General features: G+C 45.7%; 4 protein-coding genes across 8 annotated transcripts; 3 read left to right on the top strand and 1 right to left on the bottom strand.

Moving 5' to 3' along the window:
- Positions 1-7,653: 7,653 nt before the first annotated feature.
- Positions 7,654-20,112, top strand: LOC104661033 (olfactory receptor 7C2). Its single transcript, XM_010361554.2, is given in 5 exon segments — positions 7,654-7,709; positions 11,497-11,648; positions 15,324-15,349; positions 19,135-19,676; positions 19,679-20,112. Coding segments are annotated over 2 exon segments (960 nt in total). The 5' UTR covers positions 7,654-7,709; positions 11,497-11,648; positions 15,324-15,349; positions 19,135-19,150.
- Positions 20,113-24,051: 3,939 nt separating this feature from the next.
- On the bottom strand, positions 24,052-86,774 carry SLC1A6 (solute carrier family 1 member 6). Of its 5 annotated transcripts, none has more exons than XM_010361551.2 (9): positions 86,616-86,774; positions 47,459-47,670; positions 46,500-46,637; positions 38,886-38,928; positions 36,291-36,634; positions 30,559-30,792; positions 28,156-28,350; positions 26,134-26,268; positions 24,052-24,411 (listed from the first exon to the last, which is right to left on the bottom strand). In XM_010361551.2, the coding sequence occupies exons 1-9, from the start codon at positions 86,619-86,621 to the stop codon at positions 24,216-24,218; spliced, it is 1,503 nt and encodes a 500-aa protein (XP_010359853.1). In that variant the 5' UTR covers positions 86,622-86,774; the 3' UTR covers positions 24,052-24,215. The 5 variants fall into 5 exon arrangements, with proteins under 5 accessions (XP_010359853.1, XP_010359851.1, XP_030792803.1 ...); XM_010361549.2 differs by lacking the exon at positions 86,616-86,774 and adding an exon at positions 43,007-43,211 and having other exon boundaries at positions 47,459-47,665; XM_030936943.1 differs by lacking the exons at positions 30,559-30,792; positions 86,616-86,774 and adding exons at positions 43,007-43,211; positions 53,414-53,679 and having other exon boundaries at positions 24,053-24,411.
- An 82-nt stretch (positions 86,775-86,856) lies between these two features.
- On the top strand, positions 86,857-100,443 carry CCDC105 (coiled-coil domain containing 105). The gene is made up of 7 exons (XM_010361548.2): positions 86,857-87,527; positions 89,826-89,930; positions 97,634-97,832; positions 98,529-98,695; positions 98,792-98,887; positions 98,988-99,101; positions 100,043-100,443. The coding sequence occupies exons 1-7, from the start codon at positions 86,958-86,960 to the stop codon at positions 100,289-100,291; spliced, it is 1,500 nt and encodes a 499-aa protein (XP_010359850.2). The 5' UTR covers positions 86,857-86,957; the 3' UTR covers positions 100,292-100,443.
- A 26,703-nt stretch (positions 100,444-127,146) lies between these two features.
- CASP14 (caspase 14) lies at positions 127,147-135,259 on the top strand. The gene is made up of 7 exons (XM_010361547.2): positions 127,147-127,313; positions 130,442-130,514; positions 131,996-132,145; positions 132,246-132,471; positions 133,659-133,775; positions 133,931-134,034; positions 134,488-135,259. The coding sequence occupies exons 2-7, from the start codon at positions 130,488-130,490 to the stop codon at positions 134,590-134,592; spliced, it is 729 nt and encodes a 242-aa protein (XP_010359849.1). The 5' UTR covers positions 127,147-127,313; positions 130,442-130,487; the 3' UTR covers positions 134,593-135,259.
- Positions 135,260-143,600: the final 8,341 nt, after the last annotated feature.

Below are 143,600 nucleotides of genomic sequence, written 5' to 3'. Positions count from 1 at the left end.
CACCACATTGGCCAGGCTGGTCTCGATCTCCTGACCCTCAAGTGAACCGCCTGCCTCAGCCTCCCAAAATGCTGGGATTACAGGTGCACACCACCAGGCCCAGCCACACCCCTTTCTGAATGAAGTCGGGGGAGGGGGGGAAGTCTTAAATTGCAGTGAGACAGATTCCCTAGTAGAATCTTGAGCAGAATAAGTCTCCAAAGCCCCACAGGAAAAAGCCACCTTGCGAAAAAGCTCAGACACAGATAATAAAATGAGATTTGGTTTCAGGATACAAACATATGCAAGAAGACTTCAAAAGATAAACAAAGCAGCCAGGTGCGGTGGCTCATGCTTGTAATTCCACCACTTTGAGAGGCCGAGGCAGGCAGATCACCTGAGGTCAGGAGTTCAAGACCAGCCTGGCCAATATGGAGAAACCCGCTCTCTACTAAAAGTACAAAAATTAGCCGGATGTGGTGATTGCATGCCTGTAATCCCAGCTACTTGGGAGGCTGAAGCAGGAGAATTGCTTGAACCCCGAAGGCAGAGGTTACAGTGAGCTGAGATTGTGCCACTGCGCTCCAGCCTGAGAGACAAGAGTGAGACTCAGTCTAAATAAAATAAAACAAAATAAAATAAAATAATACATAAACATAAATAAATAAATAAATAAAAATAAACAAGGCTGGGCCAGGCGCAGTGGCTCACGCCCATAATCTCAGCTACTTGAGGATGCCAAGGCAGGAGGATCGCTTGAGCCCAGGAGTTCGAGACCTTCCTGGGCAGCACAGTGAGACCCTCATCTCCACAAAAACAAAAATAAAAAATTTGCCAGGCGTAGTGACTCGCACCTGTAGTCCCAGCTACTCAGGAGACTGAAGTGGGAGGGTGGCTTGAGGCCAGGAATTTGAGGCGGCAGTGAGCTGTGTGTGATCATGCCACTGCACTCCAGCCTGGGTGACAGAGCAAGACCCTGTCTCAAAAATAAACAAAGTAAAAAATGAGTTAACTGAGCAAAGAAATAAGGGGCAAAGAATATTCGGGGTGGTGGTAATCAGCAAGATAAAGATGGGAGCGTGGGAACAAGGTCATGTCTCATTTCTTGGTGACGAAGGAGGCTCGTGCATATGCCTTCCTTCCCTTTTATTTTTAAATTTCCTTTTTTTTTGCAAAGCAAAATTCTTTATTTCTGCAAATTGTGAACAATTTGCATAGAAGTTTCCACATGCAAATGTTTCCTAAAATGATGGCTTTTTGTTTTGTTTTGTTTTTGAGTCTCTTGCTCTGTCGACAGACTGGAGTGCAGTGGCACAATCTCAGCTCACTGCAACCTCCGCCCCCCGGGTTCAAGCCATTCTCCTGCCTCAGCCTCCCAAGTAGGTGGGATTACAAGCACCCACCACCATACCTGGCTAATTTTTTTTTGTATTTTTAGTAGAGACGGGCATCAATCACTGCGCCCAGCCAAAATGATGGCTGTTTAACATAATGCCATGTAACGCAGGTATTGTAGTTTTGTGGTTATATGCAGATGTGATTTTATCAGAGACCAAAGCAAAAACAAAGAGAATTCTGAAAAGAGTTTCTATCAAGGAAGATAAAATCAGCCAGGGAGAGTGGCTTATGCCTGTGATCTCAGCACTTTGGGAGGCCGAGCCGGGAGTTCGAGACCAGCCTGGGCAATATGGTAAAATCCTGTCTCTACAAAAAAATGCAAAAATTAGCCAGGAGCGGTGGCGTGTGCCTGTAATCCCAGTTACTCAAGGGGCTGAGGCGGGAGGATCTCTTGAGCCCAGGAGTTCAAGGTTGCAGTGAGCTATGATCTCGCCACTGCACTCCAGCCTGGGCCACAGAGTGAGACTGTCTCAGAAAATAAGTAAAATAAAGTTGACCATGGATAGACTGATGGTCCAAAGAATTATACTGTTTCATGGATTCTATAAACCTGAGGCTCTATACAAATATTTAAAAAAGAATTTTAAAATGTTTAAAGGTTTAAGGAGAAGCGTTTAGAGAAAGCAAAGGAGAGAGTAGGGTGGGGGAGGGGAACAGCTCGGGTGAGGGGGCGGGTGGCTGTGGGGGTGGGGAACTGGTGGGAGCCAACAAAAAGCCCCAGCTAGGAATGCTGTGTGACACTTGGTGGCATTTTTGTCACTTTCTTGCAGCTCTCAGTGTCTTCCCCATTTTGCAAAGGCTTCTGAGCTGGGTGGTGCCGATGTCCCGATAAGGATGGGGTCAGGCGTCTGGGGGGCACTGGGAGGACGGAGGTCTCAGAATCCTTCCCTTGACTTTGGATGGGTGGGGAAGGGCAGGGGAGGAAGGGGGCTTATTTAGGCCGGGTGCCCACCCGGGTCAACCCCTCCTCATGCCTCTGGGCCTCTTCTGTTGTGGGTTTGTGGGTTCCCGAGAAATAGGGCCATGGATGGCGCTGCCGGTCCCAGCCAGTCCCGGAAAGAAGCGACGGGAAAGCGTTGGTGAGAATCCGTCCATCCCCAGGGCTCTGTGCCTCGGCTGGAGCTCTCCCTTGCACTTCTTTCCAAGCATAGAAAGCAGTTTGCGGCTCCTCAAAAAGTTACATGCAGAGTGACCCTGTGATCCAGCCATTCTGTTCCTGGGTATACACCTGAGAAAACTGAAGGCAGACACTCAAGCGGATACTTATTTTTATTTTTATTTTTATTTTTTTGAGATGGAGTCTCACTCTGTTGTCCAGGCTGGAGTGCAGTGGCGCGATCTCAGCTCACTGCAACCTCCACCTCCCGAGTTCAAGCAACTCTCCTGCCTCAGGCTCCTGAGTAGCCGGGATTACAGGCGCGTGCTACCATGCCAGCTATTTTTTTTTGTATTTTTAGTATAGATAGGGTTTCACCATATTGGTCATGCTGGTCTCAAACTCCTGACCTCACGTGATCCCCTCACCTCGGCCTCCCAAAGTGCTGGGATTACAGGTGTGAGGCACCACAACTGGCCTCATTTATAGTTACTTTTTGTGTATGATTATGAGGTAGGGTCTAAGTTCTTTAATTATTATTATTTTTTGCATGTGTATATCCTATTCTTGGGAAAATTTAAAAGGGATTATTTCTGTTTCTGGTAACGCGAGCATTCAGCGTGTACTCCCCTGCCTCCCCAGCGTGTACTCCCCTCTCCCACTAGGGTCAGGGCAGGGCTGGAGAAGCAAAAACCGTAACTAGAAGAGACTTCCCCAACAGGACGTTGCCCAACCCTGGCCAGGCTGACGTTCAGCCTCGAGGGTCCTTATCGGCAGTGTAATCGCAACTGTGACCAAACCAAGCCACCCACAGCCTGACGCCCCCACACCCTTGACCTTCCCTTTAGCTTTGGGCTTGAGCAGAGCTTTGATACTTAAATAGAGAAAGGAGACAGCAAGACCCTTTTGCCTTCTCAGAGGGGGCACCCCCTTCTCTGATGCCTTCACAGGTCCTGCCTCTCCAGGACCCAGCTTCCCTCCTGGCCACCCCAGCCACACCCCATTTCCACCCAGCTAGAGAGGGCAAAACACAACACTCCTGGCAGCCCTGCCCGAGTGTGTCCTGGGACATGGTGGGGGTGGGGGCTTCCTGACTCCTGGGACGGGGAACTCTGGGGTGGCCTCTCCTCCCAGCTCCTCGCCCCACTGGTGCCTCTCCCCGTGAGTCGTGGGAAAAGGCAACAAAACCAACCGCAGGGAGATATAAAATCTCTTCCTGTATCTGTGACAGCTGTTTTGTTGGTGTGGCCATCTGTTCTTCCTGTAAACACCTGAATCTGTTCAGACCAAGCTCTTCCTCTCCCCCAGAACCCTCTATGGCTCCCACCTCCCCCAGTAAAATCCAGTCTTCCCCAAGGCCCACAAGGCTTAGCTGTGTGATTTGCCCTGTCACCTCCAGCTCTCCCTCTCATTCACTTGGCTCCAGCCACACCAGCTTCCTCACTGTTCCCCAAATAAATATGCCAGGCCCAGTCCAGCCTCAGGGCCTTTGCATTCGCTGTTCTCTTCACCTGGAACACCTTTCCCTCAGAATGTTTTTTATCTTTCAATTATTTTGTTTTTTGAGACAGAGTCTTGCTCTGTCGCCCAGGCTGGAGTGCAGTGTGACATGATCTTGGCTCAGCACAACCTCCGCCTCCTGGGTTCAAGCCATTCTCCTGCCTCAGCTTCCCGAGAAGCTGGGACTACAAGTGTGCATCACCACACCCAAATAATTTTTGCATTTTTAGTAGAGATGGGGTTTCACTATGTTGGTCGGGCTGGTCTCGAACTCCTGACCTCAAGTGATCTGCCCGTCTCAGCCTCCCAAAGTGCTGGGATTACAAGCCTGAGCCACTGCGCATAGCCTCCCCCAGAGAGTCTCACTCTCACTGTTTCTCTTTTTTTTTTTCCTTTCTCTCTCTCTCTTTTATTTTTTTTTTCAATGGTGTCTCATTCTGTTGCCCAGGCTGGAGTGCAGTGGTGCAATCATAGCTCACTGTAACTGCAAATTCCTTGGTTCAAATGATCCACCTGCCTCAGCCTCCCAAGTAGCTGGGACTACAGGTGCACGCCACCACACCCAGCTGATTTTTCTTATTTTTTTATAGAGACGGGGTCTTGCTATGTTGGCCAGGCTGGTCTTGAACTCCTGGGCTCAAGCGATCCTCCTGTTTCAGCGTCCCAAAGTGCTGGGATTACAGTCATGAGCCACCTCACGTGGCCCCTCTCACTCTTGTCTGCCTCACATATTTGCTCAGAGGTCACCTCCTTAGTGAGGCCTTCCCTGACCAAGCCCCATTTAAAACGTCAGCTTCCTTCCCCCGGTTCCTTTCTAACCTTTCCCCTCTGTTTTATTTTTCTCTATAGCACATCACCTTCGAATATTTTAATTCGAATTAATATATATATATATATATATTTTTCCTTCGGGGCTGAGTCTCTCTGTCTCCCAGGCTAGAGCGCAGTGGCATGATCTTGGCTCACTGCAACCTCCGCCTCCCAGGTTCAAGCAATTCTCTTGCCTCAGCCTCCCGAGTAGCTGGGACTACAAGGGCACGCCACCACGCCCAGCTAATTTTTGCAGTTTTAGTAGAGACGGGGTTTCACCATGTTCCCCTGGTTGGTCTTGAACTCCTGACCTCAAGTGATCCACCCACCTCGGCTCCCCAAAGTGCTGGGATTGCAGGCGTGAGCCACTGTGTCAATCCTCTAACCCCTTTTCAAAAACAAACAAACAAACAGAAAGAGAAGTAGGAATGTAGAATGTAGAATGTTAGGTGTGGATGGATGGGCAGTGAATTGAGGGCTTATTTTTAAAATTAAGATGAGGGTATTTGAACATGTTTCTGTATTCATTAGAAAGATCTAGACCAACGGGTTGCTTGCAAATAATACCTCACAACAGTACTTCACAAGACAGACCTTTCACAGTATATTCTCTCTTGTTAAATATTCACATGAATAAAATAAATGTTACTTGATAGGTCAAAATGGGAGCACTAAAGAGTTTTTACTTGTCCTGACATTCTTATCTATTTATTTATTTTACTTTAAGTTCTGGGATACATGTGCTCAACGTGTAGGTTTGTTACATAGGTATACATGTGCCGTGGTGGTTTGCTGCACCTATCAACCCATCGTCTAGGTTTTAAGGCTCGCTTTCTGTTGAGGCTGAGTATACTCGATCTGAGGGTCTGCTAGTATTTCATTTTCTCCATGGAAAACTGTGCAAGTTCTGTGCTTTATGTTCTGGATTCTCATGAGTGGTTTTTTATTATTTTGATTGCATTCTTTCAAACATTGGATTGGAGGGATTTGTTTTTTATTTTTCTAACTTTACTAATAACATTTAATTTTTTGTGTATGTAGAGATGTATGGTTGAGAGAATATGTAAAATTATATTGTTTTGGCAAAACAATCATGAAGCAAAGCAATACAGAACTCATGGTTTTCTATCAAGATAATACATTTCACTCCCTTGTTGAAGAGGGGAAGAGTCATTCTCTGGAGATATCAATGTCTGTGTTCTCATCACAGTCAAGCTCTGCAGATCCAAAGGATCTAGTCAAACACAGGCTCCTCAGTTTAGACTGTGGAGAAAACCTTCCCCCAGGATCGGGATACAGTGTTAATGGATTACATTTCTGGAAGGCAAAGCAAGTCCATAGTGAGGAAGTAATAAGACTGGATTCACTTCTCTTTTAATCTGGTGTCTTGGATACAGACAATGCAAGAAAAAATAAAGTTCTGTGCAGAGCAGTGTTTCACAGGGACACGATGTGCTCAGGGCTGTACTAACAGGAGGAAGTTTTGCCTAATGAGCAGATGGACAAAGCTGTAAATTTCTCCTCTGCTACTGTCCCCCAGCACATGCCGCTTTGGGCTAGATGGGACATGGTTTCCTTTTGGGGTCCTAAATCTGGCTGAGGTACTGATGCTCTACCTTTTCCTCCTTTCTTCTCTAGGGACAGAACTTCATTCTCCACCACTAACGATCGACAGAGGAATTCTCACTTCTGCACGGAGACCTTCCTTTCAGAAAACCCAGCAAGGTGAGTCCAGGAGCCCAGTATGTACTACGGCAGGTGGTCAGGGAGAATGGAAACTGTGACTATGAACCTGAAGTCACCTGAGAGGAAATCCAGCCTCATCTGGAGTGGAGAGATTGTGGGGTTGTTTGCTTGATTACGTGATTAATTAATTGCTCCTTTTTTTATGATTTCAAAAATATAAGTGAATGTTGAGCTCAGCAATGAAAGTTACAATATAGAAAGTAGTGGCAATGAAGACCAATTAGAGGAGAAAGTGCTTTTTGTGTTTTTGTTTTGTTTTGTTTTGTTTTTTGAGACGGAGTCTCACTCTGTCACCCAGGCTGGAGTGTTGTGGCTCAATCTTGGCTCACTGCAGCCTCCGCCTCCCGGGTTCAAGTGATTCTCCTGCCTCAGCCTCCCGAGTAGCTGAGATTACAAGTGTGCACCAGCATACCCAGCTAATGTTTGTATTTTTAGCAAACAAGGGGTTTCTCCATATAGGCCAGGCTGGCCTCGAACTGCAGACCTCTAGTGATCTGCCCGTCTCAGCCTCCCAACGTGCTGGGATTACAGGCATGAGCCACCATTCCTGGCCCAGGAAGTGGGGGTTTTGAAGGGGTTCCAATAAAAGGAGAACATGTACCCAAGGATGTTTGCAATTAAATACCAAAGAGAAACAGGACATTGGCTGTGGAGGGTACACACTGATGTGATGGTATTTCTTTTTTGATTTTTAAAAAGAGGCATGTTTGAGTATGTTTTCATATTGATGAGAAAGATCTAGACCAATGAATTCCTTCTCCACGCTATCTGACCTCAGCAGTTCATGAGGCATGCATTTTGTAGGATCGTCTCTTGTTTGGGTAATCAAATGAATTTTTTTTTTTTTTTTTTTTTTTTTTTTTTTTTTTTTGGAGACAGAGTCTCGCCCTGTCACCTGGCTGGAGTGCAGTGGCGTGATCTCCACTCACTGCAAGCTCTGCCCCCTGGGTTCATGCCATTCTCCTGCCTCAGGCTCCCGAGTAGCTGGGACTATAGGTGCCCACCACCACGCCCGGCTAATTTTTTTGTATTTTTAGTAGAGATGGGATTTCACCATGTTCGCCAGGTCTCGATCTCCTGACCTCGTGATCCACCCTCGAGAGTGTGCCTCGGCCTCTCAAAGTGCTGGGATTACAGGTGTGAGCCACCACAGTCGGCCAATCAAATGAAACTTTAAAATGTACGTAAGAAGTGAAAAATGGTGTGTACTAATGACTTTTGCTTTGCAATTATGTTCATACTAGTGACCCTGAATATATATTTGTGTTTGTTAGCCATTTGCCACTCTATTGCAAATTGTCTGCCCAAGTTTGTTGCTATTATATGATGGGTTTGCCTTGTTTTTGTCCCTGTTTTTCGACTGCACTTTTTTTTTTTTTTTTTTTGAGATGGAATCTCCCTTTGTTGCCCATACTGGAGTACAGTGGTGGTGCCATCTCGACTCACTGCAACCTTGGCCTTCCAGGTTCAAGCGATTGTCCTGCCTCAGACTCCCGATCTGCTGGGATTACAGGCACCTGGCACAATGCCTGGCTAATTTTTTCATTTTTAGTGGAGACGGACTTTCCCCATGTTAGCCAGGCTGGTCTCGAACTCCTGATGTCAGGTGACCCGCCCGCCTCCGCCTCCCAAAGTGCTGGGATTACAGGCATAGGCCACCATGCACGGCCTGATTGCATTCTTTACAACCTAAGAATTAGAGCTTTCCTCAATTTTGGGATCTGTCATTTACTTCTTTTATGTAAGGATCGATGTATCTGAGGGGGTTTTGTGAAAGTTTATAAATCTTAAGTAGCCAAATTCGTCCATTGGTTATATTGTTTTCCCCTCATTGCTTTAAAAGTGTAGAAAGTTGTTCCGTATCATTTCACTAAACAAATCTCCTTTTACATACATGTTTCCAGCTTCTTTTCATGCCTCTGCCCTTTCTTATCGTGTCTTTTGACTTTTTCCATTCAATCTATTTGAAGAAGTTACATCACTTTGGTCCTTATTTGAAAATCATTCCTTAGCATCTCTTTATCTCTCCTAAACATTTGAAGCTTTATATGTTTATAGAAGATGAAATTATAACCTTAGTACTGTTTCCTCCCCACATTTTAAACATTTTCCTGTGATTTTCTTCCATTTCCAAGAAGAGGTAATTTCACCATGAATTAGTGGTACACTTTCACGTCAGTAAATCATTATTGTCATATTTTTCTATAAGGTTTTTTCAGACTTTCCTTCTATGTTGTTTCATACAGCTGTTTTGAAATAACTATTCTTTTTTAATTTTAATTTTTATTTCTGGGGTACATGTGCAGGATGTGTAGGTTTGTTACGTAGTAAATGTATGCCATGATGGTTTGCTGCACCTATCAACCCATCACCTAGGTATCAAGCTCAGCACATATTAGCTACTTTTCCTAATGCTCTCCCTCCCGCCACCCCACGACCCCACAGGCCCCAGTGTGTGTTGTTCCCCTCCCTGTGTCCATGTGTTCTCATTGTTCAGCTCCCACTGATAAAAGAGAACATGTGGTGTTTGATTTTCTGTTCCTATGTTAGTTTGCTGAGGATAATGGTTTCCAGCTTTATTGATGTCCCTGAAAAGGACATACACCATGGAATACTATGCAGCCATAAAGTGAAATAACTATTCTTAACCTAATAGCATCCTCACTTATATTCTTTTCTCCATAACATTTTAGTTTCTCATAAACCTTCTCTTTCCAAATGCACACATACCTATTCATATAGTGTTTACACAAGGGATGAGTAGTATGCTATGCATAACACATGTGCTTTTTATATTTCACTATAGGTTTTTTTTTTTTTTTTTTTTTTTAAGCTTGTCTTCCCCTTTCCTTTCTCAGTTGATAAATGCTATGGAAAATTTTGTGATTTTTATGTTAAAAATTGGTTCTCATCCAGGGGTAATTTTGTCCTCTGTGGGGCATTGAGCAATGACTGGTTTGGCTGTCATGCTGGGGAGGGTCAGTAGAGAACAGGGAAGCTGATAAACATCGTACAATGCACAGGACAGACCCAGACACAACAAATGAGCTGGCCCAGAGGTTCCTTTCTATTTCCTTTTTGAATAGTTGGTTTATATCATTTGCTCATTTTTTTCCATAGCGGTTCTCAACGTATCAGTGTCTTGACACGGAAAAGATATCACCATGTTTGATATTTGGTAAATTTCCCTTTGTCTTTTCTGAATTTTGCTGGGCCTCAGGGATATAACAGGAGTTGGAAATTTTTCAAAACTAGGGAAACTTTTTCTTCCTTGTGGTCTCTCAGGGACTATGCGAGCTTATTAGATTATTTTTCCCTTTGGATCTAATTGATTCTTCCTTCTCTGTCTCTCGGGGTTTTCTGTTTGTTTGTTTTCTTATTGTTGTTTTTGAGACAGAGTCTCTCTCTGTCACCCAGGCTGGAGTACAGTGGCACGATCTCAGCTCACTGCAACCTCCATCTCCTGGGTTCCAGCGATTCTCCTGCCTCAGCCTCCTGATTAACTTCTTTTAATCTATAACTAAAATCTGAGTCCTGAAGACCTTCCTCGGGAGCCTCAGTAAATTTACTTAATCTAAATGGGTCCAGATGCTGGGATAATTACCCTTATCTTATCTCCCAATAAATCATGGAGGTTGAGGGAGTTTCTTCAGACCCCCAATAAAACTTGTTTAATCCTAAATGGGTCCTGTTAAGAATTCCTTCATTATCTTCTCATGTTTCAGTGCCCAGGAAAGGCCTAGGCAAAACTCTGGCTAGGCTTTTTTTTTTTTTTTTTTTTTTAAACATTCCAGCCTTTGTATAAAGGCACTGGCTCTATCAGTTTTTAATATTTAACTTAACCACTTAGTCAGTGCTGACACAGTTGTTACAGAGGCCTGCACTAGTGGGACCTGACCTGCCACAAGGTGTTTGAGACCAGCCTGGTCAACATAGCAAGACCCCATCTCTACCAAAAAAAAAAAAAGATCCTTTGTGAATTGTTAAAGATGGTTTATATCCGCTGGAGTGGAATAACAAAGAGCATCCAATGAACTTGTTTTGAACCTGTAAAAGTGTAGATACCTGCAGGGTCCTGCCTGGGCAGCCAAGCAAGCCACCTCTCATCTTGCTTCACTTTGCATGCCTGGAAATTTCTCTATATTGTACCTTCAATAGTAAGAATAGAACTTGTGGCAAAGTCACTGGAATGGTTTTGTTCGGAGTTGTGTGTGGTCCCTGTCCACAACTCCGAGTTCAATTGGTCAGGACTCACAGGGTCTTTTAAAAAGAAAAAAAAAAAAAAGACAAAACCTGCCTGCTCATGCACAAAGAAACTCCATCTAAAATGTTGAGGAGGCTGGGCGTGGTGGCTAATGCCTGTAATCCCAACACTTTGGGAGGCTGAGGCTGGTGGATCACTTGACATCAGGAGTTTGAGACCAGCCTGGCCAACATGGCAAAACCCCGTCTCTACTAAAAGTACAAAAATTAGCCTAGCATAGTGGTAGGTGCCTGTAGTCCCAGCTACTCAGGAGGCTGAGGCAGAAGAGTTGCTTGAACCCAGGAGGCGGAGGTTGCAGTGAGCCAGGATCATGCCACTGCACTCCAGCCTGGGCGACAGAGCGAGACTCAAAAATAAATAAATAAAAATTAAAAAATAAAATGTTGAGGAAACCATCGTGGGGGAGGACAATAAACAATGGAAGCCACACCAGGCAGAAAAGAATATCGTAAGCAAAGAGCCCCAGAGGAAAGCATTCCCATACCTATTATCCAAGCTGCTCCCAAGAATACAAAACTAGCAAAAAAAAAAAAAAAAAAATGTTTCTTTCTATTTTGGCTCCCTCACTCATGGGAATGAAATTGCTCGGAGAATAGAGTTAAAACGGAGTGACTAATTTAATGAGGATTCATGAGAATTCAACCTCTGAGAATGATAGTAAATATGCCCCTTACACCTGTTACCTACTGCTCAAATGTTCCAGGAAGTAGGGAGTTCGACTTTCAGAGGACTTATGCCCAAGACCACCTCTCCTTCCATCCCTGAAGTTGAGTTGAACCTCCATCACCCAGGGAAGACAGGACCCAGGGAACTAGAGGCTTAGCAATGCCCCGGAGCATCTGAGATGGGGAACAGGTAAGGAGGCAGGCAGAGCTCTCAAAGGAAGAACTTTGGCGGTGTAAACGGGGACAGTGTGGTGAAGACGGTTCATTCACTTAAAGCATCCTGCACAATCAATTCCTGTGTCTCTCTCAACCGCTAAGAGGAAGAGCATGTCTTCCTCTCTCTTCTAGAACCAAATTCTGAGGCTCTTTCACCTTCCTAATAAAAGTTGACCTTCTCTTAGCTTCTAGTATCTCTCAAAAGTTTCCTACGCAGCCATCTTAGCTGTTTTTCTGGAGCCATTAAAAGTGCTTCCAAGGAATGAAATAAGAAAAACAAAAAAGAAAAAGAAAATATAATAAAAATGTTTCCATTCTCCTGTATCAAAGACGCTCCTATATTAATTATCCATAATATCGTATTCAGTTACTCATTCATTCATTCATTCACTGATTCACTCAAGAAACATTCTCCTGAGATTTCATAGTTAGCACTTGCAAGCCCATTGCATACATCTTCTGACATTAGTTCACTTATTATTTCGGTGCCTCAGTCTCCGTATTTGTAAAATGAGTATAATAGTCATAGCCACTTCATGGAGTTAAGAATTAAATTAGATCTACCCTATGATCCAGTAATCCCACTGTTAGGTATATATTCAAAAGAAAGGAAATCAGTATATCATTTTTGTTTTTGGTTATTGGTGGTGGTGGTGGTTGTTTTGGTTTTCTTGAGATGGAATCTTGCTCTGTCACCCAGGCTGGAGTGAAATGGTGTGATCTCGGCTCACTGCAGCCCCCGCCTCCCAGGTTCAAGTGATTCTCCTGCCTCAGCCTCTTGAGTAGCTGGGATTGGCACATGCCACCACACCCAGCTGATTTTTGTATTTTTAGTAGAGACGGGGTTTTGCCATGTTAGCCAGGCTGGTTTCAAACTCTTGACCTCAGGTGATCCACCCACCTCGGCCTCCCAAAGTGCTGGGATTACAGGTGTGAGCCACCATGCCCAGCCTGGAAATCCATATATCAAAGAAATATCTGTACTTCCATGTTTATTACGGCACTATTCACAATATCCAAGATATGGAATCTACCTAAGTGTTCATCACTAGATGTATGTATAAAGAAAATGTGGTGCCTAAACAAAGGAATGCTATTCAGAATGAAATCCTGCCAGTTGCTGCAACAAGGATGAGACTGGGGGTCATGATGCTAAGTGAAGTAAGCCAGGTGCAGAAAGACAAATACTGCATGTTCTCACTCATATGTGGGAGCTAAAACATGTTGATCTCATGGAGTTAGAATGTAGAACGATAGTTGTCAGACAGTGGGAAGAGAAGGGGATGATGAGGCGAGGTTGACTCATGGGTATAAAAATATAGTTAGAAGGAATATGTTTTAGTATTTGACGGCACAGTAGGGGACTATAGTTAACAATAATTTATTGTATATTTCAAAATAGTTAGAAGAGAAGATTTGAAATGTTGCCAACACAAAGAAATGATAAACGTTTGAGTTGATGGATACGCTAATTACTCAGCTGTGATCATTATATATTGTATGCATATATCAAAATAGCACATGTATCCCATAAGTATATACAACTATTATGTATCAATTTTTAAAAATAGCTATAATAAACATTTTTAATTTAAAATAAGGATTAAATTAAAGAAGATCATGCATGAGAAATTTTTTCAATTGTCTCTAAGATCTAGTGAACTCATGTTATTACTGCATTACTATAAACACATTTTCATTCATTAAATCAAAAAATTGTGATGATGATCAAATGAACTAAGACATATAAAATATATGACAAATATATATTTTATATATATATAAAATATATGAACTAAGATATATAAAATATATGATAAAATATGTAAGTCTTTCACAGATTTTAGCTATTATTACTTTTATTTGTTGAGTATTTACAAGTTTCCAGTCCCTGTTCCAGGGTACTGGAATTCTTGGATTTTTTTTTTTATTTCTTTTTAACTTTTAAGTTCAAGGGTACATGTGCAGTTTGTTACATAGGTAAATGTGTGTCATGAGGGTTTGTTGTACAGATTATTTCATCACCCAGGTATTAAGCCTAGTACCCATTAGTTATTTTTCCTGATCCTCTCCCTCCTCCCACCCTCCACCCTGCAATAGGCCCCAGTGTGTGTTGTTCCCCTCTATGTGTCCATGTGTTCTCATCATTTAGCTCCCACTTACAAGTGAGAACATGTGGTATTTGGTTTTCTGTTCCTGTGTTAATGTGCTAAAGATAATGGCTTCCAGCTCCATCCATGTTCCTGCAAAGGACATGATCTCGTTCTTTGTTGTGGCTGCCTAGTATTCCATTGTTATATGTACCACATTTTCTTTATCTGGTCTATCATTGATGGGCATTTAGGTTGATTCCATGTCTTTGCTATTGTGAATAGTGTTGCAATGCACATACCCGTGCATATGTCTCTATAAAAGAAGGATATATATTCCTTTGGGTATATACCCAGGAATGGGATTGCTGGACCAAATGGTATTTCTATCTTTAAATCTTTGAGGAATAACCACACTGTCTTACACAATGGTTGAACTAATTCACACTCCCTCCAACAGTGTATAAGCCCTTCCCTTTTCTCCACAACCTTGCCAGCATCCATGCTTGTTAATGTTTGAAATGGTGGAGATGTATTTTCTAAGAGATTCAACTGTACATATGAATGCTACTTTTATTTTCCCTTGGACTCACTTTTTTGTTAATTTTTATTTTAGAATAATTTGGATTTACAGAGTAGTTACAAAGAGAGTACAGAGTTCCCATAATTCCCATGCCTGTTCCCATGGGAACTAGATAAAAGCAATGGTTGAAAAACATTCTGCATGTACCTCTGAATGCCACCTTAACAATGGCTACCGCTTTTTACATATTTGTTTTGTTTCAGCTGCCTTACTAAACTCATGCTCAGTTAAAATAAGTTTTCAGGCTGGGCCTGGTGGCTCACGCCTATAATTCCAGCACTTTGGGAGGCTGAGGCGGAGGGATCACAAGGTCAGGAGTTGGAGACCAGCCTGATCAACATAGTGAAACCCCGTCTCTACTAAAAATACAAAAATTAGCCAGGCGTGGTGGCGTGCCTCTGTAATCTCAGCGACTCAGGAGGCTGAGGCAGGAGAATCGCTTGAACCCAGGAGGTGGAGGTTGCAGTGAGTCGAGATCATGCCACTGCACTCCAGCCTGGGAGAAGAGTGAGGCTCTGCCAAGAAGGAATGAAGGAAGGAAGGAAGGAAGGAAGGAAGGAAGGAAGGAAGGAAGGAAGGAAGGAAGGGAAGGAGGGAAGGAGGGAAGGAGGGAAGGAGGGAAGGAGGGAAGGAGGGAAGGAGGGAAGGAGGGAAGGAGGGAGGAGGGAGGGAGGGAGGGAGGGAGGGAGGGAGGGAGGGAGGGAGGGAGGGAAGGAAAAGAAAGAAAGAAAGAAAAGAAAGAAAGAAGGAAAGAAAAAAGGAAGGAAGGAAGAAGGAAGGAAGGAAGGAAAGAAAGAAAGGAAGAGAAAGAAGGAAAGTTTTCAGCTGCCAATTCATCATCTGAAAACGAAGTTGTGTTGCCTTTTTAATATAGCTCTCATTTCTTCTTCTCCTTGGATTGCATTGGTTGAAACTTCCAGGGCACTGACAAATAATTACTAATGATAAACATACTTTTCCTTTTTAATTCTTAAAGGAGAATTCACCAGGTCATTTTTTGAAGTAAGTTCTGTTGTTTATTTAATTCCTTCCTTGGTTATTGATCTGTTTTCCTCCATCCTAAATCAACTTTGGGCACTTACATTTTTCCAGAAAGAAGTTTGTTTCTTGGATATTTTAATATTTTTAACATGGCATTAAAAATAACATTATCTTGCAAAGTTGAGCATTTCCTCACCTCTGTGTTCATTTTTTTTTCTCATTCTTGGTTCTAGGACTTTCTGTTCTTCTTCCCTCTTTGCATCCCTTTTGTTACACTTCTGTCTAATTTTTTCTATTTGTTTGTGTTTGCCAGAGAATTAGTTCTGGAATTTATTTTTCAGTTCCAGAATATTTATTCTTTTTAGTTCACTCACTCTGCTTCGATCTTCATTGCTATTTCTTTGTTTTAACAGAGTGTTAAATGTTTTCTGATAATTTTTAACAAAATGAAATTTTACAATATTGATTTTGTAACATTTGTATTGACAATATCTTCAAATTTTTAAGTTTTTATTTCTTGAGGATAGGCTGCACATGTGTTCATTTGCAATTTTCAAACAATGTACTAAAAAGGAATCTAAAAATCAAGATTGATATTAACACTCAAAGATGATCCCTCTTCATGCTTTGGGGTGTGTTGTTATAGATCTTTTTTTTTTTTCTTCTTTTTTTTGGTGCCAATGTGTATAATTATAAGAGATCCATAGGCAAGGCTGAGTTCATTTCTCTAGCTCAGAAAAAGAGACCAAATGTCTTTTCATAGCAGTATCTGAAATGCTTTCTTTCGACATGATGGAATTTTGCTTTTTTTTTTTTTCTTAGATGGAGTCTCACTCTGTCGCCAGGCTGGAGTACAGTGGCGCGATCTCGGCTCACTGCAATCTCCGCCTCCTGTGTTCAAGCAATTTCTCCCTCAGCCTCCCTAGTGGCTGTGAGTAGCTGGGATTACAGACACGTGCAACCACGCCCAGCTAATTTTTGTATTTTTAGTAGAGACGGGGTTTCACCATGTTGGCCAGGATGGTCTCCATCTCTTGACCTCGTGATCCGTCTGCCTTGGCCTCCCAAAGGGCTGGGATTACAGGCATGAGCCACCACGCCTGGCTAGAATTTTGCATTCTTACTCTTCTTTCATGTAGACATTTTAATTCCCTCAGTGAAAGGGGTGTGTCATTGTTAATTTTACTTTTTTAGATTAAGAGTAAAAACAAAACATTTTCTCAAACATTTATTACCCTTTTTACAGTTCATTTTATGAACCTTTTATATTCTATTTATTTTCCCCAGCAATGCATTAATATTTCAATGATTTATACTTGTCTTTATAATGATACTAACTTTTGTCAGTTAAATAGATTGTTTTTGCATTCTAACTTTCTGCAAGACACATTTTCTCGTTCAGAATTTTTCAACTTATGGTTCCAGTTGCTGATCTCTTTTTTCTATCAAAGGTGAATTATTCAGAAAGAATTTGTACTTTCAAAGATTATATCTATCCATGTATAAATATATATAATCTATATGTTTATCCATGTTTTCTTCAGATAGCTTAAGTAGTCTCTTGTCTGTTTGAAATGTATTTGGGACTGCAGAGATGGGATTTAACATTATTTTTTCTAACTAATTAATCGTTAAACACTTATTTATATCTTTTAAAAACACTATTTAAAACAACTAAAGGAGGCCAGGGAAGATGGCCCACACCTGTAATCCCAGTACTTTGGGAGGCCGAGGTAGGTGGAGTTCAAGACCAGCCTGACCAACATGGTGAAACCCTGTCTCTACTAAAATACAAAATTAGATGGGCACGGTGGCACATGCCTATAATCCCAGCTACTTGGGAGGCTGAGGCTGGAGCATTGCTTGAACCCAGGAGGCGCAGGTTGCAGTGAGCCAAGATCGCGCCATAGGGTAGACATTTTTGTTCATGTGTTAAAAATACACATGTAGATTATGTTAATTTCTTAATGATATTTTAATGTAATACTCCCCCACATAACATCTCGGCTATTGGTATTATATTAGGAAGTCCTTTGATTTTTTTTTTATTAATTCCAAGCCAGCGTGCCCGGCCGGAATTGTCTTAATTTTTTTTAAAACTGAGAAAGGCCATTTACAGATTATCCTAAGAGAAGAAAATATAAAACTCAAATTAATCAAAAACTTTCTTTGTATTTAAGAAAACTTAGAAAGTAAGTAAATGTCCAACATGGGCAGGTTTTAAAGAGCCATTTCTGTGTGGCAGAATATTTTGATCTGATGAGAATCAGATGATGGAAAATGGGGATAAAATTTAATTCTATATCTAGAAACTCTAGGACTTTTCTATTTCAAAATTCCATTTTTTTGTTGAGTTTAGGTAGGGAAATTGATAATATAAAAGAAATGTAAACAATGATTATTAATAACAGTGGTTATTATTTTTTAGCAGAAGGAGCATCCAAGATCCAGAGGATTTAACGTGTAGAAATTACAACCGGGCACAGTGGGCTTGTAGTGCCAGCTACTTGGGAGGCTGAGGTGGGAGGATCACGTGAGCCCAGAAGTTCGAAGCTGCAGTGAGCTAGGATGGTGCCACTGCACTCCAACCTGGGCAACAGAGCAAGACCTTGTCTCTAAAACAGAATGAAAAACAAATTACAGGAATGCAGCACAATAGAAGGAAAAGCCTTCTGAGGATTGGAAATCTGCCTAGAATTAGGGAATTTTCACTCCCTAATTTCCTAATTCCCATGCCTTAGGCAGAAAGGGCAAGAGCAGCCACCAGGGATGCTGGGGAGGAGATGATTGCTTAGGGATACAGGCAAGCGTTGAAGCAATAGTCCTCAAACTTGAGTGTGCATCAGAATTCCCTAGAGGGCTTGTTAAAACCCAGAATGCAGGCTGGGCACGGTGGCTCACGCCTGTAATACCAGCACTTTGGGAGGCTGAGGCGGGCGTATCATCTGAAGTCAGGAGTTTGAGACCAGTCTAGCCAACTTGGAGAAACCCTGTCTCTCCTAAAACTACAAAAAAAAAAAAAAAAAATTCCTGGGCGTGGTGGTTTGCGCCTGTAGTGCTGGCTTCTCAGGAGGCTGAGGCATGAGAATTGCTTGAACCCGGGAGGCAGAGGTTGCAGCAAGCTGAGATTACAGCATTGCACTCCAGCCTGGGCAACAGAGTGAGACTCTGTCTCAAAAAAAAAAAAAAAAAAATTAAAAATTAAAAGGCCAGGCGCAGTGGCTCATGCCTGTAATCCCAGCACTTTGGGAGGCCAAGGCGGGAGGATCAGGAAGTCAGGAGTTCGAGACCAGCCTGACCAACATGGTGAAACCCCATCTCTACTAAAAATACAAAAATTAGCTGGGCGTGCCTATAATCCCAGTTACTCTGGAGGCTGAGGCAGGAGAATTGCTTGAACCCAGGAGGTGGAGCTTGCAGTGAGCCGAGATTGTGCCACTGTACTCCAGCCTGGGCGAAAGTGCGAGACTCCGTCTCAAACAAACAAACAAACAAACAAACACCAGAATGCGGGCTCCAAACCCAGAGTATCTAATTCAGTTGGTCAGGCGGGCATGATAAGGCGCATGTATAATGAGTTCCCAGGTGATGTTGATGGGGCTGTTCCAGGAACCACAGTGTGAGGACCAATGATGTAGAGATGACTTCTCCAGGTAGCGATGGTAACTGTAACTTGTCGGCAGAGAAATCCAATAATTAGCCAACATGCGTGATTTCTTGAGTTCCCTGGGTTTGAGTAAATTTTGTGTGGCTGGTTGTTGTTGTTGTTGTTGTTGTTGTTGTTGTTGTTGTTGCCTCCTTCTCAGTAAACCCAGCGGCCCCATGGAAAGAGGAAACCAAACAGAAGTTGGAAACTTTCTCCTCCTGGGATTCGCAGAGGACTCTGACATGCAGCTTCTTCTCTGTAGGCTGTTCCTCTCCATGTACCTGGTCACCATCACCGGAAACCTGCTCATCATCCTGACCATCAGCTCAGACTCCCACCTCCACACCCCCATGTACTTCTTCCTCTCCAACCTGTCCTTTGCTGACATCTGTTTCACGTCCACGACTGTCCCAAAGATGCTAGTGACTATCCAAACACAAAGCAAAATGATCACTTTTGCAGGCTGCCTCACCCAGATATTTTTTTTCACTGCATTTGGATGCCTGGACAACTTGCTCCTGACCATGATGGCCTATGACCGCTTCGTGGCCATCTGTCACCCCCTGTACTACATGGTCATCATGAACCCCCGGCTCTGTGGGCTTCTGGTTCTGGGGTCCTGGTGCATTAGCATCATGGGTTCCCTGCTCGAGACCTTGACCATTTTGAGGCTGTCCTTCTGCACAAACATGGAAATTCCACACTTTTTTGTGATCCTTCCGAAGTCTTGAAGCTCTCCTGTTCTGATACCTTCATCAATAACATCGTGATGTATTTTATGACCATTGTCCTGGGTATTTTTCCTCTCTCTGGAATCCTTTTCTCTTATTCTCAGATTCTCTCCTCCATCCTGAGAGTATCATCTGCCAGAGGCTGGCACAAAGCCTTTTCCACCTGTGGTTCCCATCTCTCAGTGGTCAGCTTGTTCTATGGCATAGGCCTTGGGGTCTATCTCAGTCCTGCAGCTACACCATCTTCTAGGAGAAGTCTGATGGCCTCGGTGATGTACACCATGGTCACCCCTATGCTGAACCCCTTCATCTACAGCCTGAGGAACAAGGACATGAAGGGGTCACTGGGGAGACTCTTCCTCAGGCCAACGTCTCTCAATGAGGGAACCATTGCTGAGCTCTCATGAATTGCAGTGAACACAATACCGAGGCCAGACTGGCCTCTTTCAGCCAATATTTTCACTTCTGCTTTCATGCATTTTTTCTTTCTTTCTTTCTTTTTTTTTTGAGACAGAGTCTTGCTCTGTCGCCCAGGCTGGAGTGCAATGGCGTGATCTCGGCTCACTGCAACCTCCGCCTTCCAGGTTCAAGCAATTCTCCTGCCTCAGCCTCCTTAGTAGCTGGGATTACAGGCATGCGTCACAATGCCTGGCTAATTTTTTGTATTTTTAGTAGAGACGGGGTGTCACCATGTTGGCCAGGCTGGTCTCAAACTCCTGACCTCATGATCCACCCGCTTCGGCCTCCCAAAGTGCTGGGATTACAGGCATGAGCCACTGCACCCAGCCGCTTTTTTTTTTTTTCCAAGAAGGAGTCTTACTCTGTCACCCAAGCTACAGTGCAATGGTGCAATCTCGGCTCACCGCAACCGCCACTTCCTGGGTTCAAGTGATTCTTCTGCATCAGCCTCCCGAGTAGCTGGGATTACAGGCACTCGCCACCACGTCTGGCTAATTTTTGTACTTTTAGTAGAGATGGGGTTTCACCATGTTGGTCAGGCTGGTCTCAAACTCCTGACCTCAGGTAATCTGCCCGCCTCAGCCTCCCAAAGAACTGGGATTACAGGCAATAAGCCACCACACTTGCCTTCTTTTATACATTTTAAAGCATCTCTTCCCTTGTATCTTCCTTTGGAACATTTCCTGCCCTTGCTACTGCTAACAAAGTTATACCGGATTACGCTTTTTGACTTTCTAACTAGTAATTTTAACTTTGCATGAATACAACCTGGTGTTTTCTCAGCTATCTTTAGTAATGATTTGGATTTTGTTTTTTGATTTTGTTTTTGAGACAGAGTCTCCCTCTGTTGCCCTGGCTGGAGTGCAGTGGTGCCATCTCGGCTCACTGCAACCTCCACCTCCCGGGTTGAAGCAATTTCCCTGCCTCAGCCTCCTGAGGAGCTGGAACTACAGGCATGCACCACCACATCTTGCTAGTATTTTCAGTAGAGACAGGGTTTCACCATGTTGGCTAGGCTGGTGTTGAACTCCTGACCTCAAGCGATCTGCCTGCCTCAGCTTCCCAAAGTGCTGAGATTACAGGCATGAGCCACCGCGCCCGGCCTGATTTGAGTTAAAAAAAAATATATCAAATCTTACATGTTAAATATATACTGTCAGAAGCGATGAGATATGTCCCTATTTTGGACATGTTGCCCTGGAAACTCATTTACAGAGATGTTTTTTGAGGTTACATGAATAAAAATAACTCAAAGAGTTGCCCCCTTTTTAATCCAATTCACTTTCCTTTCAGTCACACTAACTTTACTTTACTTCTACTCTTTCACAATATCGGTCCCTTGAATTTCAGAGCAATGTCTTACCCAGTTTTGCAATCACAATGCCTGGTACAGTTGTTGGTAAGGAGTTCATGTTTACATGATATTTGTCAAATGGAGTAGAAAAATAGATGGGTGGATGGTTAAATAGAAAATAAGACCTGGACCAGAAAAATACAAACTGATTCATCTGATTAGAGCTTTTGCCCAGGCATGGTGCTGTATGCCTGTAGTTTCAGCTACTCGGGAAGCTGAGGTGGGAGAATGGCTTGAACCCAGGAGGCTGAAGTTGCAGTGAGCGGTGATTATGCCACCGTACTCCAGCCTGGGTGACAGAGGGAGACCCTGTTTCTAAATAATAATAATAATAATAATAATTAATTAATTAAGTTGTTGAGCTTGAAACAAAATTCAAGGTTACTGATGTTGATATTAATAACACTTTATATACCAGCACAGTTTAAGGGCTTTATGTACATTACCTCATTTAATTTTTCCAATAACTCTTTTATGTGATTAGTATTAGTTCTCATATTTACAAATAAGAAAGTAAGAGCTTATGGTAAGTAGGTAACTAGCTCAAAGTAATAAATGTAGTGACAAGGTTCCAACGCAGGGCTGTAGGAATCAGACGACTCTCCCAGGCCTTACGTTACGTTACTGTGGAGTCCTAATTAGGGAAAAGGAGTCAGGCTAGGGAGACCAAGGGAAAGCAAAAAGAAGAAGCAGATAGAAGTCTGCCTTTCTTCATGGTCCCGGACACAAAGCCCTCTTGTACAAATAACTCACAATCTTCCTGCACTCAGCTATCACCAGACCCTCGGCTGATACAAAAATTGGAAGTTAGCTCACTGCGACCTTGGCGTGATCAATACTGTACAAAGCCCTCTTCAGCACACAGCACAAGCACTGTCTTTTAAAATCCCCAGCAAGCTTTTGTCTCTTTGCAGTCAGCTCTTCTATTGCTGGCCTGCCCATTGCTTCCTTGCAACGTATTTTCATACTTTCTCCAATAAATCTGCCTTTCTTTACCTACAACTGTGTTGGTAAATTCTTCTTATCCTCCACACCACCAGCCCCAGACAGTCGCCACTCACCCATGACAGCTACCTCTAGTCAAACCTTCTAATAATAATAGTTAAACCTCAGAGGAACCAGGAATTCTCTGACATAAATTCTTACTTCTGGAATTATGCTCCCCAACCAAGAAATATTCTGTGTCTGGGGGCTGCAGCCTCAGAAATAAATTAAACCAGTGAGTAAGATTTATTGTTTCCTTTGATATTTTAATTTGACTTCCTTTGATTGTTCATGAAAATGAGCGTGCTCGATCTTTTTGTGTTTGATGTTTTTATAGTAACTCTTTTTTCCAGCTTTACTGAGGTATAATTGACGAATAGACATTGTACATATTCAAGGTGTATAACATGATTTGATATATGTATACATTGTATAGTGATTTACTTGCATTTATTTTTACTCGATTTTGAGTTTACCTCCTTTGATCATTTATAATCTTAGATTTTTAAAAATTCTAGTTGACTGAGCTTTTAAATTTTTATTCTTAATCTTTATGGATACATAACAGTTGTACACATTTATGGAGTACGTACAAAACTTTTCCACAAACATACAATGTATAATAATCAAATCAAGAGAATTGGAGTATCTATCGCTTCAAGCATTTATCATTTCTTTGTGTTATAAACATTCCAGTTCCACATTTTAGTTATTTTGAAATATACAACAAATTATTAACTATAGTCACCCTATTGTGCTACCAAATACTAGATTTTATTCCTTCTAACTGTATTTTTGTATCCGTTAACTATCCCTTCTTTATCCTTTCTCCCTACTACCCCTCCTAGCTGCTGGTAACCATCATTCTACTCTGTTTCCGTGAGTTCAGTTTTTCAGCTCCCACACACAAGTGAGAACATGTAATGTGTTTTCCGTGCCTGGCTTATTTTTTTGTTGTTGTTTTGTTTCTGTGTTTTGAGACAGACTTTCGCTCTTGACACTCAGGCTGGAGTGCAATGGTGCGATCTCGGCTCACTGCAACCTCCACCTCCCGGGTTCGAGCCATTCTTCCTGCCTCAGCCCCCCGAGTAGCTGGGACTACAGGTAGCCACCACCACGCCCAGCTAATTTTTGTATTTTTCGGAGAGACGGGGTTTCACCATATTGGCCAGGCTGGTCTTGAACTCCTGACCTCAGGTGATCTGCCCGCCTCAGCCTCCCAAAGTGCTGGGATTACAGGCATAAGCCACCGTGTCCAGCCCTGAGTTCTATGAGCCTTTCTAGTGAATTGCTGAACCTAAAGGTGGTCTTGGGGGACCCCGAGACAGAGACCATGGCTATTCTTTTATTAGGAGAAATAATGGTTTTTCTTGGCCCTCTTCAGTTCCGCCACTCTTTGAGAATGTCAGAAACATGAGTTGACCCCTCTTCTTGTTGAAGCTGACGCTTCCCTTCTCCCCAAACCTCGGAGAAACGTTTCTTCCCCTCCCTTGCTCACACCGTCCTTCAAGCCCTCAGCATGTGCTCAGAGAGAAACAGAGACCTTATGTACCTTTCATTCCTGCTCCTTTATTACACTTTTCCCTCCCCCTTAAACGAGTCAAGCTGAACATGTGTGTTCAGCACACGGTCAGTTGGGCGGCAGATGTGTCCCCAGGACTCCCCTCCCCAGGCCCCTTCCCTCCTCTCTTGGGGGGCAGAGCTGGAGGCCCCTCACATAGCACTCTCATTGCCTCCCCGTCCCCGGGATGCCCCCTTTTCCTGTGCCATGAGGGACTTGTAGGGTTTCCCCAGGCTGGGCAGGGTGAGCTCAGCTTCCTGAAGCTCGAGCTCCCGCTGAGACAAGTGCTCGATGACGGCTGCTCCAATCGAGTCCCCCAGTACGTTGGTCATTGTGCGAAGCCGGTCACTGGTACGGGGGAAAAAGAAGCTGCCATTAATGGGGGCTTGAAAAGCTTCACAGAAAGAGGGTGCAGCAGACGGGGGGGGGGGGGGTCCCTGGGCCAGGGAGTCAGGGGGCTCCCATTCCAGAACAATCCATGACCACATGTCCCCAAGTAGGTTCTTTCCCCTCTCTGTCCTGTTTCTCCTCCTAACAAACAGGATGGACTAGCTCTGAAATGTTCATGTTTGATCTTAGATGTGATTTTTTTAAAAAAATGAGGCCAGGTGTGGTAAAAAAAAAAAAAAAAAAAAAGCCATATCGTTAAAAAGATATGATCCCAGCACTTTGGGAAGCTGAGAGGCAGGAGAATTGCTTGAGACCAGGAGTTCAAGACTAGCCTGGGCAACAAACCAAGATCCCATCTCTACAATAGAATAATTTTAAAACATGGCCTCGGACAGTGGCACGTGCTCGTAGTCCCAGCTGCTTGGGAGGCTGAGATGGGAGGGTCACTTGAGCCCAGGAGGTCAAGGCTGCAGTGAGCTATGATCATGCCACTGCACTCCAGCCTAGATAAGAAAACAAGATCCTGTCTCTCAAACAAAAAGAAAATGAGGCTGGGCATGGTGGCTCATGTCTGTAATCCCAGCACGAGGTAGGTGGATCACGAGGTCAGGAGTTTGAGACCAGCCTGACCAACATAGTGAAACCCTGTCTCTACTAAAAATATTAAAAAAAAAAAAAAAGGCAGGCATGGTGGCATGCGCCTGTAACCCCAGCTACTTGGGAGGCTGAGGCAGGAAAATCGCTTGAACCTGGGAGGCAGAGGTTGCAGTAAGCTGAGATCGAGCCACTGCACACCAGCTTCGGTGACAGAGCGAGACTCTGTCCCAAAAAGAAAAAAGAAAAGAAAAGAAAAAATGAACATCCAATACAGACAGTTAAGGGTTATGAACTGAAAAGCACATCAAATCAGGAATGGTAAACCAGGGCAGGCCTGAGTCAATACAGGTGCAGACTAGGGCAGGCTGAAGATTGTAAAATTGGAACTCAGGCTCAGCTGTCAGCTCCCATGTGAGAATGAAAGTCCAGGCTTCCTTTAATGTAAACCTCCTGGTTTTGTTGTTGTTGCTGGTTTTGATTTTTGTTTTTTGAGATGGTGTTTCGCTCCTATTGCCCAGGCTGGAGTGCAGTGGTGCGATCTCGGCTCACTGCAACCTCCACCTTCCAGGTTCAAGGAATTCTCCTGCCTCAGCCTCCTGAGCAGCTGGAATTACAGGCACCTGCCATCACACTCGGCTAATTTTTTTTTTTTTTTTTTTTTTTTTGTATTTTTAGTAGAGACAGGGTTTCACCATGTTGTCCAGGCTGGTCTCAAACTCCTGACCTCAGGTGATCTACCCAGCCTCAGCCTCCCAAAGTGCTGGGATTACAAGCGTGAGCCACCACACCCGACCTGGATCACCTTTTGGTGACTTCCACATATTTCAGGTAAAAAAGGAGTTTTTCCCGCTGATAGGTAAAGGCCCCATTGCTTGTCTCCAACCCTACTTCCCAAAGATAACTCTGTGGGATTTGGGGTCCAGAGGCCATGGATTGGAGGCCTCTCCAAGGCCTCCTTTTCACTCGAAAATTCTGGACCACGTCATCTTTGCTGGAATGAAAGTCCACAGGTTAAGGATGTTGCAGGGGAAAGCAGTATGCGCAGAAGCAGGAGCACCAGGGTCCAGCCTGGAGAACACTCACAGGAACCAGTCCACGGCGATGATGAGCGTGATGTCCTCCGTGGGCAAGCCGACCGATGTGAGCACAATGACCATGGTGACCAGACCCGCCTGGGGGATGCCAGCAGCCCCAACACTGGCCGCTGTGGCTGTGATGCTGCAGGGGGAGGGAGAACATTGGGAGGCAGGTGGAGGGAAGAAGGCGATGAGGAAGAAACAGGAAGAGGACAGAGAGAAAGGAAGAGATCCGCTGTCCAAGGCATCTTAAATTAAATGCCCAAGCCAGACAGACACAGAGAGAAAAATACTGCTTGATCTCTCTCTCTCTCTCTCTCTCTCTCTCTCCCCCCCCCCCCCCCCCCCCGCTCTGAAACAGAGTCTCACTCTGTTGCCCAGGCTGAAGTGCAGTGGTGTTATCTCAGCTCACTGCAACTCACTACTCAATCCTACCTTAACCTCCTGAGTAGCTGGGACCACAGGCACATGCCATAACACCTGGTTAATTTTTTTTTTTTTTTTTTTTGTATTTTTGTAGAGATGAGCTCTCACTATGTTGCCCAGGCTGGTCTCAAACTCCTAGGCTCAAACAATCCTCCCACCTCAGCCTCCCAAAGTGCTGGGATTATAGGCATGACCCACCATGCCTGGCCTTGACCTCTGCCATACGTAGAATCTAAAATATAACAATAATAAGTTGAATACATAATTGGGAGATGCAGTCAAAGAATTCAAAATTGCATTTAAAGGCCAGGCACGGTGGCTCACACCTGTCATCCCAGCACTTTTGGAGGTCAAGGTGGGAGGACTGCTTGAGCCCAAGAGTTCAAGAACAGCCTGGGCAACATACTGAGACCCTGTCTCTACAAAAATTTTTTTTAAAAAAATTAGCAGAGCATGGTGATGCATGCCTGTAGTCTCAGCTACTGGGGAGTCTAAGACGGGAGGATGGCTTGAGCCCAGGAGGTTGAGGCTGTAGTGATCTATGCCTGTACCACTGCACTCCATCCTGGGTGACAGAGTGAGATTCTGTCTCAAAAAAAATTGCAGTTATGTAGGATGAATATATCTAGAGATCTAAAGTACTATAGGAGGAGTACAGTTAATAATATTTGGGTGTACACTGGAAATTTTCTAACAGAATAGATTTTAGGTATTCTTAGTAGAAAAAAGAAAGGCAACTATGTAAAATGACAGATTTTAAACTGCACTCCGGCCTGGGCAACAGAGCAAGACGCTTGGCTCACTGCAACCTCCACTTCCCACGTTCAAGTGATTTTTGTGCCTCAGTCTCCCAAGTAGCTGGGATTACAGGCAACAGCCACCACGCCCAGTGAATTTTTGTATTTTTAGTAGAGATGGGGTTTCACCATGTTGGCCAGGCTGGTCTCAAACTCCTGACCTCAAGTGATCCTCCCACTTCGGCCTCCCAAAGTGCTGGAATTACAGGCGTGAACCACCGCGCCCGGCAGAGTTTACATTCTAGTATGGGAAGCAGATAATAAACAAAATGAATAAGTAAAATTCATACTATATGGAGATGGTACTACATGGGAAAACGGTGCCTCCTTAGCAAGACCCGATATGCCATTTTAAACAGGGCTTCCCTGAAGAAGTAACGCTGAAGACCTGAAGGAGATGACAGGTCACTGTTATTTTGTTATTTTTATAACGACTAAGTTGGAACCACTGGATGATAGGACCTATAAACACAGGAATAGATAAATGTATAAGGCCTATAAATATAAGAATCTATATTCATAACAAGAACCTCGGGTTATTAGGATGCACCAGCCATGCTTTGGAAAACACTGGACAAAGGGATCTCCCACGTGAGAGAGAAACTGACGGGAACGTCTTGGCAGCTCCTGACAGCCTCAGGTGGCAACTTTACCTTTCACCTCATCCGGCATTGGGTTCTTTCCACATCCGCCTTCCAACATCCGAGGGCTCCTCTGAGCTCCAGCTGTAGTCCCCTCCTCCCTCCCCAACCCTCCCAGCCAAGCTGAAGATCGCTGAAGTCTCACCTGCTGGCAGGCCCCCTCACCTGATGGTTGTGATCTGACCCAGGTTGAGCTCGTAGTTGTTAACTTGAGCAATGAAGATGGCAGCCAGGGCCTCGTAGAGGGCAGTGCCGTCCATGTTGACCGTGGCGCCCACGGGCAGGACGAACCTGGTGATGCGGCGGTCCACACCCAGGCCCTCCTCCAGGCAGCGGAAAGTGATGGGCAGCGTTGCTGAGCTGGGGGAAAGAGCCCAGGGCTGAGGACGGGGCGTGGCCTGGTGGGGGCGGGGCTGGGAACAGGGTGTGGCCTAGTGGGGCAGGGCATTGAATGGGGCGTGGCCAAGCCAAAGAAAGGCTGGGAACAGGGCGTGACCTAGTGGGGCACGGCTGAGAATGGGGAGGGCTGGGTCACATGGGCGGGGCTGAGAAGAGGGGAGGACTAGGTGAGGCGGGGCTCAGAGCAGGACGTGGTCAGGTGAGGAAGAACTGAGAATAGGGCGTGGCCAGGCAGGGCGGGGCTCAGAGCAGGGCATGGGCTGGGCGTAGCCTGGGCAAAAATGAGCCGAAGGAGCGTTCCCCTTGAGAACACTGAGCAGGCCAGGTGGGGGCTCCGCAAGAGGCAGAAGACAAGGGTATAACATTTCAGAGGCTGATAACTGTACAAAGGAAAGGAGCGGCGATTCCTCATACACGGAGAAAACAGCAATGAGGGTCTCCCAGGCTGAAGACCTCTTGACCCGCTTAAAGCCAATAGCTAAGACCAAGTGACTACACACACTAGTTTATGGCACTAGTTCATTCTACCTATCCATTTCCTGAAAGGACAGGACCAAAGGTCTGCTGACTTCAGGGAGGGCCCCTATTCCAGACTCCCCTGTTTGCAGCATCATTGACCTCAGCTATGTTAACTTTCTCTATCCATCTCCCCGCCATGTCTTACGGGAGAAAAGTGACCTAATTGGTTGGCGAGTTTAGTCAAAGAAGTGGGCATCTCATTTGGGGTAACCCTGTCCACAGGACGTGTGTTCTGTGGCCAGCTTTACATCATACGGTTGGAATCCTGGACTCATAGAGGGTCTTTGGGTGTCCAGCTCAGCGGTGACTACATGAGTTTAATTCTAGGATACAGTGACATTAGTCTTACGTAGCCATAGACCAAGAGGCACCAAGATACCCTGACCAGCGTTATGGGCAATTTTAAAAATTCTGTTTTTGACCAGGTGCAGTGGTTCGTGCCTGTAATCACAGCACTTTGGGAGGGCGAGGCGGGCAGATCACTTGAGCTCAGGAGTTCAAGACGAGCCTGGCCAACATGGCAAAACCCCGTCTCTACAAAACAAAACAAAACAAAACAAAACAAAACAAAACAAAAAAAACCCAAAAAAACACTTAGCCGGGAGGGCTAAAAAAAATTAGCCAGGAGGACTGGAATCATGCACCTGTGATTCCAGCTACTTGAGAGGCTGAGGTGGGAGGATCACTTGAGCCTGGGAGGTGGAGGTTGCAGTGAGTGGAGATCACACCACGGCACTCTAGCCTGGATGATAGAGTGAGGCCTCATGTCAAAAGAAAAATTTTTTAAAAAAAGATTTTTTTGGCCGGGCGTGGTGGCTTACACCTGTAATCCCAACACTTTGAGAGGCCAAGGTGGGCAGATCACATGAGGCCAGGTGTTCAAGACCAGCCTGGCCAACATGGCAAAATTCCATCTCTACTAAAAATACAAAAATTAGCCAGGTGTGGTGGTGCACGCCTGTAATCCTAGCTACTTAGGAGGCTGAGGCAGGAGAATCGTTTGAACCTAGGAGGCAGAGGTTGCAGTGAGCCAAGATCACATCCCTGCACTCCAGCCTGGGCGACACAGTGAGACTTTGTCTCAAAAAAATAAATAAATAAAAATAAAAATAAAAATTCTTCCATCTTTTTGGCTGTTGTGCTACTTTTCAAATTGTTTTTCAATTGGGATGATGCTCTTAATTAATCCCCTAAAACGACAAAAGGAGAAGAGGAGGAGGAAGAAGAAAAAGGAAGAAGAGAATAAAGGGGAAGAAAAGAGAAGGAGGAGGAGGAGGAGGAGGAGGAGGAGAAGCAGCCAAGAGATCTCCCAGACACCATCTCACAAGCAGAGATGACACCCTCTGAGCTAGGAAACAACTGAGCTCATGGGGCATCCTGGAACCTTCCCTCTTAACCTCAAAATTGGTACCTGGTTCTCCTCCATAGAAAGGTAAAAAACAGGAAAGGAGAAAAGGAGATCAGGAGAGCCAGCCCAGGACAATGATTGGCCCCCAGGTGTTGCACCAGCTGGAGGCCCTCCAGAGCCCTGAACATTATTGGACGTCTCAGAAGAGGTGTTTAAGGAAGGGAGAGGGCAGATGCTCTAGGAGAGGACATGAAGGACAAGTGCAACCAGAAATGTTGCTGGGGTGGGGAGCAAGGCCATACCTGGAAGACGTGCCCATGGCAGTGATGAGGGCTTGTAGCATGCCCCCAATGAAGGGGAAGGGGTTCCGGTGAGTGATGAGGAAGTAGATGAGGGGAAGGACGCCGCCGGCATGGAGGAGCAGGCCCACGATGACGGTCAGGGTGTACATGCCCAGCTGACCCCCTAGGACGGCCATGTCTTCCATCTCCAGAATCTTTCCAGCAATCAGGAACAGGATGCCCACAGGTGCATACCTGTGTGAGGGAGCCACATACCTGTCAGGGCTCCCTCCTAACTTCCCTTGCAGGTCTGAGGCTGGCATCCCCAAGGCTTTGCTCATATGGGGCCCTGGAGCCACGCAGTACCCACGATACAGCACTCTACTCCATCCCAGTCTTCCCTGTACGCTAACAAATGCCACCAGGCCCCACGATTGAAGCCCACCTCCTCCTCCTGCTCTTCCTTATCTCCCCACCATGGTAGAAAAGGTCCGACAACTCCAGGATATACAACCTTTCAGGTATCTACTCCGCATTCAAGCCCTCTCAACCATGCCCCAAATAATCACTACCTTCAGGATCCTTCCCTAGACATTGCCAAGACATTCCCTGTCTCTGGCCTTCTAAGCTTCCCTTATCTTCTGCCCCCAACTCTTTGTTCCACATTTGAAACTTGTATGCCCCTATTCTCTTCCCTATCAGTGCCTGTTCTCACTCATTCACCAACCTAATAATTTCCCTCTCAAAACACCTGTCCTATCAAAATCACCAATGTATTCATTCATTTCACAGATATTAACTGAGTACATACTATGTTCCAGGCACATGGCTCCTGTCCTCATAGTACTTACATTCTGTTATGGACTAAATGTTTATGTCCCCTTCCCCCTCCAACGAAATTCGTATGTTGAGATCCTAACCCTCAATGGGTCAGTATTTGGAGGTGATTAGGTCATTAGGGTGGAGCCATCATGAATGGAATTAGTGCCCATATAAAAGACACACCAGAGAGCTCCCTCCATCCTTCTGCCATTCAAGGACACAGCAAGAAGATGCCTTCCATGAACCAGAAGACAGCCCTCACCAGACATGGAATCTGTGGGTGCTTTGATCTTAGACTTCCCACCCTCCAGAACTGTGAGAAATACATTTTTGTTCTTTAAGCCACGATGTCTATGGTATTTTTGTTACAGCAGCTGACATGTACTAAGACACATTCTAATGGGGAAGCAGGAGGTACACATCGAAATACACCAATTACAAACTTCAAGTGGTGATAACAGCAAAGGAGAGTCACTGTATGGGACTGCTTCTGAGCAGATGGTCAGAGAGGGCTTCTCTGAAGAGGTGACATTTAAGCTGAGATTTGCATGATAAGAAGGTACCCTGTGTGTCTGGGAGAAATCATTGCAGGCACAATGCAAAGACTGAGATGGGCATGCATTAGGAGTGCTGGAGGACCAGAGAGAAGACCAGTGTGGCTGGAGTATTGAGTAAAAAGGAGAATAAAGATGAAAGAAGCAAGTTCATCAGGGGCTCACCTGTTTTCCCCACAATCCAGCTCACTGGTCAATCGTGTGAGTTTCTGCCATCGGCACCATCATCTCATTTCTAGGCTTCAATGGCTACTCCTCTCTCTTTAAAAATTGAAGTCTACAGCCGGGCATGGTGGTTCATGCCTATAATCCCAGCACTTTGGAAGGCTGAGGAGGGTGGATCACTTGAGGTCAGGAGTTCAAGACCAGCCTGGCCAACATGGTGAAACCCTGTCTCTACTAAAAATACAAAACTTAGTCAGGTGTGGTAGTGTGTGCCTGTAGTCCAGCTACTCAGGAGGCTGAGGCAGAAGAATCACTTGAACCCAGGAGGTGGAGGTTGCAGTGAGCCAAGATCACACCACTGCACTCCTGCTCGGGCAACAGAGTGAGATCCCATCTCAAAAAGAAAGAAAGAAAGAAAGAAAGAAAGAAAGAAGAAGAAAGGAAGGAAGAAAGGAAGAAAGGAAGAAAGGAAGAAGAAAGGAAGAAAGGAAGAAAGAAAGGAAGAAAGGAAGAAAGAAGAAAGAAGAAAGGAAGAAAGAAAGAAAGAAAGAAGAAAGAAAGAAAGAAAGAAAGAAAGAAAGAAAGAAAGAAAGAAAGAAAGAAAGAAAGAAAGAAAGAAAGAAAGAAAGAAATCTACTTTGACTCACATTCATCATGGATGTATTGGAGGAGGCGGGGACCTCTTGGGAAGGTGGTACAATAGCTTGAGTCAAAAATGAGGATGTGAGGGACTTCTCCAGTCACATCTGTGTTCTCCAAACGGCTCAGAGTTAGCCCGGGCGAGTAGTTGCTGAGTCTTCTCCAAGTCAACATGACTAGATCCACCTCTGTGCTTACTCTGAGTAATCCCTCTCTCAACTTCCTCACCTCCATCCTTCCACCTCATCCCCTGCAAAATTCCTCAGCCCAAGATTAATTGTGCATGATTTCTTACCCCCTACACTCAGCCACCTGGCAAATCTGGACATTTCACCCAGTCATGCCAACAACAGTGCTATACATTCATTGTTCCCAATTTAGCTGAGCCTTCATTGTTCCTTGTTAATTATCTGCTTATCCTGAATAAGCTCCCCACTCCCATTCCTTTCAAATGCTTTCCCAGGCCCTCAATTTGGCCTCAAGTTCCTTATATGTAGTCTTCAAAGTTTCCCTTCTTGTTAAAGAATAAATCTTAAGTGTTAAAAATCATTTCTTTTAAAGACTAACTTCCTTCAAGCCTCCTTACTTTATGCTAGTAACTTTTTGTTACTATGTAGTTATGTAGCTATTGACATGTTCACAGGCACATAGTACATTCTACCTCCTTGTAGTTTAACAAAGATATCTGTGCTAGATGTGCTCACAGGCACATCACAGCTCGCAGCCTATACCCCTTCCTTATTTGAGAATGTTATTACTTTTTCTAAGTCCTTTTGTAAGCAACTTCCTCTTTTCCCCTGTTTTCCATTGCTTTTACCTACTTGGAAAAGTTTTAAGTTATTAGCCAGTCGGGTTTTAGTTTAGATTATAAGGTCTGGCTCCAGCCAATGGAGACAGGACACAGTAGCAGGGACAAACTGCGTAAGGGATAAAAATGGCTTCCCTCCTTTGTTCTTGCCATTGTTCCATCTGCAGTGAGCACCCTTTCTGCAGAAGGTAAAAATTGCGTTGCTGAGATAATTAAATTTATGTTCAAGTGCTATTTCTTTGCGGCACTAGGGAACAAGCATTCTGTTTCTAAATAAACATTTTACGTATAACACTATACAACTTTCCAATTGTTTGGGATGACATACAAAGTTTTCTCCCATTTGGGATCCGACAGCCTTGTTAATATCGTCCACTGCCACTCCGAACTTACCCCATGCTCTCACCTTCCTGAATGCCCCACCAGTCTCCAAACAACTTAGGTAGCTTCAAGCTTTGCATGTTCTCTTCTCTCTGCCTGAAATACGTCTCCTCTCTCACTGTCCAGTTGAAGTCCTACTCACCTGTCAAGATGCAGTTAACAGGTGACCTTCTTCATGACTCCCTCTTCAGAAAGCATTCACTGGGTACCCCTCTACTCACTGCTCACTTCTCCATGTTCCCAACACTTTTGAAATGTTCCTTTACTACAGAACCTACCACCTTGTGTTATATTGATCTACAATGTGTCTGTCTCCCCTAAGATTTTGTGAGCTCCTTGAGGACAAGTATGAGTGTACTCTGTCTCTGTATTCCAGAGGTCAAGACAAAGTCTGCCTGGGAAAATGCTTGCTGAGCGAATAAAGAAATTTCTGAAGGAATGAAGGAATTTAGAGAAGAAAAGATGAGGGAAAGGAAGGGAAGGGAAGGGAAGAGAAGGGAAGGGAAGGATAGGATTAGCAAGTGGATGAGTAAGTAAGGAAATAAGCAGATGAAACAAGTTAGTAGCTGAGTGAACAAATACATGAACAAATGAGTGAATGAAGAGAATACTTGAGTAAATGAATGAAAGAATAACAAATGCATAGATGAATGAGTGGGTCAAGGAATGAATTAGAATGAATAAATGACTTAACTGAGTAAATAAACAGATGAGTCCATCAATGATTTAACTAATGCATGGATGAGTTTGTAAATAAATTTACGAGTGAATGAATGCATAAATGAGGGAATTAACTGACGCATGGAAGAGTGAATAAATGAATAAGAAAATGAATGAACAGATAGAAAAATGAGAATGATAAGTGAATTTATTGGTTAGTGAAGAGATAAATGAGGAAGTAAGTGGGTGAATAAATCATTGCAGAAAGGTATGAATGAATGAATAGTAACTAACCAATGCATAGGAGATGAATAAATCCCTGTTGCTTGTGACAACACAGATGAACCTGGAAGACATTATGCTAATTGAAATAACCAAGATACAGAAAGACAAATACCACATGATCTCACTTATCTGTGGAATCTAAACAATCAAACTCACAGAAGCAGGGAGTAAAATGGTGGTTACCAGGGACTCACAGAGAAGGGAGGTTGGGGAGATGTTGACCAAGGATACAAAATTTCGGTTAAATAGGAGAAATAAGTTCAAGAGATCTATTAGACTACATGGTAGGTATAGTTAAAAACAATATATCATGTACTTGCAAATCACAAAGAGAGTAGATTTTAAGTGGTCTCTCCCCCCGCCTTTTTTTTTTTGAGACTGGGTCTCATTCTGTCACCCCAGCAATCACACCTCACTGAAGCCTCTACATCCCAGGCTCAATCTATCCTCTTGCCTCGGCCTCCCAAGTAGCTGGGACTACAGGTGCATGCCACCACACCCAGCTAATTTTTTTGTATTTTTTGTAGAGACGGGTCTTGCCATGTTGCCCAGGCTGGTCTCAAATTCCTGGGCTCAAGTGATTCTCTCACCTTGGCCTCCCAAAGTGCTGAGATTATAGGCATGAGCCACCACACCCTGCCTAGATCTTAAGTGTTGTCACCACAAAAAAATAAGCATGTGAGATAACGTCTATGTTAGTTAGCTCAACTGAACCATTCCACAATGTAGAGATATTTCAAAACATTATGTTGCACATGAAAATATATACAGTTTTTATTTGTCAATTAAAAATACATTAATTTTTAAAAATAAATAAATGAATGACCAAATAAATCCAGAAACCAATGCATGAAATAATAAATGTAGATAAATAAATGTCAGTGAATGGTTTGGTCAAGGCATTGAAGAATGAGTGAATGAACAGATAAGCAAGGGAGTGAACAAGTGAACAAATCATTGCAGAAAAGTGTGAATGAATGAATGAGTTAGTGAGTTGGCCAGTGATTTAACCAATGCATAGAAGAATCAATAAATGAATGAGGAAATGAGTAAATCAATGCATGGAAGAATGAGTGTAGATGAATAAATCATTGAATGAGTGATTTCATCAATACATAGAAGAATGAGTGAATGAACAGATGAATACAGGAGTGAATGTGTGAATGAATCATTGCAGAAGGACATGAATGAATGAATGAGTGAGATATTCCATGAACTAACCAATGCATAGAAGAATGAATGAACAGATGAACAAGGAAGTGAACTAGTGACAAAATCATTGCAGAAAGACATGAGTGAATGAGTTGGTGAGTGGGTAAATGAATTACCCAATACGTAAATGAATGACCAAAAGTCTCCAGCAAGCCCTCAGCAGCTTCCCCACAGCCTGACTTCCCAGCTCTGGCTCCACCTTCCAGTGGGCACAGACCAGGACTCACCAGATAATGATGCCCACCAGCCTCATAATAGCCTCATTGAGGCTATCGAAGAAGTCCCTGAGGACTCGGCCCTTGTGTTTCATGCCACCAATGACCAGCCCAAAGGCCACAGAGAAGACCACGAGGCCCAGGGCGTTGATGCCATTGGCGGAGCCAGGCACGGGTACAGTCTCCTCAAAGCTCAGCACCTCCTGCAGGGTGCCCAAGGCCCGAGTGACATTTTCCAGGAGGCTGGTTCCGTTATCCACTGAGAATGGAGGAGGCATGGAGGCACCCAGCTCAGACCCGTTCTCTGTCCTCACGATGGTCCTGGTTACCACCCTCGTGCTGTATTGCGTCTTGAACTGAAATAGAGAGAGATTGCGCCCAGACTCAACTCAGCGGATGCATCAGAATTCGCCTGGAGAAATTCCTTGAGACCACTGATTCCCAGTTCCCACACCCTGGAAGATCTTATCCAGCAGAACTGAATGAGTGAATGAATGATTTGAACAGTGCGTGGAAGAATGAGTGAATGAATCAGTAAACCCGTTATGAAAAATAGTATGGAGGTTCCTCAAAAAATTAAAAATAGAACTACCGGCCGGGCGTGGCTCACGCCTGTAATCCCAGCACCTTGGAAGGCCTGAGGCAGGTGGATCATGAGGTCAGGAGTTCGAGACCATCCTGGCCAACATGGTGAAACCCTGTCTTTACTAAAGATACAAAAATTAGCCGGGCATGGTGGTGCGCGCCTGTAGTCCCAGACACTTGGGAGACTGAGGCAGGAGAATCGCTTGAACCCGGGAGGCGGAGGTTGCAGCGAGCTGAGATAGTGCCACTGCACTCCAGCCTGGCGACAGAGTGAGACTCCGTCTCAAAAAAAAAAAAAAAGTTGAACTACCATAGGACCAGCAATCCCACAACTGCATCTATCCAAAGGAAATGAAATCAGTATCTCAGAGAGGTATCTGCTCTCCCATGTTTATTGCAGCACTATTCACAATAGCCAAGATATGAAATCTACCTAAGTATCCATCAATGAATGTATGGATACAGAATATGTGGTATACATATACAATGAAATACTATTTGGCCTTGAAAAAGGAGGGGATCCTGTCATTCGTGACAACAGGGTTGAACCTGAAAAACACTGTGCCACGTGAAATAAGCCAGGCACAGAAAGACAAATACTGCATGCTCTCGCTTATATGTGGAATTTAAAAGAGTTGGACTCATAGAAGCAGAAAATAGAATAGTGCTTACCAGGGACTGGGGAACAGGGAAAACTAGGGAGATGTTGGTAAAAGTACACAAAATTTCTTTTTTTTTTTTTTTGGAGACGGAGTCTCGCTCTGTCGCCCAGGCTGCAGTGCAGGGGCCGGATCTCAGCTCACTGCAAGCTCCGCCTCCCGGGTTTACGCCATTCTCCTGCCTCAGCCTCCCGAGTAGCTGGGACTACAGGCGCCCGCCACCTCGCCTGGCTAGTTTTTTGTATTTTTTAGTAGACACGGGGTTTCACCGTGTTAGCCAGGATGATCTCGATCTCCTGACCTCGTGATCCGCCCGTCTTGGCCTCCCAAAGTGCTGGGATTACAGGCTTGAGCCACCGCGCCTGGCCCTAAAAGTACACAAAATTTCAGCTAGAGAAGAGGAATAAGTTCAAGAGCTCTATTATACAACATGGTGACTAGCTAGTAACAATGTATTGTGTATTTGAAAATCACCAAAAGGGTAGATTTTCAGTGTTTTTATCGCAAAAAATGATAAGTATATAAGATAATTGATATGTTAATAAGTTTGAGTCACTCCGCAATGTAGACATATTTCAAAACATCATCATACTTCATTAATACATATAATTTTTGTGTGAATTTAAACATAAATAAATTAAAATATATTTTTTTGAAGAATAAGTGACTGAATAAATGAATGAGGAAGTGAACAACCAATGTGTGGAAGTAGTATAGATTCCAAATTGTTCACAAACTCCCTGGGCAATGCTTAACCAGAGTTGAGGGCCTCTCCCCTCAACCATCTATGGTCAAAATTTCTCGAATCTCTATACCAGCCTCGATGCCTCCTCTAGCTCTGTGCTCAGAAGTCCTTGGCCTAAGTCCTCTTTTTTTTTTTTTTTTTTCCTTTTTTTGAGATGGGGTCTTGCTCTGTCACCCAGGTTGGAGTGCAGGGGTGTGATCACTGGAGCCTTGATCTCCTGGGTTCAAGCAATCCTCCCACCTCAGCCTCCCAAGTAGCTGAGACAGGCGTGCCCAGCTAATTAATTTTTTTAATCTATTTTTTTTTTTTTTGAAAGACAGAGGGTCTCACTCTGTTGTTCAGGCTGGTCTTGAACTTTTGGCCTCAAGTAATCCTCCCGCCTTGGCCTCCCTAAGTGCTGGGATTACAAGCCTGAGCTACCGTTCTCAGACCTAAGTCCTTCTCCCTAACCCTCCCAGATCACCATGGAAAATACATCCTTTCTCCTAGACTCCTCTAGAACCCCTGCCCATTGCTCCATCCGGCCCTTCCTCCCACCTCTCCCTGGACCATCCCTTCAGCCTCAAGCTCCCGCCACCCTCCGCATCTCCCTGATCAAAGCGTGTACTTCCCCCTGACCTGTTTGAAGCAGGCCTCCACAAGGTTTGGTGGAAACATATTTCTGCAGAAAAACATCAGAAGAAGGAAAGTGGTTAGACCATGGAAGGGCATCTAGGGTGATAACAGTAATACTAACACCAAGAACAACAATAATGCAGCCAACACATGAATGCTTCCTCTAGGCTGGGCACTGAGCGAGTATCTTGCTATCATCTGATTTAAACACTACAATAACCCCAGACGTAAGTGCTATTTAATGCCCTGTTTCACATAGAAAGAAACCAAAGCCCAGAGAATTGATGCAAGCTACCCAGAGCCACAGAGCTGCTAAGAGATGCAGATGGCCCTCAAATCCAGGTCTGTCTGAGCACGTGGCCAGAGCCCTACATCACCTCAAGGACTTTCATTCAAACACACGTGTGTCGGTGATGCCTCAAAAATCCACAGAAAACTCCTAAACCCTTTTAACTTTAGGTTTCCCCTAGGCCCATGATTAAGGTAGAACCAAGGCTAGCCTTGAATCTGGGTGGCAAAAATCTTGCTGCTCTAATTAAAACCACAGTGAGATACCACCTTACTCCAGCTAAAACAGTCATTATTAAAGAGTAAAAAAACTATAGATGTTGGCATTGATGTGGGGACAAAGGGACACTTACACATTGCTGGTGGGAATGTAAATTAGTACAACCTCTATGGAAAACGATATGGAGATTTCTTTTTCCTTTTTTTTTTTTTTTTGAGACGGAGTCTCGCTCTGTTGCCCAGGCTGGAGTTCAGTGGTGCGATCTCAGCTCACTGCAAACTCCGCCTCCCAGGTTCAAGCAATTCTCCTGCCTCAGCCTCCCAAGTAGCTGGGATTACAGGTGCCTGCCACCACGCCTGGCTAATTTTTTGTATTTTTAGTAGAGACAGGGTTTCTCCATATTAGGCAGGATGATCTCAATCTCCTAACCTCGTGATCTGCCCGCCTCAGCCTCCCAAAGTGCTGGGATTACAGGCGTGAGCCACTGCACCTGGCCGAGAGATTTCTTAAAGAACTAAAAGTCGATCTACCATTCCACCTAGCAATCCCACTACTGGGTATCTACTCAAAGGAAAAGAAGTCACTATATCAAAAAGACACCTGCACATATATGTTTATCACAGTACAATTCACAGTTGCAAAGCAATGGAACCAACCTAAGTGCCCATCAACTGATGAGTGCATAAAGAACACATGATATATGTACACCATGGAATACTACTCAGCCATGAAAAAGAATGAAATAGGCTGGGTGCAGTGGCTTACACCTGTAATCCCAGTGCTTTGGAAGGCCAAGATGGGTGGATCGCTTGAGGCCAGGAGGAGACCAGCCTCGCCAACATGATAAAACCCCGTCTCTACTAAAGACGTGGGCATGGTGGTGGGCACCTCTAATCCGAGCTACTCAGGAGGCTGAGACAGGACAATCGCTTGAACCCGAAGGGCAGAGGTTGCAGTGAGCCAAGATCATGCCACTGCACTCCAGTCCTGGGTGAGAGTGAGAAGTCAGACTGTCTAAAAAAAAATAAAAAATAAAAATAATGTCTGTGGCATGGATGGAGCTGGAGGCCATTATTCTAAGTGAAGTAACTCAGGAATGGAAAACCAAATACAGTATTTCTCACTTGGAACTAAGCTATGAGTATGTAAAAACTTACACAGTGATATAATGGACACTAGAAATTCAGAAGTGGGAGGCAGGGACAGTAGTTAGAAATTAAAACCTAAACATTAGGTACAATGTACACTACTAGCGGGACAGATGCATTAAAATCTCAGAATTCACCGCTATATAATTCGTCCATGTAACAAAGAAACACTTGCTCCCTAAAAGCTACTGAAATTATTTTTAGTAGAGACGGGGTTTCACCGTGTTAGCCAGGATGGTCTCGATCTCCTGACCTCGTGATCCGCCCGTCTCGGCCTCCCAAAGTGCTGGGATTACAGGCTTGAGCCACCGCGCCCGGCCAAAGCTACTGAAATTAAAAATTAAAAATTTTTTCATAGGCCGGGCACAGTGGCTCACGCCTGTAATCTCAGCACCTTAAGAGGCTGAGGCAGGTGGATCACTTGAGGTCAGCAGTTCAAGACCAGCCTGGCCAACATGGTTAAACCCTGTCCCCACTACAAATACAAAAATTAGTCCGGTGTGGTGGTGCATGCCTGTAATTCCATCTGCTCTGGAGGCTGAGGCACAAGGACAGCTCGAACCCTGGAGGCGGAGGTTGCAGTGAGTCAAGCTCATGCCACTGCACTCCAGCTTGGGTGATGGAGTGCAAAAATAAAAATAAAAGCAATTAAAAGAGTAAAGGCAACTATTAATAGCAAAAATATTTTTTAAATAATAAAAATCAAAAATCAAAAATTCAGTTAATTTTATAAAAGATCGTGCTGCTTCTATTTCCAATAGCAAAGACCTGGAACTGACCCAAATGCCCATCAGGGATAGACTGGATAAAGAAAATATGGCACATATATGCCATGGACTACCATGCAGGTGTAAAAAAGAATGAGTTCATGTCCTTTGCAGGGATGTGGGTGAAGCTGGAAGCCATCATTCTCAGCAAACTAACGTAGGAACAGAAAACGAAACACTGCACGTTCTCACTCATAAGTGGGAGTTGAACAATGAGAACACATGGACACAGGGAGGGGAACATCACACACCGGAGCCTTTCGGGGGGTAGGGGGGCAAAGGGAGGGAGAGCATTAGGACAAATACCTAATGTATGTGGGGCTTAAAACCTAGATGATGGGTTGATAGATGCAGCAAACCACCATGGCGCATGTATACTTATGTAAGAAACCTGCACGTTCTGCACATGTATCCCAGAACTTAAAGTAAAAAATAAAATAAAATATAAATTAAAAAATCATGCTGCTTTAAGAGAATCATTCACCCTCCAGTGATGCTTAGGGAAACACCAGCTGTTCTGACCTCACCTTGAGAGCCATATCCTAAGATCATATTCTAGCAGCAGCTGCCATTGGAGAATATATGCAAGGCTCCAGGGCAGAAATTGGATACCAAAAATGGGTACCATGGGTGCTGCTATGTCCAGCCTGCAGCAGCCTGTCCCCTTTGTCTCTCCTTGAGTATGAATTGTTGCAAGTCGAGTCAGAAATCATATCAAAATGAGTACAGTCAACTGTAAACTAAACACCTAAGCCACCACCACCGCCAACAGCTGAACAGACTCTCTTGTGGCCAAGTGGACCCCAGAACAACCTTAAAACTGAGTTCCTGGCCATGATGGGACAGGAGGTCAGACATGCCTTCTTACACCCTCTCCCTTTTATAATCTAGACACAACAACTAACCCACATCAATGTTAAATTAGTGTGTTAAATTAATTAAAACAGAAATCATAAGACTGATAGAACACGCTCCTTGTGGCAATAAGATACCAAACTATAAGCAGGATCTAAGGCCATGCCAGGCAGGGGTGAAGTCATGCACCCTACACTCAAATAATAAATTGTGTTCTAGCTGCCAAAAGGTTCTTCTTTTTCTCTAGGAGTTATACAAACACTAGCCTTAAGATAAGCAATGTTAAAATAATTACAACTCATAAGCTCAGACAAGGACTAATGGGGCCCTTGTTCCACCAGCCGTAACTACAGCTTTGATTGGGCAAGAGACCGATTTCAGTAACTTTCTCCTGATAACACCACTGACCATGGGCTGGTTCTGGCTCATTGACAGAGGCTGTGCATTTGGGTACCTTCGTGTCCTGAAAAGACCTTTTGATGTATAAAGCCTAAATGTGATACATTTAAATATACATTTAAATGTTAACTAATTGTTAAGTCTCCACCCCAAAGTGGACATGGGGTCATATGTTACATGCAACTTTGTTCAATATGCATGCATCAGGGTCACCTACATTAATATTCATAGCTCCTCCTACAACCTGTTGAATATGGATGTTTAGCCAACCTATTCAGCATAAAGCTCCTACTCCAACCCTTCCTCCTTAGAAGTGCCTGTCTCTGATCCTGACCAGATGCATACTTCCCAGCCTGTGGGATGACCACTTTGCAGGCTATAACCTTTTACAATAAATAAAGTCTCCTTTTCCAAATATGTATACTGTGATTTTTTAGGTCGGCATACCTGATCAGATCCATGAAGGCATCAGCTGTGGGGATGGTCTCGATCCGGCCCTCCCGGTGCAGCCCCTCCTTGGAGCCCTTCCCGGGATGGATGATGGTGACCATGAGGATGCCGATGAAGACCGCGATGATGGTGGTCACCATGTAGTACACAGCTGCCCGCATCCCCATCCGCCCTGTGGCCTTGTTGTCCAGGGATGCCATACCTGCAGGACAGATGATGTGGCCCCCGCAGCTCCATGCATACCCAAGGCCAGCTCTCCTAGCCATCCGTTCCACCCTCCCCATATTACCAACTCAACAGCCATCCCACCAAGCATCCCTTTTCCTACAGCCCACCCAGAACCCACTCATTATCCATTCACCCGCACCACCATCTTTCTACTTCCATTCTGTTTTCCAAATACACACCCTCACACTCCACCCCAACCCTTATCCCAAGCAGCATTCCACTATCCTACTGCCTTCCCTCTACTCCAAGCCAATCTTTTTCACTCTTTCACCCCATCCTCTGTTAACTCTTGTTTCCTCTCGTTTTGCACCATAACCTAACTTTCTTTCTCTTTATTCTTTTTTTTTTTTTTTTTTTTCCGAGACGGACTCTCCTTCACCCAGGCTGGAGTGCAATGGTGCCATCTCGGCTCACTGCAACCTCCATCTCCCAGGTTCAAGCAATTCTCCTGCCTCAGCCTTCCGAGTAGCTGGGATTACAGGTGCCTGCCACCACGCCCAGCTAATTTTTGTATTTTTAGTACAGACAGGGTTTCACCATGTTGGTCAGGCTGGTCTCAAACTCCTGACCTCAGGTGATCCACCCGCCTCAGCCTTCCCAAGTGCTGGGATTACAGGCGTGAGCCACTGCGCCTGGCCCGTAACCTAACTTTCATTCTGCTTGTCATCCCACTATTCATCCCAAAATCCCACCTTCCTCCAACCCACTTCACTGCACACCCTTTGTAGCACATATTCTCGGTGCTCCACTCCTACACCCTTTCCCAAGCCAATATGCTGATCCTTCAGCCCCAAGAGCACTGTCTACAAATAGCTCAGGCTGCCCCCTTCTCCTTCTCCTGAGAATTGCCCTCAACAAAACAGGAACTGCCCTGCCCACAAAAACCCCAGGGGAGACCTATAGCCAATGAATGACCGTGCAAGGATTCACAATGGCCAACTCCTTTGATTCAGGTGGCAGCAGAGCTGGGGAAGGGTTCAACTCTGTTGCTCTGCTCACACTCCAGAGCTCCCCACGGAATCAGGTTGACAGGCCAGCCTTCTTCTGAAACCCACATCTTTGCTTCACTGGTTTCCCAGTCGCGTCCCACTTCCCTCACTCCCTTATGAGTTTCTCTTGAGAGCTACCCCACAATAAATCACCTGTGCAGACATCCCCATCTCAGTCAGGCTCTGCTTCCAGGAAACCCAACCTAAGAAACCATTTCTTCATGCTTTTTTCTTCTTCCCCATCCCCAAATCCAGGGATTGGCAAACTGCTACTCATGCCAAATCCGGCCCTCTGCCTGCTTTTGTAAATAAAGTTTTATTGGAACACAATCATGCCCATTTGTTCTCATATTGTCTATGGCTGCTTTTGTGCTACAATGGCAGAATCGAGTACAAGTGACCCTTGAACAGCATGGGTTTCACAGCTGTTCGAGTACACTTATGCATGGATTTTCTTCCACCTCTGCCACCCCTGAGACAGCAAGACAAGCCCTCCTCTTCCTCCTCCTCAGCCTACTCAGCATGAAGACAATGAGGATGAAGATCTTTATGATGATCCACTTCCACTCAATTAATAGTAAATAAAATTTCTCTTCATTATCATTTTTTTAATAGACAGGGTCTCACCCTGTTGCCCAGGCTAGAGTGCAGTGGTACCATCATAGCTCACTGCAGCCTCCTGGGTCCAAGTGATCCTCCTGCCTCAGCCTCTCGAGTAGCTAGGACTATGGGCATGTATCACCACGTCCTGCTGAGTTTTTTATTTTTTGTAGAGCTGGAGTCTCACTGTGTTGCCCAGGGTGATCTCTAACTCCTGGGCTCAAGCAATCCTCCTGCCTCAACCTCCCAAAGCACTGAGATTACAGACATAAGCCGTCCCACCTGGCCTGATTTTCTTATTAACATTCTATTCTCTAGCTTACTGTATTTTAAGAATATAGCACATAATGGCCGGGCGCAGTGGCTCATGCCTGTAATCCCAACACTTTTGCAGGCCGAAGTGGGCAGATCACGAGGTCAGGAGATCAAGACCATCCCGGCTAACACAGTGAAACCCCGTCTCTACTAAAAATACAAAAAATTAGCCGGGCATGGTGGTGGGCACCTGTAGCGCCAGCTACTCAGGAGGCTGAGGCAGGAGAATGGCGTGAACCTGGGAGACAGAACTTGCACTGAGCCAAGATCGCGCCACTGCACTCCAGCCTCAGTGACAGAGTGACACTCCGTCTCAAAAAAAAAAAAGAGAAAGAAAGAAAGAAAAGAATATAGTATATAGTACATACAGCATACAAAATATGAGTTAGCCAACTGTTTATGCTATCTGTAAGGCTTCCAGTCGATAGTAAGCTATTAGTAGTTAAGCTTTTCGGGAGTCAAAAGTTACACGTGAGCCCGACGCGGTGGCTCACGCCTGCAATCCCAGCACTTTGGGAGGCCGAGGTGGGCAGATCATGAGGTCAGGAAATCAATACCATCCTGGCCAATATGGTGAAACCCCACCTCTACTAAAATACAAAAAATTAGCCGGGTGTGTTGGTGCGTGCCTGTAGTCCCAGCCACTTGGGAGGCTGAGGCGGGGGAATCGCTTGAACCTGGGAGGTGGAGATTGCAGTGAGAGGGCTGAGATGGTGCCACTGCACTCTAGCCTGGTAACAGAGTGAGGTTCCGGAAAAAAAAATAAAAAGTTATACGTGGATTTTTGACCGTGTGGGGATTGGTGCCCCTAACACCCAAATTGTTCAAGGATCAACTCTAGTTGCAGAAGAGACCATATGGCCCTTGAAGCTGAAAATGTTTACTATCCAGCCCTCTAGAGCAAAAGTTTGTGGACCCCTGCATAAGCCAACCATACTCCCATCCCACCTTCTACCCACCAAGCTGTCACCTCCATCTCACGCGCCTTCCACACCCTAATCTACACCCTACTCCCTGCACATCCACACCATGTCCCAGCCACTCTCCCTGGCTGCCCCTCCAAGACTTTCTCTCACTTCTGGGTGATACTGAGTCCCTTGCAGGCTGGCATTTTTACCTCCAAGGAAAAGAACAGGAAGCCCACCAAGATAAGTGGGGTGGGGTCATATGGGGTCTGGAACCTGGGACCGATCGGGACCTGGGCTTTGTTTGGCCAAGGACCCCAGACCAGACGCAGGCTCCGTGTTTGAGCTGCCACGTCAAGGAAGTGGTCCCATGCTTGGGATGGCCTTGGCTCCGGGTTCAAGCTGAGGCTCTGGATGGGTCTTGGAGGCCAGCACTGGCCTGGGCTCTCTCACCTGTGACCAGGCTGGAGACAATGAGAGGTAACACCAGCATCTGCAGCATCCTCATGAGAAGCTCTCCAGGAAAAGAGAAGTACTTGATCTGGCGGTAGGTGAGCTGATATGGGCGCAGGGCAAAGGCCAGGCTGACCCCTAGGGACGAAAGAAGGGGTCCATGGACTGAAGTCTGGGTTGCCCAGCCCTAGGCAGGGTCCATCCACCCCAAGAAGGATAGGGCAAGGGTGGGAGTGAGGGAGAGAAATATCCTATGAATGTGTGTATTCGTGTGTGCACTGATGCATGCAGACATTGTCGAAATGTATGCATGTATGGGTTACCATATTGATATTGTGTAAATGCATGTCCGTGTCTGTGTAAATGTAAATGTGTAAGTCTATATATATCCAGGATATGTGACGGTAGATGTTCACTTGTAAACAGGCATAGGTGTCTGTATACAGGTGCATATACACATGAATATGCACACGTGTTTTCCTGGACATCTATAGGTGTGATTTGTGTGTATGTTACTATTTTCAAACATGCGAATGCACGTGTTTTTAAACTCATAAGTGTGTGCACGAGTACTCAGGAGAATGCATGTGGAGATGTGAATGTGTTTATAAGTTCCAATATACATGCACAAGTGTGCATGTTTCTGTGTTTGCACCTATAAGTTCAATGCATGCATATGTGTGTGTGCAGTGTGTTCGTACATTGTATATGTGTGTATATGTGTGTGTGTATACACAAGGATATGCATGTGACATTGTGTGCACACAGTTGTGTTTGCACACACGCGTATTCATCTGTGTGGTGTGTCTTTATGTGGGGTTGAGGGTGGCTGGTGGGACTGGGACGTGTGTGCAGGTGAGAATGAGGGGGGTGGAGCAAAGAGATGTGTAGGGGCCAGGAATTTCCCTGAAGTCTCCGCCTTTCCCTGAAGTCCCCGCCCTCCAGGAGGCAGAGCTCACCTATGACCACCGCGCTGACTGTCAGCAGGATGAAGGCGTTTCGGCGCAGGAAGCGCAGCACGTGCTCGCGAGTCATGGTCTGCAGGCGCAGGCGGGTGCGCAGTGCTCGCTGCTGCAGGCTTTCCTGCAGCCGCTGCAGCCAGCCCACCCGGCCCAGCCGCTGGCCGCTCTCCCGCAGGAACAGGCTGTTGCCATGGCTGCTCATGGTCTATCTGCGGGAAACAGAGAAGGCTGGGGCTGGTGAGGGCCAGGACACAGAAGGCAGGCGTGGGCAGATGGCGAAGGCTGGGAAGAGTAATGAGCGCTTCCTGAGGACTCTCAGAAGGCGGGAGTGGCTGGGTGTTTTGGCTCAGGCCTGTAATCCCAGCACTTTGGGAGGCGGAGGCAGGAGAATCACTTGCACCCAGGAGTTTAAGATTGGCCTGGGCAACATAGTGAGACCCTGTTTCTAAAAATTAAAAACAGCTGGGGGTGGTAGTCCTAGCTATTTGGGAGGCTGAGGCAGGAGGATCACTCGAGCCCAAGAGTTCAAGGTTACAGTGAGCTATGATCTTCCCAGCCTGAGCAAGATAGTGAGACCTCCACCCCTCCAAAAAAGCACCAAGACCAGGCACAGTGGCCCACACCTGTAATCCCAACACTTTCTAAGGCTAAGGCGAGAGGATCGCGAGCCCAGAAGTTTGAGGCTGCGGTGAGCTGTGATTGCACCACTGCACTCCAGCCTGGGTGACAGAGCACAGCCCTGTCTCTAAGAGCAACAAATAAATAAAAATAAAATTAAAAAAAAAAAAAAAAAGGCAGGGGAGGGGGAAGGTCAGTCTGTTGAGATGTGCCCATCTGAGGGCACCTGAGGCACTGCCTGGGGTTCTAAGATCAGGTCTTGGCAGGAAAAGGTCAAGTCTCCAGAATCATTCCTGGGAATGGCTGGGAAGAGGAGGAAATCACAAAATAATGGACCCTTTTGACATTCCCTGACTCCAGCCCATTCTTATTTCACTGAGATTATCACAAGCCTCTGGGGGCTGCCCCAGCGGCTCAAAGGAAATTAACAAGCCTTTGTGAAGTGCCAGCCAGACGAAGCACCGGGAGGCTAGTCCTCCAAACTAAGGCGGTTTTGTGTCCAGCCTGGAGGCTTTTCACAAGGACAAAATCAGCAGGCGCCTGGCAAAGAGCAGGTGCCCAGTAAATGCAGCTACTCTGCCTGAATGCCCAGGTGAGCAACAGGGAGAGCAGGGAGTCCTTTGGGAATGAAATGATAATGACTTTTGGCCACAGTGTGATGTTCATGAGCCCCTCTGGGGTGGCAGGCACTGTACTGCTGTTTCCCAAACTGCAGACTTTCGTGTCTCCTCCTTATATTTGGCGATATCCGTGTGTCCTCATTCACTTATCTAAAAAACAGTACCGAACCAGGCGCCGTGGCTCACGCCTATAATCCCAGCATTTGGGAGGCCGAGGCGGGCAGATCACTTGAGCTCACGAGTTCGAGACCAGCCAGGCTAACATGATGAAACCCCGCCTCTACTAAAAATACAAAAATTACCCTGGCGTGGTGGCAGGTGCCTGTAGTCCCAGCTACTTAGGAGGCTGAGGCAAGAGAATCACTTGAACCCGGGAAGTGGAGGTGGCAGTGAACAGAGATCGTACCACAGCACTCCAGCCTGGATGACAGAGTGAGACTCTGTCTCAAAATAAAAATAAATAAATAATTATTTAAAAATTAAAATTTGGGCCGGGCGCAGTGGCTCAAGCCTGTAATCCCAGCACTTTGGGAGGCCGAGACGGGCGGATCATGAGGTCAGGAGATCGAGACCATCCTGGCTAACACGGTGAAACCCCGTCTCTACTAAAAACTACAAAAAAAAAAAAAAAAAAAAAAAAAACTAGCCAGGCGAGGTGGTGGCGCCTGTAGTCCCAGCTACCCGGGAGGCTGAGGCAGGAGAATGACGTGAACCCAGGAGGCGGAGCTTGCAGTGAGCTGAGATCCGGCCACAGCACTCCAACCTGGGTGACAGAGCAAGACTCCGTCTCAAAAATAAATAAATAAATAAAATAAAATAAAATTAAAATTAAAATTAAAAATGTATGTAAAATGGAAACTTTAGACCCCTACTTGAAATGTGAATTATATTTTTCAACAACATTAAATACAATGCATATAAAAATTAAAACCTGGCCGGGCGCGGTGGCTCATGCCTGTAATCCCAGCACTTTGGGAGGCCGAGACGGGCGGATCACGAGGTCAGGAGATCGAGACCATCCTGGCTAACACGGTGAAACCCCGTCTCTACTAAAAAATACAAAAACTAGCCGGGCGTGGTGGCCGGCGCCTGTAGTCCCAGCTACTCGGGAGGCTGAGGCAGGAGAATGGCGTGAACCCGGGAGGCAGAGCTTGCAGTGAGCTGAGATCCGGCCACTGCACTCCAGCCTGGGTGACAGCGAGACTCCGTCTCAAAAAAAAAAAAAAAACAAAAAAATTAAAACCTGCCCATCCGTCTACCAACTAAACACTTCACATGTACAGGGTTGCTTAGAAATTGTGATTTTCCCAATTCACAATTGGGAAATTCACAATTCACAAAAAAGGGCCTCAGGAACTTTTCTCTTTGTGCACCCCTTTCTTCATTTAAAAAAAAAAAGCCTACATTAAAATTCTGTTTTACAACTGCATTGCTATAAAGAAAAATATATTATTTCAGAACGAGATAGAGGTGATAATTATTGCACAACATAATGAAAAGACTAGATGCTATTGAATTGTACATTTTCAAATGGTTGCTTCCGTGTTATGTGAATTTGCCCTCAATTTTAAAAATGGAGCCAGCTGCTGTGGCTCAAGCCTTTAATCCCAGCTACTTGGATGGCTGAGTGGGGAGGATCACCTGAGCCCAGGAATTCAAGACCTGAGACAGAATGTTGCTCTGCCACCCAGGCAGGAGTGTAGCTCACTGCAGCCTCCAACTCCTGGGCTCAAGTGATCCTCCCACCTCAGCCTCCAAAAGTGCTGGGATTATAAGCACGAGACACCGCACCCACCCCCCAAAAAAAATAAAAATAAAAATGAATATGTTAATATTATACATTATAGCATTTTCTTTCACCTAAACGCTTGTTTCTATTTTCCAATTTTAAAAGAGATGGAAACATCAGGGAAATAGTAGAATTGTACTAGAGGCTGGGAAGGGCAGGCGGGAGGGAAGGATGGGGCGAGGTTGGTTAACAGATACAAAACTACAGCTAGAGAGAAAGAATGAGTTCTGGTGTTCTGCAGCACCATAGGGGGACTATGGTTAATGATCATTTATTCTATATTTTCCAAAATGCCAGTAGAGAAGGTTCTGAGCCTTCTTAATGTTTGCACATTAAGAAATGATCAATGTTTGAGATGATGGATATGCTAATTACCCTGATTTGATCATTACGCATTGTATACATGTATCGAAATATCACTCTGTATCCCACCAATATGTACAAGTATTTCGTATCAACTCAAAATAAAAGGGAACAAAAAGAAATGAAAACGGCCAGGGCGCAGTGTCTCGCGTCTATAATCCCAGCACTCTGGGAGGCCGAGGCAGGAGGATCACTTGAGGTCAGGAATTCGAGCTCGCCAGCCTGGCCAACATGGCGAAACCCCATCTCTACGAAAAATACAAAAATTAGCTGGATGTGTCACACGCCTGTAATCCCAGCTACTCCAGAGGCTGAGGCAGGAGAATCGCTTGAACCTGGGAGGCAGAGGTCGCAGTGAGCCAAGATTGCACCACTGCACTCCAGCCTGGGTGACAGAGCCAGACTTTGCCAAAAAAAAAAATGAGGGAGAGGAGAGGAAAGGGGAGGGGAGGGAAGGGGAGGGAGGAAGGAGAGGAGAGGAGAGGAGAGGGAGAGGAGAGGAGGGAGGGAAGGGAGAGAAGGGAGGGAAGGGAGGGAAGGAAGGGAAGGAAGGGAAGGAAAGGAAGGAAAGGAAGGAAGGAAGGAGGGAAGGAAGGGAAGACGTTTCTGTAGGTCCCTACAAGCACTGTGTGCTATAGGTACTATACCTCCTAACCTACACTGTTCTCATAACCGAGAAAGGGCGGTGCCTTTCCTCTAGGCATACTGAGAATTCTGTTCTTCCTTCTAGACCCACTCTTAGGCTCCCTCTCCCACTGGCTCCTTTCGATCTGCCCAGTGGAAAGAACAACAGTATGAAGATTTCTCAACGAACTAAAAATAGAACTACTAGCCCATCCAGAAACCTCCCTACTGAATATCCACCCCAAGGAAAACAAATCATTGTATCAAACGGATATCTGCACTGGTATGTTTCTTCACAGCAACATTTGCAATCGCTTAGATATGGAATCACCCTAAGTGTCCAGCAATGGACGATGAAAGAAAATGTGATACAGATAAGTGTGTCACATTATAGATAAACAGATCTGTATCACATTTATTTCACTATCACATTTTCTTGCTACATTGTTGATTATGTTATCGTATCTATGTTTCATTATGTATATAATGGAATACTAATCAGCCATAATAAAGAATGAAATGTCCTTTACAGCAACACACATAGAATTGGAGGCCATTCTCTTAAGCGAAATAATTCAGAAGCAAAGTGTAATATCGCATGTTTATTTATAAGTGGGAGCTAAATAATGTATACACAAGGACACAGAGTGAAATAACAGACACTGAAAACTCAAAAGAAAGGGTGGGAGGGTGAGAGGGGGCTGGGATGTGAAAAATTACTTAATAGGTGCAACACACACAATTAGAGTGATGTTTACACTAAAAGCCCAAGCATCATCACCATGCAATCTATGCATGTATCAGAACTACCCTTGTACCCTCTAAATGCATACACCATTCTTTCCTTTTTTTTTGAGGCTGGAGTGCAATGGCACCATCTCAGCTCACTGCAACCTCCACCTCCCAGGTTCAAGTGACTCTCCTGCCTCAGCCTCCCAAGTAGCTGGGATTACAGCCACCAGCCACCACACCTGGCTAATTTTTGTATCTTTTGTAAAGATGGAGTTTCAACGCGTTGGCCAGGCTGGACTCAAACTCCTGACCTCAGGTGATCCGCCCGCCTCCGCCTCCCAAAGTGCAGGGATTACAGGCGTGAGCCACCATGCCCAGCCACAAAATTCTTTTAAAGGCAGCAGGAGAATGGAGAGTGGGAAGAAATTGAGATGGAGCATTTATTCTCCTGTCTCCCAGCTCCCTGTGCCAGGCCCCTACTTGGCAGCAGCTGTGTTCCTCTACTTAAGACCACTGCTCCCATGGGACAGTCCTCTGCCATAACCCTGGATCTCCCTGGGTCCTCCTCTCTGCTAGTATCTTCATAAATAGTCCGATGACAAACCCTTTTTACTTCACCCTTCAGAGTCTGCTGTCTGTTTCCCCAGCAATACACCAGATTCATCTGACTCAGAAAAAAAAACTCTCTAAATTAAAGGAAGACACTAAATATTGTATCCTGTACTGGACTCTGTACCTATTTGGTTTGCCTGGGATTGTCACACCTATAAAGAGAATGTGTTCACCTCCCGCATCTAATTCCTTTCTTTTTTTTTTTTTTTTTTAATGGAGTTTCGCTCTTGTTGCCCAGGCTGGAGTGCAGTGGCATGATCTCAGCCCACTGCAACCTCCGCCTCCTGGATTCAAGCAATTCTCCTGCCTCAGCCTCCCGAATAGCTGGGATTACAGGCACCTGCCACCATATCTGGCTAATTTTTTTTTTTTTTTTTTTTTTTTTTTTTGGATTTTTAGTAGAGGCAGGTTTCATCATGTCGGCCAGGCTGGTCTCGAACTCCTGATCTCAGGTGATCCACTGGCCTTAGCCTCCCAAAGTGTTGGGATTACAGGCATAAGCCACAGCACCCGGCAGCTTCCCCATCTACTTCCTAAGGGATCAAGGCTCCCTGATATATTTTCTCACCCCCACCCCAGCCTCATCCCCAGTACCTGAATTCAACCAGGTCCAGCTGGGAGTTTCTTGGAGGTCTCTGTTTTACCAGTACGTAGATGCCTGGCTTTTTGTTTTGCTGCCACTGGTTTTTCTGAGATCTTCCTTGCCCTCCTCTACTCCCCACCATATCCAAGGGATGGGACATCTGCCCTGGTTTTCCAGTCCCTGTGTCCTCTAGATCTAATCCAAATACCGAATGCCAAGCCCCACTTAGGATCCTGCTCCAAATGGATCCATGTCCTGAAACCACAATGCTCCTTCTCACCTTGTTGTGAAAAAAAAAAAAAAAAAAAAAAAATCCCAAGGAGTGAACCACAGACTACACAGGGAAAGTACAATCCCCTCCCTCTCCTCTGGGATATTGTGTTTCCAGTCCCTAAGCCACAGCAGGAAGTTGCCTGTGGATACCAAGAGAGATCATTCAGCTGAGATCTGAACAGTCAGGAAAACTCCAGAGGCTAGGGTTTTGTCCCGTTCTTTTCTCTTCCTTACAAGCCATAGTACGGTATTGACAAACTATGGTCTGCTAGTCAAATTCAGCCTACTGCTTGTTTTTGTAAATAAAGTTTTATTGGCACACAGCCACACTCATTCATTACCTACTGTCTACAGCTGCTTTCAAGCTACAATGCCTAAGTTGAGGTGTTGGGACAGATTGTATGGGCCACAAAGCTCAAAATATTTACTCTCGGGCCATTTGCTGAAAAAAATTTGCTGAACCCTGGAGAAGAGCAGACAACACTTAGCATCTGTGGGCTGGACGCAGTGGCTCATGCCTGCAATCCTAACACTTTGGGACGTGAAGTCTGGAGGACCGCTTGACCCCAGGAGTTCCTGGCCAGCCTGGGCAACATAGCCAGACCCTATCTCTTTTTAAAAAACTAAAAATTAGCCAGGCATAGTGGCCTGTGCCTGTAGTCCTAGCTACTCAAGAGGCTAAAGCAGAAGGATCGCTGGAACCCGGAAGTTTGAGGCTGCAATGAGCTATGATTGTACCACTGCACTCCAACTTGGATAACAGCATAAAACCCTGTCTAAAAGAAGAAAACAGCACCTTAGCACCTGATGACTATAATATAGTTGTCAACTGTGGTTGATAAAAAGCAGAAACCTAACTCACACAAAATTAAGAATAAAATGCTACAGTGTGAGAAAGTCTTACTATCAATTTTTTTCAGTCCTGTCTGCATCACTTACAAGTTTATACCATTGTGATTGTCAAATTAATAATAATATTAGTTTTTAAAAGTGTTTGACTTGAAATGTGGTCTTTTTTTTTTTTTTTTTTTTTTTTTTTGAGACGGAGTCTTGCTCTGTTGCCCAGGCTGGAGTGCAGTGGCGCGATCTCAGCTCACTGCAAGCTCCGCCTCCCGGGTTCACGCCATTCTCCTGCCTCAGCCTCCCGAGTAGCTGGGACTACAGGCACCCGCCACCTCGCCCGGCTCATTTTTTGTATTTTTAGTAGAGACGGGGTTTCACCGTGGTCTCGATCTCCTGACCTTGTGATCCGCCCTCCTCGGCCTCCCAAAGTGCTGGGATTACAGGCATGAGCCACCGTGCCCAGCCTTGAAATGTGATCTTAACCTCCACTTGGGCCTCTCTGGGTCTCTCTCTTCTTCCCCACCCTGGGCTCCCTCTTCTCTAGGCTTTCCTGGGTCTAGGCTTTCTTTTGGACTTACCTCTTGGGTTTCCTGCTCAGAAAATGTCCCTTCTAGTGTCCCCAGTCTCTACAGGGTGAGGGGTGAGGACGGGTCCTTCCCACTTGGTTCTCCCAACCTGCAGACACTTCGATATGACGAGATGTGTCGGCTGCCTCTTGGAGCCTCTTACATCCCTAAAACTAAAGCAGGCTACAGTGAGCAAACTGAAAATGCTTTCTATACATTTTATGTCAATGCTGTGCTAGCCAGAGGAGTGAGTGAGGGGAGAGAGAGATGGGATGGAAACCACCCACATCACACACACTCAGACACACACAGGCACACATAACCTCGAAAACCTCTTGTATGCAACTGACATATCCACAACCCCAGACAGACACAGTCACACGCAAACTCTTCAGACATACAACCACATACACACCCACACACACCTTCAGAAATGCAGCTCCATGCATGCAATCATACTATCCCTACACACACACGCACTTCCCACATTCATGTACACCCTCAGACGCACAACCACACACCTTCAGAAATGCAATTCCAGGCATACAGTGGTACAATTCTGCACACACACACATTCATGTACACCCTGAGACACACAACCACACACACCTTCGTGGCTCTGCACAACCACCCGTCATGGATTAAATTCTACAGAGGCAGTGACAGTCACACAGTTCCTACATACACACAGAAACACACACACACACATTCTTTAGGGCACAAAACACAAACTTCAGACTTTCGAAATCATCCTCACATTTAAACATTCAGCTCCACACACCTGTTCAGGACGGCGATCCCACTCACAAATTCAGTCTCTCTGTCTCTCTCTCTCTCTCTCTGTCTCTCTCTCTCTCTCTCTCTCTCTGTCTCTCACACACACACACACACACACACACACACACACACACACACACACACTAATGCCCAGACCCCTTGCAGCCTCAGCCACATCAGATATATCTGAAATTGGTGAAATAAGCCCTCTGATAGAGAAAGCAATCGAGCCCTATAAATGCACAAGGCATCAGGCTCGGTGCTGGAAACATGCCTGTGAGCGGAGGCCACGGGTTGGGGAGGTGGGGATATGGGGCAGGGAGACCGGGGATAACTAAGGGGATAGGAAACTCACCAGAACGACCCGGAGAAAAGCGGTGGCGACGGCTCTAAGGGGCAAGGAGGAGCTCAGAGACAAAGGGCGGCAGAGAGGTGGGGACGTGGGTGCAGGGAGCGCCTCACACGTCTGAGCCCAGCACCACGGATCCCCACCTGCCCGCAACCTCCACGCCGCAGCCCCACCGAGTCCCCGCGCCGAGCCGCGGAGCCCCCACTCACCAGCCTTCGGAGCGGCGGGGGCGGCCTGCCAGCGCCTCGGCCTGCGCGCTGCGCCCGGATGCAGGAGCCAGAGCCCGGCGAAGCGCCCGGCCGGGGCCGCGGGGACCCGCCAGGGACGGTGCAGCGCCGGCGTGGGGACTGGACGGTGGAGGCACCGGCGCGGAGCCGGGACGCGCTGTGCTGCCGGTGGGATCCGGGCCAGCCCTGCGCTCACGTGGGTGTGGGGGCGCCGGGCGGCCGGGGGAGAGGGCGGGATCCCCTCCGCGATGCCCCCCGCCTCCCCCGCGCCCAGCCCAGGCTCAGCAGCCGCGCGGGAGAAGGGGGACCGCGTGTTTGGGAAGGGAGGGGAGTTGGGGTGGGCGGGGGTGAGTGGCCTCTCCGGCATCCAGCCCCCGCCCCCTGCTCGGAGCCGCGCCTCCGCGCCCCCGCCCTCTAAACCGTCTCCGGAGCCCTCGGAGGCCTCAGCATCCCGGGCGGAGCGCGGGGAACAGGCCCTGGCACTGCGGGACCCGCGCCAGCAGCCTCGGCGGAGGCCTGGGGAAGGCGCGGCTCTAGGGTCCCAGTGACAACAGCCAGGGAGAGGGCTCCGCTGCCCCCTTCTCCCTGCGGGTGCACCTTCCGGCCTTGGCCACTCGACCGCTCTGTGCCCTTGGGCCAACCCCTCTCGCTCTCTGAGCCTGGCCTCCTCCTCTAAACAAGGGAGATGACTTGGCCGACCCCACAGAAAATTAAAGCTGAGAAAATTAAAGCGCGTGAGGCTGGAAATGCTCCATGCCAGCGCGAAGCATTGGGCAAATGGGAGATGGATAATGTTGTTCCTATTGTAATTAATATTATTCTTTGCTGTCTTTAGAGCACAGCAGGAAAGGCGCACTCGGCTTTTCTTCTCGAAAGGCAGTGACTTGGTTGCTTCCCACATCTTCCGCCTCTCCAGAGAGCTAACGCCATTTAAAGATCTGAGCATAAAGTCTGTCATGTGAATAAAAACTCAGTGCAGGCCGGGCGCGGTGGCTCAAGCTTGCAATCCCAGCACTTTGGGAGGCCGAGGCGGGCATGAATCACTTGAGGTCAGGAGTTCAAGACCAGCCTGGCAAAGATGGTGAAACCGTGTCTCTGCAAAAATACAAAAATTAGCTGGGCATGGTGGCGCATGCCTGTAGTCCAGCTACTCGGGAGGCTGAGGCGGGAGAATCTCTTGAACACAGGAGGCGGAGGTTGCAGTAAGCCGAGATCGTACCACTGCACTCCAGCCTGGGCTACAGAGCGAGACTCCGTCAAAAAACAAAACAAACAAAAAAAAAAACTCAGTGCACGTCCAGTGTTTTTTATTATTGTTGCTGTTATTGATGAAGTGTTGATGGCAACCTCCTGAACTAGGCAGGCTCTTTTATTAATACTTACATTTAATCTACACACTCCTATAAAGTAGATATCACTTCCTCTATTTTCAGGGCGTGGACAGGTGTTCAGAAAGGTTCAATAACTTGTCCAAGGTCACACGGCCAGGAAACAGGTGCCCCAATTCTAATTGTCTGCATTCATCACTCTAGCTCTGCTTCTTTGCAACAGCTCCTAGATAGGTGATTCTCAAACTTAACTGTATTTTAAAATTACCTGGAAAGCTTTCAAAAATTCTGAAGCCAGCCTGACATGGTGGCTCATGCACGTAACCCCAGCAGATTGGGAGGCCAACGAGAGAGGATCACTTGAGCCCAGTAGTTCAAGATCAGCCTGGGCAACATAGCAAGACTCTGTCCCTAATTAAAAAAAAAAAAAAAAATCAAAAAATTAGCTGTGCACACATCTGTAGTCTCAGTTACTCAGGAGACTGAGGCAGGAGGGTCACTTGAGCCTAGGAATTTAAGGTTACAGTGAGCTATGATTGTGCCACTGCACTCCAGCCTGGACAACAGAGCAAGATCCTATCCAAAAAAAAAGAAAGAGAAGAAATCTGATGCCCAAGCCACACCCTATACTAAGCACTTCAGCATCCCTGGGAGTGGGACCCAGACTTCATTATATTTGAATGCTCCCCAATGTATGGCTAAGGCTGAATCTCTGTCCTTGGTGTCAGGTTCCCCTGGACCATATTGGCAACCCTTCCCTGCAACCTTCTCACTCCTCTGCTTCAGTCACTCACTATGCTTGGACAATTCTGCATCCTTCTTGAACCTAGAGCTGCCTCTGAACTCCTGCCTCTTACAGTCATTCACTCCACAAATACTTACTGTGCACTTGGCTGTGCTAGAGGCTGGAGATTCAGCAGCGAAGACAACAGGGCCCTTGGTCTGTCACACAAAATAATAAGTAAATAAAATAGCAATAGTTCCCTGGCAATTGGGTCTTGCAAACCCTTTACACCCGTAACAATCAGGGACAATCCCAAAGAAACCACAACTCAAGCCTAAGCATGAGAAAAGCATCAGACACATTTCAATAGGGAGGCATCCTGTAATCTACCTGCGTAGTCCTCTTCAAAACAGTCATTAAAAATTAACGAATGTCTGGAGCAGGGTTTGGTGGCGGGCGCCCTGTAGTCCCAGATACTCAGGAGGCTGAGGCGAGAGGACTGCTTGAACTCAAGTGGTTGAGGCTGCAGTGAACTGTGATTGTGCCACAGCACTCCAGCCTGGGCAACAGAGCGAGACCCTGTCTCTAAAAAAAAATTAAAATCAGAAAACGAGAACACAAGGAATGTCTCAGAAACTGTCACAGCCAAGAGGAGTCTAAGAAGATATGACAACCAAATGTAATGTGAGATCCTAGAAAAGAAAAAGGATATAAGGAAAAAATTAGGAAATCTGAATAGGGTATGGGCTTTCACTAATAATAATGTATCCATATTGGCGGGACGTAGTGGCACACACCTGTAATCCCAGCCCTTTGTGAGGCCAAGGTGGGCAGATCACTAGAGGTCAGGAGTTCGAGGCCAACATGGTGAAACCCTGTATCTACTAAAAATGTAAAATTAGCCAGGCATGGTCGTGGGTGACTGTAATCCCAGCTACTCGGGAGGCTGAGGCAAGAGAATCACTTGAACCCAAGAGGCAGAGGTTGCAGCGAGCCAAGGTCATGCCACTGCACTCCAGCCTGGGCAACAGGGTAAGACTCTGTCTCAAAAAAAAGTGTCTCTAACAATAACATTTTGTTAATAATGTATCAGTATAATAATATATCAATATTACAGTGTTGTTATTATACAAATGTGCCATACTAATGAAAGATATTAATAACAAGTGAAACTCAGTCAAGGGAGTATATGGGAACTGTCTGTACTATCTTTTCATTTTTTATGTAAATCTAAAACTGTTCTCAGAAACTGTGTCTTAATTTAAAAAGATCCTGGGAGATCCCAAAGAGCTTTTGTTTATATAGGTTACAGCTATTGATCTTTACAGTATCAGAAATTAAAACTGAAAAAGTGTTTCTACATTTATTTATTCATTTTGACATAACAAAAATAAACCTACTACATATTAACATAAAATAGCATATTTTTATGAAAAATAACTGTATTTTCCAAAACAAGGGAAAAAAAGAGAAGAGTGACATTGTTTTACACTTTTTCAAATTGCTTTGATGTCTACCTTAATAAAAAGGAAATGGAATTTTTATACAGTTGATTTTCATTATTCGTGGATTCTGTATTTGCAAAGTCACTCACTCACTAACATGTATTTGTGACCCCAAAATTAATACTTGCAGAGATTTTGAAGTTATTCTGGGTCATTTGCAGAGAGATGAACATTTCGAGCTGCACGGCGTGAACATTTGTAGCTGAGGTGCAATAAAACCACGCTCTGTTACCTTGTTTCAGCTCATACGGTGAACAAGCATCCTATTTGTGGCCTATTTAATGCCATGCTTTTCTATTTTTCACTTTTTTTGTTGATTTTGCTGTTTAAAATGGTCCCAGGCACTTTGCTGAAGTGCTGTCTAGCGTTTCTAAGCTTAAGTGCTTAGTGTGTTTCTAAGTTCTGGAAGGCTGTGGGGTAGCTGGGTGCGGTGGCTTACATTTGTAATCCCAGCCACATTTTGGGAAGCCAAGACAGGAGGATTACTTGAGCCCAGGAGTTTGAGACCAGCCTGAGCAACATATCGAGACTCCCCTATCTCTACAAAAAATTTTAAAATGAGCCAGGCATGGTAGGCGTGCCTGTGGTCCCAGCTACTCAGGAGGCTGAGGTGGGAGGATCACTTGAGCCTGGAAGTTCGATGCTGCAGTGAGCTATGATCGCACCACTGCACTCCAGCCTGGGCGACAGAGCAAGACTCTTATCTCTAAAACAACAACAACAACCAAAAAAAAAAAAAGCTGTAAGGCTGTGACATGCCTTACAGAGACAATATGTATGTTAGGTAAGCTGTGCTCAGGCATAACTTTTAGTACAGTTGGCCATGAGCTCGATGTTAATGAATCAACAACATATATTAAATATGGTGTCTTTAAACAAAAACACAAATAAAACAAAGTATATATCAGTTGACAAAAATGTTGTGACCAGGTGCTTACAGAAACTAAATCTTATTATACTTCCCCCTGGAAGCAGTGATTTAGTATCTGCTACTTCAGTGTTCAAAGCAACTTTATAGGGCTGGATGCCGTGGCTCAAGCCTGTAATCTCAGCACTTTGGGAGGCCGAGGCGGGCGGATCACCTGAGGTTGGGAGTTCGAGACCAGCCTGACCAACATGGAGAAATCCCATCTCTACTAAAAATACAAAATTAGCTGGGTATTGTGGCACATGCCTGTAGTCACAGCTACTTGGGAGGCTGAGACAGGAGAATTGCTTGAACCCAGGAGGCAGAGGTTGCGGTGAGCTGAGATCGCACCATTGCGGTGAGCCAAGATCGCACCATTGCCCTCCAGCCTGGGCAACAAGAGCAAAGCTCCATCTCCAAAAAAAAAAAAAAAAAAAAAAGCAGAAAAAAAAGCAACTTCATATAATATAACTACCATGAATAATGAAAATCAACTGTATCTTCTTCTGCATTGAATCTGCCGTAGCATACTGTTTTGGTTGAAATACATGAAAAATATTCAGCCTTACACAGATAGGCGGTTGAAAAGGGAAGATTATTTCAATCAGCTTTTCAGGTAATTGCGTCTATTCTTTGAGTGACACCAAAATGCTACATAGTTCCTTCAAGAACAGTTGCAATGTGGAACTGGAAACCCTGTCTGTGAATTCCTGTGTTCTATTAATATTAAAATCCATTAAGCTCGTCTTTTAACCATGCATGATTTTGAAACCTCATGCATTCGTCATTTGAAAAATGTTAGCTCACTAGTTATAGATCTTCTAAATATTAACACATTTCATTATGCAGCAGCAAAAAGTCATGTTTGTTAATATCATTACTGATCTCACAGAGAGTTTTAAAGTGTTGGGAAGCTGTCACAGTCATGAATACAAATTTTTAAAATTTATTTATTTATTTATTTATTTATTTATTTTTTGAAATAGAGTCTGGCTCTGTCTCCAGGCTGGAGTGCAGTGGCGCGATCTCAGCTCACTGCAACCTCCGACTCCCTGGTTCAAGTGATTCCTTGCCTCAGCCTTCTGAGTAACAGGGACTACAGGCACGTGCCACCATGCCTGGCTAATTTTTGTATTTTTAGTAGAGACGAGGTTTCCCCACGTTGGCCAGGCTGCTCTTGAACTTCTGACCTTAGGTGATCCGCCTGCATCAGCCTCCCGAAGTGCTGGGATTACAGGCGTGAGCCACCACTCCTGTCCGACAAGCTCAAATTTTATCATTGACAATAACGACTGTGAATCATTTTCCTTGAAGTAACAGATATAGTTCTTTCATTTTTGCAAAAATGTCTGTCAGACTTCCTTTGATATGGTTTGAGTGTTCTGTCCCCTCCAAATCCCATGTTGAAATGTGACCTCCAGTGTTGGAGGCAGGCCTAGTGTGAGGTGTTTGGGTCACGGGGGCGGATTTTTTATGAATGGCTTGCTGCCATTCTCCTGGTAATAAGTGAGTTCTCACTGTGAGTTCATGGGAAAGCTAACTGTTTAAAAGAGCCTGGCACCTCCTCCCTCTCTCTTTCTTGGTCTCTCTCATCATCTGACATTTCTGCTCCCCTTTACCTTCTGCCATGACTGGAAGCTCCCTGAGGCCTCACCAGAAACAGATGCCAGCGCCATGCTTCCTGTACAGCCGGCAGAACCATGAGCCGAAATAAAGCACTTTTCTTTATCAATTACCCAGTCTCAGGTATTCCTTTATTATAGCAATGCAAACAGTCTGACCAGACGCTGTGGCTCATGCCTGTAACCCCAGCCTTTGGGAGGCCAAGGAAGGAGATCGTTTGAAGCCAGGAGTTTGAGGCCAGCCTGGCCACTATGGCAAAAATCCATCTCTACTAACAACACAAAAATTAGCTGGGCACCACTCAGCTACTCAGGAGGCTGAGGCAGGAGAATTGTTTGAACCCAGGAGGCGGAGGTTGCAGTGAGCCGAGATCACACGATTGCACTCCAGCCTGGGCGACAGAGCAAGACTCCGTCTCAAAAAAGAAAAAAAGAAACAAAACAAAGCAAAACGAAACAAAAACAACAACAACAACAACAACAAAAAACAGGCTAATACACCATGTCAGAATAGCCACGGTTTGTCTGTCTAAAAATGGCATTCCATGAAAAAAAAAAAAGTGGCTGATTCAGTTTGCAATTCAAACACTCATAAAAGTGTTTTTTTGTTGTTGTTTTTTTTTGGTCCTGGAGACAGCTACCATGGTACTTCTGTGTGTAGAAAAATTCTTTACCCATACTTCCTATTGCATCACACAGAAAATTAAAAAGATACATACTCAACAGTCAAGATTTAATAAAATGGGCTGGGGGTGGTGGCTCACACCTATAATCCCAGCACTTTGGGAGGCTGAGGTGGTTGGATCATCTGATGTTAGGATTTCAAGACCAGCCTGGACAACATGCTGAAACCCCAGCTCTAGTAAAAATACAAAAAAACCTTAGCTCAGTATGGTGGCCGGCACCTGTAATCTCAGCTACTAGGGATGCCGAGGGAGGAGAATTGCTTGAACCAGCGAGGTGGAGGTTTGCACTAGGTAACCAAGATCGCAGTAAGCCAAGATCGCACCATTGCACTCTAGTCTGGGCGGCAAGAGTGAAACTCTGTCTCAAAAAACAAAAAAAGGATTTCATAAAATGAATAATTTTATTGCTTTATCAAGCACAAGCCAAAATGAAAGTGGCCTTTTTTTTTTTTTTTTTTTTTTTTTTTTTTTGAGACAGGGTCTCCCTCTGTCACCCAGACTGGAGTGCAGTGTTGCGATCATAGCTCACTGTAGCCTTGACATCCTGGGCTCAAGTGACACTCCCACCTCAGCCTCCTGAGTAGCTGGGACTACAGGTGTGTGCCACCAGGTCTGGCTCATTTTTCTTTTACTTTTTTGTAGAGACTGGGTCTCAAACTCCTGGACTCAAGTGATCCTCCTGCCTCGGCCTCCCAAGGTGCTGGAATTACATGCATGAGTCACTGTAGCTGGCCTGAAACTGACTTTTGTTAAAACCATGAGTGTGTGGCAATGAAGAATATAATGACTGCTAGTACAGTTTGGTGCTGCTGCGTTGATTCATGCTTAGATGATAGACACTGTTACTCGCCCTCACTTTTGCTCCACGAGTGCATAGACTAACGGTGAAAAACGGCAAATAATATCTTAGTATGATTATTAAAATCATTTTGACCTTGCAGACCCCCGAATGGTCTCAAGGCCACCACATCCTAGGGAGTTGCAGCCTACACTTTGCAAACCATTGTCAGACAGTGATAAGTCCTATGGGAAAAAAAAATAATCAGGGTTGGATGCGGTGGCTCACGCCTGTAATCCCAGCACTTTGGGAGGCCGAGGCGGGAGGATCATGAGGTCAAGAGTTCAAGACCAGCCTGGCCAACATGGCAAAAATACTGTTTCTACTAAAAATACAAAAATTAGCCAGGCATGTTGGTGCACACCTGTAATTCCAGTTACTTGGGAGGCTGAGGCAGAAGAATTCCTTGAACCCAGGAGGCGGAGGTTGTAGTGAGCTGAGATCGCACCACTGCACTCCAGTCTGACTGACAGAGCAAGACTCTGTCTCGAAAAATATATTTTTTTAATTAAAAAAATAATGATAATCAGGAAAAGAACATATGGAGGGTGAGGAGAGAGTCACAGTCTTCATTAAGCAGTTAGTGAATGTCCGAGTGTGAAGGTGATATTTAAGCAAAGATGCAAAGCAGATAAGGAAGTGAGCAGGCAGGATGACTAGAGGAAGAGCAACCCAGGTAGCAGGAATAGTAAATGCAGAGACTCTGAGCAGAACGTGCCCGTGCTGTTTGAAGCCCAGCAAGCACATCATGCATCTCCCCTGATACGTTCCACAGCAGCTCAGACTCAAACTGTGCCCAACTAGAAAGCATTTGCAGGGCAACTCAGGGAGCCTAGTCCAGCAGAGCATGCCCTTTCGGTTTTGGTTTTTTTGTTCATTTTGGTTTGGTTTTTAGCGACAGGGTCTCACTCTGTTGCCCAGGCTGAAGTGCAGTAGGGCAATCATAGCTTACTGCAGCTTTGAATTCCTGGGCTTAAGCGATCCTATTTCCTCAGCCTCCCAAGCAGCTGAGACCACAGATGTGTACTAACAATACAAAAATCAGCCGGGCGTGGTGGTGCACACCTGTAATCCCAGCTACTCAGGAGGCTGAGGCAGGAGAATTGTTTGAACCCAGGAGGTGGAGAGTCTCCTGGCATATTCCCCAAGTCTGCTTTTAGCTTCCCTATCTTAGTGCACTTGAAGAGAAAGGAATGTGCTTATTAAGGCCCACGGTTTTACTGGGGTCCATTGTATGAGGGTGAAGTTTGGTAGTTACCCAATAAACTTTCTCCCCACCTCCCTCTGTGCCCGAGCTGTCTTATTTGTGTTTTATGGTCTGCTCTTTCTGTCTGCTTGTAGTTAGAAGAGAGGTGATTTCCTTGCAATGCATGAGGGTAGAAAAGGAGCTGGAACTTAAAGTGGCGGTTTTTGTCCAAGATGATGGTGCTCCTGCTCTGTGAAACCTTATGTTCAGAAAACAAATAACCCAATTAGAAAATGGGCAAAGGACTTGGATAGACATTTCTCAAAAGAAGACATACAAAATGGCCAACAGTTTCATGAAACCAAAAATGCTGAATATAATTAATCATCAGGGAAATGCAAATTAAAATCACAATGTCACCTAATACCTGTCAGAATATACACCATAGAAGACTACTCAGCCATTAAAAAAAGAATGAAATAATGTCTTTTGCAACAACTTGGATGGAGCTGGAGGCCATTATCTTAAGCAAAATAACTCAGAAACAGAAAGTCAAATACTAGCCAGTGCGGTGGCTCACGCGTGTAATTCCAACATTTTGGGAGGCTGAGGAGAGAGGATCACTTGAGCTCAGGAGTAGGAGACAACCAGCCTGGGCAGCACAGCAAGATCCCATCTCCATTAATAATAATAATAACAATAACCTGGGTGTGGTGGTGTACACCTGTAGTCCCAGCTACTCAAGAGGCAGAGGTGGGAGGATCACCTGAGCTCAGAAGCTCAAGGCTGCAGTGAGCCATGATCGTGCCACTGCACTTCAGCCTGAGCAACAGAGCAAGATCCTGTCTTTAAAAAAAGAAGGAAGAAAGTCAAATACCGAATGTTCTCACAAATGGGAGCTAAATTATGGGTACCCATGGATATACAGACACCGGCAACTCCAAAAGGTGGGAGGGTCGGGGGCTGAGGGATGAGACACCACCTATTAGGTACAATACACACTATTTGGGTGATGGCTACACTAAAAGCCCAGACTTTACCACTATTCAGTATTTCCTCGTATCAAAACTGCACAGTACCCCCAAAATCTACTTAAAATTTTTTAAGAAGGAGTTTCTTTCTTGTTGCCCAGGCTGGAGTGCAATGGTGTGATCTCAGCTCACTGCAACCTCCGCCTCCTGGGTTCAAGCAATTCTCCTGCCTCAGCCTCCCAAGTAGCTGGGATTACAGGCATGTGCCACCATGCTTGGCTAATTTTGTATTTTTAGAAAAGACAGGGTTTCTCCATGTTGGTCAGGCTGGTCTTGAACTCCTGAACTCAGGCGATCCACTCACCTCAGCTTCCCAAAGTGCTGGAATTACAGGTGTGAGCCACCACGCCCGGCCAAAAAATTTTTTTTAAAGATAAAAGATAAGTGGTCAGGGGAATTCGGAGAAAAGAGAGCCTGTGTACTCTGCTGGTGGGAATGTAAATTAGTACATTCTTTAAAAAAAAAAAAAAAAAAAACAGTGTGGAGGCCAGGCACAGTGGCTCATGCCTGTAATTTCAAAACTGGGAGGCTGAGGGGGGTGGATCACCTGAGGTTAGGAGTTTGAGACCAGCCTGGCCAACATGGTGAAAACCCATCTCTACTAAACATACAAAAATCAGCCAGGTGTGCACCTGTAATCCCAGCTACTGGGGAGGCTGAGGCAGGAGATTCACTTGAACCCAGGAGACGGAAGTTGCCATGAGCCAAGTTCATGCCACTGCACTCCAGCCTGGGCGACAGAGCAAGACTCTGTCTCGAAAAAAAAGAACAGTGTGGAGGTTTCTCAAAAAGTTAAAATAGAATTACCGTATGATCCTGCAGTCCCGCTACCGGATATGTATATCTAACCGAAATGAAATCAGTATCTCAAAGAGATATCTGCACCCCCATGCTCATTGCAAAGTTATTCACAATAGTCAAGATATGGAAGCAATCTAAATGTCCACCGAGAAATGGATTTTTAAATGTACTATGCTATGCAGTTGTAAGAAAAGAAAATCCCGTCGTTTATGACAACATGAACAAATAACAGGATTTCCTTTTGATGAACCTAGAGAACATTATGTTTAGTGAAATAAGCCAAGCACTGAGAGACAAATACCACATGATCTCAGTTACAAGTGGAATCTAAAGAAAATTGAACTCATAACAGCAGAGAATAAAATGATGATTATCAGAGACTCAAGTGGGGGGACTGGGGAGATGGTGGCTAAAGGATACCGAATTTCAGTTGGTAAAGAGGAATAATTTTTGCCGGGCGCGGTGGCTCACGCCTGTAATCCCAGCACTCTGGGAAGCTGAGGTGGGTGGATCACCTGAGGTCAGGAGTTTGAGACCAGTCTGGCCAACATGGTGAAACCCTGTCTCTACTAAAAATACAAAATTAGCCAGGCATGGTGATGCACACCTGTAATCCCAGCTACTTGGGAGGCTGAGGCAGGAGAATCTCTTGAACTTGGGAGGTGGAGGTTGCAGTGAGCTGAGATCGCACCACTGCACTCCAGCTTGGGCAATAAGAGCAAGACTCCATCTAAAATAAAAAATTTAAAAAAAAGGAATGATTTTAAGAGATCTATTGTGCAATATGGTGACTCTAGTTAATAACAATACATTGTATTCTAGAGAAATGCTGAGAGAGTAGATTGTAAATGTCCTTACCACAAAAATGAACTTTGGAAGGCAATGCGCATATTGGTGAGCTAGATTTAGCCATTCCACAATGTGTATGTGTATACTTCAAAACATGCTGTACACAGTAAATACACACAATTTTATCTGTCATTTCAATAAAATTTTAAAATAAAAATAATTTTTAAAACACACCTTAAAAAACATAATGCTGAGTGAGAGAAGCCAGATCCAAAAGGCCACGTAAGTGTATATAATTCTATTTATATGAAATGTCCAGAATAGGCAAATCCTATCCTAGATTTAGAAAGCAGATTCATGGTTGCCAGGGGCTGCAGGAGGGAGAAATGATGAGTGACTGTTAAAGGGTATAGATTTCCTTTTGGGGTGATTGAAGTGTTCTGGACCTAGATAGAGGTGATAATTATAGAACACCAGGAATTGTACTTTTAAGAGTTAATTTGACTAGGTGCGGTGGCTCATGCCTGTAATCCCAGCACTTTGGGAGGCTGAGGTGGATGGATCACTAGAGGTCAGGAGTTCAAGACCAGCCTGGCCAGCATGGTGAGACCCCCCATCTCTACTAAAAATACAAAAATTAGCTGGTGGTGATGTGTGCCTGTAATCCCAGCTACTTGGGAGGCTGAGACACCAGAATTGCTTGAACCCGGGAGGAGGATGTTGCAGTGAGCCAAGATATCACCACTGTCCTCCAGCCTGGGTGACAGAGGGAGACTCTGTGTCAAAAAAAAAAAAAAGAGTTAATTTTACATTACACAAATTTCACTTCAATAAAACAAAAGTAAAGGAGTGCCAAAAATCCTCAATATTAAAGAGAAACAATATTTCAATGCAATCTTTTTAGAAATCAAATGAACACAAAAAATCCACCGTGAACAAAATAGATCAACATGTTAAATAAAGATGGGACCAAAGTTCCTACTTTTCCTTCTGCTTTTTTTTTTTTTTATATGGAGTCTTGCTCTGTTGTGCAGTGGTGTGATCTTAGCTCACTGCAACTTCTGCCTCCTGGGTTCTAGCAATTCTCCTGCCTCAGCCTCCCAAGTAACTGGGATTACAGGTGCCCACCACGACATCCGGTTAATTTTTGTATTTTTAGTAGAGACGGGGTTTCACCATGTTGGCCAGGCTGGTCTTGAACTCCTGACCTCAGGTGATCCACTCACCTCGGCCTCCCAAAGTGCTAGGATTACAGGCGGAGCCACTGCGCCCAGTGCCTTCTGCTTTTTAGGCTCCTGTATGACTCAGTTCAACATGCTTACTGATTCTGTCTTGAACATTCTGCTATTTGGTTTAACCATGGATTGTTTGCATTAATTTCATGAGTTTTTTTTTTTTAATTATTGACATTGGAATATTATTTAGTTTAGTCGCTGAGTTTTTTGGTGCTACCTTATATTTTGCATGCGGGACTGGTATCTTAACCTCATCGTGGCCTTGTGGATCTCTTGCTCTCTCAACAGTAAAGGCTGCCAGCTCCCTTTTACAGATATAAAAGGGTCTCAAAGAGGTTAAACAGCAGGCCTCAGAGTTAATAAAGAGTGGGGTCAGGGCCGGGTGTGGCGGCTCACCCCTGTAATCCCAGCACTTTGGGAGGCCAAGGTGGGCAGACAGGTGGTGCACACTTGTAATCCCAGCTACTCAGGAGGCTGAGGCAGGAGAATCACTTGAACTCAGGAGGTGGAGGTTGCAGTGAGCCAAGATCGTGCCACTGTACTTCATCTTGGGCTACAGAGCAAGACTCTGTCTCAAGAAAAAAAAAAAAAAATTGAGCGGAGTTAGATTGGAGCCCACATCTGTCTGGCTCAAACCTCCAGTCACCCCCGGTCCACTCTGATCAGAGGCTCCAACTCTGGCTCTAGCATTAGAGGCCAGGGCAGTGCAGACGGAGCACCCCAGGCTGCCCCAGACGACTGCCCCAGCTGCAAGGTGGAGCTTGAACATGAGCTGAGTCAAGAAGAGCCTGAGACTGAGGAATTGAGGCTAATTCCTCTGTGGGAAACGCTCCCTATTAATTAATTAGGGCAGAGCTAGCCTGAGGCATCCCCGCAGCCCCCAGAGTAATTAAGGGAGCGGGGGTCTCATTATCGGCTAACAGCTTCCCCACCGTTCCCAGGGCCCCAGAGGGAGCAGAGGAGGTGGGAGGAGGACCAGGTCTCCCCCTCCTGATCCCCCCTCTTTCATTACCAGAGTGACCTGATATGCAAGCGAATTGTCTAAAAATAGAATTTCAGGGGAGATAAAAAGGGGAAAGTCAGAACTGAGGGATTCAGGATACCCCCTCCCAAATTCAGTCTGCACTTATATTTATATAAAATACCCAGCACAGGTAAATCCATAAAGAGAGATATCCAATTAGTGGTTGCCCAGGGCTGGAGTCGGGGGGCGATGGTGAATGACTGCTAATGGGTACAGGGTTTCCTTCTGCGGGGGTGAAAACTGTAGTCAAACTTGGTAATGATGATGGTAGCACAACACTGTAAATGTACTAAAGTCACTGAACCATCGACTGTGAAATGGTCAATTTTACGTTATGTGTATTTTATAATTTTTAAAAGTCAGTCTCCTTCTCATTCCTGCCTATTTCATCAACATTTATTAACATATACTTTCTGCCCGGCATTGTACTGGGAGGGGAGGCCTGGTACCACCCTGGCAACTCTGTCTTAGTGAGAGATGTCATGGTCAACAACTGTTTGAGACCTGCATGCAGGGGGTAAAGGAATTTACCAAGACAAGAGTGAGTTTTAAAAGGCAGATTTATTAAAGAAAGGGGGACATGCATTGCAAGGACGCAATGGGTAAGACACCAGAAGGAAGGTTGTCTGCTGTCTGCAAAGAGGCAGGGGCTGGAGGGAACATTTTATAAGGTTGTGCTGCTTGAGCTGAGTGCTTGCAGACAGGATGATTGGGTGCAGGTGGGCTGTGAGCTGAATGCTTGCAAACAAGATGCTTGTGTGCAGATGGGCTGTGAGCTGAATGCCCGCAGACAGGATGCTTGGATGCAGGTGGGATGTGAGCTGAATGCTTGTAGACAGGATTGCTTGGGTGCAGGTGGGCTGTGAGCTGAATGCTTGCAGACAAGATGCTTAGGTGCAGGTGGTCTGTGAGCTGAATGCCTGTAGACAGGATGGTTGGGTGCAGGTGGGCTGTGAGCTGAATCCTTGCAGACAGTATGCTAGGGTGCAGGTGGGCTGTGAGCTGAGCACTAGGTGCTAGTGGGCCTTTTGCAGTTGACCTCGTTTCTCAGAACATTTGCTTCTGTCAACCCCGAATAAGCCCATTCTTTAATTTTTCTTTTAACTCAGGGCTCCACACGAAATGATGCTGGAGACCTTCTAGATGGCCTCCAGGGACATTCTCCATCTGTCCTCCCCTTGTTCTGTGTCCAGGTGCATGGACCAAACCAACAGGAAGCCTTGTCCTCTGTCTTCTGGTTGGCTTCAAGCAATGGGAAGCCCTTACAGGAGGCAAGAGGGATGAAGGAGGGTGAGACCAGAGTATTTATTTCCTGGGTCCCCCGCCCCCTGCATCCCCCTGCAGATTGGCCCTAGACTGCAGAGCACAGGGTCCTGGCTGGCAGCCCTCTCTAGGTTCCAGTAGTAACAGCTCCCTCCCCTCTCTGCATCTGCCCAGGAGTGCTAATAACTTCCAGATGCTGCCTGCTCCAGGTAACTGCATGGATTCTGCAATCCTGTGTGGTTTCTTTAGCCCTCCCACACCTTGTCCCAACTCCCCTCAAACTACCCAGTCTACTGTCCATCTTTCTCCAGGGGGTAGCAAGAATGCAACCCTCCGACTTGCTCTGCACCCCAGAAGGTGGATTTTTGTGGCTATCAATGGACTGCCTACCTTGGAGAATCTGGTGGGGTTGGCTTTGTGAAAGGAAAATGAATTTGGGAACCCCAAAATCACTAAGCCAAAGGGAAAAGTCAAGCTGGGTGCTGCTTAGGGCAACCCCCCTGCCATTCTATTCCTTAAAAAGTTTGAGTGCACCATCCCGAGTTTCTTTCTGCTCAGACTTCCCTCTTGATAGGTATTTAGAAGAGGAAGAAGAAAAATAAGCAGGCAGGTGGTAGAGTATAATCACAATGGGATAGTATTCAGCCATTAAAAAAAAAAAAAAAAAGAGGAAATCCTGCCATTTGCAACCACATGGGTGAACTCAGAGAACATGATGTTGCAGGAAATAAGCCAGGTACAGAAAGACACACACTGCATGATCTCACTCATATGTGAAATCCTAAAATGTTGAACTCATAGAAAAAGAGAGTAGAGTGGCCGAGCATGGTGGCTCACACCTGTAATCCCAGCACTTTGGGAGGCCAAGGCTGGTGGATCACCTGAGGTCAGAAGTTCGAGACCAGCCTGGCCAACATGGTGAAACACCGTCTCTACTAATAATACAAAAATTAGCCAGGTGTGGTGGTGCATGCCTGTAATCCTAGCTACTTGGGAGGCTGAGGCAGGAGAACTGCTTGAACCCTGGAGGTGGAGGTTGCAGTGAGCCGAGATCACACCACTGCACCCCAGTCTGGGCAACAAGAGTGAAACTTGTTTCATTTTTTCTCCAAAAGAAAGAGGGAAGGGAAGGGAAGGGAAGGGGAGGGGAGGGGAGGGGAGGGGAGGGGAGGGGAGGGGAGGGAGAGAGAGAGAGAGAGAGAGAGAGAAGAAAAGAAAAGAAAAGAGAAAAGAAAAGAAAAGAAAAGAAAAGAAAGGAAAAGAAAAGAAAGGAAAAAGAATGTAGAAAACTGGTTACCATAGGCTTGGGTGGTTGGGAAGATGTTGGTCAAAGGATGCCAAATTTCAGTTAGATAGGAGAAAAAAGTTCAAGACATCTATTGTACAGCATGGTTACCTTATTCCTGAAAAATACTAAATGAGCAGATGCAAATGCTTCACCACAAAAGTGATAACTGTATGAGGGAATGCATATGTTAATTCACCAGATTTAGTCCTTCCACAATATATATATATATATACTATAAAACATTATGCTATACATGGTGCACAAATACAGTTTGTGTCAATTTTTAAATTTTTAATTAAAACATATATTAAAAGTCCAGATCCCCAATGTTGGCATCAATAGTTGCTTAAGTGTGAACAAAAATACAATTTGACTTTAAAAAAGTAAAGTATAGGCCGGGCGCGGTGGCTCAAGCCTGTAATCCCAGCACTTTGGGAGGCCGAGACGGGCGAATCACGAGGTCAGGAGATCGAGACCATCCTGGCTAACACGGTGAAACCCCGTCTCTACTAAAAATACAAAAACTAGCCGGGCGAGGTGGCGGGCGCCTGTAGTCCCAGCTACTCGGGAGGCTGAGGCAGGAGAATGGCGTAAACCCGGGCGGCGGAGCTTGCAGTGAGCTGAGATCTGGCCACTGCACTCCAGTCCGGGCGATAGAGCGAGACTCCGCCTAAAAAAAAAAAAAAAAAAAAAGTAAAGTATAGTAGTAGAAGCATCCTCAGTTGACCTCATAGAAGAAGAGAGATGGTAGATCAGTGGTAGATCCAGGAGCTAGGGTACCCTAGAAAGGAACATTAGATGATAATATCATTGATGAAGAAGAGAGACAGAAGGAAAAGGGGGTGTCCATTTTAAAGACCTTAAGGATTTTTTTCACTGTCAAGGTAATTCATGTTCATTGCAGAAAATCTGAAAAATGCAGAAAGAATAGAAGGAAACATGGTAGAAAAAAATCAATCAAATCCTATTTATAATCAACACTAAATTGTTGGTGAACTGCTTTCCAGGTGGAGATATTTGTCTTAGTTCAAAGTTAGAATCATGCCTACTTGTTACATGAATAAACCTGGAGGACAGTGGGCTAAGTGAAAGAAGCCAAATGCAAAAGGACAAGCATTGTATGATTCAACTTATAAGAGACAAAAAGAATAGCCGAAGTAAAGACAAAAAGTAGAACATTGGTTACCAGGGACTGCAGAGTTGCGAGGAGAATGGGGAGTTATTGTTTGATGGGTACTGAGTTTCAGCTGGGGAAGACGGATGAAGGTGATGGTTGCACAACAATGTGATTGTACTTAATGCCACTGAACTGTACACTTAGAAGCAGATATATTAGAACCCTGCCAATTGGTCAGCTTGTTCTCCTCCTCCTCCTCCTCCTTCTTCTTCTTTCTTCTTCTTTTTCTCCTTCTCCTTCTTCTTCTTCCTTTCATTGTACCTTAAGCCGTTACTTCTATCTGACATGATCTTGATGGTTTATTTTAGTTTTTCTTCTTTCCCACTAAATAACAACTCCAGGAGAGAAGAGAAACTTCATCTTACTGCTCTCCTCTCCTGGCTCTGAGCCTGGTGCCTGACACAGAGCAGATGCTCAGGAAATATTTATCAAGTCACTCGACCAATCAATCAATCAAGCCATTAGAAAAGAAAGATTTTCTAGTGGGCCTCCAAGTCTACTCTCCATCCTTCTCCAGGAGGTAGAAAGGATGCATCCCTCCAACTTGCTCTGCACCCCAGGGGGTGGGTTTTTGTGGATATCCATGGGCTCCCTGCCTTGGAGAATCTGGTGGGGTGTGAAAGGAAAATAAATCTTGGGATCCGGAAATCACTAAGCCAAAGGGAAAAGTCAAGCTGGGAACTACTTAGGACAAACATGCCTCCGATTCTATTCCTAAAAAAGACAGCTACTAAGATAAAAGAGGTACATATCTCCCTCACAAGGAATTTCCTTGCAGGCAAAGGACAGACAGAACTCAGTCATCCCTCTGCTCACTGAGATAAATGCATATCTGCGTGCCTCCTTTGGAAAGGCGAATCAGAAACTCAAAAGAATGCAAGCATTTGTCTCTTACCTATGACCTGGAATCCTCCTCCCCGCTTTGAGTTGTTCCACCTTTCTGGATGGAACCAATGTACTTCTTACACATATTTACTGATGTCTCATGTCTCTATAACATGTATAAAACCAAGCTGTGCCCAGACCACCTTGATCACATGTCATCAGGACCTCCTGAGGATGTGTCACAGGCACTCATTTTTAACTTTAGCAAAATAAACTTCCTAAATTGACTAAGACTTGTCTCAGATATTTGGGGTTCATAGCTTAAAGGAATCCCCAGAAAATGGCAGCATTGGGGCAGATTAAGGTGGGAAACCAGGAAATTAGTAGATGAGCTTCAGGTAGCCAAGAGAGCAAGTGGCTGCTTCTCTCTTGCTCTGCTATTTGAGATGCTTCCCCGGTGCTCCTATCTGTGATAGGCAATGCCACACAGAGACAGGCCAGGAATAGGCCGGGGACCCTCAGCTAATGGAGCAGAAGCCATTATATTAGTTTTCTAGGCCTGCCATAACAAATCACTGCAAATTGTCTGGTTGAAAGCAACAGGAATTTATTCTCACACAGTCTTGGAAGGCAGAAGTCTGAAATCAAGGTGTTGGTAGGGCTGTGCTCCTTCCAAAGCTCTGGAGGAGAATCTTTCCTTGCCTCATTCTAGTTTCCCATAGTTGCCAAGAATCCTGGGCATTTCTTGGCTTGTATATCCTCCACTCCGATCTTCATGTCTTTTTTTGAATTGACAACTAAAAATTGCATATATTTATGATGTACAATATGATGTTTGCATGTGTGTGTGTATGAGTGTGTGTGTGTCTGTGTGTGTATGCATTATGGAATGACTAAATCAAGCTATTAACATATGCATGTAAACTAAAAAGAAAATTCTATGCCCTACCAAAACTATCTGAATGGACTCCTCTTGGCCAAGGGCATTCCAAAGTTAACCTGAAAGAGTAGTTCAGGCCATGATGGGAAGATGGAATCAGACATGCCTCATTATGCCCTCCTCCATTTGGAATTCAGGCATAGCTGGCCAGCATTAACATTAAAACAGAGATCTTGGCCAGGTGTGGTGGCTCACATCTGTAATTCCAGCAGTTTGGGAGGCCAAGGTGGGCAGATCACTTGAGGTCAGGAGTTCAAGACTAGCCTGGCCAACATGGTGAACCCCTGTCTCTACTAAAAATACAAAAATTAGCCGGTCATTGTAGCACTCGCCTGTAGTCCCAGCTATTCAAGTGGCTGAGGCAGGAGAATCACTAGAACCCAGAAGGCAGAGGTTGCAGTGAGCCAAAATCATGCCTCTGTACTCCAGCCTGGGCAACAGAGTGAGACTCTGTCTCAAAAAAAACAAACAAACAGACAAAAAAAAAAAAAAAATAACACACACACACACACACACAGAGATCTTAAGACTTTTTGTAGCAGTAAGACACCAAATTCCAAATTACTTTAGTATAGCATCACATGACAGATTGCAGGTCCTGAAAAAATTTGAGGTATTTTACTCTAAAATATATTTCTTTGGCATATTTTGAAATGGCCCTGCAAAGTTGTCTCTTGTGGGGAAATTCTACACTCTTTAGAGCATCCTTCTCCTTTGCAGGTCTTCTCCCTGATCCAGGAGAGAATTAACTGAGTCTGGAACCTTTTTAAGTCTGATAAGAAACATTTATAATCTATTCTCTCTGAAGCCTGCTACCTGGTGGCTTCATCTGCAAAATAAGAACCTTGGTCTCCACAACCCCTTATTGGAATCCAGACACTCTCTTCTATGGATTCCATGTCTTTATATAAACTCTTTCAACCAACTGCCAATTGGAAAATCTTTGAATCCACCTATGACTTGGAAGCCACCCCCCCCCAACTCCTCCCCACCTCAAGTTGTCCCACCTTTCTGGATCGAACCAATGTACACCTAACATGTATTGATTGATGTCTCATGTCTGCCTAAAATGTATGAAACCAAGCTCTAGCCCAAAGACCCTGGGCACATGTCATCAGGCCCTCTTCTGTGTCACAGGCATGTCAATAACCTTGGCAAAATAAACTTCTAAACTGATTGAGACTCATCTGAGATACCTTTTGGTTTACATGCATAATCTCACATACTTACCATTTTTTTTGGTGAGAACACTGCAAATCTCTTTCAGCAATTTTCAAATACAGACGGTCTCCAACTTCCAATGGTTCAACTTGTGATTTTTTGACTCTACAATGGTGCAAAGTAGAAACCATCCTTTGAGTGGCCACACAATCATTCTTGTTTTCACCTTCAATACAGTAGTCCATAAATTACATGAGATAGTCAACATTTTATTATAAAATAGGTTTTGTGTTAGATGATTTTGGCCAACTGTAGGCTAATGTAAGTGTTCTGAGCATGTTTAAGGCAGATGAGACTAAGCTATGGTGGTCAGTAGGTTATATTTATTAAATGCATTTTGACTTACAACATTTTCAATTTATGATGGGTTTATCAATATATAACCTTATCATAAGTTAAGGCATATCTCTCTGCAATATATTGTTATTAACTATAGTTGCCATGATGTATAATAGATCTGTTGAACTTATTCCTCCCTTCTAACTAAAATTTTGTGTCTTCTGACCAACATCTCCCCAACTGCCCACAATCCTAGCCTCTGGCAACCACCATTTTATTGTTTCTATGAGTTTGACTTTTTTACTTTCCACATATAATTGAGAAGATGCAGTATTTGTCTTTGTACCTGGGTTATTTCATTTAGCCTAGTGTCCTCCAGCTTCATCCAGGTTGTTGCAAATGACAGGATTTCCTTCTTTCTAATGGCTAAGTAGTATTCTGCTGTGTATATATGCCACATTTGCTTTATCCAACCAGATGGACTCAGGTTCATTTCATATCTTGGCTACTGTGAACAGTGCTGCAAATAAACACGGGGAGTGCAGATATCTCCTTGACATATTGATGCCATTTCCTTTGTTGATCATTACATTTTCACACAGCATTCTCCCCATGCATCTCTGTTTTCTTATATACATGGCTAACTTGTCATAAAGACGGCAGTAGGATCCACCCTACTCTAGTACCACCTTACCTTAATTACGTCTGCAATGACCCTAATTCCAAATAACATCGCAATCACATGTACCACAAGGAGAACTCCAACATACCTTTTTTGAGAGGCACAGTTCAACCCATAACAGTAGATAAGGTCTTTCATCAGTTCTTCTTCACACCTAATTTGGGTTATCCCACAAACAGAAAAGATGTTTGAAGGTTGAACAGCTAGAACAGGAATGTTCATAGCAGAAGCAGAAGAAAGTCCTTGGTTGGTCCACACACGGAGTATGTTTTAGCATGGCAGAGCAGTCATCATTATGTCATTCAACAAACAAATATTAAGGGTCTACTTTGATCCAGGAACCGGGCTGGGAACTGTAGATTCAGTAATAACTAAGACAAATGAGATATCCACCAAGAAGGTGACATTCTAGAGAGGGAAGAAAAAGAATTACAAACTGACAAGAGCTATGAGGGGAGGAGGGAAGGAGCATAGCCCAGTGGTGTGAGACCTCAAACTAAGTAGTCAGAGAAGAGTTCTTTAAGAGATAATATTTGAGCAGAGACCCAAAACAAGAAAGGGAGTAAGCCACATAAAAATGCAGAATAAGAACATTTCAGAGGAGAAAGAACATTTCAGAGAGGGGAAAAACAAATGCAAAGACTATGAGATTAAACACGGATGGTGAGCACATCATGACTGATATTTTATGATCTTTGGACAGAGATGTGGGAGACGGAAGGAAAGGTGGGATGGGACCAGATGGTAAGAAATTGAAATTCTGCAGATTATGGTAAGGAACTTGGATGCCATTCTAAACTTGAGGTTCACTTCATTGACCTACCCATTGGTTGTAAAGCCACAGTCTTCCTAACCTTTTTATTTTCTTGAGACAGGGTCTCACTCTGTCACCCAGGCTGGAGTACAGTGGCACAATCAGGGCTCATTGCAGCCTCGACCTCCCTTGGCTCAGGTGATTCTCCTTCTTCAGCCTCCAGAGTAGCTGGAACCACAGGCACACACCATAATCCCCTGCTAATTTTTCTATTTTGTGTAGAGCCAGGATTTACCATGTTGCCGAGGTTGGTCTCAAACTCCTGGGCTTAAGCAATTCACCTGCCTCAGTCTCCCAAAGTGCTGGGATTACAGGTGTGAGCCACCACACCTGGCCCTAACCTAACTATTAATACCCAAATTCACTAATGTGAAAAAGATTTTCAAGGAAAAAGTGAGGAATGAGAAGTGAATGGAGAATGAAAGCTTGATGTACACGCTATTTCTCTTATTTTATTTTATTTTTGTTTTGTTTTATTTTGAGACAGGATCTTGCTCTGTTACCCAGGCTGGAGTGCAGTGGTGTGATCATAGCTCACTGTAGCCTCCAACTCCTGGGCTCAAGCAATCCTCCCACCCCAGCCTCTTGAGTAGCTCAGATTCCAGATACGCACCACCACACCCAGGTGTTTTTTGTTTTGTTTTGTTTTGTTTGTTTGTTGTTTTTTTAAGAAACAGGGTCTTGCTATGTTGCCCAGGCTAGCCTCAAACTCCTGGCTTCAAGCAATCCTCCTACCTCAGCCTCCCAAAGCGCTGGGATTACAGGCATAAGCCACCATGCCTGACTTGGATTTCTTTAGAGTGAGCAAGTGAAAGTACAAGCAAGAGAGAGCAGAACAGAAGCCATGATCACTTTGTAACCCAATCTCAGAAGCGGCATCTATCACGTTTGCCATAGCCTTTTGGTTACAAATGAGTCATCAGGTCCAGCCCACACTCAAGGGATTACACAGGACATGAGGATCAGGAGGTGGGGACCATTCAGGACCATCTGAAGATGCCTAATCCAGCTGAAAAAGTAACCCACCATTTTTGAGGGGTAGATGGCGGATAACCAGATAGTAAAGAACACAGAGTAGAGGTGAAACAGGAAACATGTGAAAGAGCATAGGGGAGGGGATTCAAGTCACAGGGGCTGACAATTTCAAAGCTTCCAGGAGGTCAAGTTGAGCAGGATGGAAAAGAAACTGTGGAATTTGTCCATTGCAGGAAGACATGGATGATGGATGCCTGAGCCATTATTTTTGTTTGTTGTTTGTTTGTTTTTGGTTTGTGTTTTTGGTTTTTGTCTTTTTGGTTTTGGTGGGGTGTTGTTGTTGTTGTTGTTGTTTTGTTTTTTGTAATAGAGCCTCTGTCTTGCTCAGGCTACAGCACAGTGGCACAATCTCAGCTCACTGCAACTTCCGCCCCCTGGGTTCAAGCAATTCTCATGCCTCAGCCTCTTGAGTAGCTGGGATTACAGGCACGTGCCACCACTCCCAGCTAATTTTTGCATTTTTGTAGAGACGGGTTTCACAGTATTGGCAAGGCTGGTCTCGAACTCCTGGCCTCAAGTGATCCACCTACCTCGGCCTCCCAAAGTGCTGGGATTATAGGCATAAGCCACCATGCCTGGCCTGCCTGAGCCATTTTAAGGGATTGATCGAGGGTACAGCCATAGACACAGGTCCTTGTTACTCACTGACCAGCAGGGTCACTGCCTTTGCAGGAGATGACAGGGAAGAACCAGGAAGCACCTCCTCTCCCAGCCTGGGGCTTCCCACCATCTGCTGACACCTCCACCAGAAAAGCGACCTCATTTCTCAAAGACAAAACAGATTCTAGGTCATATCCCCCTGGAATGAGAGACCAATTGATGTGATTATCTCCAAGAGAAAGAGGGGCACCTACTAAAAGTAGAATCTGGTGTCCCAGAAGGGAAGACATCGGGGAACCTAAAAAGGGGTCTCTGATAATTACCTAACAAGATTTCACAGCGAAGGGCATCTCCATGTAATGCCAAAAACAAAAAAAGAAAAAAAGAAAAAAGAAAAAGAAAAAAGGCTAGAAGTTTTAGAAAGTTCTCCTTCTTCATCCATTCTGCAATTTCACTCAATTTCACCCAAAAGCAGAATTCTGCTCCCGACATTGCATGAATCAGTATATTGAACAGGTGGCCCCAGCAAGGATGGTTGCAAAAACGAATTTCTGTAAAGTGTTCTTTATTATAAAAATCAAGAGAGCTGCCAGGTGCAGTGGTTCGTGCCTGTAATCCTAGCACTTTGGGAGGCCAAGGCAGGCAGATGGCCTGAGCTCAGGAGTTTGACACCAACCTGGGCAGCATGGTGAAACTCCATCTCTACTAAAATATGAAAAATTAGCTGGGCGTGGTGGCACCCAGCTACTCAGGAGGCTGAGGCAGGAGAACTGCTTGAACCCAGCAGGAGGAGGTTGCAGTGAGCCAAGATCACGCCACTGCACTCCAGCCTGAGCAACAGAGCAAGACTCTGTCTCTTAAAAAAGTAATAATAATACATAAATAAAATAAATAAAAATCAGAGAGCTAATTTCACAAAGAAATATAACTCCCTATTGGCCTGAGTTAGAAGTATTTGGGCTTCAGCATACTGGAAGGAGGGAAATATGTATAACTATAATTGTGTACATGCACACACACATGCACACACACGGAGGCATGGTGGGGCAATGAATGTGGAAACGGTTAGAGTGAAATCAAGAGCAAGTTCAGAATAGGTATCTCTGGATAGTACAATAAAAAATAAGACTGGCCACAGTGGCTCGTGGCCATAATCCCAGCACTTTGAGAGGGTGAGGCAGGAGAATGGCTTGAAGTCAGGAGTTCAAGACCCAGCCTGGGCAACATAGCAAAACCTCATCTCTACGAAAAAAAAAAAAAAAAATTTAGTCAGGTGTGATGGCATGCACCTGTAGTTCCAGCTACTCAGGAGGCTGAGGCAAGAGGATCTCTTGAGAGCAGGAGTTGGAGGCTTTAGTGAGCCAAGATTGTGCCACTTCATTTCAGCCTGGGTGACAGAGTGAGACTCTGTCTCCAGGAAAAAAAAAAAAAAAAGATTCTTATTCATTTCATCATGTTTTCCCATATTTTATACATTTTATACAATGTGCATACATTGCTTTCACAGCTTATTTGTTAGTTTAAGAGAGGTATTTAGGCTTGAAGAGTAGTGAAAATTTTTCCCAGTCCTCGGGCTTGTGTACATAATGTTTCTGTAGGATTTTTTGAACATCATTGTTTCTGTTCAGACCCACGTAGGTGAATCACCTGGAAACTGAGAGCTAATCCCAGCCCAGCAATGAATGGTTCCTTCCAGACAGGCCAGGCACAGTTGCTCACACCTGAAACCCCAGAGCTTTGGCAGGCCAAGGCAGGAGGATTGTCTGAGCCCAGGTGTTTAAGACTAGCCTGGGCAACACAGCAAGATCTTGTCTCTACAAAAAATTTTTTAAATTAGCCAGGCATGGTAGCACATGCCTGTAGTGCCAGCTACCCAGAAGGCTGAGGCAGGAGGATTGTGTAAGCCCAGGAGTTCAAGGTTGCAGTGAGCCATGATGGTGCCACTGTACTCTACCCTGGACAACAAAGCAAGACCCTGTCAAAAAAAAAAGAATAAAAAGCAGAGCATGGTGACTCATGCCTACAATCCCAGCACTTTGGGAGGTTGAGTTGGGCGGATCATCTGAGGTCAGGAGTTCGAGAATAGCTTGGCCAACATGGTGAAACCCCATCTCTACTAAAAATACAAAAAATTAGCGGGACGTGGTGGTGGGCACCTGTAATTCCAGCTACTCGGAAGGCTGAGGCAGGAGAATCACTTGAACCCAGGAGGCAGAGGTTGCAGTGAGCCGACATCGCACCACTGCACTCCAGCCTAGGCAACAAGAGTGAAACTCCATCTCAAAAAAAATAAAAATTAAAAATAAAAAAGCAGATAACTCACCTGTTCTTCAAATACACATCAGGCTAGAGAAGTGTCCAAAATGGGTCATCAAAGCCAGGAGCTAGCAGTGAGGCTTTGGAAGTTGACATAGAGAACAGAAGCTGGGGTTGGGAGATGAAAATGAGAAGTTGGCCCGATTAAGCAATGGCCTGCACCAATTTCAATGCTTAGATAATAGTATCATATACTAGCAGCACGTTGGTGTCAGTGTGTTGGACTAACAAAAAGCCAGAATGTAACAGTCTGCACCCACTTCCACAGCCTTAACGCATTTAACCAGAGAGCCATGTGGAAGCCAAAATCCTCACATGTAGATCTGGCATGAGAAAGCTTCCTAAGTGTGTCTCAGGTAGCTTGGTACAAGTTCTGCCCAATAGAGGTGCTTCATACACCAGGCAGCAAGCCTACCCAGATGAGATCCCCTGGTTGGGAAGGTGGAAGTACTTCACGAACAAAGCAAAGGTAGATGGCTGTGTGCAGAAAGGCATCTCACGTGAGGTGTCTCCCAGGTTCTTTGTGAAAGCCTCTCTGGACCGCTTCTGGTTTTGAAATAGCTCATTCATGGGTTCATTCCATTAATAACAGTAAAAAGTAAACACTTACATAATGCTTACTAGGTGTCAGCTGCGGTGCTAAGCACTTCATTCGTATTAGCTCATTGTCTCCATGCCACCATCCTGTTATCTGAGTTGACAGATGGGGCAACGCAGGCACAGAGATGTTAAGTGAATTGCTCGAGGTCACGTGGACAGTAAGTGGCAGAATCATAATTTGAATCCTAGCTCATCTGGATCCAGAATACAGACCATAATACTCTCCTGATGCTCATGAAAATTTGTTGAACCAGATACCACTGGTCCAAGCAGCAAATGACTGTGCTAACCCCATATTCCCAAGCCTCCATCACCAAACGTTATCTGGCCCCATCTCTTGCTAGTGGCCGTAAAGAACATAATGGTGGGGCTGGCGTGGGAGTCGCTGGTTGCCCATCTTATTCCCCCCGCCCCATTACTGAATGATCCCTCGGTTACAAACCCAGGGTCATTCATTCTTTCTTGACGGTCGCACCTCTCATTCACTCAATACGAAAATATTTGGACAGGCACGGTGGCTCATGCCTATAATCCCAGCACACTGGTAGGCCGAGGCAGGAGAATTGCTTAAGCTCAGGAGTTCAAGACCAGCCAGGGAAACATAGCAAGACTCTGTCTCTACAAAAAAAAAAAAAAAAAAAAAATTAAAAAATAAGCCGTGCATGGTGGCACATGCCCATAGTCCTAGCTACTCGGGAGGCTGAGAGTGGGAGGATCCCTTGAGTCCAGGAGCTTGAGGCTGCAGTGAGCCATGATCTTGCTACTGCACTCCAGCCTGGGTGACAGAGTGTGACCCTGTCTGAAAAAATAAAATAAAATAAAACATTTATTGATTCTTCCACTTATATATTCATCTAATAAATACTTACTGAGTGCTTGTCGTGAGCCACTATCTGTGCTGGGTGCTCGGTGGTGGAATACAATGGTAAATAAGAGAGGCAAAATCAATGCCCTCATGAAGTTCACAAGCGAAAAACAAATGTCCATCACTGGTCAGATGGATAAACAAAGTTATGATATATAAATGCAATGGAATACGATTCAGCCATGAAAAGGAAGGAAGCACTGATCCGTGCTACAACATGGACAAATCTTGAAAACACAACGCTGAGTGAGAGAAGCCAGATACAAAAGGCCATATAGTGTGAGATTCCATTGACATGAAATGTCCAGAACAGGCAAATCTATAGAGACAGGGAGCAGATGAGTGGTTACCAGGAACCGAGGAGACAGGGGAATGAGAGTGAGAGCTCATGGGGATGAGGTTTTATCTGGGGGTTGGTGAAGTGTTTTAGAACTAGATACAAGTGGTGTCTATATGTATATATTTATAATATATATTATATATTGTATATATTTATTATATATAATATAAATATATATTTATATATTATAGAAATATCTATAAAATGATATATTTATATGTGTATATATAAAATATATATTGTATGTTTATTATATATAATATATCATATATTATATATAAATATATTTATATATTATATATTTATATATCTTATATTTATTTATATATTTTATATTGTATATATTATATTTATGTATATCTTATATTAAATTTATATATATTATATACATCTATATACATAATATATATTTATATAATATATATGCTATCTAGAGAGATCACATAGATATGCTAGCTAGAGAGCATATATATCACATAGATATGCTGTCTAGATAGCATATATATCAATACAAATGCCCTATATATAGCATATCTATCACATAGATATGCTATCAAAATATCATATATATCACATAGATATCTATATATGTCACATATATGTATCTACAGAGCATATATATATCACATAAATATGCTATCTAGACAGCATATATATAGCATATCTATACCAATACATATGCCCTATGTATAGCATATATATCATATAGATATGCTATCTAAATAGCATATATATCACATAGATATCTATATATCCATAAATATCACATATATGCTATCTACATAACATATATATCACATAGATATCCTATCTAGATAGCATATGTATAGCATATATGTCATATGCATGTGTTGTATATATAGCAGATACATATCACATATATATGCCGTGGAATGCTTAGCCATAAAAAACAGTGAAATCATGTCTTCCGCAGCAACATGGATGGAACTAGAGGCCATTATCCTAAGTGAAATGACCAAGAAATAGAAAGTAAAAAAAACTCATGTTCTCATTTCTAAGTGGAAGCTAAACCATGGGTACACATGGACAAGCAGAGTGAAAAACAGACATTGGAGGATCCCATAGGTAGGAGGGTGAGAAGGGGGTGAGGGATACAGTACTACCTATTGGCTACAATGTACACTATTTGCGTGACGGGTGCACTAAAAGCCCAGTCTTCAACACTACGAAATATATCCACGTAACAAAACTGCACTTGTACCCCAAATCTATAAAAATAAAAATTTTTGTAAGGCTCTTAATTCTTCTAGGGCAAGTGGGAGATGCCCAAAAGTTAAAAAGTAAACCAACAAATGAATAAGATAATTTCAGATAGCGGTGAGTGCTATCTGAAGCAAGAAAGAAAAGTGCTATTGAAGACAAGAAAGAAAATGTAAGACTAGGCTGGGAGTGGTGGCTCTCGCCTGTAATGTCAGCACTTTGGGAGGCCAAAATAGGAGAATCACGAGGTTAGGAGTTTGAGACCAGCCTGGCCAACATGGTGAAACCCCGTCCCCACTAAAAAAAAAAAAAATACAAAAAATTAGCTGGGCATAGTGGTGGGTGCCTGTAAGCCCAGCTACTCGGGAGGCTGAGGCAGGAGAATCTCTTGAACCCGAGAGGTGAAGATTGCAGTGAGCCCAGATCACACCACTGCACTCCAGCCCAGGCGACAGTGCAAGACTCCGTCTCAAAAAAAAAGAAAAAAGAAAGGAAAGGAAGAAAGGAAGGAAGGAGGGAAGGAAGGAAGGAAGGAAGGAAGGAAGGAAGGAAGGAAGGAAGGAAGGAAGGAAGGAAGGAAGGAAGGAAGGAAGGAAGGAAGGGGAGAAGGAAGGAAGGGAGGGAGGGAGGGAGGGAGGAAGGAAGGAAGGAAGGAAGGAAGGAAGGAAGGAAGGAAGGAAGGAAGGAGAAAGGAAGGAAGGAAGGAAGGGAGAGAGGAGAGGAGAGGAGAGGAGAGGTGAGGAGAGGAGAGGAGAGGAGAGGAGAGGAGAGGAGAGGAGAGGAGAGGAGAGGAGATAAAATGTAACACTAAAAGAGGTTTTTGGGTAGTCAAGAACACCAAGAACCCAGCCAGCAGAAAGCTGAAGACTGCAAAGTGGCCAGCCATGGGAGAATTCTACCAGTGGGAACAGCAAGTTCCAAGCTTCCAAGTGGGAAAGCGCTTAGGACATCCTGAAGCTGAAAGACAGGCCATGTGCTGGAAGGTAACAGCGAGAGGAATGCCTCGTGAGAAGCATGGCCCTTCTTCTATGCTTACCGACATGCAACAGAATGTGACCTGGACAGCTGGAAGCGCTTAGGACATCCTAAAGCTGGAAGAAGGGCCACTTTGCTGGAAACAACGGTGAGAGGGACGCTAGACCGGCTCTTTCTCAAGGAGTCAGGATGCCAACGCACTTAGGCCAAGTTCCAAAGCAAAGATTCCATCCTACTCCTCCCCCTACCTCTGGAACTCCACCTTCCTTGTTGCGCCCATCGCTATGGTGACGGGCGCTCTCAGTACACTCTCTCCACAGGCCAGGAAAGAGTTGTGTGTCTTTGGGGTCCCTTCTGATCCGCCTGGGGGTCCCCGGCCAGGCCGAGGGACCAAGCAGGGACCATGCGCGTGTTGGCACACCCGGCAGAGCGCAGCCAGGACACACGCATTGGGGCACCAGCATGGCGCGAGGCAGCTCAGGCCATGTCGAGAACCGCGCACATCCTGACGGATCGCTGCGGGCAGGAGGCGGTGACCATGTGGCAGCCCAAGGACAGCGTGCTGGACCCGAACGTGGCGCACCACCTCGGCCGCGCCGCCTACATCCAGCCCTGGCGCTTCCGCGTGGAGATGCTCAAAGGCGGCAGCACCGTGGAGAAACCGCTGCCAGGCGAGGGCGTCACGCTGTGGAAGGGCAAGATGAAGCCGCCCGCCTGGTACGCCCGCCTGCCGCTACCATTGCACCGCAAAGCGCGCGCCCTGCAGACCACTGAGGTGGTGCACGCGCACGCGCGTGGAGCGCGCCTCACCGCCGCCCGCCTCGGCCGCGCGCAGCACCAGATTAACGGGCGGGTGCGACAGCTGCTGCGCCAGCGCGAGGTCACCGACCACAGGCTCAGCGAAGTGCGCAAGGGCCTGCTTATTAACCAGCAGAGTGTCAAGCTGCGGGGCTACAGGCCCAAGTCTGAGAAGGTGGGACCCTCCTCCCCGCCCCCAACCCCAGCCTAATTGCAAAGACTGAGGCCTTCGTTATGCAGTGTTCAGCCCCGGAAAAATCCTTTCCATACTTTCGGAGGGCGAGGCTGATGGATCACCTGAGGTCAGCAGTTCGGGACCAACCTGACCAACATGATGAAACCCCCGTCTCTACTAAAAATACAAAATTAGCCTGGCCTACTGGCGCATGCCTGTAATCTCAGCTACTTGGGAGGCTGAGGCAGGAGAATCACTTGAACCCGGGAGGCAGAGTTTGCAGTGAGCCGAGATCACACCATTGCACTCCAGCCTGGGCAACAAGAGCAAAACTCCATCTCAAAAAATTTTTTAAAAAAATCTTTCCATAGAGAGAACACCCAACTCTGGTGAATAAGGGCAAAGAAGTTGAGGGCCGGGTGCAGTAGCTCACGCCTGTATTCCCAGCAGTTTGGGAGGCCTAGGTGGGAGGATTGCTTGAGGCCAGGCCTTCCAGGTTGCAGCGAACTATGATGGCACCACCGTGCTCCAGCCTGGGTGACAGGTGAGAACCTGTCTCTACCAAAAATTTTGAAAAGTTAGCTGGGGGTGGTGGTGCACACCTGTAATCCCAGCATTTTGGGAGGCCAAGGCAGGAGGATCGCTCGAGTCCAGGAGTTGGAGACCAGCCTGAGCAACATAGTGAGACCCTGTCTCTACAAAAAAAAAAAAAAAAATTTAATGGCCCAGCGTGGTGGCATGCACTTATGGTCCCAGCTACTTGGAGGCTGAGGCAGGAGGATTGCTTGAGCCCAAGAGTTTGAGGCTGCAGTAAGCTATAATCAGACCAACTGCAATCCAGCCTGGACAACACAGTGAGATCCCATCTCTCCAAAAATTGGAGGAAAATTAGCCAGCTATGGTAGTTTGTGCTTGTAATCCCAGCACTTCAGGAGGTCAAGGCAGGAGGATTGCTTGAGGCCAGGAGTTTGAGGTCAGCCTGGACAACACGGCAAGACCCTGTCTGCACCAAAGTTTAAAAAAAAAAATAGCCAGGCATGGTGGTGCATGCCTCTAGTCCCAGCTACTTGGGAGGCTGAGGCAGGAGGATTGTTTGAGCTCAGGAGTTCAAGGCTGTAGTGAAATATGATAGGGCCACTACACTTCAGCCTGGGAGATAGTGAGACTCAAAAACAAACAAACAAAAAAAAGGTGATGGAGACAGGCCCAGGAAGAGATGCCTAAGGCCCCACGACCCAAAGAGTGAGCCCTGTCCAAGGAGATGAGATCCTCAGCTTCCCTGCCCCAGAGGAGAAAATTATCCAAATCTCCCAGCCAGGAAGAGAGGGTGCAGTCCCTGATTCAGACTCCATGAAAATCTCCCCAAAAAGTAAAACCCACAGCCCTCAGCCCAAGCATAAAATCATCCACCCAGATCCCAGGCTCAGAGGGTAAGCCCCATAGGTGTGAGACCCTCAGTGCCCCAGTCCTAGTGAAAACACTCTCCCAACTCCCAGCTGAGGAGAGCAGCTGATACCCTGGTCCCAACCCAGGTGAAACTCCCCCTAGAATGTGAAATAAAACCCAACCCCCCTGGCTTCAGGAAGTGAAAATCCCTGCGCCCGACCTCATCTGTGGTGAAAGGAAGAAGTCCTCCCTGCAGAGAGAGACTTCAGACTCCCAACCCTCACACCCAAAGGTTGAGCCCCCATCCAGAGAGAAAGAGTGAGACCTCTAGTGCCAGTCCCGGTGAATCTTCCCCTTAAAGTGAAACCTCAAATCCCCACCCCAAAAGGTACAAAAATTCCAGCCTCCCGGGGGAGAGATGGGATCCCACTCACAGAATGGGATTCCTACCTTCAGCCCCCAGATCCAAATATTAAGACTCCAAAAAGGAGTCTTCCCTATGATATGATCATCCCTCGTCATCCCTATGATATGACCCCTCCACCTGTAGCCAGGGAGAGGAGATAAGACCATCACTGAGGAAGGGGTGCCCAGCTCCCAGTCTCGGGGGTAAGAACAACCCTCCCCCAAGTTGAGACACCTTCATCTCAGCCCCCTGGGCTCCTATCTGTAAAAGAGAGAAGCCTCCAATCTCAAGCTCCAGAGAGCAAGACCCCCCAAGTGAGAGAGCCCACTGAAAAAATCAAACCTTCTCAAATAGGGAGACACCTCACCCAAAGGATGAGAGTACCCCCAACTTCATCCTTCAAACTCAGAGTTTATGAGGCTGGCAAACCCTCTACCACCCCGGAAAGAGAAATCTCTTCCCAGCCCTTTCCCAAGGATGTGAGGGATTCTTTCCTTGTTTTCTAGATCCCTGACAAAGCTGACAGTATGCTTACATGGGAGAAAGAGGAGCTGAAAAGCATGAAGAGGAAAATGGAGAAAGATATGGAAAAATCAGAGGTCCTACTCAAGGTTAGGGGTGCCTGAGGATGACTTATGGGGACTGGAGGGGGATCCCTGTCTGCCTAATGGACAAACCGCTCTGACCTGGGGACTGTCACAATAGCAATTCCTTCAAGCCACACTGACCAGATATTCATTGCATTTCACTTTGTGAAATGGAAAAAGTGAGGCCATGGGAGATGAAGTTGGGTCTCAGAATAACCATGAACACCCACTCTGTACAAAACCCTGTGCAGTCATTGAATCCACTCGTTAAGACTGTCCTGTGAAGCAGAAACTATGATTTCCTCATTAGAGATGGGAAAATTGAGACTCAGAGAGAGACGACCTCACCTAATAAGCAAACCCATCAATGGCAGCGCTGTGGTTTCAACCCAGGTGACTGGAGTCTAGCTCTTTGCACTCTAACACGTGCTCCAGCTTCAGCCAGACTTGATCTCTCGCTGCATCCTTCGCGCTCGCAACGAGAACTTCTTCACGAGGGTGCAAATGAAGGGGGAAGAGCAGCCAGACTTCAGGGGCCTTTGGGACCTATTAGGGTTCACTGGCAACTTGTGTGCTTTCAACTCATCCATTTGATAAATACTAATCTAGTACCTGCTTCCCAGACACTGAGCTTGGCATCATAGATAAATTGGTGACTGAGAAAGAACTAGCCTTGCCCTTGAAGAGTTAACATTCTAGAGGCATTCAAAGAAAAGACAGGCTGGGGACTTGTTTTATTTCCTATTGTGAGATTGAACTGTCAAGTCTTTTACTGCTGTTGAACTTGCCTTGCTTTTATATAGAGAGCTCCGCAGCTAGACTACATTTAAACAAGCATTGGACCTTGAAGGCAGATACAGAACTAAATTATATTTCACGTAGCAAAGTTCAGTAAGCTTGTGTTGACTGGGGAGTGGGGAGAAGGGGAGAAGAAGGGACAGACTGGGGGACGAAGGTGTGGACGAGGCAGGAGACTCAGGAGCTGGTGAAACGCTGTCCACGGTGCTGAACTTGAGTAGGGCATATCTTCTGGCTGCTGTCATATTCCTTTAAATCTAATGATTCCTGAAATATCCTTCCAGGAAGTCGGAGGCAGAGAAGGGAGAAGCCCCTGAGGATGGACGTGGGAGCAAAGGGCTATAAAGAGGGAAGTGGATCATGCCCATAATCCCAGTACTTTGGGAGGCAAAGGCAGGAGGATTGCTTCTTGAGGCCAGAAGTTCAAGACCAGCCTGGGCACCATAGCAAAGCCTCATCTCTATTTTAAAATAAAATAAAACTAGCCAGGCACAGTTGTACTTGCCTGCAGTACCTGTTCAGGAGGCTGAGGGAGGAGGATTGCTTGAGTCCAGGAGTTCAAGGCTGCAGTGAGCCATGATCATATCTCTGCACTCCAGCCTGGGTGATAGAGGAAGACCCTGTCTCTGAAAGAGAGAGAGAGAGGTGGGAAAGGACAGATGTAGACAGAAACAGAGACAGGCTGCTTGGCAGGATCTGGTCTGAATATTGCTGGAGAAAAATAACACCAATCAGATTTGTTTCAATTTAAAATCACGAAGTCAAACTTCAAATTGGCACTCAAACCTTTCCCACAGACCTCGCCTTAAGTCTCTAGAAGACTTGCTGACCTGCTGGGCAAGTGATTTCATGCCTTCTGTTCCTTCAGTTATCTCCAACTCTCTGTGCCTTCCGTGCTCTACGGTGATTTCAATGAAAACCACCAAAGGGAACCTCTCTCATTTTTCCTCTGTCAATCCTATAATTCCACCCTTCCACTCTTCTGCATCATCAACATTTCCTTCTCTCTTGGCTCATTGTCACCAATAAACAAAAGGAGAGTTATTATTTAATGGGTACATATCTGTTTGGGAAAATGAAAAAGTTCTGGAGATGGATTGCAATCCAGCCTGGAAGACAGAGCAAGATTCTATATAAATGAATGAGGGAAGGAGGCAAGGAACAGAACAGCTAAAATTAATCTCCATATCAGCTTACTGGAGATGATAGTTGCACAACAGTACGAATACACCTAATGCCACTAAACTGTACCCTTAACAAGGTTAAAATGGCAACATGTTATGCTATATCTATTTTAGTACAATAAAAAGCCCACCTCTCTTGATCTACATGCCCCTCTAGATACCCATTTCTCTAGTCCACTGGATCTTATCTGTATATGTCAACTTGCTCATGTTGACTCCAGGCAGGCTCCTCAGCTAAACTGCATTTGAACAAGCATTGAACCTTGAAGGCAGATTCAGTACTAAATTATATTTCACGTAGCAAAGTTCAGTAAGGATGTGTTGACTGGAGGGTGGGAAGGAGGGGAGAAGATGGGACAGGCTGAGGGTCAAGGCTGTGGACAAGGTAGAAGACTCAGGGGCTGGTGGCCCGCTGTCCGTGGTGCTGAACTGCACCGCGGTCCTTTTCTTTTTTTTTTTTTTTTTTTTTTTTTTTTTTTTTTTTTTTTTTGAGTCGGAGTCTTGCTCTATTGCCCAGGCTGGAGTGCAGTGGCGTGGCATGATCTCAGCTCACTGCAATCACCGCCTCCTGGGTTCAAGCAATTCTTCTGCCTCAGCCTCCCAAGTAGCTGGGATTATAGGTGCCTGCCACCACGCCCGGCTAATTTTTGTATTTTTAGTAGAGACGGGGTTTCACCATGTTGGCCAGGTTGGTCTCGAACTCCTGACCTCGTGATCCACCTGCCTCAGCCTCCCAAAGTGCTAGGATTACAGGCGTGAGCCACTGCACCCGGCCTGGACAGCTATCTTGCTGGTCACTGTATTTTCACCACCTGGCACATCGCCTGGCATCAGTAGGGGTTGAATTAATGTTTGAGTTCATGAACAAAAGACTTTTTAAGTCCACTTTTTAACCCAATCAATAAATCCCAAAGATATCATATTCAGAGAAAGAAGCTGGACATAAAGTATACACCCTGTAGGATTCCATTTATATGAAGTTTTAGATTCAGCAAGGGTTTTCTTCAAGGTACAGTTAGTAAATGGTTTCTGCCTTGTGTGCTGTGTAGTTTCTGCCCCAACTACTTAACTTGGCCAGTGTGCCATGAAAACAACCAGAAATGATATTCACACGAATGCGCATGGCTGTGTTTCAGTAAAATTTTACTTACAAAAACAGGTCACCCATCCATAGGATGGAAATTTATCAACTCCTTAAGAACAGGCAAAACTTGGCTGGGCGCAGTGGCTTACATCTGCTATCCCAGCACTTTGGGAGGCCCAAGCGGGAGAGCTGCTTGAGGCCAGGAGTTTGAGGCTAGGAATTTGAGGCCAGCTTGCACAACACAGCAAGATATCATCTCTACAAAAATGTTTAAAAAATTAACTGGGCATGGTTAGCATGCACCTGTAGTCCTAGCTATTCAGGAGGCTGAGCTGAGAGGATCTCTAAGCTGATCTGAGAGGATCTCTTGAGCCCAGGAGTTTGCGGCCACAGTAAGCCAGGATCATGCCACTGCAATCCAGCCCGGGAGACAGAGCCAGATTCTGTACAAATGAATGAAGGAAGGACTAGAACAGGTAAAACTAATCTCCAAGTCATCTTACTGGAGTTGGTCAGGGAGGGAGAGAGGAAAGGGGAGCCAGAGAAATGTATGGCATGATGGAAATATTGTATATCTTGACGGAGAGTGTTTATAAGGGTGTATACATGTGCAAATGACTTGTTTTGATATCACTCTCAAATAATTGCAGATATCAAAGGAATATGATATGCTTCGTTTTATTGTGGAGGAAATAAGATTTCAATGGCGGGATGCTGTCCAGATGAGATACAGCCTGGTGGGAGGGGGGAACTCGGAGAATAGCAGTCTCAATATTGATCAGAGCAGAGGAAGGGAGACTTCAAGGCTAGAGGTGGGGATGGAATGAGTGCCAGTTGAGAATCAAGGGGGTGACACAGGAAGATCAAGATGTGGGTATAGTGAGTGCCAGCTCTCCATGTTACAGTGGGGAAATGCATGAGACAGGCTGCTTTCTCAGGGTGCCAGAACAGAGTCAGGCACAGAAACCAAGCAACTGACACCCAGCACACGGAAGCTGTTGCTGTCTCTTACCGCTCCTCTCACCCCAACCCCAAAGAGTCACTGAAGGCTTCTGAACTGGGTAAGGAGGTAGGAGATGTCTGAGCTTCAACTTGGAAATTGCTTCTTCCCAAGAACAACAACAAGAGCTGGCAAGAGGCTGGATGTGGTGGCTCACACCTGTAATTCCAATACTTTGGGATGCTGAGGCAGGAGGATCACTTGAGCCCAGGAGTTCAAGACCAGCCTGAGCAACATAGCAAGACCCTGTCTCAAAATAAAAGAACAGGAAAGGGTCAAGAATGAAGTGACGAAGGAAACCAATTTCTCAGAACCAATCCATATCCCAGCACTTTGGGAGGCCGAGGCGGGTGGATCACCTGAGGTCAGAAGTTTGAGACCAGCCTGGCCAACATAGCAAAACCCTGTCTCTACTAAAAAGTACAAAAATTAGCTGGGTATCGTGGCATATGCCTGTAATCCTAGCTACTTCAGAGGCCAAAGCAGGAGAATCCGTTGAACCCGGGAGGCGGAGGTTGCTGTGAGCCAAGATCATACCATTGCATGATCTGTCTGGAAATGAGCAGACTCACTTTTACCTGGTTATTATGCACAGTGCCATAAACGGAAGACAACTTTGTGAATAAAAGTCTTAAGAATTTCTCTAGCTGGGCACAGCAGCTCATGCCTGTAATTCCAGCACTTCGAGCCCAAGGTGGGTAGATCGCTTGAGCCCAGGAGTTTGAGACCAGCCTGGACAACATAGTATGTAAGACCTTATCTCTACAAAATTTTTTTTAAAAAATTAGCCAGTGTGGTGGCATGTGTCTGTGTCCCAGCTACTTGGGAAGCTGAGGTGGGAGGATCACTTGAGCACAGGATGTCCAGGCTGCTGTGAGCTGTGATCATGCCACTGCACTCCAGCCTGGGAGACTGAGTGTCACCCTATCTGAAAATATATACATATTACTTTCCTGGATTACCTGTCATCCAGGTGAACACCCAGCACCTGGGAAAAAATGTAAGCAGAATTGCCTGACCTTTGACTCAAATTTCCATGTTCCCATGCCTTAACACACCTTCCCTTCTCTAAAAGCCACATTTAAGGTAATATCTATGAGCACCACCAACTCATCCATGTGTTTATCTGTAATGGCTATTGAGGAAACTGTACTGTTCATGGTTGTTTTTGTTTTTGTTTTGTTTTTGTTTTGAGACAGTGTCTCACTCTGCTGCCCAGGCTAGAGTGCAGTGGTGTAATCATGGCTTACTGCAGCCTCAATCTCCTGGGCTCAGGTGATCCTCCCACCTCAGGCTCCTTAGTAGCTGGGATTACAGATGTGAATCACCACACCTGGTTAATTTTTTGCATTTTTTGTAGAGGTGAAGTTTCACCATGTGGCCCAGGCTGGTCTCGAACTCCTGGGCTTAAGTGGTCCTCCCACCTTGGCCTCCCAAAGTGCTGGAATTACAGGCATGATCCACCGCACCCAGCCTGAATGCAGTGATATCTTCACAGTATATTCATAGGTCAAAACATCAAGTTGTACACCTTAAATAAATATAATTTTTATTTGTCAATTACACCTCAATAAAGCTGGGAAAATTAAGTGGAAAAGAATACATTTTAAGTGAACCTACTACAAAAAAAAGATAAGTGGCCGGGCGCGGTGGCTCAAGCCTGTAATCCCAGCACTTTGGGAGGCTGAGACGGGCGGATCACGAGGTCAGGAGATCGAGACCATCCTGGCTAACACGGTGAAACCCCGTCTCTACTAAAAAACACAAAAATCTAGCCGGGCGAGGTGGCGGGCACCTGTAGTCCCAGCTACTCGGGAGGCTGAGGCAGGAGAATGGCGTAAAGCCGGGAGATGGAGCTTGCAGTGAGCTGAGATCTGGCCACTGCACTCCAGCCCGGGCGACAGAGCGAGACTCTGTCTCAAAAAAAAAAAAAAAGATAAGTATGGGAGAAAATGGGCCGGGCGCGGTGGCTCAAGCCTGTAATCCCAGCACTTTGGGAGGCTGAGACGGGCGGATCACGAGGTCAGGAGATCGAGACCTGGCTAACATGGTGAAACCCGTCTCTACTAAAAAAATACAAAAAACTAGCCGGGCGAGGTGGCGGGCGCCTGTAGTCCCAGCTACTCGGGAGGCTGAGGCAGGAGAATGGCGTAAACCCGGGAGGCGGAGCTTGCAGTGAGCTGAGATCCGGCCACTGCACTCCAGCCCGGGCGACAGAGCAAGACTCCGTCTCAAAAAAAAAAAAAAAAAAAAAAAAAAAAAAGTATGGGAGAAAATGGATAAGTTAATTAGCTTGATATCATCCACATTGCATACACAAATCAAATCAAAGCATCACATTGCAATTATTATTCAATTAAAAACAAAAATTTAAGTAAAAATAATAAAGTAAACCTTGAGGGGTGGTGTGATGTGAGTCAAAAGAGGAAAAAAATCTTTTTTCATAAGACATAGGCATGTCTCTCCTAAAAAAGATTTCATGAAAGAAAATATTTATCTGGAACATTGGGGAAATGAATTAAATTAAAAAATATTTCCAGGCCAGGCACAGTGGTTCACATCTGTAATCCTAAAACTTCGGGAGGCTGAGCCAGCAGGATTGCTTGAGCCTAGGAGTTTGAGACCAGCCTAGGCAACGTAGTGACAGCCCGCCTTTACAAAAAAAATACAAAATACAAATTAGCTGTCTCAGGAGGCTGAAGCAAGAGGATCACTTGAGTCCAGGAGGTTGAGGCTGCAGTGAGCTACGATTGAACCACTGCACTACCACCTGTGCAACAGAGTGAGACTGTGTCTCAAAAGGATATACACACACACACATACATATATACACACACACACACATATATATATCCATAAGTAAAAGCCTTTACCAGTATCAAAAATATTAGGCACACTGCCTCACGCCTGTAATTCCAAAACTTTGGAAGGTCAGAGCAGGAAGATAGCTTGAAGCCAGGAGTTCAAGACCAGCCTGGACAACATAGCCAGACCCCTTCTCTGCAAAAAGTTTTTTTTTTTTTTTTTTTTTTGAGACGGAGTCTCGCTCTGTCGCCCAGGCTGGAGTGCAGTGGCCGGATCTCAGCTCACTGCAAGCTCCGCCTCCCGGGTTCACGCCATTCTCCTGCCTCAGCCTCCCGAGTAGCTGGGACTACAGGCGCCTGCCACCTCGCCCGGCTAGTTTTTTGTATTTTTTAGTAGAGACGGGGTTTCACCGTGTTAGCCAGGATGGTCTCGATCTCCTGACCTCGTGATCCGCCCGTCTCGGCCTCCCAAAGTGCTGGGATTACAGGCTTGAGCCACCGCGCCCGGCCGCAAAAAGTTTTAAAACTAGCAGGGCATGGTGCTTTACTCCTGTAGTCCCAGCTACTCAGGAAGGTTAGGCAGGAGGCTCTCTTGAGCTCAGGATATTGAGGTTTTAGTGAGCTCTGGTGGCACCACTGCATTCCAGCCTGGATGACAGAGCAAGATTTTGTCTCTTAAAAAAAAAAAAAAAAAAAAAAAAAAAAAAAAAAAAAAAATGAGAGGATCAGTTTCTGTTTAGAGGTAGAAATGCTTTACAGCCTATAAGCCTCAAGCCTCAGCAGAGAAATCACTTTCATCCACTTCCCTCAACCTCCCAGTTCTCACTCTGCCTTCTCCTCCTCCCTTCTCCACCCAGACCCTGGCCTCCTGCCGAGACACCCTGAACTTCTACTTCAAGGAGCGGCTGCAAGCTGTGGACCTCATGAACCAGCCTCTGGACAAGGTTTTGGAGCAGGCCGGACGCCACTCATGGGTGAACCTCTCCCGGGCCCCCACCCCACGCACGCAGGGTCAGAAAACGCCTCCTCCAGACCCTGTGGGCACCTATACCCCAGGTAGGAGTCCACTGTACTGGGTCGTATTGGTGCCCACCCAGATCCCCTTGACTGTCAGTGCAGCCCCTCCTCCACTTGGCTGTTCCTTTCCTGGGAAATAGCCCTAGAGCCAATGGGAGGACTGAAAGCCTATCTTGCTAAGCACACATTGTTACTCAATTTTTCCCCCTGTGCTCTCCTGCTGACACTCACTGAGGACTCAGTCATTCACAGGCTCTGCTCCTTTTTTTTTTTTTTTTTTGAGATGGAGTCATGCTCTGTCACCCAGGTTGGAGTGCAATCACCCGATCTCAGCTCACTGTAACCTCCGCCTCCCAGGTTCGAGCGATTCTCCTGCCTTGGCCTCCTGAGTAGCTGGGATTACAGGGGCCCGCCACCACGCCTGGATAATTTTTGTATTTTTAGTAGAGGCGGGGGTTTCACCATGTTGACCAGGCTGGTCTCGAACTCCTGATCTCAGGTGATCCGCCCGTCTTGGCCTTCCAAAGTTCTGGGATTACAGGTCACGGGCTCTGCTTCTAAGGAAACCAACCCAAGACGCTACTTACACTATCTCCCGCGCCCCTTGGGCTTTCACCCAGTCCCTCAATAAAACCCCCTAGCCCAGGGCCCACCACCACCTGAGAATAGAGAGAGGGACAGGGACTCTGGGAACGGAGGGCTTGGTGCCCCCAAGCGCGTCCTGGGCATTTGCAGAGTGCGCCTTGGCTCTAAATGAAGCCAAGCGGTTGTTGGTCGAGTCCAAGGACACCTTGGTGGAAATGGCAAAGAACGTGGTGGACGTCCAGGAGCAACAGCTGCAGATAAGCGACCGCGTGTGCGCCTCGCTGGCGCAGAAGGCGAACGAGACCTTGGAGCTGAAGGTGAGCGCATTACCCGCGGCTGCGGGCAAGGGTGGGACAGGGGAGGAGAGGGGGACTGGGAACCAGCGTTATCCCCCTGCGCTTCCCTGCCCCCAGGAAAGATTAAATATGACGTTAGGACTGATGAGGGGAACTATCCTCCGGTGTACGAAATACAACCAAGAGATGTACACCACCCACGGTCTCATCAAGGTACGGTTCGGGGTGAGAGCCTTCCGAGGTCGAGGCAGGGGTGCAGGTGGGTGGAGACTGCGTTTAAACGCTCTTGCACACCGCACCCGCACCCCACCAGGGTCCTCTGTTGAAAGTTCACCTGGAGACTGGAGAAAAGCTGGACAGACCCCTGGTTCGCATGTACCAGAGACACGTGGGCACCCAACTCCCTGAGGCTGCGCGCCTCGCGCAGGTAAACCCCCCTCCTCCACCCCCCATAGCCCTGTAAATGGTAAGGCTCCTTCCTCAAGCACATCTGGACCAGGTATGATCCCCCGCTCACCCAAGTCGGCCTGTCCTTCAACTCCTGCCACGAAGTGGGGAGGGGAGGGGGCTTCAGTACCCACACGTGGCTCAAATAAGTCCCCTCAACCCCGTCCTCCCCTCTCACACGCACCCTCACTGTCCCACTCTGGCCTTAGTCTCTCTAACCTGTAAAATGAGGAGCATGTCAGCACCCACTTCAGATGGTGGTGGTGAGAACAGATGAGTTCATGCATGAAAGGCGTGTAGCATGGCACCTCCATAGAATACCCTTAAAGCAGCCGAGCTGTTGTTGTTGTTGTTGTTGTTACTATTATTATTATTGAGACAGAGTCTCGCTCTGTCGCCCAGGTTGGAGTACAGTGGTGCAATCTTTGCTCACTGCAGCCTTCCTCTCCTGGGTTCAAGCCATTCTTCTGCCCCAGCCTCCCTTGTAGCTGGGGCTTACAGGTGTGTGCCACCACACCCAGCTAATTTTTGTATTCTTAGTAGAGACAGAGTTCTGCTACGTTGGCCAGGCTGAACTCCTGACCTCAGGTGATCTGCCTGCCTCAGCCTCCCAAAGTGCTGGGATTACAGGTGTGAGCCACCGCGTCCGGCCCTGAGCTGTGATTATTAAGCCCACTTCCTAAGGAGGCTCCTTCCTACACATCTTGACTAGATGCATTCCCCTCCCTTAGCCTGCCCTGTCACGGTTTTTTTTGTTTTTGTTTTTGTTTTTGTTTTTTCAGGCGCACCTGGCCCACCCAGATGTGTTCCCCTCCTCAGCTGTGTTCCTTACACACACACGTGGCGCAGAGGTGCCTGCCCACCCCAGGTAGCTCCCTGCCTTCTGCTCTGGCTCACGGGTCTGCCCTGCTCCCTCTCCAGGGCACCGACAAGCTGCAGCGCCACATCACGCACCTGGAAAAGAACCTGGACGAGCTGCTCGCCAAGCACAAGAACCTCACCTGGGGCCTCAACTGCAAAAACATCGGGCATGAGGTGGACAGCAGCGTGGTGCGCCTGCGCCTGCGCCAGCGGCAACCGCACGTGTGCTACGAGCAGGCGCAGCGCCTGGTTAATGACTGGGACCCGCGCACGCCGCCGCCGCGCAGCAAGAGCAGCACCGACCCCTAGTGACCCCAGCGTCCCCCGCCCCAGCCGGCTGGTTGGATACTGGCTGGGACCTAAGAGAGCAGACATAGCCCCATGGGGCCCTCTCTCTCCCCTGATGCACCCTCCCTCCAAATGCCCTCTAGGAGAATTATAATTAAAAATAACAATAATTATCATGTATTAGGCACCTACTGTATGTCAACCACTTACCCTAGGACACGTTATAGCAGCATATCCTGGTAGTTAACAGAATGGATTTGGGTGCCAGATGGCTGGGATTTAAATCCCACCTTCCCAGTTTCAAGCTATGTGGCCTTGGGCAAGTCACTGTCCCTCTCTGGCCTTGGTCTCTCCAATCTGTAAAATGAGGAGCATGACAGCACCCACTTCAAATGGTGGTTGTAGGCGGGGCGCGGTGGCTCACGCCTGTAATCCCAGCACTTTGGAAGGCCGAAGCAGGCAGATCACCTGAGGTCAGGAGTTCGAGACTAGCCTGGCCAACATCTCTACTAAAAATACAAAAATTAGCCAGGCCTGATGGTGTGCATGTGTAATCCCAGCTACTAGGGAGGCTGAGACAGGAGAATCGCTTGAACCCAGGAGGTGGAGGTTGCAGTGAGCTGAGATCAAGCCACTGCACTCCAGCCTGGGTGACAAGAGAGAGACTCTGTGTGGAAAAAAAATGGTGGCTGTGAGGACAGATGAGTTCATGCATGAAAGCCCTGTAGCATGGTGGTTGCATAGTATATCCTCAAGGCACCCGAGCTGTTATTATTGGCATCTCCATTTTACGGTTGAAGAAACAGGCACAGAGAGGCTGTGCAGCTTGCCCAAGGTCACACAGGAAGTAGCAAAGCTGGAATTTTCATTCCAGACTCAAGAGCCTGCACTGTAAGTGGAACTTCTAGGAGCTCTGCTCTGTCCTACCCCACGTCGTGTCTGGTGCTGAGCCCGGCACTAAGAATAAAGCAGTGAGCAGGGCTGATGTAGTCCCCACCCTCAGGGAGGTCACAGGTTGATCCGGTGCAGCTAACGTCATCCATCTGGGTGTTCCTCTGGTTCAGGTCCTTCTAGGTATTCCAGTAGCCTCTTGGACACCCTGCCATCGCAGGACCCCTCACATTGAACTATGATTCTTATCTGCTCTTCGCAGGAAGATCCAGGGTGTTGCACACATACAGAGGGAATGTGCATTACAGGCACAGATATCTCCTAAGCAACTGCTCTGTGTCAGAGGCCATGTGAGGTGCCAGGGATACAGCGAGAATGTGTTCCTCCATCGTGGAGTCACAGTGCCTATGCCAAGAATGGCCCTCGCAAATGTTGGTATCTTTTAGGCAGAGCCAGCCAGTCGTATGGACCCAAGCACCAACATTTTGCAGAGAAGAAAATGAAGCTCATTTTTCTTCTCATTTTTCCCTGGGTTACACAGTCAGAGATGGTTAAAGCAGGATTTGAACCTGTCATGCTCCGCATCTCAAGCAGGGACCAGGATCTGAATGAGTCCCCAAAACAGCAGAATGGAGATTGGGTAAATTATGGTCATCGGACAGAAAAATGCATGGGCAACAAGAGAGCCATCTGCCCAGGATGACAGAGCTGGGTAGGAGTTCAGCTGGGGCTCAGCTCCATTGGGCTGACTCAAAAGCATTGTGGATCACAGCCAGCTCCCTTATGTCAAGACGGACTCTACAGCTTGGGGGTTACAGGCCCCCAGTCTCTCTGGGGCTCAGACTTCCACATAAACTGTTCTTCTTCAAGCATTTCTTCCCAGTACCAGTCAGGATATCAACAAGAAACAGCACACTCCATTTGAAAGAAGTTTAAGGGCCGGGTGTGGTGGCTCACACCTGTAATCCCAGTACTTTGGGAGGCCGAGGCGGGCAGATCATTTGAAGTCAGGAGTTCAAGACCAGCCTGGCCAACATGGTGAAACTCTGTCTCTACTAAAAATACAAAAACTAGCCAGGCGTGATGGTGGGCACCTGTAGTCCCAGCTACTGAGGCAGGAGAATCATTTGAACCCTGGAGGTGGAGGTTGTAGTGAGCTGAGATTGCCCCACTGCACTCCAGCCTGGGTGACAGAGTGAGACTCTGTCTCGAGAGAGAGAGAGAGAGAGAGAGAGAGAGAGAGAGAGAGAGAGAGAGAGAGAGAGAGAGAGAGAAGAAAGAGACCACAGTAGTTGATGCTCATTATCCCCCAATTCACTTGCTAATTCACTTACAGAAATTCATTTGTCACTTCAAAATCGGTACTTGTAGTGCTTTCACGATCATTTGCACAGAGCCATGAAAACATTTTTAGCCACCTGATGCGCACATTGCCCCTCTGAGGTCAAACAAGATGATGCTGCCTTTTTGCGCCAGCTCTCTTACCGTAAACAAGTGTCCTTATTGCAGCCTATTTAGCATCTCTCTCTTTTTTTTTTTTTTTTTTTTTTTTTTGCATTTTTGTGTATTTCGTTGGTGAGTTTTGCTATTTAAAATGACTTCCAGGGGTTAGTGCTGAAGGGCTGTCTACTGTCCCTGAGCACAAGAAGGCTGAAATGTGTCTTAGGGGAAAAAATACATGTGTTAGAGAAGCTTCATTCAGGCATGCATTACAGTGCTGGGGCCATGACCTCCACTGTGCATGAATTCATCACATATATTAAATAAGGTGTCTTTTTTTTTTTTTTTTAAGACAGAGTCTCACTCTTTGTGCCCAGGTTGGAGTGCAGTGGTGCAATCTTGGCTCACTGCAACCTCTGCCTCCTGTGTTCAGGCGATTCTTCTGCCTCAGCTTCCCGAGTAGCTGGAATTAGACACGCACCACCATGCCTAGCTAATTTTTGTATTTTTAGTAAAGCGGGGGAGTTCACTATGTTGGCTAGGATGGTCTCGAACTTCTGACCTCAAATGAACTTCTGAGCACCTCCCTCAGCCTCCCAAAGTGCTGGTATTACAGGCATGAGCCACCGCCCGCACCTGGCCAAATAAAGTCTTTTTAAATAGAAACGCACAAAACAAGTTTATGTCTTGATTCGTTGACAAAAGGGCTGTGACCAGAGGCTCACAGAAATCCAACCTTGTATTTCCCCATGGGCCATGGTTCAGCATTCCCTGACTGAGGGTGCGTGGTGGCTTTATAGACCATTACTGCAAATGACAGGAATTAGCTGTGCTTGCAAAGGTGCGAGCAGCTAGTAGGGAAACCTCAAAGGATAGCTAGCATGATAGCCACATGGCAGTGATTGTGAGGAGCCTTTCCCACCTGTGGGTCTCAAGGGAAAGGGCTGTTAGCAGATGGGAGCATCTAACTCTGTGATGCTGCAGTGTAGACGCTGGGAAATGCCTCTACCCACCTCTCTGTCCATTGGCCAGTGTCCCCTATGGGCCGAACCATCCTGCTGACTTTTGACCCTCAGGCAGGTCCTTCCTGAGACCAGGAATTATCCCTTTACCCTCACCTTTATCCATCCTGATGCCCAGAAATCTTGCATAGGATGCAAATACTCCCCTCGCAAGCAATGGCTTGCCCTGGGGTTTACAGCCTGCCACCCTCATCCTTGCTGACACCGCCCCAGTTTGTGACCTCAGCTCACACAATGTCCCCAAACAGCATTTGCACAATTCCCCCCATTGCCTCAGAGCTGAGATTTCAGCAGCTGCCCCAGATGTGAGTCCTGAGTACCCAGCAAGCTTCTCCGTGACACCATGAGGTGAGTGTCATCATCCCAACCTTAGAGATGAAGAAATAGGCTCAAAGCAGCACAAAATCTGTAAATGCCACCACCCAGCAAGTAAGGGGCTAAGTGTGGGCTGTAAAAGCTGTAGGCAGGGCAGGCGTGGTAGCTCCCGCCTGTAATCCCAGCACTTTAGGAGGCTGAGACAGGCAGATCATTTGAGGTCAGGAGTTCAAGACCAGCCTGGCCAGTATGGCGAAACTCTGTCTTTACTTTAAAAAATGCAAAAATTAGCCGCACATGGTGGCACATGCCTGTAGTCCCAACTACTCAGGAAGCTGAGGCAGGAGGAGAATCGCTTGAACCCAGGAGGCAGAGGTTGCAGTGAGCCGAGATCACACCACTGCACTCCAGCATGGCCAACAGAGCAAGACTCTGTCTCAAAAATTAAAATAAAATAAAATAAAAAAATAAAATAAATAAAATAAAATAAAAGAAAAATAAACTGTAGGAACTGTAGGGAGTTCACTTACCCCTAAAAGTCCTCCTGGCTGGACACAGTGGCTCACACCTGTAACCTCAGCACCTTGGGAGGCTAAGGTGGAAGGATTGCTTGAGCCGAGAAGGTTGAGACAAGCCTGGAAAGCACAATGAAGCCCTCATCTCTACAAAAAAAAAGTTTACAAAACTAGCTGGGCATGGTGGCCCACGCCTATAGTCCCAGCTACTTGGGAGGCTGAGGCAACAGGATTGCTTGAGCCCAGGAGTCTGAAGCTGCAGTGAGCTGTGGTCACACCACTGCACTCCAGCCTGGGTGACAGAGCAAGACCCTATCTAAAAAAAAAAAAAAAAAGTCCTCCCATGCCCCTCAATGATCAGGTATCACCTGCATGAGAACACCTATATGCACTGGGTTGCAGGGTCACACTCCAGACCTACGGAATCAGAATCTCAGAAGGCAAAGTACAATAATCTGCATTGCTCATGAGCTTTCTAGGAAAGTCCAATGCACACCAATGTTTGAAACCGGCATTGCTGTTGCCGGTTTCCCAGGCCTGACTTCCGCATTGGGCATAGTAAACACTAATGAGAGACCCCACAAAAAATATTTTTATTGTAATTTCTATCTTTTTTTTTTTTTTTTTTCTTCTCTCGCTCTGTCACCCAGGATGGAGTGCAGTGGTACAATCTCGGCTCATTGCAACCTCCGCCTCCCAGGTTCAAGAGATTCTCCTGCCTCAGCCTCCCAAGTAACTGGGCTTACAGGCAACTGCCACCATGCCCAGTTAATTTTTTGTATTTTTAGTCGAGACGGGATTTCACTATGTTGATCAGGCTGGTCTCAAACCCCTTACCTCAGGTGATCTGCCCACCTCGGCCTCTCCAAGTGCTGGGATTACAGATGTGAGCCACTGTGCCCGACCTGTAATTTCTTTTTAAATCAGAAGAAAAATATGAATATAATAATAAATGGTCTCAAACTCCTGGCTTCAAGTGATCCTCTCACCTTGGCCTCCCAGAATGCTGAGATTAGAAGTGTGAGCCACTGCACTTTGCCTTTTCAATTTTTTTTCATTGTGGTAAACTACACATGACAAAATTTATCCTCTTAACCATTTTTAAGTGTTCAGTTCAGCAGCATTAAGCACATTCACAGTATTGTGCAACCTTCACCACCATCCATCTCCTGAACCCTTAAAATCTTGCAAAACAGAAAGTCTACACCCTTTAAACAATAACCGCTCCTTCCCTCCTCCTCATCCCCCAACCCCTGGCAACCACTGATACCACAGATACCACTTTCTGTATATGCCTTTAACTATTCCAGGTACCTCCTATAAGCTACATCAATAAAGTTTTATTTATTGATTTATTTTTGATGGAAGGAGGAACTCACAAAGGTAAACGTGCCTCAGGCCCACAAAACACAAAATTTGACCCTACAACTTCCCCTTAAAATATTGAGCACATTCCTCTCATTCTTGTATTTATTTTACTTATTTAATTCTTTTATTTCTTATTTTTTGAGACATATTTTCACTCTTGTTGCCCAGGCTGGAGTGCAAGTGGCGCGATCTCCGCTCACTGAAACCTCTTGCCTCCTGGGTTCAAGCGATTCTCCTGCCTCAGCCTCCAGAACAGCTGGGATTACAGGTGTGCGCCACCACACCCAGCTAACTTTTATGTTTTTGTTAGAGACAGGGTTTCACCATGTTGGTCAAGCTGGTCTCGAACTCCTGACATCAGGTGATCCACCCGCCTAGGCCTCCCAAAGTGCTGGTATTACAGGTGTGAGCCACTGCTCCCGGCCGACATTGGGTAAATATTTAAGTGAATACATGAACAAATAAACAGATAAAGTTTGCAGAGTGTTACTGTGTGCATTGTCTTATTTAATTTTCCACTTTAGACCTGGAAAGTTCCCTTTGTAATCATCCAGTTCACCATGCTTTGCTGTCTTCCTTATTATCTTTCTAATTTTCCTGGAAGATGAGAAACTGACATAGGAAGCAAGCAGCACAGTATCCGCTGTGGGAGAGATGCAGACCTAGGCTTGACCCTTTAGAGCTGTGTTACCTCAGGCAACTTGCTCAACCTCTCTGACCCTCTGTTTTCGTGACCTATAAAACTGTGAATGGGCTGGGTGTGGTGGCTCAGTGAGCCTGTAATCCCAGCTCTTTGGGAGGCCGAGGCAGGTGGATCACCTGAGGTCAGAAGTTTGAGACCAGCCTGACTAATATAGTGAAACTCCATCTCTAATAAAAATACAAAAGTAGCTGGGTGTGGTGGTGGGCACCTGTAATCTCAGCTACTTGGGAGGCTGAGGCAGGAGGATCGTTTAAACCTGGGAGGCGGAGGTTGCAGTGAGTGGAGATTGCACCACTGCACTTCAGCCTGGGTGACAGAGCGAGACTCCATCTCAAAAAAATAAATAAATAATAAAATAAAATAAAACTGGATGATAAAAGTACCTCTCTCATCAAGTTGCCGGGAGGATCCATTAAGACAATGGGGTTTTTCATTTAGTTCAGGGCCTGGCATGTGGGGAGGTCTCCACACATGATTTATGCTCCTTTTGTTTATCGAAATGACATTCACATAAAATGAGCCATCTTAAAGTCAGTGGCATTTGGTGAATTCACAATTCTTGTGCAATCAGCGCCTCTATCTAGTTCCAACGTATTTACATCCCCCCAAAAAGAAGACCCTGTGCCCATCACCAGTCGCTTCTTATTTCACTCTAAGAAAGACCTTACTGCTTCTAACCATGGAGGCCATGCTTTGCAAAGTACTGAGTTCCCTGGCACAGAAGCAATCAAGCATGGGCTATAATTTTCCAGGGAGCCTCACAAAGGACTAAAACAGTGGGTTTTTTGTTTTATTTTGTTTTGTTTTGAGACAGAGTCTCACTCTGTCACTCAGGCTGGAGTGCAGTGGTATAATCTCGGCTCATTGCAACCTCCGCCTCCCAGGTTCAAGTGATATTCCTGCCTCAGCCTCCCTAGTAGCTGGGATTACAGGCATGCACTGCTATGCCCAGCTAATTTTTATATTTTTAGTAAAGACAGGGTTTCACCATGTTGGCCAGGCTTGTTTCAAACTCCTGACCTCAAGTGATCCTCCCGCCTTGGCCTCCCAAAGTGCTGGGATTACAGGTATGAGTCACTGCACCCGGCCTAAAATAGTGTTTCTTGACCAGGGCAATTCTCTCCCCACTCTTGGGGAAATTTGGCACTGTCTGGAGACATTTTTGGTTGTCACAACTGGGGATGAATTATCTTGCTGACATCTATTCGGTAGAGGTCAAGGATCCTCCGAAATATGCCACAGTGGACAAGGCAGCTTCCTGCCATGACAAAGAAGTCCTCAGTTGAAAATGTCCATTGTACCACGGTTGAGAAACCCCACACCAAACTAAGATAACTCAGAATCATCTTCAAAGTCAAAAACTCTTGAACAAAGCCTGGAAGTAGAGACAGCAGCATATTGGGATTCATTATTTCAGTACATTCTTCTTTCCGTCTATAGGGACACTTCAGGGTCTCATCACCAAGTATTTCTTCCACCTAAAACTCCAGGATATCTGGGGGAGATGAGCAGCTCTCTCCATCAAGTCCAAATGTGTTGTGATATGGTTTGGCTGTGCCCCCACCCAAATCTCATCTTGAATTGTAGTTCCCATACTTCCCATGTGTCATAGGAGGGATATCTTACACGGTGGCAGGTAAGATGATTAATTTGCTATAGCTTCCACATTGTATTCCAAAATAACTGTCCCAGCACCCCTCCTTATGCCTGTGGTCAGCAGGAAGAAGGAAGGAGGAAGGAAGAAGGAAAAGACACATTCCTCACCTTTAAGGGCATGACCTGGAAGTTGTGCATACAACTTCTGCTCACTTCCTATTGGCCAGTACTTAGTCACATGGCTACCTCGAGTTGCAAAGGAGCCTGGGAGACATAATCTTTAGCTTGGTGGCCATATGCCCAACTCAAATTTATATAACTCTGCCACTAGATGCAGTATGGATTTGGGGAAAACTTGAGGTTTTCGTGACACTCTTCATCCATCAACAAAGAATACTTGAGGCTGCAGATGTGAGGAAATGCTTGAAAGATGGAATGAACAGTTGAGTGATCTAGGGTTCAGGTTGACCATCAATGAAGTAGGGACAAGTATTTTAGTTCCAACAAAGTATTTAGCTCATGGAATTCTGCAGAGGATGGTGAGGCACTTTCTAGAACCTAGAAATGGGAAAGAGCTCAATCACTTCATTTTACAAATAAAGGTGCTGAAACCCAGAAAGAAGAAGCAATTTCATTTAGGTCTTTCACTGAGTTTGTAGCAGCTCAGGGCTAAAATTGAGGTCCCCAACTCCATTCTCAGTGCTCTCTTCACAACTCCATTCATCCTGTAGAGCTGTAGACAGAGAAAGCAAACCATGACGCTTGTGGCTTTGACATGAAGGAAGCAGGACACTGCTAGATCCTTAAGGAGGCATATCTTGGCTGAGGACAGGCTGAGAGGGCATGGAAAATCCATTGAGAACAGTTGTAGCTATGGAACTATATTCTTGCCAACTGAATGGGAGTAGAAGGAATATGTGAAACATTCCAGCAATTCCCTTAAGGGAAAGGAGCATGCTTCTTTCCCCTTCCCCTTTCCTCTTTCTTGCCAACTGGAATATAGGATGTGATGATAGGAGCTGAAGTAGCCACTTTGGGTCACATGGTAAAGATGCGTGTTCAGGGAAGCAGAGTAAACATAGAGAAGTTTGGCTTCCTGGTGATTACTGCGCCTCCATTCCAGCTCTGAGCTATCTATCTGTATTTCTGCATGAAAGAAAAAATATAATTCTATTTCTTAAGTCAGTTACATATATATATAGTTTCTTTGTTTTGTTTTGTTTGAGACAGAGTCTCACTCTGTCACCCAGGCTGGAGTGCAGTGGCACAATTTCAGCTCATGCAACCTCTGCCTCCCAAATTCAAGCAGTTCTCCTGCCTCAGCCTCCCAAGTAGCTAGGATTACAGGTGCCCACACCCAGCTATTTTCTGTATTTTTAGTAGAGACAGGGTTTCACCATGTTGGCCAGGCTGGTCTCAAACTCCTGATCCCAGGTGACCTACCTGCCTTGGCCTCCCAAAGTGCTGGGATTACAGGCGTGAGCCACTGCGCCCAGCCCAGTTACTTATATTCTATAAGACTACCAAACGTGTAAGTAATATATGGGGTGGGGGGGGGGGGGTTATTTCTTTCAGTTTCCACATTGTGTTAGTAGAAGTCCAGGGTCCCCTTTGCCTCTCCACCTCCAGAGGCATATCCATGGACCACTAAGCAGTTCTCTCCTCCCACCTTCCCCAGTTCATTACTGGAGTCATCTACTGACTTAACCATATGTCCCTGCAAAGCATTGTATTTCTGTTTGGTAAGACCCAAAAGGGGGTTTAATGATCCCTATTTTTTGTTTGTTTGAGACAGAGTCTCGCTCTGTTGCCAGGCTGAGTGCAGTGGCACGATCTCGGCTCACTGCAACCTCTGCCTCCTGGGTTCAAGCGATTCTCCTGCCTCAGTCTCCTGAGTAGCTGGGACTACAGGCATGCGCCACCACGTCCAGCTAATTTTTGTATTTTTAGTAGAGATGGGGTTTCACCATGTTGGTCAGGCTGGTCTTGAACTCCTGACCTCATGATCTGCCTGCTTCGACCTCCCAAAGTGCTGGGATTACAGGCATGAGCCACCTCACCCGGCCAATGATCCCTGTTTTACAGGATAAGTTCTGAGTGTCAGAAGGGTCTAGGAAAAGCAGAGCCATCTTGCTCTGAGAAGCCCCTGCATACTTGTTCAGCCTCACCCCTCCTCCCTCTATGCTGCATGAAGTATTGCACAGTGTGGATTCTGAAGTCAGCTTTCGGTTCAAATTGTGATGCGGGTGATTATTAACTGAGAGACCCTGGCCAAACTATTTAAACTCTCTGTGCCTCAGTTTCCCCCATATATAATGGTCATAATAAAGATTCTTATCTTGCAGGGCCGTGAGAATTAAATGAGATAATGTTCTTTAAAGTGCTCACTATAGCGCCTAGCATGCAGTGAGTGAGTGCTCCATCAACAGAGGGGATAAATGTTGACCTGAGTCATTAAAAGGATCAAAGGAGGGCTGGGCGCGGTGGCTCATGCCTGTAATCCCAGCACTTTGGGAGGCCGAGGGGGGTGAATCATGAGGTCAATAGTTCGAGACCAGCCTGGCCAATATGGTGAAACCCTGTCTCTACTAAAAATACAAAAATTAGCCAGGCATGGTGGCGCATGCCTGTCGTCCCAGCTACTCAGGAGACAGAAGTGGGAGAATCACTGGAACCCAGGAGGCAGAGGCTGCAGTGAGCTGAGATCACACCACTGCACTCCAGCCTGGGCAACAGACCAAGACTCCACATCAAAAATAAAAATAAAAATAAAAAGGATCAAAAGGAAGAGGGCCAGGTGTGATTGATGCATAAAATGAAGGAGATCTTACCCAGTGGAAGTGAAAGCAGGTCAGGGAAGTCCCTAAGAAAGCTGACATTAAAGCTGACATCTGAAGTATGAATGGGCATCAGTCAGGTAAAAGAGAGTGAGGAAGAGCCAGGAAAGCATCACAACCTGTGCAACGGTCCTGGGGCAGGAAGGAAAGCATGTGGTGGCTTTGGGAAGTTGAAGGTATCTTTAAGATGGTGGTGGATGAGGCTGGAGAGGTGGCTAGGGGCTCAATGTCTCAAATCAGATTCCTCTTTGAATGTCATCTGGATGCCTTTTTTCCTTCGTATTTATTTCATTTGGGACCCCTCTTTCTCTGTACATCCTCCTTGCGGGAAAGTCACATTCTTCCAACAGAAATCTCATTCTCATTGATGAAAAATTCCGCAATGCATCAGCATACTTGAAGACTCAAGGACTCTCGTGCTGTCAGACAGCAATCCTGGGTACCCAGCCTTTATCCACAGATTCTTTTTTTTTTTTTTTTTTTTTTTTTTTGAGACAGAGTCTTGCTCTGTCACCCAGGCTGGAGTTCAGTGGCCAGATCTCAGCTCACTGCAAGCTCCGCCTCCCGGGTTCCTGCCATTCTCCTGCCTCAGCCTCCCGAGTAGCTGGGACTATAGGCGCCACCACCAGGCCTGGCTAGTTTTTTGTATTTTTTAGTAGAGACGGGGTTTCACCATGTTAGCCAGGATGGTCTCGATCTCCTGACCTCGTGATCCGCCCGTCTCGGCCTCCCAAAGTGCTGGGATTACAGGCTTGAGCCACCGCGCCCGGCCTCTCCACAGATTCTTAAAGAGGTTTCCCCATTCTGGGGCACTTGCAAAGTGCCTGGCCTAATCAAAGCCTTATAAACTGAGGAAAGTCTTCTCTGGGTCTGATTTGAGCAGCCTTGGATGTACTTACCTCCCTCAGTTCTGACACTACCACCTGTAGTGATTGGAGGTCAGTGTGGGGAAGTTCGAATCCATTCTGTTTGGAGAAAAGACGTGCTTGAGGACAGAAGCTTGCAGAGCTGGCTCCTGCCTCTCTTTCTCCATTCAAATCTTGGACCATCCCCTGGGCTTGGTGGCTCACACCTGTCATCTCCCAGCACTTTAGGAGACCAAGGTGGATGGATCACTTGAGGCCAGGAGCTTGAAACCAGCTTGGCCAACATGGCAAAACTCTGTCTTACTAAAAATACAAAAAAAAAAAAAAAAAAAAAAAAAAATTAGCCCGGAGTCATGGTGGGCACCTGTAATCCCAGCTACTCAGGAGGCTGAGGCACGAGAATCGCTTAAATCCAGGAGGTGGAGATTGCAGTGAGCCAAGATTGCACCACTGCACTGCAGCCTGGGCAACAGAGTGAGAGAAAAAAAAAATTGGGGGGGCCATTCCTCCATCACCCTTCCCAGTGGCCTCCTCTCCAGCTATAGGAATTTTGTTCATGTTTGTTCTATACCTGGGCCACTCTTTCTCACTTCCCCTTGGTCCCACACCTTTGCCCAGAAAATGGTCACTCAAGCATGTCTCCTCCTCAGGGAAGTCTTAGTAATGGAGCTGTGGCAGGTCCCTTTATGTTCTCAAAGAACCGGCTTCTCTCCTTGCATGTACTTATCTCAGCTTCCAAATACATATTCATTCGTGTGACTGTTCTGCTAATGATTGTCTCCCCCCAGTAAACTTAAGGTCCATGACAGCATGGACCATATCTAATTGTTTCCACTGTATCTGCCATGCCTGGGGCATAGTAGGAAGACAATAGATGTTAGCAGGAAGGAGGGAAGAAAGGGAGAGAGAGAAGGAAGAAAAAAAGAGGAAGGGAGGAAGGGAAGAGAAGGAGAGAGGGAATAAGGGAGGGAGAAAGCAAGGAAGGGAGGGAGAGAGGGACGGAGGGAAGGAGGAGAGAGAGGAGACGAGAAGGGAAGGAGAGCGAAGGAAGGAGGGAGAGAAGGAAGCAAGGAGGAGGAGAGGAGAGAGGAGGAGCGAGGAAGGAAGGAAGGGAGGAGGCGGGGGAAGGAAGGAAGGAAGGAAGACGGAAAGAAGAAAGAAAGAAAAGAAAGAAAGAAAGAAAGAAAGAAGAAAGAAAGAAAGAAAAGAAAGAAAGAAGAAAGAAGAAAGAAAGAAAGAAAGAAAGAAAGAAAGAAAGAAAGAAAGAAGAAAGAAGAAAGAAGAAAGAAAGAAAAGAAAGAAAGGACAGAGAGGAAGAAGGAGAAGGAAGGAAGGAAGGAAGGAAGGACGGAAGGAAGGAAGGAAGGAGAGAGAGAACAAAAGAAAGAAAGGAAAGGAGGGAAAAGGAGGGAAAAGAAAGAGGAAGAGAGGAGGGAAGAAAGAAAGCAAGGAATGACTGTGCCGGGGCAGGAGGGCAAAGCTAGGAAGCCGAGTAGGAGAAAAAACATGAGAATAAACTGGCCGGGGAGCCGGAGGGCGAAGGGAGCTCGACGGCAGGAAGAGGACGAAGAAGAAAAAGGAAGAACGACAAGACGCCCTGATAACGGGGGGCTAGACGGCACGCGGAGGAGATGCGAAAGGACGAGCGAGGAAACAAGGAAGGACAGACGGTTGAGGAGTAGGAGAACGGGGGAGGCTGGCGGAGAGGCGGAGCATGAGGAGCCTTCTTGAGGTCAGTCTTTGGGGAATCTGATTTCACATAGACATTTTCCACTTCTGGCCTTTCAGGTTCTTTCTAGAAAGGCCTCTACATCTTATCAATAGATTCCCTTAGATTCACAATATCCCGTCAGTTGATACGTTGTTGACAACAGTGGACTTTCATTTCATCGTTCTGTGTAGAAAGCGCCTGGCACAGGCAATTCTGCTGAAGTTCCTCTTCTAGCTATCATCTTCTACCCAAGCACCCTTTCACATACTTGCTGGGATTCTCTCTTCTTCCTATCTCTTTCCTCACCCCTTTCTTGAACACAGAAACATGCTTGTGACTCTTCATTGCAAGAGTAACCACCGTTGCCATTTCTGCTTGTTCATGGTACTAATACACGATAATTATTCCTCTATCTTCATCTCCTGCCTCATTTAACACCTCAGTGATTACAGGCATCATTAATTGCTGTTAGGTCATCTCATCCCATGGGGTGTGAACCAGGTCCTCCCTGAGGACTTGGCCCAGCTCATGATAGTATCGGTTATGGCCACCTCCTTTCCTCCACCTTCATCATGGAAAAGACCTGCAACGCACACACCACACAGCTTCCAAAACACCAGCCGGCTAACCAGAGACAACTTCCTTGTGGACACTAAAGAGGTGGTTGTCCTGGGGTGTGGCAGGGGCCTTTCCAGGTCACACAACCAGCTAGTAGGGATTTATTAGGAGTCTACATCTGCTCCCCAGGTCACAGATATTGGACATCTCAACTAGGGCACAGGAAGGCATGTTGGAGAGAAAAGGATGAAGTCAATAAGTATTTGGGGAGTAAAACAGAATGCTTCCTAGATGACAGAAACTCTTCCAAGTGTTTTAGATATATTAACCCCTCACCACACTCCAGTAATGTGGTTATTACTACCGCTTCTTTACAGGTAAGGAAACTCAGCCATCAAAAGGTTACATAACCCAGAATTCGAGTCACTAGGGTCACGAATCCAGCCCAGAAAGTCTGATTTCAAAGGATACATTTTTATCATTGTGCTGTTGTGCCTTCCATTCAATTATCTGCTTGCTACAGAATGAAAATGCCTCACTTGAATTTGCATCTCTTTCACCTGCACCCCTCACACCATACACACACACACACAATCTATAGCAACTTGGTAGGGATAGAAGCAACACAAATGGTCAAAATATGCACAACATCAGAGAATGCAGATGTGCAGCCATGCAGGTTAAGGTGAGAGAGACAGAACTGCCTTTGTTATCAAACCTGCTTCAGTTCCCCCAGAGCAGCTCTAACTCATTTATTCTGCCAAACTCATGTGAGCTTCTCAGGATGGACAGAGAGAGTAGCCAAGCATTTCCTTCATTTCTTTTTCATGGAACCCATTCTTGGGCCATAAAGGAAGGGAAATAAGAAGACTTGGGAGTTCCAGAGAGCTGCCGTCAGAGCCCAGCTGCAACACTTGGGAGCCAAGTTATGTAACTGTTCTTAAACCTCAGTTTTCTCCATGCAGTTGCACAGTTGTTGTTGGGATTCGCATTTCTATGCTTAAAACGCTCTAAGTCCTCACTCTTGTAATCCCAGCTCTCTTTGAAAGGCCGAGGTGGGAGGATCGCTTAAGCCCAGGAGTTTGAGACCAGCCTGGGCAGCACAGCAAGATCCCTTGTCTATGAAAAAGAAAAAAAAATGCTCTAAGTGAATGAAGAGCATCCCTCAATCCTGTGACTCAGATAAGTGAAGGTCAGTAAAAGAATACCTATCGCACCCGAAATATAGGTGTTCTGTGTGATTGACAGCTTCCATGTATATTTTATATATTTTGTTTTGAAAAGTGACATGCGTGATATGCATTCCTTGCCTTGATGATAAATCAATCCCCCTTCTTCACAGGGCTGAGCTGCAAGAATAGTTGCAAAGGCAATCAAGATTTTCATCCTACTACAACAACAGCTACTACTGCTGGTGTGACTGCTACTACTAAACGTGTTTGAATTTTTTAATTGAGAATGCACATGGCAATAGACACCCAGAAGGAACATAAAAAATGAGATGAAGTAAAAAAAAAATCAAGGATTCTCTTGGAGATTGCTTGAGAAATTACAGCAGCACAGCTGGGGTCCCCATTGCATCACAAGCTCAATGCCTTGCAAAACTTTCATACTTTCAGGGAGGGAAGGAACACCTGGGGTGCTTGGATGTCTTCCCAGATTGTGGAGAACAAAATCCTGCCTGACAAGATGCTGTCTCATCTTGTCGCTGGCCCATGAATTGTTTACCCCCCAAGGAAGGCCAGAATGATGAAAAGTTGCCAAAGATCTTTGAGCAACACCGCCTCCTTTCATCACTGTGATGAGCTCTCACTTCTGTAACTCCCAACAAAAGTAAAGGGGGGCCCGGAGGTCAGGACCTGAGATTCACAGAGAAGCATGGGCTGGTGACATAGATGCAAATACGAACTCCAGGCAGAGAAACAGCGCTGTGGCTACAAAGGTGAATTCATGGATGTGCCCAGGGGGCGAGCGTGAACAAGTTAAATACATGGCCATTCTTTGATGAGCCCAGGAAGCATGAGCGTGTTCAGTGAAACATATGCACTCGCTCTTCTGCAAAACCACCCAAGAGATCTGGGCTGCTTGGAGACGGGGAGCCCTCACCCACATTGACTTTCAGGCTTAAGATACCATTGCTGGTTTTTTGTTTTGTTTTTGTCTTTTTTTGTTTTTTGGGATTTTTCTTGTTGTTGTTGTTTGTTTTTTGTTTGAGACAGAGTCTCGTTCTGTCGCCCAGGCTGGAGTGCAAAGGCACTATCTCGGCTCACTGCAACCTCCACCTCCCGGGTTCAAGGGATTCTTCTGCCCCAGCCTCCGGAGTAGCTGGGACTACAGGTGCGCGCCACCATGCCTGGCTAATTTTTGTATTTTTAGTAGAGAAGTGGTTTCACCATATTGACCAGGCTGGTCTCAAACTCCTGACCTCGTGATCCACCCACCTCAGCCTCCCAAAGTGCTGGGATTACAGGCGTGAGCCACTGTGCCCGGCCCATTGCTGCTTTTTGAATGAATAACAGTACTTTTATTTTAATGAATAATAGTATTTTATTTCATTTTAATTGACAAATAATAATTGTATATATTTATGAGGTACAATGTGGTGTTTTCACATATGTCTATATTGTGGAATGAATAAATCAAGCTAGTAAACACATCACCTCTCCTGCTTATTTTTTCTCTAATAAGAATATTTAGAATCCACTCTTTTTTGAAGTCTAGATATCACCAAAAAAATTTAATATTTAAAAATTGAAAAAATATAGCCAGGCGTGGTGGTGGGCACATGTAATCCCAGCTACTTAGGAAACTGAGGCAGGAGAATCACTTGAACCCAAGAGATGGAGGTTGCAGTGAGCCAAGATCACGCCATTGTACTCCAGCCTGGGTGACAAGACAAACCCTGTCTCAAAAAAAAAGAAAAAAGAAAATCTACTCTTTTAGCAATTTTGAAATGTAAAATATTATTAACTATAGTCACCATGCTGCACAAATCTTAGATCTCAAAAACATATAAGTTCTACTGTTCTAAAGCACTGTGGGGTGATTACAATTAACAATAATTTATTGTATATTTTCAGATGGCTAAAGGAGAAGATTTTGAATGTCCTCAACACAAAGAAATGATACATGTTTGAGATGACGGACACTCTAATCACCCTGATTTGATCACTGTACATTGTTTATATGCATCAAAATATCACTGTACTCCATAAATATATACAATTATTATGTGTCAATTAAAAATAAAAACAACATAGCAAGACCTCTGCCTCTAGTAAAAAATTAAAAAATAAGGCTGAGGCAGGTGGATCGCCTGAGGCCAGGAGTTTATGACCAGTCTGGCAACCATGGTGAAACCCCGTCTCTACTAAAAATACAAAAATTAGCCACAAAAATAACCCCATCTCTACTAAAAATATAAAAATACAAAAAAAAAAAAAATCCAGCCTGTCACCCACACTGGAATAGCTGGGATTACAGGTCAAATACTATTCAGCCTTTAAAAGGAGGAAATTCTGTCATTTGCCACCTGGATGAAATTTGAGAACATTATGGTAAGTGAAATAATCCAGATACAGAAAAACAAACACTGCATCATCTCACTTATATATGAGATCTAAAAAAGTCCAACTCATAAAAGTCGAGAGGTAGAATGGTGGTTGCCAGGGGCTGGGACAGGTAATAGGGAGATATTGATCTGATCAAAGCATACAAAATGTCATATTATGTTCTTTTTTTTTTTTTTTTTTTTTTTTGAGAAATAGGATCTTGTTCTGTTGCCCAGGCTGGAGTGCAGTGGTGCAATCACAGCTCATTGCAGCCTCAAACTCCTGGCTTCAAGCAATCCTCCCACCTCAGCCTCCCAAGTAGCTGGGACTACACCACTCCTGGCTCATACTGCATTCATAAGGAAGAACGTGGTATTATTTCCAGTTTATATCTGTAGAGTGAAGGAGCAGAAGCACCAGTTCTGACAACTTCAGGCCTTTGCTCTCAATGCACATTGACCGAACATTTTCCATGGGTCATGCTGGGTGCTGCGTAAACACAACATGCATGGCTCACACTCACTGGCTGACTGTCTTTGGGAGAAAGAAAATATCAAAAGAGCTTTATAAGAGCAACATGACTGCCCAGGAGAAGTGCAGGCAGCCATGAGAATGGGGAACCACCTGGTCCATGAAGTGTTTAGCAGTAGCTTCCTGCAGAAACTTTGTTTAACTTGAGATCTGATTAATCGTTTAACAACAAGAGTCCTTGTGTCACTCTCCAGCTCTGAATTCCTCAGTGGCTCCTCATTGCCTATTTGGATCAGGGACCAACTTATTCACTTTGCCTAGGACTTCCCTGGCTTCTTAGCAGTGAAACCCCCACAGGCCAGAAAACTCTGCAGATCTGGGCAATCCAGGATGGTTGGTCACCCTACAACCCAACCAAATTCAGGCTCCCTTAGAGTGACTTCAAGCCCCTTCATTATCTCACCCTTTCCTGGAATCACTTCTCACCATTTGGACTCACTTCCCATCACCAGGACTCATCTCTCAACAAAGGGACTCTCATCACTGGGCTCACCTCTCACCACTAGAACCCAGGTCTCACTGCCTGGACTCACCTACCTGGACTCACTTCTCATCAGCTGGGCTCCCTCTCTCACCACCAGAACTCACATCTCACCACCTGGACTCACCTCTCACCACCTGGACTCATCTCTCACCACCTGGACTCACCTCTCACCACCTGGACTCACCTCTCACCACCTGGACTCATCTCTCACCACCTGGACTCACCCACCTGGACTCACCTCTCACCAACTGGACTCACCTCTCACCAACTGGACTCACCTCTCAACCGGACTCATCTCTCACCACCTGGACTCACCTCTCAACGGGACTCATCTCTCACCACCTGGACTCACCTCTCACCACCTGAACTCATCTCTCACTACCTGGACTCATCCACCCGGACTCACCTCTCACCAACTGGACTCATCTCTCACCACCAGAACTCACATCTCACCAACTGGACTCATCTCTCACCACCAGAACTCACCTCTCACCACCTGGACTCATCTCTCACCACCTGGACTCACCCACCTGGACTCACCTCTCACCAACTAGATTCACCTCTCACCAACTGGACTCACCTCTCAACCGGACTCATCTCTCACCACCTGACTCACCTCTCACCACCTGAACTCATCTCTCACTACCTGAACTCATCCACCCGGACTCACCTCTCACCAAGTGGACTCATCTCTCACCACCAGAACTCACATCTCACCACCTGGACTCACCTCTCACCACCTGGACTCACATCTCAACTGGACTCACCTCTTACCATCTGGACTCATCTCTCACCACCTGGACTCACCTCTCACCAACTAGATTAACCTCTCATCACCTGGACTTACCTCTCAACTGGACTCATCTCTCACCAACTGGACTCACCTCTCACCACCTGAACTCATCTCTCACTACCTGGACTCATCCACCCGGACTCACCTCTCACCAACTGGACTTACCTCTCACCACCTGGACTCATCTGTCACCACCTGGACTCACCTCTCACCACCTGGACTCATCTCTCACCACCTGAACTCACCTCTCACTACCTGGACTCATCCACCCGGACTCACCTCTCACCAATTGGACTTACCTCTCACCACCTGGACTCATCTGTCACCACCTGGACTCACCTCTCACCACCTGGACTCACTTCTCACAACCTGGACTCACCTCTCACCACCTGAACTCATCTCTCACTAGCTGGACTAAGTCTCACCACCTAGATTCACCTTTCAACACCTAGACTCACCTCTCACCCCCTGGACTCATATCTCACCATGTGGACTCACCTTTCACCTGGACTAACCTCTCAACACCTAGATTCACCTCTCACCACCTACACTCATCTCCCATCACCTGAACTCATCTCTCACCACTTGGACTAACTCTCACCACCACTGTCTCTTACACTTTATTCACTGGCCACACTGAGGCAGACATGGTGCCTTGCATCCATCAAACTCACTCATCCACCTCTGCTATTTCCCCATGTTGGGACCCCTCTGCATTGGCCACCTCTCCCATATGCCCACCAGAAAAGCACCTACTCATTCCTCAAGTCTCAGGTGACATATACCTCCTCTGTGAAGCCAACTCGTAACCCTGTAAACACTTTGGGAGTCAATGTATGCGTGGAGGCATGCATTCCTCCACGGAGTCCTTACACCAGGTTGCCCTTCTTGGACCAGCCAGTTGCCAGATAACTCTGATGAATATAATTAATAAATTTAATAACTTAGTTAACTCACAGGTACTCCAGCCCATGGTGACGCATTCTCTCACATACTGATACTGTGTAAATATGTGTCTCATCAGAGGAGCCAGGATTTCCTGACATTTCATCATCACTGGACTGAGGTGAAATTCATAAGGAACCATCTCTGCCAACCTCCATTTTAGGAGACAACTGGACATCCCAGTGCACTCACTCACCCAGTTCTTCCTTCTTGGGCTCTCACTGTGTGCCTGGTTCCAAATGAAACACTCAAGCACAGCCTTCAACCCAAGAACTGGGTAGTCTAAACCCACTTGTCTCCACACAGGGGCAGGGGCTGCCTCAGAAATGCCCTTTCAATCCTGGGCTAATCCAAGGCTAGTTCTTCCCAACTCTGCGTTCAGTGATGCCATGTTTGTAACCTGAAATCAGCTACAGCAAGAGTATATACACCATGGAAATTGGCAAACATTACAAATGAGGACATTTTTAGCTTTTTATTGTTTGGGAGGTTTTTTTGTTTTACTTTTTTTTTTTTTTTTTGAACGGAGTTTTGCTTTCGTCACCCAGGCTGGAGTGCAGTGGTGCAATCTCAGCTCACTGCAACCTCTAACTCCCAGGTTCAAGCAATTCTCCTGCCTCAGCCTCCCGAGTAGCTGGGATTACAGATGCCCACCCCCACACCTGGCACATTTCTGAATTTTTAGTAGAGACAGGGTTTCACCATGTTGGTCAGGCTGGTGTCGGACTCCCGACCTCCAATGATCCGCCCGCCTCGGCCTCCCAAAGTGCTGGGATTACAAATGTGAGCCACCACGCCCTGCCATCCTCTTTATGTTTTAATTGACACATAATAATTGTACACATTCATGGAGTACATAGTGATGTTTTGAGGCATATGACATACAGTAATCAGATCAGGGTAACTGACATGTTGATCATCTCAAACACTTATCATTCTTTGTGTTGGGAGCATACAATATCCTCCTTCTAGCTGTTTGAAACTGTGTAATATACTATTGTTTACTATAGTTACCCCACAGTGCTATAGGACACTAGAACTTATTCTTCCTAACTAGCTGTATTTTTTGGCAGGGAGGTAGGGTGGGGGACAAAGGCAAGTAAAAACACCATAAAATGTTTCTACCATTTTGAAGTTACCTTTATCTTTTTTTTTTCAATTTTTATTTTAAATTCAGTAGTACATGTGCATATTTGTTACATGCGTTTATTAGTTCATTTTTACACTCTATAAAGAAATACCCAAGATTGGGTAACTTATAAAGGAAAGAGGTTTAATTGACTCACAGTTCTGCATGGCTGGGGAGGCCTCAGGAAACTTACAATCATAGCAGAAGGGGAAGAAGCACGTCTTACATGGTAGCAGGAGAAAGAAGTGCAGAGCAAAGTGGGAAAAGCCCCTTATCAAACCATCAGATTTTGGCCGGGCACGGTGACTCATGTCTGTAATCCCAGCACTTTGGGAGACCAAGGTGGGCTGACCACGAGGTCAGGAGATCAAGACCATCCTGGCTAACACGGTGAAATCCCATCTCTACTAAAAAAATACAAACAATTAGCCGAGTGTGGTGGCAGACGCCTGTGGTCCCAACTACTCGGGAGGCTGAGGCAGGAGAATGGTGTGAACCTGGGAGGTGGAGCTTGCAGTGAGCTGAGATTGTGCCACTGTACTCCAGCCTGCGCGACAGAGCAAGACTCCATCTCAGAAAAAAAAAAAACAAAAAAAAAACCCATTAGATTTCATAATGACTTACTCACTATCACGAGAACAGCATGGGACAACTGCCCCCATGATCCAATCACCTCCCACGAGGTCCCTCCCCCAGTACCTAGGGATTACAATTCGGATTACAATTCAAGATGAGATTTGAGTAGGGACACAGAGCCATACCATACCAGGGGCTGTACTACATGATGTTGAGGTTTGCTGTATGAATGATCCCATCACTCAAGTAGTGAGCATAGGACACAGTAGGTAGTTTTTCAACCCTCACCCCCTTTCCTGCCCCCCTCCCTCTAGTAGTCACCAGTGTCTATTGTTTGCATCTTTATGTCCATGAGTAGTCAATGTTTCACTCTCACTTATAAGAGAAAACATGTGGTATTTGCTTTTCTGTTCCTGCATTAATTTGCTTAGGATAATGGCCTCCAGCTGCATCCATGGTGCTGCAAAAGACATGATTTTGTTGTTTTCTTTTCTTTTCTTTTTTAAGGCAGAGTATTGCTCTGTCACCCAGGCTGGAGTGCAGTGGCACGGTCTCACCTCACTGTAACCTCCACCTCCAGGGTTCAAGCAATTCTCCTGCCTCAGTCTCCCCAGTAGCTGGAATTACAGGCATGCACCACCACGCCCGGCTAATTGTTGTATTTTCAGTAGAGCCGGGGTTTCACCATGTTGGCCAGGCTGTCAAACTCCTGACCTCAGGGGATCCGCCCACCTTGGCCTCCCAAATTTCTGGGATTACAGGCGTGAGCCATGCACCTGGCCATGATTTTATTTTCTATGGCTGCATAGTATTCCATGGTGTATACACATAACACGTTTCTTTATCCAATCCACTGTTGATGGGCACCCAGGTTGATTCCATGTTTTTGCTGTTGTGAACAGCACTAGCTGTGATTCTCTATCCTTTAACAAATCTCTCCCTATCCTCTCTTCCCCCTACCTTTCCCAGCCTTTAACATCCTCTGTTCCACTTTTTCCTTTCACAAAATCAACTTACTTTTTGTGGCTTCCACATACGAATGAGAACACGTGCTGTTTAACTTTCTGTTGATAGCTTATTTCACCTAACATAATGTCCTCCAGCTCCATCCATGTTACCACAAATGACAGGATTTCATTCTTTTTATGGCTGCATAGTGTTGGGGGATGTTGGTTTGTTGTGGTTTTTTGGCTTCATTTTGTCTTGTTTTTAGAGAGCCAAGTGTCAGGCATCTTCCAACACATCATTGCAAACACTTCGAGTCCCGATTGATTCTCCTAAGATTCAACCTTCTTAACTGACCAGACTCTGTGAAACAATGAGATTTCAAGGAGGAGGAAGACAGCAAAAGCATGCTTTAGCTCAAATTTTGTCGTGAAGTAAGGACATGTTATGTCCAGTTTGATTTGGTGTTTCCCTGGGTTTTGTTTCTCTTTTAGTGAAAAGTGTGTACTTTTTATGCCATTGCAGAATTGATTCAATGGCTCCATTGAATTGTCAGTCACGTGGGTATGTTCACTTTTGAAAAAAATTATCAAGCTGCACATTTAAAAGTTGTGCACTAGGACGGGTGCGGTGGCTCATGGCCGAGGGTGACGGATCACGAGGTCAGGAAGTTTGAGACTGGCCTGACCAACATGGTGAAACCCCGTCTCTACTAAAAATACAAAAATTAGCCAGGTGTGGTGGTGCGTGCCTGTAATCCCAGCTACTCAGGAGGCTGAAGGAGGAGAATTGCTTGAAACAGGGAGGTGGAGGTTGCAGTGAGCCAAGATCACGCCACTGCACTCTAGCCTGGGTGACAGAGTGAGACTCCATTTCAAAAAAAAAAGAGTCATGCACTTTTCTTCACACAGGTTATTCTCAATAGTTGTTTAAAGAACACAAAAAATTGAGTTTGTTCCATGTGTGCTAACATGGAAAGATGACCCAGACATATAATTCGGTGAACCAGGCAAGTAACAGGACAATTTTGTAGAATGAAACCACCTATGTAACTAACACTGTGAATGTGTCTAAGTCAATGAGGAAATAGCAACTGAAGGGAAATTGCTCAGGCTTGTGCCTGGGTTACCTGGAAGCAAAGGGAAGAACTGGAGGGATAAGAATGGGTCAGTTTTGCTTAAAAAAAAAAAAAAAAAAAAAAAAAAAAAAAAAAAAAAATTCTGTATTGCTTGAAAATTGCACTACTAGGAATGGAATTAAAACCCGCATCAGGCTAAGCATGGTGGCTCACGCCTGTAATCCCAGCACTTTGGGAGGCCCAGGCAGGTGGATCGTTTTGAGCTCAGGAGTTTAAGACCAGCCTGGGCAACATGGCAAAACCCCGTTTCTACAAAACACACACAAAAAATTAGCCAGGCATGGTGGTGCACGCCTGTAGTCCCAGCTACTGGGGAGGCTGAGGCTGGAGAATTGCTTGAGTCTGGGAAGCAAAGGTTGCAGTGAGTCGAGATCATGTCATTGCACTCCAGCCTGGGCAACTTAGTGAGACACTATCTCAAAAAAAAAAATCCACACAAAAACTTGTGCATAAATATGTACAACAGCATCCTTCAAAGAGCCAAAAGCCTAAAACAATTCAAACGTCCCTCCACGGATGAATATATAAACAAAATGAGGTATATCTGTACAATGGACTATTACTCAGCCAGAAAAAGGAATGGAGTACTAATATGTGCTACAATGTGGATGCTAACTTCCTCCTCCTTGAAATCTCATTACTTTATAGGGTCTGGTCAGCTAAGAAGGTTGGATCTTAAGGGAAGGAATTGGAATGGGAGTGTCTGCAATGGTTTGCTGAAAGATATCTAATACTTGGCTCTCTAAAAACCAAAACAAAATGAAAGAGGAGACAACAAACCAACATCTCCCCAATACTGTTCTTGAAAACATCATCATGCTGAATGAAAGAAGCCGGACACAAAAATCACACAGTGTATGATTCTATTTCTGTGAAATATCCAGAACAGGGAAACCTACAGAGATAGAAAGTCAGCTAGTGGTTGCCTAAGGCTAGGATGTATGGAGAGATTGGGAGTGATAGCTAAAGGGTACTAGGATTCTTTTGGGGGGGGTGATAAAAATGTTCTAAAATGAGCCACGTGTGGTGGCTCACACCTGTAATCTCACACTTTGGGAGGCCAAGTGGGAAGGATCCCTTGAGGCCAGAAGTTCGAGACCAGCCTAGGCAACATAGCAAGGCTTTGTCTCTACAAAAAATCTTAAGGAAAAAACTAACCAGGCATGGTGGTGCACACTTGTAGTCCCAGCTGCCCAGGAGGCTGAGGTAGGAGGATCACATGAGGCCCAGGAGTTTTAAGCTGCAGTGAGCTGTGATTGCTCCACTGCACTCCAGCCTGGGTGACAGATCAAGATCTTGTCTCCAAAAAAAGAAAAAACAAAACGTTCCAAAATGAACTGTGGCAATGGTTGCATCACTGTGAATATACTAAAACCCATTGGATTGGACACTTTAGGTGGGTGAATTGTATAATACGTAAATTATATTCATTTAAGCTGTTGCTATTGAACTAAGTTTGTTCTGCCTCTGTGTAGCAAGCCAATCACTGTAATGACAGATTGTGCAGAAGAGAAAGAGTTCATTCATGAGGCAATTAAGTGAGGAGGTGGGAAAACAGGTCTCAAATTCTCCTCCCCGAAAATAGGGTTTGAGGGTACTTATGGAATAGAAAACAAGATGGTCTAAAGTACGGAGAAAGGTGGCTGGCAGGTAGAGAAGGTGACGTAATCAGGATTTCTGAGCAAGCATGGTTGAGCTACATGGCTTTAGACAGGACATTTGTGCAGAAAATAGCATTTAGCATGATCTGAGGGTGGAGTTTACAGCCCTCTGATGTCAGCTACCCACATAGGTCCAGATGAAGGGTCAGTGATCTCCACTGGCTTAAACTAAACAAGAGCTGCCTCCTACCTAGTTCCTGAAAAATAACTTTTTAAGCACCCATTACTATAGTGACCCACGGTCAGAGGTGTTATCTGTAAGGAAGCTAGTGGGAGTTTAGTTATGCATTATTTGGCTACGTGACTTGCGCTTTTAAGATCAACTACAAGTAAGCAATTAAAAGTAAGCAATTAAAAGCAAGTAAGCAATTAAAAGCAAGGTAGATTAAGTTTGGTGGGCTTAACCAGGTTTGCCTTTGGTTTCACTGTTAACATAAGTAAAATAAAATTAAATAAAATGACTGAAAAATAATAGAGGAGAAGGAAAAGAGGAATCAACGTGATGCATCAGTTAAGGTAACTGGGCAAGAACCTTTTAGGGATTATTTGTTTGTTTTTATATTTAAGATAGAGTCTCGCTCTGTCACTGAGGCTGGAGTGCAGAGGCACAATCTTAGCTCGCTGCAGCCTCAAACTCCTAGGTTCAAGCCAGCCTCCTACCTCAGCCTCCTGAGTAGCTAGGACTATAGGTGTATGCTATCTTTTTATTTTTTATTTTTTTTAGTGATAGGGTCTCACTATGCCCTGGCTGGTCTCAAACCCCTCACTTCAAGCGATCCTCTTGACTTGGCCTCCCAAAGCGCTGGGACTACAGACGTGAGCCACCACACCTCACCCCTTATAGGTTTGAATGCTAACTGTGCCAAATGCTGATCTTTGGGCAGTCATTTCACCTCTATGAGCCTCAGTTTCCCCATGTGCAAAATGAGAGCAACAATACTGATCTCTCCAGACTCTTGAAGACTCGATAAGATAATAAGTAAGTGAAGTCGGTGTTATCTACACAGTGGAAGGTGAGATGAACAAACTAGGCACAGTGATGATGATAATAACCAGATGACCTGGCTATGAGATGGGGGTTGGGAGAGGTTGCGGTTGGGCTGGCACAGACCTCTGGATAATTTAGACGCTCCGCCTAGGCCACCTTTGCCAGAGGGAGTCCACTCAGCCTTGTGATCACTCATCCCTTTGGCATTGGCTCCATTTCCACACCACAGCTGTGCCAAGGGTGTGTCCTGAGGTTTCTTGAGTGATAGAAAACTCACTGGCAATAAAGGGCCAGATGACTGTGCCACCCAATTCATAGACCAGGCCTCTCAGGAGAAACCCCGGGAGATTCCACACTGTCGACCCCTTCTCCAAGATCAGCACGTGGGCCTGACTCCTCCTCGGTGCCCAGCTCTGTACTGGCAACTAGCAGAGTAGCAAGCTTGAACTTGGCCTTGAGGAACAGCTGCCTCTAGAGTCGGTAAGTGATTTGGTGGATATTAGCCTCTCTCTCGCGCGTGCGCTCTCTCTCTCTCTCTCTCACACACAGACACACACACACATAACACATACACACACATGCTCCCTCTCCCTTCACGAATTAACACTCTGGCCAGTTTTGGCAGAACGGAAGAAATTTCCATCCATCCACTCTTTCATCTGTTCATTTCTTTCTTCTTTGTTTACTCAGCAAATTCTCTCCAACACCAACTCTGAGCTCCCTGTCACACTGTTTAGCTGTGATGGAGACACAGATAATGAAGTCGGGCTTTCAGTCCTGAAAACTGAGCTGCCAGTTCAGCCATGAGAGTAAGAACCAAAAACTGCTGTAATTCAAGTAGGAACGAGCAGAGCTGTGAGAGTACAGGGAAAGAAGAGGAAAGTTCCAGGAGGTCAAGAGGGATCATAAAATTTACCTGGGTTGCCATTGCTGTTACGCACCTAGAGCTCTCCCCAGGTCCTTTGCGGATGGGAAAATCGAGTCTCAGAGAGAGTGAGATGCCGAAGGGCACACAGCTGGAAAGGGACTGAGGCAGGATTTGGTTCTGATTTGTCTGGCTCCAAGGCTATGCTTCTTCCACTTCCTCCCTCACAATCTTTGGTTCCTCTTTCATCACAGCACTTGCTCTGTGTGTGTGTGTGTGAGAGAGAGAGAGAGATATTTAATACTCATTTCTGTCACAGACTAGAAGGACAGAAGGTCGGGGAGCATGTCTGTCTTACTTAATGGATTCTAAGTGCATAACACATAATAGATACCCAGAAAATATTTGCTGGGTAGGTGGGTGGGTGGGTGGGTGGATGGATGGATGGATGGATGGATGAGTGGGGGGGTGGGTGGATGGGTAAGTAAACAGGTGGATGGATAGATGGAAGATAAGAGATTATGGATGAAGGAATGGATAAAGGGAGGGCTAGATGGAGGGATGGGTGGAAGATAGATGGAGGGATGGAAGAAAGAGAGATACTGGATAAATGGATGGATGGATGAATGAATGAGTGGGTGGATGGATGGATAAGTGAATGGATGGGATGGGTGGAAGATAGAATAGATGGAGGGATTGAAGACAGAGAGAGATGATGGATGGATGGATGGATGGATGGATGGATGGATGGATGGATGGATGGATGAGTGGGTGGTTGGATGGATAAGTGGATGGACAGATAGATGGATGGATGGGTAGATATATGGGTTGACGGAAGAATGAATGGGTAGATGGGATAACTGATTAATAGACGGGTAGATGGACAGATGGATGAATAGATGTGTGAGTGGGTGGATGGATGGATGGATGAGTGGATAGATAGGTAAGTGGAAAGATAAACTGGTGGATGGGTTGATGAATAAATTGATGGATGTAACTGGATTGATGGATGACTAGATAGATGTGCGGATGGAAGGATGGGTGGATGGGATGACTGATTAATAGGTAAGTAGATGGACAGATGGTTGAATAGATGGATGGGTGAGTGGGTGAATGTACAGATAGAGGATGAATTAATGGATAGATAGATGGCAGATGGATAGATAAATGAATTGATGGGTGACTGGACAGACAGATGGATAAAAAGATGGATGAGTGGATGGGTGATGGGGGAAGGCATAGCAGATATTATGCCACCCAAATTGTCAAAGAAGGATCTTGATAGGAAAAAAAAAAAAAAAAAAAAAAAGCATTCCCGGCCAGGTGCGGTGGCTCACGCGTGTAATCCCAGCACTTTGGGAGGCCGAGGTGGGCAGATCACGAGGTCAGGAGATCAAGATCATGCTGGCTAACACAGTGAAACCCCAACTCTACTAAAAATACAAAAAATTAGCCAGGCGTAACACGGTGAAACCCCGTCTCTACTAAAAATACAAAAAAGAATTAGCCGGGCGTGGTGGCAGGTGCCTGTAGTCCCAGTGACTCGGGAGGCTGAGGCAGGAGAATGGCATGAACCTGGGAGGTGGAGCTTGCAGTGAGCTGAGATGGCACCACTGCACTCCAGCCTGGGCGGCAGAGCAAGACTCTGTCTCAAAAAAAAAAAAAAAAAAAAAATTAGCCAGGCGTGGTGGTGCGTGCCTGTAGTCCTAGCTACTCAGGAGGCTGAGGTAGGAGAATTGCTTGAACCCTGGAGGCAGAGATTGCAGTGAGCCGAAATCATGCCATTACACTCCAGCCTGGGTGACAGAGTGAGACTACGTCAAAAAAAAAAAAAAGAAAGAAAGAAAGAGAGAAAGAGAGAGAGAGAGAGAGAAAGAGAGAAAAGAAAGAAAGAAAAAAAGAAGGAGAAAAAAGAAAGAAAGAGAAAGGAAAGGAAGGAAGGAAGGAAGGAAGGAAGGAAGGAAGGAAGGAAGGAAGGAAGGAAGGAAGGAAGGAAGGAAGGAAGGAAGGAAGGAAGGAAGGCAGGCAGGCAGGCAGGCAGGCAGGCAGGCAGGAAGGAAGAAAGGACAAAAAAAGCATTCCCTACTGAAGAGAAAGTGTAGGAAAAGGCAAAGAAATGGGGAAATGCCAAGAGTATGACAAAAGTCTGTCTGTGCAGCCAGAGAACAGAACAGGACTCGGAGATGAGAATGGAGAACGTTCAGACTCAAGGAAGAGCGAGGGAGGTGGACTGACCCCTTCATATTGGAGACCCAGTGAGATAATATCAAAGTTGCATTCCCCACTTTGATGACATTCTCCTTTTAAATGCTCCTCCAAGGCATCTCCTTGAGATGGCTTCCCCAGCCCGTCATCTCCCGGGTAGAAGAGGAAAACACATGGGCCACTTGCCCTGCTCCTCATTCCAGGGCTTTCAGGGGGAAGTTTGGTCCATCACAAGCTGGTGAATGACCCAATGGAGACATAGGAAGTTTTCTGGTGGGTGCGGGGGGTGGGATTGTGGGGTAGGCCCAGCAGTTCTGAAGAAGACATCCAGAAATGAAAGACATCATGAAATTGTCGTTCTAGGGGCGATATATTACTACTTCATGGATTATCATCTATTGCCCAGATCTGTCCATGGACCATATCTCCAACACTGGAGTGCTATTTGGTCTCAAAAATCCAGATGCATAAGAGTTTGTCCCCTGAGCCCTTCAACCTCCCTTTAGAAACCTTTAACCTATCTTCTCTTGACCCCCAGGATCAGACAAGGGTGCTGAGAGCCGGGGCTCACAACCAAAGGAGAAATGAGCAATCTGCGGTCTTCGGAGGAGGTAGGCTGGGTGCAGGTTGAGGGGAGGGTGATCATACGAGGAGAAGGAAGGTGAGGATCTTAATGTTTTGGAAAGAGTGGAGGGAGTGGAAAAATCCTGACCTGAACTCAGAGCTAGGAGGTACTTTGTAGTTAATCAAACAGCAAAAAAGGACTCAGAGATGGAACCCAAGTTGGGTTGGGGGCTGGGGGCAGTCAAACACAGCTACATCTGTCGCCAAAGATCAAGTTCTTCTCAACACATTAAAGGTTCTGAGAAGTCCTGCAATAAACAATTTTATGTTGATTTTTTTTTTTTTTTTTTTTTTGAGACGGAGTCTCGCTGTGTCACCCAGGCTGGAGTGCAGTGGCGCATCTCGGCTCATTGCAAGCTCCCCCTCCCGGGTTCACGCCATTCTCCTGCCTCAGCCTCCCAAGTAGCTGGGACTACAGGCGCCCACCACCATGACCGGCTAACTTTTTATGTTTTTAGTAGAGATAGGGTTTCACAGTGTTAGCCAGGATGGTCTCGATCTCCTGACCTCATAATCCGCCCACCTTGGCCTCCCAAAATGCTTATGTTGATATTTTAAAAGATGAAGTTCTTATCACTGTGGTCCTCAGTACCCTGCTTCTGTTCTGAAAAGAAATATTGACCCCCAATATTCTTCTTCCTCAGATGGAATCTCAGTATTAGCTTCCGAAACTCTGAGACCTCTGCAAGTGAGGAATTAATAGAGGAATGCTCAGAACACTCTTGGGGAGGATGAGGAGACTTGCAAAGCCACAAAATAGGACAACTGGAAGGGATCTTCAAAATCACACATACACTCATTGTTTGTATTTGGAAACTGAGGCTCAGATGGGGGCAGTTGACTTCCCCCAAGTTCATACCAAGTAGAACAGAGCTGGACCCCAGGTTGGGTTGCTGTATTTGGGAACTAAAAATAAAGGACATCCAATTCAATTTGAATTTCACATCAACAACAAATAATTGTGTAGTATAAGTATATCCCATGCAATATTTGGGATATACTTATACTAAAAAGGTACTTGGTTTTTATTTGAAATGTAAATGCACCTGAGCATTTTGTATTATACCTGGCAACCCTAAGTCCAAGCCTCTCTTGTTTTGTTTGCTCGTTTTTGAGACAGGGTCTCACTTGTTGCCCAGGCTAGAATGCAGTGGCAAGATCATGGCTCACTGCAGCCTCAATCTTCCAGGCTCCAGCAATCATCCCACTTCAGCCTCCAAGATAGCTGGGACCACAGGCGCACGGCAGCACACCCAGCAAATTTTTTCATTTTTTTGTAGAGACAGAGTCTCACTATGCTGCCCAGGCTGGACTTGAACTCCTGGGCTCAAGCAATCCTCCCGCCTCAGCCTCCCAAAGTGCTGAGATCACAGGCATAAGCCACCACACCCAGCCTGCATGCCTCTTTTGACTACATCTGCTTCTCCTCGAACCTCCCCATGCTGATTTTTGTCATCTCTTGGTCCAGGAGAAATATGATATGTCAGGTGCCCGCCTGGCCCTAACACTGTGTGTCACCAAAGCCCGAGAAGGTTCTGAAGAAGACCTGGATGCTCTGGAATACATGTTTCGGCAGCTGAGATTCGAAAGCACCATGAAGAGAGACCCCACTGCCCAGGTATTGGGGTGCCTACTCCAGGCCTGGTTGGGGGAAAGGTACTAGGTCGATGTGTGGGCTATGAGGACCCAGCTGAGTCTGGTTCTTCCTCTTACTCCAGCAATTCCAGGAAGAGCTGGAAAAATTCCAGCAGGCCATCGATTCCCGGGAAGATCCCATCAGTTGTGCCTTCGTGGTACTCATGGCTCACGGGAGGGAAGGCTTCCTCAAGGGAGAAGATGGGGAGATGGTCAAGCTGGAGAATCTCTTCGAGGCCCTGAATAACAAGAACTGCCAGGCCCTGCGAGCCAAGCCCAAGGTGTACATCATACAGGCCTGTCGAGGAGGTGGGGACAGATCCAAGAGTACAGAGTCTCTGGTTTGTTGTTTCTGTTTTGTTTTTTGAGACAGCACCCAGGCTGGAGTGCTGTGGTGCAATCTCAACTCACTGCAATCTCCATCTCCCAGGTTCCAGCCATCCTCTTGCCTCAGCCTCCTGAATAGCTGGGACTACAGGCTCCCGCCATTATGTCAGGCTAATTTTTGTAGACAGGGTCTCATTATGTAGACAGGCTGGTCTCAAACTCCTGAGCTCAAGCAATCCTCCTGCCTCAGCCTCCCACCATGCCCAACCAAGTCTGTGTTTTTATCCAAGCCAGTCCCAGATCCAAAGCCCCAGCTGAAGCCAGGCACCATGGCTCATGCCTATAATTCCAGTACTTTGGGAGGCCAGACGGGAAGATTTTTTGAGGCCAGAAGATCAAGACTGGCTTCTGGGCAATGTAGCAAGAACCGAGCTCTACAAAAAATTTTTAAAATTGGCCAAGGGCATGGTGGCATGGGCCTATGATCCTAGCTACTCAGGAGGCTGAGGTAGGAGGATCACTTGAGCCTAGGAGTGAGAGGCTGCAGTGAGCTATAAGTACACTACTATACTCCAGTCTGGGCAACAAAGCAAGCCCCTGTCTCTAAAAAGTTAAATTAAATTAAAAAGCCCCACTGCACATGGCATACCACCAGACCATCTTTTTTTTTTTTTTTTTTTTTTTTATTTGACAGTCTTGCTCTGTTGCCCAGGCTGGAGTGCAATGGCACGATCTTGGCTCACTACAACCTCCACCTCCTGGGTTCAAGCAATTCTTCTGCCTCAGCCTCCCAAGTAGCTGGGATTACAGGCACATGCCATCATGCCCGGCTAATTTTTGTATTTTTAGTAGAGATGGAATTTCGCCATGTTAGTCAGGCTGGTCTCAAACTCCTGACCTCAGGAGCCTCCCAAAGTGCTGGGATTACAGGCGTGAGCCACCGTACCCGGCCCTTACCTTTCTTTTTAAGAGGCGACTTGTCACTCTCTCACCCAGCCTAGAGTGCAGTGGTGCAATCATGGCTCACTGCAGCCTCAGACTCCCAGGTTCAAGTGATCCGCCTGCCTCAGCCTCCCAAAACGCTGGGAGTACAGGTGTGAGCCACCCTGCCCGGCCCCTTTCCTTACCTTTCTCTCTGACTTTGCCTTCTCCTCTTCTTGTTGTTTCAGAACAAAAGGACCCTGGTGAAACAGTAGGTGGAGATGAGATTGTGATGGTCACCAAAGACAGCCCCCAAACCATCCCAACGTACACAGATGCCCTGCACATCTACTCCACGGTGGAGGGTATGAGCGCCCAGCTGGCCCAGGGCTCCCTCTGCTATTCCCCGTCACCTGCCACTCCCGACCCCTGAACCTCTCCTCCAGGACCCACCCCCTTCCAGGATCCCCTCTACCTACCCTCTGAAGCTCCCCTGAACTCACCTCTCTGGAATTCCCAGGATACATCGCCTACCGACATGATCAGAAAGGCTCGTGCTTTATCCAGACCCTGGTGGATGTGTTCACGAAGGGGAAAGGACATATCTTGGAGCTTCTGACAGAGGTGAGTTGACACAAGGTAGCTGGGACCACCACCCAGGCCAAGTAGGGTGCAGGCAGAGGAGGCTGAGCCTCCTCCTAACTCCTCTCCATTTCCCTCAGCCCCAAATCCAACCCAGATCTCAATACAGAAACTAAGATGCTCACTTTTCAACAACTTTCCCAAATGCAGGGACTCTTAAAACCCATAGTATGTGAGATAAATTTCTATAAACAAACCCCCCTTGGATATAAACAATGTTTGGGAAAACTGTTTTCTTTTAATGTTTATATGTTTTTATTGCAAATTAGAAAAAAAAAACGCCCAGCCAAGGATTCCACACAAACTATGGTATAGGAGGAGACCATAAAGGTCTCTCATCTTAGGACAAGAATACCCACCTGCCCCATTCCCTAACCCTCCCCCCATAAGTCCATGACACTGACTCCTCCAAGCTCACCATACCTGTTGCTGCAGGTGACCCGGCGGATGGCAGAAGCAGAGATGGTTCAGGAAGGACAAGCAAAGAAAACGAACCCTGAAATTCAAAGCACCCTCCGGAAACGGCTGTATCTGCAGTAGAAGTAGAAAGACAGGGAGGAGCTTTCCTTCCAGCACTCTTTCTGTCTCACAGAAATTTAGAGGCAGCTCTTACCACTCCCTAAGATCTTCTCTTCCCAAGGCTAAATGGCACCCAGTTTCTTTTTCATCACACCCCTCATGCAGGTCCCCCTGTCCTTCTTAGAGCAAGCCAGCCAGAACTTAGCACAAGGCCTAGTGGTAACATTAACATCACCTCCCTCAGGCTGGACTTTCTATCTTTATTAATGCAACATAAGAGACCTAAGAGTGCATTCACTTATCCCACTTTCTGTTCCTGTGGTCTTCTTTCTTCCTCCCAAAGCAGAAACTGGATAGAGCTGAAGATTTTCCACAGCCAAACCAATGCCCACTCAATCCCTCCTACCCCAGTCCAACCCTGCTGGCTCCTGCATCTCACTTGGAGATAAAACCTCCTCCTGAGGCCAATGCATTCCCAACTCCAGTTCCCTCGTTTACCCTGGAGAATTAGTAAGGCAGAACCATCCTTTCTCTCCAAAACCATTCCTTCTTGGCTAGCAAGTTGGTGTCCTAACTCCACTCTCTTCCTAGCTCATGGCCTCTCTAGATAACGAAGTTGTCTCCGCCTTTCTGGATCTCTTCCTCCTAACACCCCTCCCCCTGAAACCCTGGATTCTGCCCTCTCTCCAATAAAATCCACCATTCAACTATTCTTGCATTCAACTACTCTGAATGAGAGCGTGTTGGAGCTATGGCAAATTCCCTGTTGTCACCTTGCTATTTTGCAGACAGCATTATATTTAACCTCTCCTAACCAGAGAGGCTAAAAAGTTTGTCAAATGCGGCCGGGCGCGGTGGCTCAAGCCTGTAATCCCAGCACTTTGGGAGGCCGAGACAGGCGGATCACGAGGTCAGGAGATCGAGACCATCCTGGCTAACACCGTGAAACCCCGTCTCTACTAAAAAATACAAAAAATTAGCTGGGCGAGGTGGCGGGCGCCTGTAGTCCCAGCTACTCGGGAGGCTGAGGCAGGAGAATGGCGTGAACCCGGGAGGCGGAGCTTGCAGTGAGCTGAGATCCGGCCACAGCACTCCAGCCTGGGCAGCAGAGCGAGACTCCGTCTCAAAAAAAAAAAGTTTGTCAAATGCAATACAGTAAGACAGAGGCAAGGACAAGGTTTGACTTCCAGCCCAGCCTCATTTCCACAACCCGCTAAGTCTTGATCCATCTGAAAACTTTTCTAATTAGTGAAGATGTCTAATAAAAATTTTCCCTACCTCCAAGGTAGGAGCTTTCTGGAAGTTTCTAGGAATTCTCAATAACCACCAGGTAAGCTCCAGGTAACCTTGCAGCACCAGGCTGGAAGTCAGATCGGCTTCACTGTCCTCCAGCTCTACAGCCTGTATCTCCCCATCCCCAGCTTCGACCTTTCCTGCTCAAATAACCTATGGGTACATCCAGCATCACTGAAAACTCAGGGCTAAAGATGAACCTTTTCTTCCTGGTTACTCCTCCAAGCATTCCCTGGTATCCTCAACCTCAGATCCCAGGTTCAGATTTCTGCAGTTAATCTATGACCCCTCTCTTTCTGCATCCTTCATATGCCACCAGACACCATGACCAGTCCAGCTTGATTTTCAAACAACTTTCATGCTGGTCTTCTCTTCCCTGACGTGTTACTGTGCAGGCTCAAGTCCTCATCTTCTCATATCTGCATCTTTGCAACCAACTTCCTCCCTTGCCTCTCTGCTTTTCCATCTCACTTTTCATGTGTCCTCCATACCATCTATAACAGTCATCTCCCTGGAACACTCAAGAAGACACAACATACCCTATTATTTAAAGACCAGGGTACTGGACTCAGTGTCTCACACCTGTAATCCCAACTTTGAGACTCTGAAGTGGGAGGATCACTTGAGGCCAGGATTTAAGAGACCAGCCTGGGCAACACAGCAAGACCCCATCTCTACAAAAAAATAATAATAATTAGCTGGCTATGGTGCCACATGCCTGTAGTCCCAGCTACTCAGGAGGCTGAGGTGGGAGGATCACTTGAGCCCAGGAGTTTGAGGCTGCAAGGAGCTATGATCATGCCGCTGCATCCCAGCTCTAGGTGAGAGAGTGAGATCCAGTCTCCAAAATAAATCAATCAATCAAATAAAGACCAAAGTCAAACCACACATCAGGATCCCTCACACCCTTCCAATTTTGCCATCTACCAGCACTTAGCTAAACTCATCTCCCATCTCTTCCACCATGACTTCACTCTTTCAACAAGTCTAATGTCCTCTTACTCACCCTTGCCTCTAAGCCTTTGCTATCACCATTTCCCCCAAACTGGAGGGCCCTCTCTCTCTCATTACCCCTCTTCCACTACCTCCCACCCCTACTTTTTCCAGAAAGCCATTTCCTCTCTTTTTTATGATTGGTCCTGCCCTCTCACCCAGGATTATATGCTGGAAATGACCACTTCTGGAGGGCAAGGAACAAGCCCTTGATCCGCATAATGAGTGTTCAATAAATAGTGGTCAAACTGGCCGGGCGCGGTGGCTCAAGCCTGTAATCCCAGCACTTTGGGAGGCCGAGACGGGCGGATCACGAGGTCAGGAGATCGAGACCATCCTGGCTAACACAGTGAAACCCCGTCTCTACTAAAAAAAAAAATACAAAAAACTAGCCGGGCGTGGTGGCGGGCGCCCGTAGTCCCAGCTACTTGGGAGGCTGAGGCAGGAGAATGGAGTAAACCCGGGAGGCGGAGCTTGCAGTGAGCTGAGATCTGGCCACTGCACTCCAGCCTGGGCGATAGAGCGAGACTCTGTCTCAAAAAAAAAAAAAAAAAAAAAAAAAATAGTGGTCAAACTTTCAAAGAAAGTGTTGAAATCTTTGTTCTGCGCTGAAACCATGAGGCTGATACGAAAGGAGTTATGGATTTACTTTCTTTTTTCCCAGCGGCCGGCTTCCTCCCAGGTGTGTCTATCACGAATGGAGAATCAGGAGCTTCATCCTGTGTCTACTTTCCTTTTTTTTTGTTTAAGAGACGAGATCTTGCTCTGCCACCCAGGCTGGAGTACAGTGGTACCATCATAGCACACTGCACCCTCTACCTCCTGGGCTCAAGCAATCTTCCCACCTCAGCCTCTCATGTAGCTGGGACTATAGGTGCACACCACCACATCTGGCTAATTTTCTTATTTTTTTTGTAGAGATGGGGTCTCACTATGTTGCTGAGGCTGGTCTCATGCTCCTGGTCTCGAGCAATCCTCTTACCTTGGCCTCCCAAAGTGCTGAGATTACAGATGTGACCCACCACACCAAGCTCCTGTCCCTTTCCTAAAAACAGACGTGTTGGGAATTTGTAAAGTTACAGGTCGCATTTTCATGCTGAATGACTATCTTTTACATAATTGTTCCATCTCCAGAATGTTTCCAAGGAAGTATGCGGACACAGAAATGTCGCTTTTCAGAACTATAAGGGACATTGGAGGTGGACTAGTTATAGCATCAAAGACATTTAGCAAGTGTGCCACTTTTCTCTAGCCTGGTGCCCATGGTAGACATGACTAATCAATCACATCTATTTTTCCTAATGAAATCAAGTGTAACCTCAAAGCCTTTTTCCTCTGAGCACTCGGGTAGCTGACACCTGTCTATTGGCATGAGTACATCATTCCTGATCCATCTGAACCTCCACCTTAGGGAGTAAATTGTCTATGGTCATCTTATGTGGTACACCCAGGGATCTAGCCATGGCAGTAACTAGGGCTTTATCCATGGAAATGGCAAACCAAGTGGCCAACGCAGAGGTGGGTTTGAAGGGCCAAGAGATCTGGGGAGATGCATGCACTGAGTTCTATACACTCACTTATGTGCCAACCTGCGATCCAAACACCCAATGATTCTGGGAGTCTCCGAATATGAGGGTCAGAAAACTGTGTCTCACTCACCTGATCCAGCCTGCAGTTTGTTTTTATCAACAAAGCTTTGCTGGCACACAGGAATGTTTATTCACTTACATACTGGCTCCGGCTGCCTTCACCCTACAATGGTAAAGTTGAGTAGTTAGAACAGAGAACACAGTGCCCACAAAGCTGAAATTATTTACTATTTGGCCCCTTACAGAGAAGATTTGACAACCCCTACCCTAATATCTTTCCAAAAATTTTAGTTTTGTTATCAATACTAATTTTGATGTCTATGAGATATCACCTCACACCTGTTGGGATGGCTATTATCAAAAAGATAGGAGATAAGTGCTGGTGAGGGTGTGAAGAAAAGGAAACTTTTGTTGGTGGAAAATAGAATGGTGCAGCCATTATGGAAAACAGTATGGAGATTCCTAAAGAAATTAAAAACAGGTTGGGCACGGTGGCTCATGCCTGTAATCCCAGCACTTAGGGAGTCTGAGGCGGGCAGATCACTTGAGGGCGGGAGTTCAAGACCAGCCTGGCCGACACGGTGAAACCCCGTCTCTGCTAAAAACACAAAAATTAGCCAGGTGTGGTGGTGGGTGCTTGTAATCCCAGCTACTTGGGAGGCTGAGGCAGGAAAATTGCTTGAACCTGGGAGGTGGAGGTTGCAGTCAGCTGAGATCGTTCCACTGCACTCCAGCCTGGGAGACAGAGTGAGACTCTGTCTCAAAAAAAAAAAAAAAAAAAAAAAGGAAGAAAAGAAAAGAAAGAATAAATTAAAAACAGAACTACCTACCAGATAATCAAGTAATCCCACTCCTAGGTATATATGCAAAATAAAGGAAAACAATATATCAAAGAGATACCGGCACTGCCATGTTAATTGCAGCACTATTCACAATAGCCAAGATACAGAATCAACCTAAGTGTCCACCAACAGATGAATGGATAAAGAAACTATGGTATATATGCACAATAGAATACTATTCAGCCATAATAAAGAACAAAATCGTGTCATTTGCAGCAACATGGATGAGCTTAGATGACATTATATTAAGTAAAATAAGCCAGGCACAGAAAGACAAACATCACATGATCTCACTCACTATGTGGAAGCTAAAAAAGTAGATCTAGTGAAGACAGAGACTGGAATGGTAATTACCAGAGGCAGGGAAGGGAAGCAGGGAGAAGACATGAAGAGAAATGGGTTACTGGGTACAAAAGTACAGTTAGGTAGGATGAATAAGTTCTTGTATTTGACAGCACAGTGGGAAAACTACCATTAACAGTAATTATTTGTGTATTTCAAAATAGCAAGAGGAGAAGAATAACAGTGTTCCCAACACAAGGAAAAGACAAATGTTTAAGGTGATGGATATATAACTACCCTAATTTGATTATTACCCCAAAAATCTGTACAACTATATCTTAAAAAACAGAACTGTCCAGGCATGGTTACTCACACCTGTAATCTCAGCACTTTGGGAAGCCAAGGCAGGGCAACCACTTGAACCCAGGAGTTTTAAACTAGCCTGGGCAACATAGTGAGGCTTTGTCTCTACTAAAAAATTTTTTTAGATTAACTAGGTGCGGTGGCATGTGCCTGAGGCGGGAGGATCGCTTGAGCCCAGGAAGTCGAGACCGCAGTGAACCAAGATTGCACCTCTGCGCACCAGCCTGGGTGACAGAGCAAGATCCTGTCTAAAAAAAAAAAAAAAAAAAAAAAAAAGAGACCACCATATGACCCAGCAACTAGACGTTTTGAATATACATCCAAAGGAAATGAAATTAGGATCTAGTAAAAATATCTGCACTCCCATGGTCATTGAAGCATTACTCACAATAGCCAAAATGTGAAAAAATCGAAGTGTCCATCTATGGATTAATGAATAAGGAAAACACTGCGCGTGTGTATGTGTGTGCGCGAAATAAATAAAGGAGATTCTGCCATTTGCCACCACATAGATGAACCTGAAGTATGCTCTGGTAGGTGGAATAAGCCAGCATTGAAATCCACCGTTGCATTAGTCTGTTCTCGCACTGCTATAAATACTTGAGTCTGGGTAATGTTTAAAGAAAAAAGGTTCAGGCCAGGCGCGGTGGCTCACTCCGGTAATCCTAGCACTTTGCGAGGCCAAGGTGGGCGGATCACTTGAGGTCAGGAGTTCAAAACCAGCCTGGCCAACACGGTGAAACCCTGTCTCTACTACAAATACAAAAAAATTAGCCAGGCGTGGTGGCACATGCCTGTAATCCCAGCTACACGAGAGGCTGAGATGGGAGAATCGCTTAAACCTGGGAGGGAGAGATTGCAGCGAGCTGAGATCGCACCACTGCACTCTAGCCTGGGCGACAGAGTGAGACTCAGTCTCAAAAAGAAAAAAGGTTTAATTGGCTCAGGGTTCCACAGACTACGGGAAGCATGGCTGGGGAGATCTCGGGAAACTTACCATCATGGCGGAAGGCAAAGGGAAAGTAGACACGCCTTACGTGGCTGGGGCACGAAGACGGGAGGTGGGGAGGAGCTACACACTTTTAAAGAACCAAATCTCGCGATAACATACTCGATAGCACAAGAACCGCACCAAGGGAGAAATCTGCCCACGTGACCCAATCACCCTCCCTCCAGATCCCACCTCCAACACTGGGGATTACAATCTGACATGAGATTGAGCAGAGACAGACCCAAACCATGTCAATGGCTTTGTTCTTCAAGACCTCCGACTAAAGGTTTTCCCCAATTATTAAGCAAGGATGTGTAGGTTTCGCCTGGAAGTTTCATATTCAGCATCAGGAACAGATCCAGGCTTTGTAGGACCTGTACAATTGGGCAGAAAAGTCCCTCTTTAAGAAAAGGACAAACAGCAATGCAGAATTTGTACAGCCACATAAGCAGATTGTCAGGGTCTCTCCTCAGACCATGGAGAGGCCCATAAAAGTGGAGATCCTGTAGCTTTTGCCACATCAGCTCCAAGACAAGTGCGGCTTTGTTTATCTGTTCTGCAAGACACTCTCCCATAGCAGCAGAAACAGTCGTTTTAAAATGCAGATCTGAGCCGGGTATGATAGCGCGTGCCTGTAAGTTCCAGCTACTTGGGCCACTTGGGAGGTTGAGGCGGGAGGATCACTTGAGCCCAGGAAGTTGAGACTGCAGTGAGCTATGATTGTGCATTGCAGCCTGAGCAACAGAACTGTCTCTAAAAGAATAACAAGGCCGGGCGCGGTGGCTCAAGCCTGTAATCCCAGCACTTTGGGAGGCCGAGACGGGCGGATCACGAGGTCAGGAGATCGAGACCATCCTGGCTAACACGGTGAAACCCCATCTCTACCAAAAATACAAAAACTAGCTGGGCGAGGTGGCGGGCGCCTGTAGTCCCAGCTACTTAGGAGGCTGAGGCAGGAGAATGGCGTAAACCCAGGAGGCGGAGCTTGCAGTGAGCTGAGATCTGGCCACTGCACTCCAGTCCGGGCGACAGAGCGAGACTCCGCCTCAAAAAAAAAAAAAAAAAAAAAAAAAAAAAAAAAAAAAAAAAAAAGAATAACAATAATAAATGATAAATGTGAAATAAATCTTTGAAAATGCAAATATGACCTGCTGTGCATCTTCTTAAAATCTTTCTGTGACCTCCCACAGCCCTTTGGATAAGTAAAAAAGTCTTAACTTCTAGATCCCTACATCTTCTTATCTCTACTCCTTCAGTCTTTCTGAAGTCACTTTGGGTTTCTTTCTTTCCCAAAATAGACTATTTCCTATCTCAGTTACCTCTGCTTAGATCACTCCCCCAAACCACCTTGTTATCCTTTATACTGTAGCTCAAATACATTTCTGAAGGGAAGTCTCCTTGTCCATCACCTCAGACAAGACCCAAGTTTAGAGTTCTTTGTACATTTTTTCTCCAAACCACAAATCACACTTTAAAATTATGTCTTTGGCAATGTGATCATTTATTCAAAATCTGCCTCTTCCACTTGATGGATTCAAGACTAAATATCAATTATAATAAGCTAGTGAGCTTTGGGGATCATTTGTTACTGCAGCATAACTTAATCTGTGCTGATACATGAGGCCAGCCAGGTTAAAACAGCACATTGGAATGGATGACACTGAGGTTTCTACCAGCTTCTTAGGAAATGTACAGAATCCACGAGATAAAAACAAATCCACTTTCTCTACCTATGAGCAGTTTCTATTTAATCATGTTTAAATTTTATTCACTAATAAGGATGGATAAGCAATTTCCAAAGGTTCTAAAGTTCAGCCCCCAGTTCAGCATGAGACACAAGAAAAGGGAAGGGAGTTCTAGCTTTGACAATTTGGAACATGAACTGGTTCACCTTCATTCTGATTGGTCGGGTTATTTGGGAATAAAATATTTCGGCTGTTTGGGAAGTTGCTCTTGCAGATGATCAATTATAAGAATGAGGTCACCTTCACCCTGGCCAGTTCAGTAAGTCAATCACCCTATTGCTATGTATGCTCACCCACAGTCCACACCCATGGCCTCAAGGCAGTCTCCATACACCCAGTTGGCTTGCTGTTAGCTTCTGATAGTACAAGGCACAAGAGAGAGAGGAAACGGGAAGAGGGCAAAAAAAGGAGGATTCTTCCTCTTTGAGTTGCCAGTAGCATCACATCATTCAAGTTTCCAACTTTTTTTGCCCCACACACAAAACCAGCATCATTGTACCCCCTGAAATGCATCAGCTGGCCAGCAGCCCCATCTCACATATATGCACAGATATGCCCATGGCACTGACTTCTTCCTTCTCTAAGATTCTAGAGTCTGATAACCTCAACTCTTCCCAGTGTTTCCCAGGCCTCAGCTTGTCAACTGATTACACAGGAATTACTTCTGGGTGAACACTAGTGTTAACCAGGTCCTCGTTAACTAGTCTTGCCTTCTTGCTTTTCTGGTCCTTCACTACCTATTTAATTAATTCCCATGTTAAATTCTTTCTGTTAAAAGACATCAGCAGATGATTGGGTGATGAAAATATGGTGTATATACAGAATGGACTATGATTCAGCCATAAAAAAAAAAGAGTGAAATCATGTCTTTTGCAGCAACATGGATGGAACTGGAGGGCATTGTCTTAAGTGAAACAACTCAGAAAGTCAA

This window comes from Rhinopithecus roxellana, chromosome 8, assembly GCF_007565055.1.
Source record: "Rhinopithecus roxellana isolate Shanxi Qingling chromosome 8, ASM756505v1, whole genome shotgun sequence".
Classification (NCBI taxonomy): Eukaryota; Metazoa; Chordata; class Mammalia; order Primates; family Cercopithecidae; genus Rhinopithecus; species Rhinopithecus roxellana.
Note: the sequence above shows the minus strand (reverse complement) of the source record. Positions and strands in the feature narration are given on the sequence as shown.

What these genes read in the sequence shown, in the direction of transcription:
- SLC1A6 (XM_010361549.2), bottom strand. Translation starts at nt 47,663, where the DNA reads ATGAGCAGCCATGGCAACAGCCTGTTCCTGCGGGAGAGCGGCCAGCGG. An exon ending in TGTCTCCAGCCTGGTCACAG is followed by an intron (nt 43,212 to 46,499) that starts GTGAGAGAGCCC and finishes TCTGTCCTGCAG; the next exon opens with GTATGGCATCCCTGGACAAC. An exon ending in GCCTTCATGGATCTGATCAG is followed by an intron (nt 38,929 to 43,006) that starts GTATGCCGACCT and finishes GTTTTTCTGCAG; the next exon opens with AAATATGTTTCCACCAAACC.
- CCDC105 (XM_010361548.2), top strand. Translation starts at nt 86,958, where the DNA reads ATGCGCGTGTTGGCACACCCGGCAGAGCGCAGCCAGGACACACGCATT. An exon ending in AATCAGAGGTCCTACTCAAG is followed by an intron (nt 89,931 to 97,633) that starts GTTAGGGGTGCC and finishes TTCTCCACCCAG; the next exon opens with ACCCTGGCCTCCTGCCGAGA. An exon ending in TGTGGGCACCTATACCCCAG is followed by an intron (nt 97,833 to 98,528) that starts GTAGGAGTCCAC and finishes GGGCATTTGCAG; the next exon opens with AGTGCGCCTTGGCTCTAAAT.
- CASP14 (XM_010361547.2), top strand. Translation starts at nt 130,488, where the DNA reads ATGAGCAATCTGCGGTCTTCGGAGGAG. An exon ending in ATCTGCGGTCTTCGGAGGAG is followed by an intron (nt 130,515 to 131,995) that starts GTAGGCTGGGTG and finishes CTCTTGGTCCAG; the next exon opens with GAGAAATATGATATGTCAGG. An exon ending in CATACAGGCCTGTCGAGGAG is followed by an intron (nt 132,472 to 133,658) that starts GTGGGGACAGAT and finishes TTGTTGTTTCAG; the next exon opens with AACAAAAGGACCCTGGTGAA.